At 43.5% G+C, this 144179-nt stretch overlaps 8 protein-coding genes and 3 pseudogenes across 11 annotated transcripts in view; 3 read left to right on the top strand and 8 right to left on the bottom strand.

Annotated features, from left to right (window-relative positions):
- LOC136454024 (germin-like protein 1-4) overlaps window positions 1-655 on the bottom strand; it is an 866-nt pseudogene extending 211 nt beyond the window's left edge.
- Window positions 656-39715: 39060 nt separating this feature from the next.
- LOC136454023 (germin-like protein 1-3) lies at window positions 39716-41008 on the bottom strand. The gene is made up of 2 exons (XM_066454577.1): window positions 40749-41008; window positions 39716-40633 (listed from the first exon to the last, which is right to left on the bottom strand). The coding sequence occupies exons 1-2, from the start codon at window positions 40891-40893 to the stop codon at window positions 40092-40094; spliced, it is 687 nt and encodes a 228-aa protein (XP_066310674.1). The 5' UTR covers window positions 40894-41008; the 3' UTR covers window positions 39716-40091.
- Window positions 41009-45797: 4789 nt separating this feature from the next.
- Window positions 45798-46655, top strand: LOC136455571 (uncharacterized; annotated as a pseudogene).
- An 18244-nt stretch (window positions 46656-64899) lies between these two features.
- LOC136451106 (villin-2-like) lies at window positions 64900-76067 on the bottom strand. Of its 2 annotated transcripts, none has more exons than XM_066451849.1 (24): window positions 75759-76067; window positions 72847-72964; window positions 72615-72714; window positions 72454-72522; window positions 72136-72372; window positions 71881-72058; window positions 71664-71796; window positions 70294-70453; window positions 70053-70209; window positions 69878-69981; window positions 69617-69775; window positions 69210-69278; window positions 69062-69130; window positions 68781-68918; window positions 68472-68600; window positions 67918-68068; window positions 67745-67755; window positions 67524-67664; window positions 67302-67427; window positions 67096-67152; window positions 66763-66858; window positions 66356-66596; window positions 65736-65992; window positions 64900-65400 (listed from the first exon to the last, which is right to left on the bottom strand). In XM_066451849.1, exons 2-24 carry the CDS (start codon window positions 72897-72899, stop codon window positions 65287-65289), a joined length of 2949 nt encoding a protein of 982 aa, XP_066307946.1. In that variant the 5' UTR covers window positions 72900-72964; window positions 75759-76067; the 3' UTR covers window positions 64900-65286. The 2 variants fall into 2 exon arrangements, with proteins under 2 accessions (XP_066307946.1, XP_066307947.1); XM_066451850.1 differs by having other exon boundaries at window positions 72847-72956.
- An 8267-nt stretch (window positions 76068-84334) lies between these two features.
- On the top strand, window positions 84335-86298 carry LOC136451104 (cytochrome P450 CYP94D108-like). Its single transcript, XM_066451848.1, has one exon. The coding sequence runs from the start codon at window positions 84462-84464 to the stop codon at window positions 86064-86066; it is 1605 nt and encodes a 534-aa protein (XP_066307945.1). The 5' UTR covers window positions 84335-84461; the 3' UTR covers window positions 86067-86298.
- A 135-nt stretch (window positions 86299-86433) lies between these two features.
- Window positions 86434-103017, bottom strand: LOC136451105 (uridine 5'-monophosphate synthase-like; annotated as a pseudogene).
- Window positions 95410-100092, top strand: LOC136451103 (uncharacterized). 2 transcript variants are annotated; one of them, XM_066451846.1, is made up of 6 exons: window positions 95410-96013; window positions 96444-96994; window positions 97095-98312; window positions 98587-98705; window positions 98789-99648; window positions 99730-100092. In XM_066451846.1, the coding sequence occupies exons 2-5, from the start codon at window positions 96445-96447 to the stop codon at window positions 99176-99178; spliced, it is 2277 nt and encodes a 758-aa protein (XP_066307943.1). In that variant the 5' UTR covers window positions 95410-96013; window position 96444; the 3' UTR covers window positions 99179-99648; window positions 99730-100092. The 2 variants fall into 2 exon arrangements, with proteins under 2 accessions (XP_066307943.1, XP_066307944.1); XM_066451847.1 differs by lacking the exon at window positions 95410-96013 and having other exon boundaries at window positions 96078-96994; window positions 98789-100092.
- Window positions 103018-104047: 1030 nt separating the features above from the next.
- On the bottom strand, window positions 104048-108688 carry LOC136454022 (uridine 5'-monophosphate synthase-like). Its single transcript, XM_066454576.1, has 6 exons — window positions 107730-108688; window positions 107099-107182; window positions 105542-105624; window positions 105363-105450; window positions 104978-105232; window positions 104048-104505 (listed from the first exon to the last, which is right to left on the bottom strand). The coding sequence occupies exons 1-6, from the start codon at window positions 108519-108521 to the stop codon at window positions 104377-104379; spliced, it is 1431 nt and encodes a 476-aa protein (XP_066310673.1). The 5' UTR covers window positions 108522-108688; the 3' UTR covers window positions 104048-104376.
- Window positions 108689-121755: 13067 nt separating this feature from the next.
- Window positions 121756-123765, bottom strand: LOC136454021 (probable ADP-ribosylation factor GTPase-activating protein AGD11). The gene is made up of 6 exons (XM_066454575.1): window positions 123654-123765; window positions 123172-123335; window positions 122872-123049; window positions 122672-122794; window positions 122483-122578; window positions 121756-122375 (listed from the first exon to the last, which is right to left on the bottom strand). The coding sequence occupies exons 2-6, from the start codon at window positions 123252-123254 to the stop codon at window positions 122094-122096; spliced, it is 762 nt and encodes a 253-aa protein (XP_066310672.1). The 5' UTR covers window positions 123255-123335; window positions 123654-123765; the 3' UTR covers window positions 121756-122093.
- Window positions 123766-124683: 918 nt separating this feature from the next.
- Window positions 124684-129325, bottom strand: LOC136454020 (uridine 5'-monophosphate synthase-like). The gene is made up of 6 exons (XM_066454574.1): window positions 128367-129325; window positions 127736-127819; window positions 126179-126261; window positions 126000-126087; window positions 125615-125869; window positions 124684-125141 (listed from the first exon to the last, which is right to left on the bottom strand). The coding sequence occupies exons 1-6, from the start codon at window positions 129156-129158 to the stop codon at window positions 125013-125015; spliced, it is 1431 nt and encodes a 476-aa protein (XP_066310671.1). The 5' UTR covers window positions 129159-129325; the 3' UTR covers window positions 124684-125012.
- A 13068-nt stretch (window positions 129326-142393) lies between these two features.
- The window catches only part of LOC136454019 (probable ADP-ribosylation factor GTPase-activating protein AGD11), a 4327-nt gene continuing 2541 nt past the window's right edge, over window positions 142394-144179 (bottom strand). For both annotated transcript variants that reach the window (XM_066454572.1, XM_066454573.1), the window contains exons 5-9: window positions 143810-143973; window positions 143510-143687; window positions 143310-143432; window positions 143121-143216; window positions 142394-143013 (exon numbers count right to left, since the gene is read on the bottom strand). In XM_066454572.1, the coding sequence (XP_066310669.1) occupies window positions 142732-143013; window positions 143121-143216; window positions 143310-143432; window positions 143510-143687; window positions 143810-143973 (843 nt within the window). In that variant the 3' untranslated portion in view covers window positions 142394-142731. The remainder of the gene's footprint in view (window positions 143014-143120; window positions 143217-143309; window positions 143433-143509; window positions 143688-143809; window positions 143974-144179) is intronic.

Raw genomic sequence — 144179 nt, 5'->3', positions numbered from 1 at the left:
GCGGGAAGACAAACACCTCGCCCCTGTTCACGGTGCGGCTGAAGAGCCGGCCCCCGGCCCCCGCCGCGGCGGTGATCACGAAGCCCACCTCCAGGGTGCCCTTGGCGACGAAGAGGATCTCCGTGGCGCGCGGGTGCGCGTGCGGCGGGGACACGCCGCCCCACGACGCATAGTCGGTGCGCGCCATCGACACGCCCAGCGTGTTGAGCCCCGGGACCGCCGACACGTCCGCCGCCGTCACCGCTGACCCCGTTGGGTTGCCCGTGTACACGTCCGCCGCCGCCGCTAGGCCGCCGAAGAAAAAGTCGTCCGAACCCGTTCACCCGCAGCGCTGTATGTACATTTATATGCGAGAGGGCGAGAGATGAATGAACGAAAAGTGTATATAGAATGAAAATGAAAATGCATGGGAAGTGGCGCGTGCATGGGTCACTTACGGCCCTTGAGGGATTTGTAGTCGGCGACGCAGATGTCCTGGAGCATGTCGGGGTCGCCGGCCAGCACTGCAGGTGCGGCGACCACGAGGAGGCCGACGACGGCGAAGCTGGCGCCGAGGAGAAGGCCGGGGACCCTGAGCTTATTCAGAGCCATGTTTCTCGTGACGATGGTGTATAGCTAGCTGAAGCTGGCGCAGTTAGCTGATGTGTATGTAGTACGTGAGTGAGTGTGAGCTGTAGGAGTAGGTTGTTAAGGGCGTAAGGAAAACTTTATTAGGTTTTTGTTTTGATGGAAAAGAAGGGGTAGAGGGAGCTGCTATTTATGTATGCAACAGGCACAGCGAGTTGGATTACAGCTTAATGAACAGTACGTACGTGACCAAGTAATGGATCAAATGGAGTGCGCGCGACGACGACGACGACGGGTCCGTACGTACTCCTACGTACGTACAGTCGTACGCAGCTGGGCGCTAGGTGATGCATGTGAGAGCCGAGAGATATAGCCGCAAAAGACGTTACTTGTCACGTCAAGTTTCGATCGAGAATGCAATCGTACCGTCGTACATACGTACGGGTGTGTGGTCGTCCCGGCCGGTCGTTTTTATGCAAATTTTGACACGCGGATATGCATGGACCCCCCCCGGCTTAATCCGTAATAACTCGAAGTTTTTGTATAATAGTACTTGAATTGCACGTTAGTATATAGAAATGCTTTGCATGCGTGCAGTTATTTCCTCTCCGCTGATCGATTTTCGCGTGACTCAAGCAACGTGAAAATGACATGCATGCATACAAATGGTACCGGGATGAAATCGACGTTTAATTATGCTCAGTCATTCACTTTGAATAAAGTCTGTGAACTACACAACCATATGTTTTATGTAGTTTCAATACATAAATTTTTTAGCACCATAGGATTAAGATCCAACAGCTTCTACCCTTCTTCTACCTTCAGACAATCACAAATCACAAAAAATAATTTTTTTTCTATAGAAGGACAAATCATAGATCGCAGTAGTGTTTATGTGTTTGTTATGACATGTGGGCCCCATACGTCATAGATACAAAAAAATTCATGTGTTTTTGGTGCTAAAACACATATGTGTTGTATAGCATTTCTGCTTTGAATAACTATCCGTTCGGTTTATTTTGTACAGTCCCATTCACTCCATATATTTTTGTTCTCACGGCACAAAGTAGGGGGTGTCGAAATAAAACTTAGACATAACATGATCTTAATCTTAGCCTAAGCATGATCGCTAACTCAAACTTATGCGGAATAGATCTTAGTGACTAACCAGAGTCCGTAGATGACATCTATGCCTCTGTGCTTGATGTAGAAGTTGATGTAGATGAAGTAGATTTTAGTCTTCACCAGATTTGGGGCTTGATGCTCCTAGTTGGTGAAGAATGCGATGTAGATCTGCAACAGTACCTGGACGTGGGTAGACGACCTTCCTAGACCCTCCAGCGCCTAATTGACTGGTTATGTGAATAGTCAAATGGATTAAAGAGGATAATGATGCCAGGGGTGCTTCTCTTATTTATAATCACGCTGTGGGTCAGGGGCCGAATCCTTAGAATTCTAAGGGTTGCCACTGATTACGGCAGTTCTTATTTAGTTGAATATTAATGACGAGTGGGTGGACAAAAAAACTTAACGTTTAATTAATCTCCTAATTAAGTTTGGTGTTAGCCGAACCGATCACATTCCAACATTCTCCCACTTGATCAAACGGCTAGTGCAATTATGCAACTAATGTTTGTCTTACACTTATGTTCACACTCAGTACTACAGCAAGATCAGACTAATACGTCGTCAGCAACATTAATCGCCACTGGGACCCCATTACCCATTGTTCACTGCAATACCTTGTTAGAACGCTTATTACTTATTGGGAGTATATGGCCCTATTACCAGGAATCAAGTTAGAGACTCTGCACTAAAACTCAAATTAATTTCCGCGCTCATAAATGGGATAAGTGTTAAGCCTCAAATAATCAAATATGCTAGCATCAGCTTAGTTCTTATTTTTCTCAAGCTTTATAATTTGATTCTAGGTTCTTTCTTTCACAACATTTAATCAATGTGCTTGGCATCTGTATTTGATGTGTCGATACTCAAAATAATACTGCAACTCAACTATAGTCCCGTAGCAATATGTTAATACTCAATTTTTTTGGGATAATATCTCTTAAGCCCCATGGCCTGTCGTATTCATGCCACTAATTGAGCTCATCTTAATAACTAATTATATTTGGAGCTTTCAATAAAATTGTCATTTTCTGCAAGAGTAGGTATAATCTAATTGTGCACTTTCTTATACATACTCAAGAGAATTAGCAATCGACTAATTCTTAATTCTTATAAGTGACATGATGATTCTTTTGGTGCCTCGTTGACAACTTAAATTTTTTTAGCACTTTCCAGTGGACCTATTCTGGATTAATAAACTAATATTTTTGTCAAGTATCCCGATGCCAAGTCTAGACTAGTATTGACTTGAGCATTCTTAAAGTTAATGATAGCCAAAGCATATGTAATGTCTTTCTCTTCAACTGTTACTAACTTATTCTTCGAATTATTTGGGATAATTAATCTTACTGCGTTGGGCAATTGCACTGTGCAAATAGACATGCGTGGTATTACTTATTCAAACTCTATCACTTAAGCATTCATTTGATATGGCTTTTGTGATAGTCCTAGTACTCAATTGGTCCTTGGTGTATTTTAATAGCAAAAAACTCAGAGGCTTCACCAAAATATATCATATTAAAAATTTTGTTGAGTAGAAAGCTCTTATGTGACATTCCTATTGCCACGTAACTCAACTTTACCCATGTAGAGTATTAGGACAATAAACTTTTCCACCCTTTTTTGTAAATATAATTGTCCACTTAATGAAATTCTAAATCATAGTGGGCTATGTTCTTAGTTTAAATCTTTTAAAACTACCTTTGAAGTCACGCTTAGAATTATAGACCCTTTTATAGCCTACCGGTTTGACTTCATCATAAAACTTATTAACACCCACACTTTATATATACTTATGGACCTAAACTCATAAAATTGCTTAGTTTAGAATAACAAAATTCCTCTTCTGATGTAATCATCTTATAGATTTATCATGGATCATAAGCAGATTAATAACAATAGAGGTTTACTTATGTGCCTACTTATCAACTAATGGTTGTTATATATATCTGTTGTGGCTTACTAATTGACTCTTAAAAATCCACAATAGAAACTCTAATATTTATGTCTTCTTGAGTCAATGATATAGAAAATTGTATCTGTCCAATATTTAATCTTCCTTCTTTGTGAACTCCCACTAACTCCCACTGATTTTTGTATTCTCTAGGAACACATCATATCTTAACAACTTAGTGAAACAGTTATAATAGTAGAAGCATAATCCCTTGGACTTTGCTTCCACTGATTTCTGTGTTCTCTAGGAACATAATCAGGGTGCCATGGGACAGCTCATTTACTTAGAATCTCATTTCAATCAGTGTTGGCCAGAATGACAAACATAAGGCATGTAAGTCTCAAAAACAAGCTCTATGACCTAGTCTAATCAGCCTTGGCCAGAATAAACTAGAACAAGAAATTTAGTGAACATGCAAACACTAATCAGCTTTGGCCAAAAATAGTGAAAGCAAGTCATACTTCAATTAGAGACTAATGTTGGGCTGAGGGATAAAATTAGTATATTTTTTCTTTTATTTCTCAAGTCCCATGCTTTATAATCTTATTTGAATAGAGCATCTCTTTTCTAATGAGACAGTCCATTCTCCCCTTTAAAATGTGGCTTAAACAATAGTGACACAATTTGGACAAGGTCTCATCATCTTGACTAATGATTAACTTAAAGATAAAACTGACATAAAGAAAACTCATATTACAGGAAATAAATCTCTTTGCTAATTAATAATATAAATCATGATGGAATAAATTTGATGTATTCATAAACTCCAAACTCAAGAATATTTGTTCAAAATACAAAGTATCTCATACTAAAATGACATAAGCATCCTTAAGAACTAAGTTTAAAACTAATCTAATGCGAAGCTCCAAGGCTCGACTTCATCTTTATTCCATCAATGACTCCTTAGACTTTGCTCCCCTGGTTTGGTAAGACCTGAGGAGAAGTTAAGATATGCATTATTGCACCTTTGTTAAGTCACCATATGTCGAGGAAATATCTTAAGTAAAACTTATGAGACAACTTAAGTTACCTGTCTTTCGAAGCCATTTTTATACTTATCATCAATTTGGTAACTTGAAAATTTTGCAGACTCTTAGAAACTTATCATTGTGAGCATGTTTGTTATGATTTTCTAGCATCAAATTCGTAAGCCAATTTACCATAAACTCATTGGACACATTTAATCCAAGTGCCTTCAACTCATAAGCCATATCAAACAAGCTTTTAACGTGATTACAAAGACCACTTATCCCATCATAACGGGATTTAAGTAAGTTATCAAAAAGGAAAACCTTTCTAAAGTGTGCTTTAATGGAGTTGTGAAGCTCCTTAGCACTTAATCCCTCGGTGTTATTTTCATTAGAAAGAAATCTCCTCATCATGTTAACTGAGAGCGAGCATCTTATTATTATTTTAGCAACGTTGTCGTATTTCTCCCATTTTTCTAATTTTGGGATGTACTCCTTCATCCTCTCAGCATAGTACTCATAAATAGGAGAAGCAGCATGTGGTTTTTCCTCATTAAGCGCATAATCAAGGTCCAGCTCCTTGAGAATGGCATGCACCTGATTATTCCAAGCAGAAAAATTAATGCAACTTAGGGGTTCTATTTTACTTATATAGTCTGCATAATTTACTGAAAAAATTGAAGCAAAATGTCTCAATTAGTAAGCTGTATATAAGATGTACTTAAAGCATGCAATTAAATCAACGATGGTCAGAATTAACGACATGCTTAAGGACTTTAATTTGCATCACTGTTGGGCAGAAAACAAAACAAAATCCATCTTAATAACTCATAATTAAAGTCAACGTTGGTCAAAAATTAATTATGAGTAATCTCCGATCAAACTTCTCGTTGGTTCCATTTAACCAGAGACCATCTTATTATACAGTGGTGGATATATATGTATATATAAATACTTATAATTGAATGCAAACTTAAGTAAAACTTAATCTTACGGCATAAAATGCTCGTGAAAACATAAATTAATACTGGAACTGAAGCTAAAACTGAGACTTAGAACTTATTCAAAAAATGCATAAAAATTAACCAAGTAAATTTCACTAAATTTTTTTTTCTTAAACTTAAATATTCTCAGCAACATATTCCCAAAACATACTTAAATTTAACTTACAAATTATCATAAAAGGGCATAATTAAATCTTATTTGAGATGGGAATATATAGCAACAAACTTAATTTATAAACTTAAATCAATAAATCAATATCTAAGTTGCTGGGAATAAACTTAGGCAAAAAATTAAACATAATGAGGGAATTAAAAGCTTAATACTTAATTAAACACTTAAATACTACACTTATATTGAATAGCAAAGGAAACTTATTTTAAAAATTAAATTTTAGTTTGACCTTTGAAGAATAGGCCTAACAGTAGCCCAAAAGTTCTGTGCCAGGGCACCGTCTGCTTATGGTCGAGTCGGCCTAGCTAGTTCTCCCCTTAAAAAATTTAATAAAATGGCCCCCTTAGGAAAAACTTAGTAGCTAGAATGATCTTATTGAACTCAACAAACAGTTAGGATTTATTCAAATAAAAGATCATGGGTATAAATATCTGGCCAAAAACCCTAATATCCATAATTACTCAGGACACAAGAAAACTCATAAATCATAGTGAGCAAACAATAGTTAAGTTGCTTAGAAGTATTGGCAGGTCATGCTTAAATTCTTAGGAAAAATATTCCACGCGTACTTAAGTTACTCCAAAACTTATAAAACTAAAATTTAAACTTATTAGTAGTGGGGAATAAACATAATTATTTTGGGAAATAAACTTAATGGTGTAGGACTACATGCTCATAATGAAACTAAATTCGGCCAATACATTGAATTAGCCTGACTGACGGAGTGACGGCTAGCCATCACATGCTCAGTTGTCGGCCCGTTTCACGCTCGCGTGTGCATCAACAGGCCGGCTAACGGCCCATTCTCCTTCCCCGCATGACAGTGTGATCCGTTGGATATATAGATCAGCGACTGGGAGATCCGAAAGGCAAACAATGACACATACTTAAGCCACTCTAAAAAACCCTAGCCACATTCCTCACTTTCTCTCCCCTTGCTTCAGCCACAGAGCAGCACAGAGGGAGAGAGACGACCGCACGGCGCATCGGCACCGGCCAGCCTCGTAGGCGGCGCACGCATGCGGCAACAACTTGCGGCTTAGTCTAGCGGGCCTGCCGGGTGCTCAAGCCCACGATGGTGACGGCGGCTCCTTACGGCACACGCGCCGACGGCCCAGGCAGCGCGGCCTGCTGGCAGTGGTGGCTCAGCATGTGGGTGGTGTGGCCTCGAGGGGCGGAGGCGCCTGCCCTCATCCACGTGGCTGCGGCAGCCCCAAGGGCACACGCACAATGACGGTGGGCCCGCGCAGTCCAGCGGCGGCGGTGGCAACCAGGCCTAAGGGGCCGAGTACGAGCCGTCCGCTCGCACGCAGTTGCGGGGTAGCACAATCTGCAGTGGTGACCCGATCTAAAAACGGGTACGAGCAGCATAGGTGCTATCTCAGTCTCAATCTCAATGCCTGATGCTTAATCTTAGGGTTTAGGGTTCTTGATTTTGGGGGAAAATAAAATAGGGATCTTTGGGACTTTAATCAGGTTTTGCCCAAATCACTTTCTTCTAAGTGCTTAACTCGGTTTGATTCGGTGAAAACACCTCCGATTTCAAGAAAAAAAACATAATCTCAATTAACAGCGAAAACCTTAACCCTAAGTTAGATCTAATTACTCACTAATTACTTAAAAAACTAATCTAATTTGGCACTTAGTGTAACATAAACGTGCATCATTTAGATTAAGATAAACATCAGAGACTAATCGTGCATGTAGCAGACAAAACTTTAGCCGAGACTAATCTAATCTAAATGTAACAGAGGCATAAAACAAAACTGACTCTAGCCTAGGATCATGTTAGGATCTAAGCAGGATCTGATACCAATTGTTGAAATAAAACTTAGACATAACAGGATCTTAATCTTAGCCTAAGCATGATCACTAACTCAAATTTATGCGGAATAGATCTTAGTAACTAACCGGAGTCCGTAGCTGCCATCTATGCCTCTATGCTTGATGTAGAAGTTGGCGTAGATGAAGTAGATCTTAGTCTTCACCAGATTTGGGGCTTGATGCTCCTTGTTGGTGAAGAACATGATGTAGATCTGCAACAGTACCTGGACGTGGGTAGACGGCCTTCCTAGACCCTCAAGCGTCTAATTGACCGGTTATGTGAATAGTCACAAGGATTAGAGAGAATAATGACGCCAGGGGTGCTTCTCTTATTTATAATCACGTTGTGGGTCAGGGGGGCGAACCCTTAAAATTCTAAGGGTTGCCACCGATCACGACAATTCTTATTTAGTTGGGTATTAATGACGAGTGGGTGAACCAAAAAAAATTAACGTTTAATTAATCTCATAATTAAGTTCAGAATTAGCCGAACCGATCACATTCCAACAGGGTGGACCAAAAATCGAGACCAAACAGTCCAAGATTTCGGTTCTTGGTTCCTATATGCCGGGTTTCATGTTCACAAAGATCGATTTCTGGAGTATTTCGTATGTTGGGTCACTTTGATTGGGCACTCGATGACCCGCCCTGCTACCTTGTCCGATCAAACTATCAAAGCCTTATATATCCACTGCTTATGTTCACTCCATGTTTTTTAGCTAAATAAGTGAAGCTCTTCAAACTCTGCTCTAGAAAAAAATAGAGTAGCGAGAGCACCTCAAAAGATACTTCATAAACTCCAAATTTTTTTGCTACTCCACGCGGTGGTCGAGAAATCGCCAATTGTTCGTTCGATCACCCGAATTCTTGGCCTTGTTAAAACTGAGCACTATACTATACTTCAGTCACTAGGGGATTGAAGAGTACTCATTATTGCTTATCTATGTAATTCCATCAGTAAAGCTGATGAGGGTGTATTTGACGATTGGGATATATATCTTGATCCATCATGGTTTATACCAACTTTATCTCCAAGACTTGCTTTTGAGGTACTTGAATTCACGATGCCAATATTCATTTGGTGCTTTCCACTTTAATACATCTTGTTAACAATCCATGGTCATTTTGGAAGATTACCCGTTGACCCTAACTACCTAGAGCGTTTTTGCACGTAGAAACAGACATATTGTGCATACAAAGAATATATGAAATAAACTGTACCCATCCCTAACACAAAATTCTATGCAGGGCACGCATATACATGTATAAAGAAACAATTCATAGAGACAAAGGTCATGATTTTTTTTTGTGGAACGGCGAAAAGCTTCACTGTGATTTTTATTAGACACGAAGAAAATGGAAAGACAAAAGGTCAAGGCGTTATATATAGCGTCAAATTCATCTTTTTTTGTAGGGCCGGGCTAGGAAGTTCATGCGATAATACGACATGCTCTTGGTGATTGTAGGATTAATTCTTGCTAGCTTGAGTCCAACTTTCAAACGGAGGACGTGCTAGTTGTTCACATTGTTACACGCGTTTGAGAACAATAATGGCACCACATTGGTAGAACCAAAAGGGATCAACCATCACATCGTCACATGCATATACAAGGAATATAATGCAATTTGTCTCTTTAGGAATTAACCATCACATTGGTCACAGGAATATAATGCATATACGAGAAATATAATGCGCCCTGAGAATTGTTGGTGGCATCTGATTAACCATCACATTGGTCACACGCGAGTGCAAACCTCTTCTACCAACAATTCTCAGTGCGGAAAGATCAAATCGCGCAATGGATCGAGTTCACAAGTGCCCGTTTCAAAGGCGTCCACCACCTGTACCTCGCAGATGCCCCGTTTCAAGGCTTCCACGAAAGCCACCACGATCCATGGTGGAAGAGCCACATTGTCACTCACTTTTTGTTACTTGCCTGCTACATCTTGCAGGAGGCCTCTATGGCTTTGTGATTTGGAGGAGGAAAAACCGGGAGAACAAGAGGAGAAGATCATATTGCTGATCTGCGGGGGGCTATCTATATCAAGAGGTAAGCCTCGATCTACACCCTCTCCCTTCTAGATCTGTACTTCCATTTCCTAATTCCTTCTTTTCTCTCTCTCTCTGTTTATTACAGGATCAAGGAAGAAGCTACTGCTCTACTCTTAGCTGCAATGATGGTTTCTATAATAATGCTGTCTATAGAGGTATGAAAGCAATAATTATGGAAGCAGACAGAAATATAAGGATAATATGTACACTATGCCAGATTTGCACATCACTACCAGTCTCATCACTGTTGGATTTGTGAGAATCGGTAGTGATGTACCTTCACTACCGGTTATGAGCTTGAAAATGAAAAAATGATTAGGGCTAGGCTAAAACCAGCAGTGAAGGACCACATCGTTGTCGGTTTGTCGCTTGAACCGTTAGTGTTTTGGCAGGCACTCATCATTGCCGGTTTAAGCCAAGAACCGACAGTGATAGGGCTCTATCACTGTCGGTTCTAGCCAAGAACCGACGGTGATAAGCCTATAACATAAAATGGCTATAGCCGTCCTCTCCTTTCTCCTCTCTTCCATCCCGAGAACAGAGGCGCGCATTTGGACCCTTCCCTCCATTGTTGTGGCTGCTCTTCACCATGAAGCTAGTACTTGGATTTTGAAGAATGGCTTGATCTTTTTGCTTTAAGGTTAGTAACAAACATCGACTCCTTTGATTTTGTTGCTTAATTAGCTTCATTTTGATGGCTACATTGCTTGATTCTCATTCTAGTTCTTTCTCCATTCTAGAGAGCACTTTTTCAATTAGACATTTGTGCTAGGCTCAAATTGTGGTGAATCCATCATCCAAAAGGTTGGTGTCTACGAACACATTTAAATTCCTAGCTAATTATTCCATGGTGGTCAAGATCATCATTGTTAGTATGTGATGCTATAATTAGTTCTTAGAAGTAGAGTAGAATAGTTGTTCTTCAATATTGTGCAATAATTGTTTTTTACTACGATTTTCAATTTACAGGGCCGGGGCTACCAATTTTAATTTTTCAATAATTAATGTACAATAATGTTTTCCAAAAATGGTACTTTTGAGCTACAATTGTTGTTCATGAAGCTCGATTTCTTATTAATTCTTTGTAATTACTGTCTCAGTATTTTTTTTGTGCAGAGATGGATCGAGAGTGGATGCATCTGTCTCGAATGGACAAGCGGTACATGCATGGCGTCAGCCAGTTTATCACTGATGCCAAAGCCCATGCTGGGAATGGGAACCCTGTCTTCTACCCATGCAAAGATTACAAGAATCATAGGAACTTTCGTCAAATTAAGTCTATACGATCGCACTTGATTACCAGGGGTTCATGCCAAACTATACAATATGGACTATGCATGGCGAGGTTGGTGTGAATGTTCTATGGGAAAACGATGATGATGTGGACATGCATGACGTAGCCATCCACGATGCTGACGAGGAACCCGGTGTCAACACGAAACCTATAGCCACAGTTAATAATGTGTTTAGGAACACGCTAGCTGACGACACCGAGAATAACGATGGTATTTCTCAGCTGCTACGTAATGTAGAGATTGGATGTCTTAGTGAAAGACAGCTGAGAAAGCTAGAGAAAATGAGACAAGATGGCAAAACACCATTGTATAAGAATTGTCCAATGAGCAAACTAGAAGCCGACATTATGCTGTTAGAGTTCAAATCGACAAATAGATTGAGCGATAAAGGCTTCGATCAGTTGTTAGGTATAATAAGGAAAATGCTCCTAGAAAAAAATGAGTTACCAGAAAAGACATACTTGACCAAGCAAATGATCTACCCCGTCGGCCTCGAGGTTGAAAAAATCCACGCGTGTTCCAATGATTGCATATTGTACCGTAGAGAAAAATACAAAGACTTGGACAAGTACCCCAAGTGTGAAGCTCCATGGTACAAGGAAGGGCCGTCAGATGAGGGTACCAAGACCAGAGGAGGTCCTATAAAGCTCGTTTGGTATTTTCCTATAGCTCCTCGGGTGCATAGGCTATTTGCATGTGCAAAGTCAGCCAAGCTGTTGCGCTGGCATGACGAAGAGCGTAAGAAAGATACAATGATGAGGCACCCCGCCGATGGGCATGACTGGAGGACTGTCAATACTATGTTCTATAATGACATCGGTGGAGAGGTAAGGCACCTTTGGTTTGCTTTGAGCACAGATGGGATGAATCCTTTTGACCAGGTTAGAAGCAATCATAGCACCTGGCCAGTGACACTTTGTATATACAACCTTCCTCCTTGGGTCTGTATGAAGCAGTCATACATCTAGATGCCACTACTGATCCAAGGGCCAAGACAACCTAGGAATGACATCGATGTGATTCTGGAACCAGTGATCGATGAACTAGTGGAGATGTTTGAAAAGGGTGTGCCGGATGTTTAGGACGAGTACAAAAAGGAACATGTCATGATCAAGGGAGTACTTATCGCTACAATCACCGACCTGCTAGGTCGAGGTTCGTTGTCCGGAGAGAAGACAAAAGGCTATACTAGATGTGTCAAGTGCTTGGACGACACCGATGCGGTAGATCTGCCAAATAACTCAAAGATAGTTTATATGGGACACTGTAGGTTCCTACCTAAGGATCACCCTTATCGCAGGAACAGAAAAGATTTCAATGGTACTATTGAGAAACGCTTAGCTCCAAAATATCGAGACGGGCCTGCAATACTTTGAGAACTCAACAAACTAGAGGTTGTCCTTGGAAAGGAGGACAATGCAGTAGCAGCGTCTGATGGGAGCATTTGGAAGAAAAAATTAGTTTTCTAGAAACTACCTTACTGGCCATTTTTGAGTGTATGTCACTGTCTTGATCCCATGCACATCGCTAAAAACATGTGCGCTAACACTCTTAACACCTTGATGGACACCGAGGGGACATCGAAGGATTCACTAGCCACATGCCTGGACATGCAACACTTGAGAATCAGGAAGGAGCTGCATCCCGTGGAGCTAGAGAGTGGCCAGTTCAAACTTTCGGTTGTGTCATAGACATTGAAGAAGGAAGAAAAGCGTGCGCTTATTTCTTTCTTCAATGAACTCAAAGTCCCGACGGGCTACTATGCAAACCCGAAGAGACTAGTGAACATGAGAGAACTCAAGTTCAACTATGGCCCTATGAAGGCCTGTGACTGTCATGTCATTATGACTCAGCTGCTCCCTGTTGCCCTGCGTGGTATCCTCCCCCCAAAGGTCTGTGCCTCAATCATAAAGCTTTGCTCATTCTTAAACGCGATCTCAAAAAAGGTCATTGATGTGTCCACGCTAGAGCAGTTGCAGCGGGACATAGCTGAAACTCTCGTTAGTCTTGAGATGCATTTCTCTCCGACTTACTTTGATATCTCATTGCATCTGCTCATTCATCTTGTTGACCAAATTAGAGCCCTTAGCCCAATGTACCTGCATCAGATGTTTCCTTTCAAAAGATTGATGAAAGTTTTCAGGAGGTATGTTAGGAACAGGTTTAGGCTAGAAGGGGGCATGGTTGAAGGATGGTTAATGGAGGAGACCATTGAGTTCTGCACATATTATCTAGACATCAAAAGGGTTGGAGTTCTAGAATCTCGTCATGAGAGAAGACTACATGGCAGAGGAATGATCGGAGAGAAATCTGTTACAGTAGATGACTCTGTTTCTTTCAAACAAGCACAATTCACTGTTCTCCAACAAGCCAAGAGTGTGATGCCATACATTGATGAGCACAGGCAATCGCTGCAAACTCTATATCCGAGCAGGTCACAGGCTTGGATGGATAAAAAACATAAGGAGGAATTTATCAACTGGTTGTGACGTCGCTTGCTTGGAATAAAGTTGGGTAATCAACTAGATACCTTAGCCAAGGGACCTTTGAGTACATATCTTAAGTACCAAGGGTATGAGATCAATGGATTCACATTTTACACAAAAAAGTAAGATGGAAAGAGCACATACCAAAATTATGGTGTTCATTTTGATGCTCACGACGAGAACAGCAACGTGCAGGCGACATACTATGGTTTCATAGAGGAGATATGGGAGCTAGCATATGGTCCGTTGAAGGCAGCTCTTTTTCGCTGCCAGTGGGTCCGACTCAAGGAAATCAACACTGACAGTAAAGGGTTTACTACTGTTGATCTCAGTAAGACCGCATATAGAGATGACCCCTTCGTCCTTGCAAGAGATGTTATGCAAGTCTTCTATGCAAGGGACAACAAGATAAAAGAAAGGCTAAAAGTAGTCCTAGAAGAGAAAAGGAAGATTGTCGGTGTCAATGGAGTGACAGACGAAGAAGACTACAGGGGCTATCAGGAAATGCCTCCATTCAGGACGAACGTACCCCTACCTATCCTTCAAGAGGGTGACGAACCTGCTTATGTACGAAATGATCACAATGAGGCCCTCATTGTTGATGGACCTAAAGATAGTTAGATTATTGTTAACTATGTAATCATTATGCAGACGTTGTATCAGTAATTTGCACTGAATATTTAATTTATATTTTGTGCGCATCTCTACAATTTAATTATTGACTATATAATCAAATATTAAGATGATATTCACAAACACTATTATTTGATAATTATAGACCATTAATTCATTATCATAGAATTAAATAATTAAGACACAATTTTTTATGTTATTTTAGAATATAAACTAACTACATTATTTCTATTAATAAATAAATAAAGAAAAGTAAAATAAGTGAACTCCCAATTCTAGCTCAGCTGTTAAGGCCACACACTCTGTACTCTAAGACCCGCGCTCGAATCCCAGGCGGGCCAAATATTTTTGATTTTGCATTTATTATTTAGTAGTGCATTACAATGGGATAAAAGAAAAAATAAAACCATTCTAACCGAACTCCCTATCCTAACTCAACGGTTAAGGCCGCGTACTCTCAACCCTATGACCCACGCTCAAATCTCAGGTGGGCCAAACTTTTTTATATTTTTTACAAAAGGCTGCGATGGCAGGCTCCAAATCAACACTGTTTTTTTATATTTTTTTACCTAATGTTGGTGGTAGGGCCCTTCACTACTGGTTTTGGTTTTAAAACCGACAGTGATAGTTTCTATCACAGTCGGTTGCTCAAACCGACACAGAAGGCCCCATTCACTGTCGGTTTTTAAACTAAAACCGACAGTGATATGTAGATGCTCCTCACATGCCAACAGTGCTCCCATGACCACAACCATGACTGCTAGCCCCTATAAAATGGCCCTCAGCTAGGAGCTAGCCTCTCCATACATGTTGATTTCTGCCAGGCCTTATCAGCCATGATACAATGTTTTCCTCTCACAACAAACCATAGATATCGTTATGCATCGTAGTCCACCAAAATAGTACATACATGAGGTACTAGAAGAATGCTACTAAAGATAGAGCAACACCAAAGATTGGAGATGCCATGAGGTTCACAAAGCCATCTACTGTGGTGCCGAGCTGAATCCGATGTGCTCTGGACTGTACTAAGAAAAAGGCCATGTACAGCAGAGGCATGGATTCATCGATGCCACTTATCATCTCCAACCGGTATAGCTTGTAGACCACCTCGGTGCTGTTGTTTGACCCTAGTTGGTGCTAGAAGAATGCTACTGAGGTGGTTAAATTATAATGTGTTGATACACATTGATGGTAACATTGACCTGTATGCAAAAAGGTCTTTGTTATCATATATGTAATTTTAGTGTAAGGTCTTAATTATCGTATATGTAACTTATTTCTAATTTTTTGATGTATTTCATTACTATCTAAATAAATATATCATTGTTGTTAAAACTTTCCCACTAAGTATCTAAATAAATATATCCTTCACATATATGCACATTCACTGTCGGTTCTATTTAGAAACCGGCAGTGATAGTCACCTTCAGTGTCGATTCTATTTAAAAACCGGTAGTGATAGTAACTTTTAGTGTCAGTTCTATTTAAAAATCGACAGTGATGTCTATGCCCCCTATATAAAATAAACTGCCGGCCACATACATCGATCCCACCCACCCGTGAACTCTCTCAGTCCCATTTCTCACATTTCACTCTCACTTCTCAAGACATCCACTCTCTCTCTACGTGATTTGGTCATGGCTCCTGCATTTTTTAATGGTATTGATATGTTGTCTTCTCCAATATTCTATCTATATTCATTTGATCTATATTTGTATTCATGTTTCTTTGCATTCTACATTTATATATGTTCTTATTCCTTGCATTCGATCTATATTTAATTATGTTGCCACATTTTACTTGGAAGATTTTTTTGTGCATATATTTTATGTTCATTTTTTTGTATTTTATCGATCAGGTGGTATGAACAATGGACCTCCCCCACCACAAGAATCAGGTTTCCACCTTGACGATGAGTCATTCGCTCCTAATGTGGCCATTCCACGGTTCCCTGTTCCAGCTATTGTATGAAATATTTTCCAACATCTTTTGTTTTTTGATGCTAATAAATAACTGTAATTAGTTTAATATCATTGTTGCATGCATATATGTCATAGACTATATCCCCAATAGATTGGCTGCAAACAACACTTAGCCGGTTCTTTATCTCGAACATCGTTGAGAACACGACATCTAATGCAAGTGGTTGGCTATGGACGTGTGAACTCAGTTTTTTCATCCCTGTGAGGGGTTCAAATCATCGGAACCATATCCATAAGATGAGAATACAGAGCCCGAATGTGATAAGCGCCCAATTAAGTGCCGTGCACATTTGTTTAGAGGCACTTCGACGTATTTGCTATGATGTGCCTAATTTCTCACACTTCAAGGCACTTGCTTTGAATGCTAGTGATATCCCCATCCCGTAAGCAAGCGAATGGTTTGCGAGCTACAACCATGCGGATATGGTAAAATGGTCACTTATACCTGAGTCATGGTTATTTGTTGTTTATTATTGTAATAACATTCTCTAATTTTTTTTCTTTTTCTCCACATGCAGACTGCGCTATAGGACCTTACCTATGCTGCATGTGGCTTGTGGGCTGTTCTAGACCAAGCTACGGAGCAACTCGGGTATGATTGGGACTTCTGCAATGGAAACCTCGGCCAGCTCACTATAGAAGGACACCAGTACTGTATAAGGATTACTAACAGGGGCAGTGGTCGTTTAGTAGGTTACATCTATGGCTAACCATTCTTTCGGTATTGTGAGACACGAGAGAGTGCACTCATTAGGGCATTGGACTTCATCGATACAAGCGGATACATAATTTGTGACATTAATTACTATATATGGCTATAGAGGCATGTTAGTGTGCGTGGCCCGATTGATCCCAGCAGTGATTCCGATAGTAATTAATGTTTATTTAGCTAGATTTTCAAGGTCGTAGTTTAATTGGGTTCTAATTTTAATATGTACGGCTTTGTGTGTTTAATTATTATCATGCATATAATTTATATAACATTCCGGTGTTGTATTGGTCTCAAACTTTTTCCCAGGCTTGCACGTGCCACGTGTGAAGGAAACACCAAGTTTGGGATTTTTCGGAGATGGTTTGCTACTTTCTGAGGTTTAATTGAATTTTCGCACGACGAGACCGTTTAATTATAGGTTGAACTGAGTCTACCCACGAAAACATCTAGAATGGTGCCAAACTTTTACACAAGCTCTAATGTGCCATAGGGATAAGAATTTTGTGGAGGTGGATGGAAAAATCTATTGGGTCCAAGATGAAATTCATCCTCTTTTGTCTCATTTAGCACGGAGAAAAATATAATAAATAAAAAAATGAACAAAAAAACCTAAGATCATGTGTGGGGTCTTAATTTGGGTGTACATGCTTACCAAAAAAATTTTAAGCTATTTCAACATAGGCGGAGTATACATGCTTTATAGAGGTACATCTGCCCTTTCATCGAACTATGACTATACATATAGGTTATCAAGATTTCTGTGGTTCATAGGCATTCCAGGGTCGTATTAGTCTTAAACTTTTTCTCAAGCTTGCACGTGCCACGTGTGAAGGAAACGCCAAGTTTGGGATTTTCTAGAGATGGTTTGCTACTTTCTAAGGTTTAATTGAATTTCCGTGCGACGAGACCGTTTAATTATAGGTTGAACTGAGTCTATCCACGAAAAGATCTAGAATGGTGCCAAACTTTTACACAGGCTCTAATATGCCCTAGGAATAAGAATCTTGTGGAGGTGGCTGGAAAAATCTATTGAGTCCAAGATGAAATTCACCCTCTTTTGTCTCATTTGGCACGGAGAAAAATACAATAAATAAAAAAATGAACAGAAAAACCTAAGATCCTATGTGAAGTCTTAATTTGGGTGTAGATGCTTGCCAATAAAATTTTAAGCCATTTCGACATAGGCGGAGTATACATGCTTCACAAAGGTACATGTGCCCTTTCATCGAACAATAACTATATACATAAGTTATCAAGGTTTTTGTGGTTCATAGGCATTCCGGTGTCGTATTAGTCTCAAACTTTTTCTCAGGCTTGCACGTGCCACGTGTGAAGGAAACACCAAATTTGGGATTTTCCGAAGATGGTTTGCTACTTTCTGAGATTTAATTGAATTTCTGCGTGACGAGACCGTTTAATTATAGGTTGAACTGAATCTACCCACGAAAAAATCCGAAATGGTGCCAAACTTTTACACAAGCTCTAATGTGCCCTAGGGATAAGAATTTTGTGGAGGTGGATGGAAAAATCTATCGTGTCCAAGATGAAATTCACCCTCTTTTGTCTCAATTAGCATGGAGAAAAATATAATAAATAAAAAAAATGAATAGAAAAACCTAAGATCCTGTGTGGGGTCTTAATTTGGGTGTACACGCTTGCCAAAAAAATTTCAAGCCATTTTGACATAGGAATACATATGCTTCTATTTATTCAGTATATAAAAGATTTTTTTAATATATATAAACATCACTTGATGAGAAGAATCCGATAGTGATGCTTGTTTTCACTGTCAGTTTATTTTAAAAATCGACGATGATATATAAAAAATTAAAAAAATTGTGCCAGTCCTCAGGTTCGAGCTCGGGTCTCAGGCTATAGAGTTCAGACACTTAACTGCTGCGCTAGTATAGGATGTGTGCCATGGTTTATTTATTTTATCATTTTGACCTTTAGACCGCTTAATAAATTATAAAATTAAACAAAAAAAATTGGGCCACCCGTGATTCGAACATGGGTATCGAGGGCTAAGTTGCGGGGTCTTAACCGTTGAGCCAGTAGGAGGTGTTCGAAAGATGTGGAAAAGATAATTTACTTATGCTGTAACCACACACGGAAATCACTACTGGTTTAAAGAATAGCCCGACAGTGATGTGATAGATGACAGACATGCTGCAACACGGTATTATCTAGAAGAGCAACAGTCCTGTTGGCCCCCTCGATCTCCGGTACGTAGCATATCATATACTACGGTCTTCGTGACAACGAGGTCATACAAAATGCAACATCCAATATGTAAGCAAATAAAACGAGAGTTCATATACAATGCAAAGTATCAACCCAAGGTGATGATGATCAAACAAAGGATTCGACGACATGGTTTTTTTTAGCACCAGTAAATTATTACATCGACCTAAGGCATTGATTAATCAGTAGTGCTACTACTAATTACTGCCGGTGCTACCGCATACGTCGTCCCCCTGCTGCCGGTCCTCTTCGTGCTTCTTGCACTCAGCCCTACGCCGGCACCGTTCCACATCCATCGCGAGACGCCGCTCGATCTCCTCCTAGCGGCGGTGCTCCTCCTCGCGGCGACGCTTCTTCTCCTCCTCGTAGCGGCACTCCTCCTCCTTGGAGATCTCGACAACGCGCTTCAGAATGCAGTCATCGGTCTCCTTCTGTGTGATGGCGTGGAGGTGCCAGTCCTCCTCCTCCTTCCGAGCCGTCTCCAACGAGTTGAAGACGACCTCCTCCATCGGAAGAGATTTTGGTTCCTCCTCCGATGCGGTCTCACGGTCTGGATCGTCCTCGAGGTCCGATTCGGACGACGACGTCGGTGGAGGCGTCGGGGGGCGACGTGAGGACGACGGGTTCCGCATCGCCCATGTTGTCTTCAAGTGGTGAGGCATTGTGCGTGGTGGCCGGTCGATGGCCAAGGCGAGGTGTGCATGGGAAGGGCGGTGCTTTGCTTTCTTGACGCGCGGTGGTGTGGTGGCTGACTGTGTGCATGGGGGGCTTATATAGGCGTGTCGGTGGTGGAACTGATCACGGTGCAATAACTTGCACCCCTCGGAAGACAGAGCGTGCCTACATTGGGAATAGTTGAACCACCATTGTGCCTGCGTTGGGAAGACGGAGCACGCCTACGTTGGGAAGACGGAGCGCGCCTAAGTTTGGGAACCGGCGAGAGCAGCTAGTCGATGGACGGGTAAATGCGGCATCTCTTTGTGGGGAGCTGAAGGGCTCTTCGTGGGAACCGTGCTTTATGGACTGGGTAATTAAAATAGCGGCTCTTCATATGGGAACCACGTGACCAGCATGGCCAAGGAGTTGAAGGGCCTACGCGCAAAGCAGGGACAGATAATCACTCAAAAGAATAAATTCCTTCAAACTTTCTAAAATCAGGTGATAGCTCAATGGTTTGTCTGTTGCTCTGGAACTTGTAGGCTTCGGTTTGATTCAGGGATGCAACACATTTATTTTATCTTTTTGACCTTTAGACCTCTTAATAAATTATAAAATTAAACCAAAAAATTGGGCTACCTAGGACTCGAACATGGGTCTCGGGGGCTAAGTTGAGAGGTCTTAACCGTTGCGCCAGTAGGACGAGTTCGAAAGAAAATAGAAACTTATCCTACTTAACACCTAAGTTAAACCTAACTGCTACACAACATCACTGCTGGTTTGGGGAATAACCCGGCAGTGATGTACACCATCACCATCGGTTTGCAAGCAAAACCGGTAGTGATGAGCTATTTCCTGAAATAAATTAATAATTTATAAAATAAAACAAAAAATTTGGGCCGCAAACAAAAAATCTTGCTAGCCTATGCTTGTGCTCACAACATCAAGCTCTATCAAATGGATGTCAAGAGTGCATTTCTCAATGGTTATATCAATGAAGAAGTATATATTGAGCAACCTCCCGGTTTTGAAGATGATAAGAAGCCCAACCATGTATACAAGTTGAAGAAACCATTGTATGACTTGAAGCAAGCACCTAGAGCATGGTATGAGAGATTGAGTAACTTCCTCCTCTCTAAAGGGTTCACAATGGGAAAAGTTGACACCACTCTTTTCATCAAAAAGATTGGAAAAGATCTATTTGTTTTGCAAATCTATGTTGATGATATCATATTTGGATCAACCAATCAAGAATTTTGTGATGAGTTTGGAAAGATGATGGCTAATGAGTTTGAGATGTCCATGATTGGAGAATTGAGTTACTTCCTTGGTCTTCAAATCAAGCAATTGAAGAATGATACTTTTATGAGTCAAGGCAAGTACATCAAGGACATGATCAAGAAGTTTGGCATGATTGATGGCAAAGTCATTAGCACACCAATGGGAACCAATGGCAACTTGGATAGTGATGCAAGTGGAAACATGGTGGATCAAAAGTTGTATCGGTCTATGATTGGAAGCCTACTCTATATGACCGCATCAAGGCCAGATGTCATATTTAGTGTATGCATGTGTACAAGATTTCAAGCCTCACCAAGAGAAAGTCATTTGAAGGCTACAAAGAGGATATTGAGGTACTTAAAGCATACACCAAATGTTGGTTTGTGGTATCCTAAAGGAGCAAAATTTGAGCTAGTTGGTTACTCCAACTTAGATTATGCGGGATGTAAGGTTGAAAGTAAGAGCACCTCGGGCACATGTCAATTGTTGGAAAGATCACTTGTTTCATGGTCATCAAAGAAGCAAAATAGTGTTGCATTATCAACTGCCGAAGTCGAATACATATCCGCCGGTAGTAATTGTGCACAAGTACTTTGGATGAAGGCTACTTTGAATGACTTTGGAATCAAGTTCAAGAAAGTGCCATTGCTATGTGACAATGAGAGTGCAATCAAGCTAACCAACAATCCGGTGCAACATGCAAGAACAAAGCACATTGATGTCCACCATCATTTCATAAGAGATTACCAACAAAAAGAGGACATTTGCATTGAGAGTGTAGACACCGAAGATCAACTTGCCGACATATTCACCAAGCCATTGGATGAGAAAAGGTTTTGCAAGCTAAGGAATAAGTTGAACATATTGGATTTCTCAAATTTGTGTTGATGCACCCCCACTCATATGATATGCCTCTCCTTCGAGCAATCTAAGGTAAAAGTTGATTGGCATGACACACATCCTTGCTAAGGACATGTTTAGTACATCTAGTCATATTTTCAATCTAATTAGGACCTTTCAAATGGTTCTATTTTATTAAGCTCATTTATGAAAATCAAATGAATTTGATGTTTATATGGTATCACTATTGCTTCTATGCTTGATTTGATCTAGTGATAGCATATGACATGTTTATGGGCTTGTAAACCTAGTGTTTGATCTAGAAAATGAGCCCTAAGTGTTTAACTCAACATGGTACAAGATAACCTTTATTTGGAGGTGTGACGAAGCTTGTCCTTGGATCAAACCGAGTTAAATATCTTTGGTAAATAATCTAGACTAGACCAAATTTGGGAAAATGATTCTCACTCCATTGATTGACATTGACAATCTCGACCCTACAAGTATACTATCTATATTTAGAACCTTTGTGGTCATTGATGACAAAGAGAGAGAGAGAAACAAAGATACTAGGGGGAGAGAAACAAAGATACTAGGGGGAGAGAAACAAAGACACTAGTACATGGGGAGAAAAATGAAGATATTAGTGTACTAAGATAGTGAAAAGACAACAAGGGGAAACTTGACATAGGGGGAGAGATATGACAAAGGAAAGGGATCAATTAAAATTTTGAGCACACAAGTAGGGGGAGCTAGCTCATGAACTTGTATGGTGCATTTGTATTTGTATTTCATATGCTTGCTTGCATGGCACAAGTATTAAATTTAAACATCCATGCTTGTGTGATGAATGTTAGTTATAAGATTAAATGATGAAATGAAATCACTAGATAACTTTCATTTCCAAGTAAGCTTTTACAAGTGGTTTCTTTCCAAAGTATGTTTCCAAGTGATATTGAGTTAACCATGGTGCTAAGGATGGTATATTGGTGCACTCCAATTGGTATCACGCTTCAAAGGTCCATCTCTTATACCTTAGCATCATTTGGTAGACATTGACTCATATATTTCCTATCTAAGCATATGTGCAAGCTAATCCAAACTCTTAGCACATATGAAGGGGGAGCAGTTGCTACCATTTGGGGTTCATGAAACTTGTCCATATCCTTTTACAATTGGTAAATATGCTTGGGCAAGCAACATGGATTCAATTGAATTTTAATTCATATCTTTGTATAAGGGTTGTCATCAATTACCAAAAAGGGGGAGATTGAAAGCTCTAGTTTGGTTTTGGTGAATTTATGAAACCCTAAGTGCTAACCTAGTTTATCAAGTGATCATGAGATACGTAGCACACTTCAAGTAGAGAAGCTAATGAAGATCATAACATGACAATGGTGATGGCATGGCGTTGATCAAGGGCTTAAACTTGAAAAGAAGAAAGAGAAAAACAAAAAGCTCAAGGCAAAGGTATAATATGTAGGAGCTATTTTGTTTTGGTGATCAAGACACTTAGAGAGTGTGATTACATTTAGGTTTGATAGCCATACTATTAAGAGGGGTAAAACTCGTATCGGAATATGACTATCAAAGTGCCACTAGATGCTCTAACTCATTGCATATGCATTTAGGATCTAGTGGAGTGCTAACACCCTTGAAAATGTTTGTGAAAATATGCTAACACATGTGCATAAGGTGATACACTTAGTGGTTAGCACACTTGAGCAAGGGTGAAGAGAACGGAGGAGATGCCAGCGTCGGTCAAGTGACCGAACGCTGGATCCAAATGCACCGGACGCTGACTGCCTGCGTCCAGTCACGCTGACTGGCGATACAGTGGCTAGGGTTTACCATCGGATGCTGGGCTATGTCTGGTCGAGGTGGACCAGACGCGTTCGGTCGAGGAAAACCGGTTTTTGACCCTTACTGTACTCGACCGGACGCTGAGGCTCCAGCGTCCAGTCAGTTTTGCTAGAGCGTCCGGTCAGCTTTGTAGCCGTTGAAATCTGACGAATAACGTTTGAAGCTGGTGATGCGTGGCGTCCATCAGTGGACCAGACGCTGAGTCTAGGGTCCGGTCAAATGGACCGGAGCATCCGGTCAGAGCGCAGTGTGCCCAGTGAAGGGGTACAATGGCTCTATTTCATGGGGGCTTCTATTTAAGCCCTATAGCCGGCTATGGCTTATATCTTTGGCCATTTTCATTGACATAGCAACCTTGTGAGCCTAGCCAAAGTCCTCCCACTCATCTCCATCATTGATTCATCATCATAGTGAGATTGGGAGTGAATCCAAGTGCATTGCTTGAGTGTTTGCATATAGAGGCACTTGGTGTTTGTGTTTCGCTATGGGTTTCGCTTGTTACTCTTGGTGGTTGCCGCCACCTAGAAGGCTTGGAGCAGCAAGGATCGTTGAGCAAAGGGAGGTGATTGTCTTCGACTCCGATCGTGGTGATTGTGAGGGGTTCTTGACCTTTCCCCGCCGGAGCACCAAAAGGTACTCTAGTGGATTGCTTGTGGCTTATGTGATCCTCATCTTGTGTTGGTTGTGCGGCACCCTATTGAGGGTTTGGCATGTGAAGCCAATTAGCGCGTGAACCTCCAAGTGAGTGAATCGCCACAACGAGGAGTAGCTTGCCGACAAGCAAGTGAACCTCGATAAAAATCATTGTGTTCATCCTTTAATTCCGAGATGATTGGTCTTCATTGTTATTCATCCTTGTGATTGATTGGTTCACTCTTCTATACGGCGGTATAACTATCTTGATCACTCTCTTTACATTATCGTAAACTAGTTGACAAGCTCTTTAGTGTAACTAGTTGTGAGAGCTTACTTGGTTGGTTGGTGTGGCTCTTTAGTTAGCCTTTGAGAGCACACTAACATAGGGTAGTGTCATACCTCTTGTGTGAATCGACACTATCTAAACTAGAATTGTGGTAGGTGGCTTGCATTTTGAGTAGGCTAGCGCAACACTTGCTTCGCCTCATAATTGTCTAACCTTTTGTTAAGTGTTGTTGTAGAAATTTTTATTAGGCTATTCACCCCCCCCCCCCTCTAGCCATTAGGACCTTTCAAGTGGTATCAGAGCCGAGGTCACCGTTATTTGAGGCTTAACAACCTTCGGTGTTAAAATGGCTCAAATCAACAACACCAAGAAGGTACCCCAATTTGATGGCACAAATTATCCTTATTGGAAGTCAAAGATGACAACATACATCAAGTCAATCAATAGAAAGGTGTGGAAGGTGGTAGAAACCAAAATTGAGATTGGTGATCCAGAGAATCCCACCGCCACCGAAGAAGTGCTTCTCCAAAACAATGACATTGCTCTAAGTGCCATTCATGATACAATTGATGAAAGAACATTTTAGCAAATCAAGAATATTAAGATGGCACATGAAGCTTGGAAGAAGTTGGAAGAATCATTTGAGGGCACTCAAGCCGTGAAGGGTGCAAAGGCATATATCCTCAAAGAAAAGTTTGCAAGCTTCAAGATGAAGGAGGATGAGAGTGTGCCGGAGATGTTTCATAGGCTTCAAGTGCTTATCAATGATCTCAAAGCACTTGGAGAAGAGGTGAAGGACAAGGACTTCTCCCACAAGTTCTTGAGATGCTTACCTTCAAGATTTGGTACATTGGTCACTATTCTAGTGAGGAGTGGTTTAGACACCATGACACCAAACCAAGTGTTGGGAGATATAATGACCGATGACACTTATAGAGATGATGATGAGAAAGAAGAAAAGAAGGAGAAGGAAGAAAAGAAGGAGAAGAAAGATGAGAAGAAGGATGAGAAGAAGAAGAGCATGGCATTCAAAGCCACATTATCTAAGGGCAAAGCAAAGCAAGAAACATCAAGTGAAGAAGATGAATCATGGGATGCTGATGATGATGAGAAGATGGCTCTATTTGTCAAGAGATTTGGCAAGTTCATGGTGAAGAAGGGCTACCATGCTAGAAGAAAGAAGTCTTCATCCAAGAACAAAGAAGAGTCAAGAAGGTGCTTCAAGTGTGGAAGCAAAGATTATCTTGTTGCTCAATGCCTATACAATAGTGACAATGATGATGACAACAAGAAGAACAAGAAGAAGGACAAAAAGGAAAAGAAAGAGAAGAAGGACAAGATGGCCTTCAAGAAGAAGAAGGGTGGTTCATATGTAGTCACTTGGGATAGTGATGACTCCTCAAGTGATGATGATGATGATAGTGATGATCACAAGACCATCAAGAAGAAGGTTCTTGCAAGCATTGCCATCAATGAGAAGCCTTCTCTCTTTGAATCTTCATCATGCTTCATGGCTAAGGCCACTAAGGTATAATCTTGTGATAATGAAAGTGATGAAGAACATGTTGATGATAATAAACATGAAAATAAAAATGATAGTGATAGTGATGATGATGAACCTACTAAGGACTAATTATTTGACATGCTAGAAGATGCTAGAGAACACTTTGATATCAAGAGAAGGGAATGCAAAAGCTTGCGTAAGGAACTAAAAGCCCTTAAGCAAGCCTTTGATGAGCTCAATGCATCTCATGAGAGGCTAGAGGAAGCCAATGAGAAGCTTGGCAAAGCTCACAAAAAGCTTGAAAAGGCTCATTCCTCTTTACTTGATGAGCAAAATAAAAAGAGGCATGTTGAAACTTGCAATGTAGGTTTAACTTGTGATATAATTGATGAATCACTATCTATGCCTATCATTGTTGCTACTACTAATCCTTCTTATAGCACTTCCACTTCCACCTCATCTAGTAGTGATGGTCTCACTTGTGATACCTCACTAGTGGTTGAGAATAAAAACCTCAAGAAGGAGGTCACTAAGCTCACTCACACCTTAGCTAAGGCTTATGGTGGTAAGGACCGCTTGCTTATGGCCTTGGGTAGCCAAAGAGCTTCTCTCTACAAAGAGGAATTGGGCTATACCCTCAAGAAAGGCAAGGCGGCCTTTGCTCCTCACAAGACAAGTTTTGTGAAGAACAATGGTCGGTTTTGCACTAGTTGCAAGCAAGTTGGTCATAGAGAGCATGAATGCACCAACAAAAGCAAAAATGCTAATGTATCCTTCATTAAGCTTAATTCTTCCTATATGCTTGTTAAGGGTACAAATGGTGTGAAGGCTAAGTTCATTGGCAAACCATGGATGGGCTCAAAAAAGAAAGCCATTTGGGTGCCAAAGATCTTGGTTACTAACCTTCAAGGACCCAAGCAAGTTTGGGTACCTAAAAAGAATTGATCCTCTTTTGTAGGTCAATTACAAAGCCAGAGGAAGGCATTGGGTTCTTGATAGTGGGTGCACTCAACACATGACCAGTGATGCAAGAATGTTCAACTCAATCAACACCAATGGAAACGATGGTTATGATAGTATCACATTTGGTGACAATGGCAAATGCAAGGTCAAAGGGCTTGGTAAGATTGCAATATCCAATGACTTGAGCATATCCAATGTGTTGCTAGTAGAGAGCTTGAACTTCAATTTGCTATCCGTGGCTCAATTGTGTGATCTTGGATTCAAATGCATATTTGAAGTAGATGATGTAGAAATCATAAGTGTAGATGGCTCTAACTTGATCTTCAAAGGCTTTAGATATGGGAATCTATACTTGGTTGATTTCAATGCTAGTGAAGCTAGATTATCTACATGCTTGTTCACTAAGTCTAGCATGGGTTAGTTATGGCATAGAAGGCTTGGTCATATTGGAATGAAACAATTAAATAGATTGATTAAGCATGACTTAGTTAAAGGCTTGAAAGATGTTGTGTTTGAAAAGGATAAGCTTTGTAGCTCTTGTCAAGCCAGCAAACAAGTTGGAAACACCCATCCTAATAAAAGCATGATGAGCACTAGTAAAGCATTTGAGTTATTGCACATGAATTTGTTCGGGCCAACACAATACACTAGTATCGGTGGAAACAAATATAGATTTGTGATAGTGGATGACTACACTAGATACACATGGGTATTCTTCCTAGTGGACAAAAGTGATGTATTTGTAACATTCAAATCATTTGTTAAAGGCATTCACAATGAGTTTGAAACAATCATCAAGAGAGTTAGAAGTGACAATGGTAGTGAGTTCAAGAACACTAGAATTGATGAGTTATGTGATAAATTTGGAATTAGACATCAATTCTCAGCCAAGTATACACCCCAATCAAATGGCCTTGTTGAGAGGAAGAATAGAACACTCATTGATATAGCAAGGTCTATGCTTAGTGAGTATAATGTGAGTCAATCTTTTTAGGCCAAAGCTATGAACACGGCTTGCTATTGTAGCAACCGCCTCTATTGTCACCGATTGAAAGAGAAGACACCATATGAGCTCTTGAATGGGTAGAAAGCCCAACATTTCATATTTTCGGGTCTTTGGTTGCAAATGCTATATCTTGAAGAAAGGCACTAGATTGGGCAAGTTTGATAAGAAATGTGATGAAGGATTCCTACTTGGATATTCCACTACAAGCAAAGCATATAGAGTATGGAATTTGGATAGTGGTACTCTTGAGGAAGTTCATGATGTTGAATTTGATGAAACCAAGGGTTCACAAGAAGAGAATGAGAACTTGGAAGATGTTAGAGGCATTCAACTTTCAAGTGCCATGAAGAACATGGATATTGGTGAATTGAGGCCTAGGCAAGTGAATGATGATGAAGATGATCAAGTGCAAGTGCTCTCTAACTCATATGTGCAAGATGATACACATCAAGCTAGTGTAAGTGACTCTCATGACAATGAACAAGATCAAGTGGCTAGTACATCATCTTAACCCAATGATCTAGCAAGTGCAAGCAATCAAGTTCCATTGCTCCAACCAACAAGTATTGCAAGAGATTATCCTTTGGATACAATCATTGGTGATATTTCAAGAGGTGTGCAAACAAGATCAAGATTGGCATCATTTTGTGAACACTTCTCATTTGTGTCATCCATTGAACTAAAGAAGATAGATGAAGCTTTGAAGGATGTTGATTGGGTCAATGCTATGCATGAAGCGCTTAACAACTTCACAAGAAATCAAGTATGGGAGTTGGTAGAAAGACAAAAGGGACACATTGTGATTGAAACCAAATGGGTCTTTAGAAACAAGCAAGATCAAGATGGGATAGTGGTAAGGAACAAAGCAAGATTGGTAGCACAAGGATATACACAAGTTGAAGGTCTTGACTTTGGAGAAATATATGCCCTGGTTGCTAGATTAGAAGCAATAAGAATCTTGCTAGCCTATGCTTGTGCTCACAACATCAAGCTCTATCAAATGGATGTCAAGAGTGCATTTCTCAATGGTTATATCAATGAAGAAGTATATGTTGAGTAACCTCCCGGTTTTGAAGATGATAAGAAGCCCAACCATGTATACAAGTTGAAGAAAGCATTGTATGGCTTGAAGCAAGCACCTAGAGCATGGTATGAGAGATTGAGTAACTTTCTCCTCTCTAAAGGGTTCACAATGGGGAAAGTTGACACCACTCTTTTCATCAAGAAGATTGAAAAAGATCTATTTGTTTTGCAAATTTATGTTGATGATATCATATTTGGATCAACCAATTAAGAATTTTATGATGAGTTTGGAAAGATGATGGCTAATGAGTGAGATGTCCATGATTGGAGAATTGAGTTACTTCCTTGGTCTTCAAATCAAGCAATTGAAGAATGGTACTTTTATGAGTCAAGGCAAGTACATCAAGGATATGATCAAGAAGTTTGGCATGATTGATAGCAAAGTCATTAGCACACCAATGGGAACCAATGGCAACTTGGATAGTGATGCAAGTGGAAACATGGTGGATCAAAAGTTGTATCGGTCTATGATTGGAAGCCTACTCTATATGACCGCATCAAGGTCGGATGTCATGTTTAGTGTATGCATATGTGCAAGATTTCAAGCCTCACCAAGAAAAAGTCATTTGAAGGCTGCAAAGAGGATATTGAGGTACTTAAAGCATACACCAAATGTTGGTTTGTGGTATCCCAAAGGAGCAAAGTTTGAGCTAGTTGGTTACTCTGACTCGGATTATGCGGGATGCAAGGTTAAAAGGAAGAGCACCTCAGGCACATATCAATTGTTGGGAAGATCACTTGTTTCATGGTCATCAAAGAAGCAAAATAGTATTGCATTATCAACCGCCGAAGCTGAATACATATACACCGGTAGTTGTTGTGCACAAGTACTTTGGATGAAGGCTACTTTGAATGACTTTGGAATCAAGTTCAAGAAAGTGCCATTGCTATATGACAATGAGAGTGCAATCAAGCTAACCAACAATCCAGTGCAACATGCAAGAACAAAGCACATTGATGTCCGCCATCATTTCATAAGAGATCACCAACAAAAAGGGGACATTTGCATTGAGAGTGTAGACACCGAAGATCAACTTACCGACATATTCACTAAGCCATTAGATGAGAAAAGGTTTTGCAAGCTAAGGAATGAGTTGAACATATTGGATTTCTCAAATTTGTGTTGGTGCACCCCCACTCATATGACATGCCTCTTCTTCAAGCAATTCAAGGTAAAAGTTGATTGGCATGACACACATCCTTGCTAAGGACATATTTAGTGCATCTAGTCATATTTTCAATCTAATTAGGACCTTTCAAATGGTTCTATTTTATTAAGCTCATTCATGAAAATCAAATGAATTTGATGTTTATATGGTATCACTATTGCTTCTATGCTTGATTTGATCTAGTGATAGCATATGACATGTTTATGGACTTATAAACCTAGTGTTTGATCTAGAAAATGAGCTCTAAGTATTTAACATAACATGGTATAAGATAACCTTTATTTGGAGGTATGAAGAAGCTTGTCCTTAGATCAAACCGAGTTAAATATCTTTGGTAAATGATCTAGACTAGACCAAATTTGGGAAAATGATTCTCACTCCATTGATTGACATTGACAATCTCGACCCTACAAGTATACTATCTATATTTAGAACCTTTGTGGTCATTGATGACAAAGGGGGAGAGAAACAAAGATACTAGGGGGAGAGAAACAAAGATACTAGGGGGAGAGAAACAAAGACACTAGTACATGGGGAGAAAAATGAAGATATTAGTGTACTAAGATAGTGAAAAGACAACAAGGGGGAACTTGACATAGGGGGAGAGATATGACAAAGGAAAGGGATCAATTAAAATTTTGAGCACACAAGTAGGGGGAGCAAGCTCATGAAATTGTATGGTGCATTTGTATGTGCATTTCATATGCTTGCTTGCATGGCACAAGTATTAAATTTAAATATCCATGCTTGTGTGATGAATGTTAGTTATAAGATTAAATGATGAAATGAAATCACTAGATAACTTTCATTTCCAAGTAAGCTTTTACAAGTGGTTTCTTTCCAAAGTATGTTTCCAAGTGATATTGAGTTAACCATGGTGCTAAGGATGGTATATTGGTGCACTCCGATTGGTATCACGCTTCAAAGGTCCATCTCTTATACCTTAGCATCATTTGGTAGACATTGACTCCTATATTTCCTATCTAAGCATATGTGCAAGCTAATTCAAACTCTTAGCACATACGAAGGGGGAGCAATTGCTGCCATTTGGGGTTCATGAAACTTATCCATATCCTTTTACAATTGGTAAATATGCTTGGGCAAGCAACATGGATTCAATTAAATTTTAATTCATATCTTTGTATAAGGGTTGTCATCAATTACCAAAAAGGGGGAGATTGAAAGCTCTAGTTTGGTTTTGGTGAATTTATGAAACCCTAAGTGCTAACCTAGTTTATCAAGTGATCATGAGATAGGTAGCACACTTCAAGTGGAGAAGCTAATGAAGATCATAACATGACAATGGTGATGGCATGGCGTTGATCAAGGGCTTAAACTTGAAAAGAAGAAAGAGAAAAATAAAAAGCTCAAGGCAAAGGTATAATGTGTAGGGGATATTTTGTTTTGGTGATCAAGACACTTAGAGAGTGTGATCATATTTAGGTTTGATAGCTGTACTATTAAGAGGGCTGAAACTCATATCGGAATACGGTTATCAAAGTGCCACTAGATGCTCTAACTCATTGCATATGCATTTAGGATCTAGTGGAGTGCTAACACCCTTGAAAATATTTGTGAAAATATGCTAACACATGTGCACAAGGTGATACACTTGGTGGTTAGCACACTTGAGCAAGGGTGAAGAGAACGGAGGAGATGCCAGCGTCGGTCAAGTGACCGAACGCTGGATCCAAATGCACCGGACGCTGACTGCCTGTGTCCGATCGCGCTGACTAGCGATACAGTGGCTAGGGTTTACCACCAAATGCTGGGCTATGTCCTGTCGAGGTGGACCAGACGCGTCCGGTCGAGGAAAACCGGTTTTTGACCCTTACTGTACTCGACCGAACGCTGAGGCTCCAGCGTCCAGTCAGTTTTGCTAGAGCGTCCGGTCAGCTTTGTAGCTGTTGAAATCTGACGAATAACGTTTGAAGCTGGTGATGCGTGGCGTCCATCAGTGGACCAGACGCTGAGTCTAGGGTCCGGTCAAATGGACCGGAGCGTCCGGTCAGAGCGCAGTGTGCCCAGTGAAGGGGTACAATGGCTCTATTTCATGGGGGCTTCTATTTAAGCCCTATAGCCGGCTATGGCTTACATCTTTGGCCATTTTCATTGACATAGCAACCTTGTGAGCCTAGCCAAAGTCCTCCCACTCATCTCCATCATTGATTCATCATCATAGTGAGATTGGGAGTGAATCCAAGTGCATTGCTTGAGTGTTTGCATATAGAGGCACTTGGTGTTTGTGTTTTGCTATGGGTTTCGCTTGTTACTCTTGGTGGTTGCCGCCACCTAGAAGGCTTGGAGCAGCAAGGATCGTTGAGCAAAGGGAGGTGATTGTCTTCGGCTCCAATCGTGGTGATTGTGAGGGGTTCTTGACCTTTCCCCACCGGAGCACCAAAAGGTACTCTAGTGGATTGCTCGTGGCTTGTGTGATCCTCATCTTGTGTTGGTTGTGCGGCACCCTATTGAGGGTTTGGCGTGTGAAGCCAATTAGTGCATGAACCTCCAAGTGAGTGAATCACCACAACGAGGAGTAGCTTGCCGGCAAGCAAGTGAACCTCGATAAAAATCATTGTGTTCATCCTTTGATTCCGAGGTGATTGGTCTTCATTGTTATTCATCCTTGTGATTGATTGGTTCACTCCTCTACACGGCGGTATAACTATCTTGATCACTCTCTTTACATTATCGCAAACTAGTAGACAAGCTCTTTAGTGTAACTAGTTGTGAGAGCTTGCTTGGTTGGTTGGTGTGGCTCTTTAGTTAGCCTTTGAGAGCACACTAACATAGGGTAGTGTCATACCTCTTGTGTGAATCGACACTATCTAAACTAGAATTGTGGTAGGTGGCTTGCATTTTAAGTAGGCTAGCGCAACACTTGCTTTGCCTCATAATTGTCTAACCTTTTGTTAAGTGTTGTTGTAGAAATTTTTATTAGGCTATTCACCCCCCCCCCTCTAGCCATTAGGACCTTTCAACCACATTGTCCGTCCCACCGCCGAGGCCTTCAGGAGCACGCAGATAGCTGCTTCCCCCCCCCCCCTCCCCCCACGGTGAGTGCATGGCTCACTGCCCACTACGTGTCTAATGAAATGTCCCACAGCTGCTTACTTGAATCAGTTTGATCATGTAGTGTGTGTTGTCATACAGTTTGATCATGCAGCTGTGAATGCTAGAACCTAGGTTTGCCACACAGTGTGTGCTATCTGTTTCTTTGTGTTTCTGGACGCATTTCTAATAAGTAGTACATTGTTACTTAGTAGCACGTTGCTCAGCTCTATTCATCAGTATACTGATAAGAACAAAAGCGTAATTTTATTTTTGGTTACCAGGATAAACATAGCAGGGACTCGTAATACTTGACAGAAATTGCTCTCTGAACGTTAATGGTAGTTTGTTTTCGGAGTACTTGCATTTTCTCTATGAATTCTCCAAACTTGTCATGGAATTCTTTAGACCTATAGAACTAATATATGTCCAAACTTGTCATGGAATTCTCCATGCTATCAGCATAAAGATGCATAATTATTAACTTATGCAAGATTACAAGTAATACATAGTTATGTAGCCTTGTGCATTAAACTAGGAATATTTTCCAACAATCCTATCTTATTATGAGTTTTTGCATGTCACTTTCCTGGGATAGTATGAGATGCATATTTGCCCCTACCAACCATGTAAGTTTTAGATCAAAGTATCACTAATTTGGAAAGATGCTTACCTGCACTGATACTTGTGAAAGAACCTCGCGACGATGGTTGGGGGATTTATAGTGAGACTGAAGACTCTTAGACATCTCTAGGAGTATATCCAAAAGTCTTAAACTGGCTCTCTAAATCATCATTTGGTTTTTAACGAATAAAAAATATTCTTTATATCTTTCCTACATCTAATAACTATTACTAAGGCACATGAATAGTTATTTTCCAAACACTCCTATCTATGCAATGGTCGTGTGTTATTCGTAAATATATTAAATTGTATAAGAATACATTATGTTTGAATGACAACCTAATTTACTTAAATGTAATAGGCAACCATGGCATGGTATGTAGTGCATGTTGGTCATATGCCTGAGATTTATCAAACCTAGGAAGATTGCTATGCTCAAGTCAATCGCTACCCTGGTAATTTGTACAAAAAATACAACACAGAAGCTGAAGCTTTGAGGGCCTATTATAGTCATCCAGCCTACCTTGCAAACCATGGGCAACCGGCCTACTATGGTCCAATGAATGCAAACCATGGCCATCCGCTGGCACTGGAGATCGAAGAGATGCCACCCGCCGGAGATGTGAAGATTAGGAGAATTGCTCCTTGGTCTTGGAAAGATGTCATGCTTTTATTTATGGCTATGGTCATCGCTTTTCTTATTTGGAAGTTGATGTACGCTTAGTTTCATAGAAGAGTAGGTGGACTTTGTTGTATGTGGTCAATCAAACAATGAATTTGTTCTAGGTGAACATATGCTATTATTTGACTTTGTTGTATGTGGACTTATTATTAGACTTTGTATTAAACATATTATATATATATATGAACATATGCTATTAGTAGTTGTCCGTGGCCAAAATTAACCATGATCGTGTCATAGCCATGACTCATCATTGCCTATTACCCCGTCGCCAAAGAACTGATCGGCAACAAGAAGCGGTTGATATTGCTGGGACGGGAGAGCCACATGATCCGACAAACGGTGACGGTGTCAATTAGGTCGGTGAGAACGAGCAGCCATGAACCCCGCCCAGCCTGCTCGATCTAGGTCAAAATGACCAAGATGGCCAGGTAACTTTGGTATCATGTCAGTATGTAGCCACACACGCTAATCAATTGAGAGGGTCATAGCTTACTTAGTGTCTCTAGCAGGAGCCTCCGCCGGCCGAGGAGCTAGAGGGTTTGGGTAGCAGGAAGGCCAGATCCAAGCGAGGCATGTCAAAGATTCCTATTGGTAGGAATGCACACTGGCACATTACTGAGCTCGATGAATTCGGGGATCCACTCTCACCACCTATAGCTTTGACCAAATACAAGACTATCTTTGGGTTACTTGTTAGGGACTTCATCCCAATTAAGTATAGGAAGTGGATTAGGAAAGATGATGACCAGTGGAGGGTTCTCGAAAGCGAGAAGGATTACATATGGGATGTCAAGATCCTAGAGTATTTCACTTTCCTAGCCGAGTATGACAGGGAGTTAGTCAAGAAGAAAGCAAAAGAAATCATGGGGACATCCTTCAAGAATTTCAAGGGGACATTGTATAAGAATTTTGTCCTCCAAAATAAAGAGCTAGATTTTGATGGTGGATAGTTTAGCAAGCAGAAGGACTTCTGGCAGGATTTTAAGGAATACAGGTTATCCGAGGAGTACTTAGAACTAAGCAGGAAGAATAAGGAGAATTCACAGAAAGCGACAAATCCTCATCATCTCGGCTCTCGTGGCTACACCAAAAAGATGTCATAATTTGAAGCAGAACTTCAAAAGATGGATTGCCTTGCTGAGGAAGACGTTCAGGTTGAGATCGCTGATTGGGAGCCCAGATCAGTATTATATTGTATGGGGAGAAATGTACGACATGCCGAGGATGGGAGCTTTAGCTCCTCAAATCAACCCATGAGCGAACTCATCTAGAGGATCTCCTAGGTAACTGAGGAGGTGAGGCAAGGGACTCGCACTTCTAATAGGGAGAAAGACGTGCTCACCTAAGCACTCGGAACCAAGGAGCACCCTGGTCGCACTAGAGGAACCGGTGTTGTTCCTTGGAAACTAGCATTCCCTCAAGAATCTAACACTTACCGGAGCCGCTCGAGGGGTAGAGCGGAACATGAGGCAGAGTATTTGAGGAGACTAAAAGAGATGGAAGACAGAATGGAAGCATGGATTGAGGCGACCGTTGAAGCGCGAGTCGAGCAAATTTTGCTATCCAAGGGGTCAGTAGTACCACAAAACCCTACTTCTAGCAGCCTTTAGCCCACGGTTTAGGGGTTGCAACAGCTGCGGATCGACCCCGCTCGATGAAGAAGAGATGAATCTGCCTCATCCGGTGGATGACATCACTGAACCCGTCAATGTTAGGTTGTACATCCATCAGGAATAGACAAAGGACAAGGTGGCGCTCAGCTAGGCCTGGCCTGCGGGAGACAGGACAATTAATGGCTACCCAATTCCACTGGGGTACGCTCGCATCACCATTGATAGAATACTTGATAAGAAGTTTAACAAGATACCCATTGAGTACCCCGTAGCGGAAGACAGGTCGAAACTTGGTCAAAATAAGGGCTCTCAAGTGGCTTGGCGCAAGCGCTTCATTAAGCTTGACCATCAATTGTCCTCTGATGATGAGGACGACTGTAAGTCTTCACCCACCTCTAATGATCACTCACCATCTCCCAACAGAGATCACTCCCCTTCTCATTCGGATCCATCACCCCTGAGAAGACATAGGTCTCCTTCTATTCCTCCTCGTTCGACTCCATCTTCATCAGCCCCGAGAAAAGAGACTCCTCCTCCTCCTCCTCCTCCTCCTCCCCCTCCTCCTCCATCTTCATCAGCGCCGGGAAAACATAATTCTCATCGTCATCCTCCTCCTCCTCCACCTCAGCCCAAAACAAGATCAAGGACATCCTCACAGTCGCAGAAAAGGTCCTTGGATTCAGTCGCTAATGCTCCCAAAGTGGACCAACAAAAAAGAAAAAGGCCGTTAAGTGGCAGCGTTACCACCTTGATGAAAGAAAAATTTACAGCACACATCTCGAAGGAAGATTGTGTTAGTTTCTTCAATCTCTGTGCCTCACTGCCTTCGTATATATTGAAGTCCGAATTCGAAAGGCAAACATAGAATAAATACGCTACAACAAGAGATGAAGAAATACACAATAAAGATTTAAGGAACATAGAGAAGTACGTCGAATACAACCTAGGATTAACCATGGAAGAGGCCGCGAACATCTATTATGATGTACAAGGGACGGGAACACCGGCAATGAAGTATGAAAGGGGCAATCTTTTGGTTCTCGATGACGAGTATAAAAATCTGACAACATATATGCGCCAGTTGCATGAATATTATATGGCTCAAGCAACAGAGATGGACGACTTTGGTTTTGAGGTTATTATCTGTTCACCATATGTTTTCTATTATCCTGAAGAAGAGAAGTTCGATGTTGAGTGGGAGTACTTGTTCTAGCTATACCAGAAACGCGATCTCGATGTTCAAATATTGACGTTGTGGACTATGTAAGTACCCTACATGCGCGATATTATAATTAACTACTCTCTCAAGACAAATTGTTAACTTTTGAGCACTTCCCATGATTTTATGTAGGTGTATATCAAAATTTTGCATTGTAAAAAGCAAATGGGATTACATAGGCTTCTTGGACCCCTTGCGAGTCAATGAGAGGACATGTCTAGGCCTCTATGGATGTGACGTGGAAGACCTGAAATAGAGATTGATTGCTGTTTTCGATGAATTCACGATGAAGAAGAAAACCCACATACTTCTAGCCTACAACTGCGAGTATGTGTTTTTGGCTTTTAATTTTATGCTTCTTTTTTCGTTAAGATTATTCAATAATTAGGATTTTGTGATTGCAGCAACCATTTCGTCTTCATTTGTGTCAATCTTGCCAAAAAATCTGATCGAGGTGTGGGCCTTGAAGAAAAAACCATTTCATCATCTGGATGCACTGGTGGCAGTGCTGAATTAGTAAGCGATCCTAATAACTATTATTTTCTTGTCACACATACCGCTTTCTAATGTTTCTCCTTTTAATATTGCTCAGTGTCCGAAGAAGACATATCGGTGGGACGCCGGTCCCATTCAAGGTTGTCGAAATGGAGGGGAAGTGCCTATCATAGCCAGCGGCAAACAATGAGTGCGGGTTTTATGTAATGTGGGCAATGCTTCGCTACATCGGCGGAAAATCAGAAGAAGCCGATAAGTTGGTGTGTATAATCTCCATTTCATTTATGTCTGTTATAATTCAACAAAATGATTTACTGTTCCTCTTTGGATATCATCTTTTTTGAACGACAGCGCAAGAAATTTAAGCACGAAAGGCTGCTAGACATGGAGATCGTCGCACTACAATCGTCGCTGGCAAAATTTATCTTAGCCGAGGTATTGGAAAAAGATGGAGTATTTTTCATTACACAATCCGTGAGGTACAAGGGCCAGTATGGCCCAGAGCGGCTCGGAAGATTATTGTAGGAAGTCCGAGAAGCATGTGTGAAGTCCAAGAACATTTCTTTTTTATTTTAAGGGATCGAGATGTGGATAAGAACATTTGAATTGTAATCATAATATTTGTAATGTTTAATATTGATGGACTTGTCATCTACGTAGCGTATATAAAAGCGAAACCCGATTCCACGAAAAAATATAAATTAAAATAAATTATAAAACAATAAAATACGAACGGACCATCACCGCCGGTTAGCAACAAACTGGTAGTGTTGTCGTAACCATCACTGCCGGTTAGAAGGAAACCGACAGTGTTGGCTTGCTCAACACTGCCGGCTTGAACCATGAACCGACACTGATAGTTACGAGAACACTGCCGGTTTGATTCATGAATCGACACTGATATTTACTACAACACTGCCGGTTTGAACCATGAACCGACAGTGTTGGCTTGCTCAACACTACCGGCTTGAACCATGAACCGACACTGATAGTTACGAGAACACTGCCGGTTTAATCCATGAACCGACACTGATATTTACTACAACACTGCCGGTTTGATCCATGAACCGACAGTGTAGGCTTGCTCAACACTGCTGGCTTGAGCCAAGAACCGACACTCTTGAAGCAACTGTCACTGTCGGTTGGCTCTACAAACTGGCAGTGTTGTTCAACTGGACACTGCCGGGTGAAGCTAGGAACCGACACTGTTTTATGTAGATCAGTGTCGGTTTTTAAGGACCGACAGTGATGTCAACCCCTCATCACTGCCGGTATGCCACTGTCGGTTCAAAATCCAGCAGTGAAGTAGGTTTTTGAACCGGCAGTGATGTCCAGATCTGGAGTAGTGGTAATTCCTTTGCCAGTCGGGGCTCATCCCCCTCCCCTGAAAAAAAATTAATACCCTATAAAAATTTCAATTGCATAGCACAAAAAAGTTATTATTTCACCCATTTTTTGATAATATTGTGTTTTTTCGCTATGAATACTAAATACGTACGTAAGAACATTGAAAAGCCATTGATACATATACTTGATGTATATATTTATCATATTTATGAAGTGTCATCGTATTGCCCGCCCCCACTAATCAAAACTCCTGGTTCCACCGCTGATGGCGCTCCTTTCTTTGATGGAGGTACGGTAGGAGGAACAGGGACTATCAGGTCGCCTGCTCACAGTTTTGACGGCTCCAATTTCTAAATGATGATGTGTATGCATGATGATGAACGACGACATAATTTATTATCCGATGAATATGTTGCAAGAGCAACAATAATCAGGACACTCATTACTCTGGATTTGCACATTGACAGAAACACACCACCGTACACATACAAGTGGCTCATGCAGAAATTGAAACGCAACAACAGTGAACTGTCGGTGAAGCCATGCATGGCTATCATGACCTCACCAAGAACTAAAGAACCCAACGAACTGATCGACCCATACACACTTGCTTTACAGCTAGAATACAAAGTGATGACAATGCTTCAATTAAATCACACACTCGCGATCGGAGTAAGTAGTACGGACTCGTTATTACCAGCGTATAATACGTGCATGGTGCTTGCATGCATGAGCATGACAGGCCTATTACTTGGGCGGGAACTTGGACTTGATGGCCTCCACGAGTCCTCCGTCGATCTGGAAGCTCCTGGCGAGCACGTCGGTGGGCACGGGCGGCGACGCGCCGAAGAGGGCCTCGGCGACGGGCTGCGTGCCGGGCAGCTGGCTGTCGAAGGCGGAGAGCACCGCGGCGGGGCCGCCGCCATTGTTCTTCTGGTAGTGGACGAGCCCCCGGGGGAAGACGAAGACCTCGCCGGCGCAGACGGTGCGCGCGTAGAGGCGGTTGGCGGTGGTGACGAAGCCGACGTCGAGGGAGCCCTGGAGGACGAAGATGACCTCGGTGGCGCGCGGGTGGACGTGCGGCGGGTTCACGCCCCACGGCGCGTAGTCGATGCGCGACACCGACACGCCCAGCGTGTTGAGCCCCGGGAGCTTCTCAACGTTCGCCGACGTCACTGCGGACCCCACCGCGTTGCCCGTGTTGCCCGGGGTCGCCAGCACGTCGGAGAAGAAGTCGTTCGCCGTCACGTTCTCCGGCCTCTTGCACGGGAATCCGTTCAGCCGCAGTGCTGCAAGGCATAGTTATTATTATATATATAGTGTGGACAGTGGACTTGGAGAGATCACCGAAAAACAATGTTGCTAGCTATAGCTAGTGTGTAGAACTGGAGATCGATGACTTACGGCCCTTGAGGGATTTGTAGTCGGCGACGCAGATGTCCTGGAGCATGTCGGGGTCGCCGGCGAGCACTGCAGGTGCGGCGAGCGCCAGGAGGACGGTGGCGGCGATGCAGGCAGCGAGGAGGGAAGTGGAGAGCTTGTTGGCCATGGTTGGTCCACGTCAAAAAGTATGTGCTTTGCTAACAAATTGCTGGTTCGATCGCTTCTTGTGATCCAGCTGTTAGTTGGCAGTTAGCTATGCGCAAGAAGGGAAATGGCTGGGTTGGTCTGAGGACGAAGGGAGGGCACCTGGTATTTATAGTGGTGGTTCTCAGACTAAGGCAGGTTCGGGGCTGATTGGTTTCGGCTGGTTGGTTGGCTTCTTTTTTTCAGTCAGAGCAGTATTTTTCTCTCACAATATTTCAATATAAACATTATTTTCTTGTATGAATAGTATAAAATTCAGTCCTACCGAACGCTGCCTAAGCTGGTACTAGTACTAGTTGCTTAAATATTGCTTAATAAACACATGACCGGCCGGTCCATCGCACGTACTGCATGGATTGGACGGGACGACGTACACATGCATGCATGCATGTGAACAGGTTAATTGGAAAGATGCATGTACAGTATATATAAGGTAGGCTTTCAGTATATCTGTATATGTAGTTCTTTCTTGTTGTACGTATACGTGCGTGTGTGTGACGATAGATATAAATATGATATCCAATCAAGCCGTTCAATACTTGGACCTCGACCATGCATGGAACATCAAGAATATATACACATAAGACATAACAATATATGATCCAACGTACGTGACGACCCATCTCATCTCTCACCAGCTCGTACGTACGACGTCACATATCGTGACGGATCTAGCTATATATTCCGGCCGCGTGAAGTAAATGCAAGAGTACGGAATGCTAATTGATATTTCCATTCATCACTGAGCTTTGGAAGATCGTGGCTACGGGAGTGGAGGTTACGGGAGCGTAGAAAATATTATCAATATATATATCTTTAAATAGATTTATTATAAAAAATAGATTCAACGAACCATCTAATGATACTAATTATATATGTATTATAAATATTAATATTTTATATATATATTGGGTCAAAGTTAAGTGCGTTTGACTTTTTGGTAAGTTTTTTTTAACCACAGTTAAAAAGGGACAGAAGAAGTAAGCTGTAGGCTTATAGTAGGTATACGGTTCATGCAGAGCAACCACGTGAAAATGGTCTTCTTAGCTAGGTGTGAGAAGAAGCTGTAGAGGAGTCGATTACTACCAGACTCCTTGAGTTTGCCGAGTGTCCGAAACACTCGGCAAAATACAGAAAACACTCGGCAAATTGTTCGCCGAGTGTAACACTCGGCGAATAGCACTCGCCATAAACAGTTCCGGCAAAGCCAACTTTGCCGAGTGCCATTTATCGGGCACTCGGCAACGTTTTTGCCGTGTGCAGTTTGGCTCTCGGCAAAAAGAAACGGTCATAACGCCAGACCTGCCGTTAACAGCGACTTCGCCGAGTGTCAAACGGCAAGGCATTCGGCAACTAATTTTTTTTAAAATATTTTTGGTTTTTAGAATTCCTTGTCGCCGAGTGCTGCACTCGGCAAATGATAAACATATGCCGAATGTGGCACTGGCAGACACTCGGCAAACATTTTTCAAACAGTATTTGGTTTTTTTAAAAAATAGCTCTTCGCCGAGTGTCTTGGTGATAACACTCGGCAAATTGTGTTTGCTTTGCCGAGTGTCTTGGTCATAACACTCGGCAAAGCCTCATAAATCTGATTTTTTTTGTTTTTGCATTACATTTCACAGCACATATATATATCACAGCACAGATATGTTTCACAGCATAGATATATTACACAGCACATATATCACATATATATATCATCTCCACACACCACATATCACATACATCATAATAATCCACAATGGTACACAAATGTCATACCACAATACCAACATAAGGTTTGAGTTTAAAGTATCCACCACAAGTACATTACAAGCATAAGTGCAACACAAGGAATAAGTTCAACACATGAAAAGAAGCAAATCACCAATTAGACCACGGCGACTGCTACGGTGGGTCATGAGGTACATCGTTTGATGCCGCCGATTGACCCTACACAAAGAATAGATAAGATTACTTGATAGCTGCAAAAGGAATTGTTGAGACATATATAGCTAGTAGCATTGCAATTCAAAAGGCAATACAACAAATACAGCTGTGTGTGTGAGTGTGTGTGTGTGTGCTGGTGTGCTGGTGTGTGTGTGTGTGTGTGTGAGTGTGTGTGCTGGTGTGTGTCTGTGAGTGTGATAAGATTACTTGATAGCTGCAAAAGGAATTGTTGAGACATATATAGCTAGTAGCATTGCAATTCAAAAGGCAATACAACAAATACAGCTGTGTGTGTGAGTGTGTGTGTGTGCTGGTGTGCTGGTGTGTGTGTGTGTGTGCTGGTGTGTGTGTGTGAGTGTGTGTGCTGGTGTGTGTCTGTGAGTGTGAGTGTGAGTGTGTGCTGGTGTGTGTGTGTGTGTGTGTGTGTGTGTGTGTGTGTGTGTGTGTGTGTGTGTGTGTGTGTGTGTGTGTGTGTGTGTGTGAGTGTGTGTGCTGGTGTGTGTGTGAGTGTGTGTGTGTGTGTGAGTGTGTGTGTGTGTGTGAGAGAGTGGACATAGGGATAGATATACTCACAGGAGTGTCTTCAGGAGGACGAGGAGGAAGGAATAGCGCTTGTGGCAGAGGTTCACCCATCTTCGCGTCGAGATTTTACATCCACTGAAACATCTGCTCCTGCCTCTGCCGATCAGCGTCAATCTTCACCTCCAACACTATTCTCTGCCTCCTCTCTTCTTCTAGCTCGGCCTACAAAATTTCACCCCAATGTTATAATGGAAATCAAAGGTATGTAAGAAACAATAAACGACGAATAAAAGAGTAATAACCTGCAAAGTCTGCATGGCATGCTGCGTACTGGTCGGCCGTGGGCGTATAGGCGGCCTCTGGCCCGTGTCGCTTGCTTGGATCTAGAAGAGAGTGGGAGTAGTGGCTGTGTCGACGACGCTGTCGCTAAGCCAGTACCTGCCATGCTTCTTGCCTCCTCCCACCATCATGACAAGGTCTCCTTCGAAATCCTGGGTGCTAGGATCGTACTTCGGCCCATGGACTGCCTTGGCCGCCGTTGTGTACTCGGTGAGACGGCTATGGATGGAGGGATTGCTGTACGCCGAGGGGGGGTCCTCCGGGTTGAAGTCGACGGCGGACGTCGCCTTGCCCTTGTGGGCCATAGCCCATGCCTTCACCTGGGAGCAAGGTGCGCCACCATGTGACGCCGACTGTGAAACAAACAGTAAGATCATTAGAAACTATGCAGAAGCAAGCATTGGAATACATAAATGAAGTCACGTACCCATCTCTCCGCGTACTCGGCAAGGGTAAGGTTCCCCTGATGGTGTGGTGCACCTGTCATCATCAAACGCCGCTCCCGGCAAGCGACGTGTGTCTCCGACCACTCCGGGGAGCACCACTTGTCCACCATCCTCCTACAGCACTCGCCTTTACCGGCCACCGTGTGGAGGGCTTTATACGAACCATGTGGAACGCTCCATGTTGTTGGTCTCAAGAGATCATGTAGGATCGGTTAGAAACAAAGGGTGCTTTGAAGTCAATGGCGGACCCAGGGTCGAGAGTGGATTTATCATCTGTATGTGTGGCCGCATGGCATATCATGGCCGTTGAAGTGTCCCAACTGCATCAAGATTCGTGATCACGTGTGAATCAACTTACTAACAAACCATTAGATTTAATAAGACCCTAAATTCTAAACCCTAAACCCTAAACCCAACACAACAGAGTGCCAGCAGCATAGGAATGTAACAGCATCAAGATTCGTGCTGCAGGTTGTATTGACGGTGAAGATAGACCTGCCGGACACATACACAAGCGGCAAGACATTTCCCACCCAGAGTCCGGTGAACCTAGCCATATGCGCCTGGCCTCCATAATGAGGCATTTGTTGTAGCATCCTTTGTTCAAAGTTTCAAAAGACGTGACCTAGCTTATTGGCCGCTTAAGGTTCACCTAGCCTAGGCTCTATTTGAGTGTTCGGTTCGCTACTACTTGTAGCTTCTCAGTGTAACCGAATGAGGTAACAAATGCCTCACACAGTCACACCTGACCAAAGGTAGTATCAGCTATCACAGGGGTCACAGACAACACAAGTTGTGGCAAATGACTACCACGACACACAATTAATATTACTCTGAACGAGTGGACATCAATATACCCAACGAGTGTCTCACCTGGCCTAGGGGCAGCCTGCAAGACGCGGCGACGACTTTGGTGTTAACGGCCATGGGCGGTGCCTGGATTGATGGATACCTTGTGTGACTACCGATGGGGCGTCAGTGACGCTATGAGTTAGCATGCATGGTGCAGGGATGCTTGAGTCAAACCTGGTCGAGACAACATCAACCTCGAACATAGAAGGCTAGTGGAGGCAGGGCATATGGTCATGAAAGTCAAAATCATGAAACAACATGGCTAGTACCTGGTGAATCTTGATGGTCACTATTTATCGCGATAGACGACATATATGTGTGAGCATCTATAGACTATGGGCCTATTTGTTTGTTTCCCTAGCACTGGTGCTCTGTGTGTGCTTGGTGCTTCGTGAATCTTTGTATTGAGTAGTTGGGTCGTAGTCTCTTGTCATAAAATGGATGCATGTTCCTCCACATGTGGTGTGTGTGAACAGGTAAAGTTGTGTACCATATCAGAGCTAGGTATGGGTACGGTACGAGGCATAGAATAATATGATGAGCTATATATACAAGAATAGTTGTAGAGCTTAGCATATATAGCTAGGTTTAGAAATAATTGAGTGTACCATGATGTTGTTAACGTTTTATAGCTAGGTTTAGAAATAATTGAGTGTACCATCGTTCTACCTGCAAGAAACCACCGTTCTGTTATAGTTGTCGAGAGTCAGGTCATAAGTCCAATCAGTGTCCCTTGATGAAATCAAACAAGGGTTTGCGTCTTTGTGCGTATGGTATGCCTGCTCAGATCTTTTATGCTCTAGATTTACCTGAGCCTAAGGCTAAAGCTAAACCTGAAACAGAGGGTCCGATTAGAGCTATTGTGTCGATTTTGGAAGGAAGGGGTACTAAGTTTAGAGTTAAGACTGAATTGCAATATTTGATGGATTCGAATTGGGATTGGGATGTCAAGCACATCTCGGGGAGTGAATTTCTGGTGAACCTACCATCCAAAGTGGCTTTGAATCTGCTAATCAAGATGAAAAAAATCAAGTTTATCATGTCTAACATTGTGGCTGTGGTTGAGGAGTCAGATATGGATCCAGAGGTGTTTCAGGTTCTTCAGTCTGTGTGGGTTAGAGCTATTGGCATTCCAAAATTTGCTAGAACTAAGTTTGTTGTTATGGAGCTGGCTAGGTTGGTGGGTGACCTAGAGGAGGTGCATGTACCATCTCTACAATGGAAAGCGGTGTGGGTAAAGGTGTCATGCCGCAATCCTAACAAGATAGGTGGGACATCTGAAGTGTTTATTAATAAGAAGGGTAGAAAGATAACTTGGTATTTTTTAGACAAGCTCCAGAATTATCCCCCATCCAAGCCAGATGATGATCCTGATGAAGAAGAAGATGATGTTACTGATGAAGAAGACCCAGAATCATAAGATAGTCATGGATGGCTGGAATCGGGCAAACCTATACCTGGTGATACTAGTTAGAAATATGGGTCTGGTTCTTCTAGTCATCAAAGGCAAGTTGCTATGGGTAGTTCTAAAAGTACTGGTCCACTTGTTGAAGAATTAGAGATGAATACTCGGGGACCTAATGATGATATAGATGATTATCAGAGGTTGATGACCAAATCTGGCATTGTTTAGGATATGCATGATTTAGCTGCTAGTCTGAATCAGCAGGGTGATCTGGTGCTTGAAAATGTGGTGTCATCTGATGGGGGTCAGACATCTCTTTTGGAAGAGGAATCATATGGGGTTTCCAAACTTCAGCCAGTTAAGAGTGGCCTGGTTAATTTCAATACCAGGCATAGTTCGAGAATTCAAGAGAAAAAGGAGCAATTCAAGATAAATCGGAAGATAGGACAGCTGATGCAAAAGGTACTAAATCCATTCCCTCATCTTCTTGTTCTATTGATACTTGCTCCTTAGATTCTATGGCTAGAGTATGTGGTTTCTCATTGGGGCAAGATGAGGCTTCTAGAATTGCAAACATTTCTTTGATACAAGCTAAGGAAGATGCTTTCATTGCTTTGCAAAAAAAACTAAGCAAAAGATTGAGTCAAGTTCTGTGATCCCAAATGATACAATTATTAGAGTTCCTTTGGAGACTGAGAGTTCTGTGGATTTGAGCCCCTAGGTGTTAGAGTTGATGGGGGGTGGTGCTGATACAATGAATAAATTATCTCATAGAGATCAAGGATGAAGATTCTGTATTGGAATATTAGAGGTCTGGGAAATATAGGGAGGAGAAAGTTGCTTTTAGAATTAGTTAATAAACATTCTTTTGATTGCATCTGCTTATAGGAAACCATTAAGTCTTCTTTTAGAAATAGAGAGTTAGAGAGGTTCGCTGGCCAGAAGGATATGTTTTGGTCCTGGATGCCTTGTTCTGGACATTCAGGTGGTTTGCTCATGGGTGTGGATAAAGAGCTGGCTATAGTTACAGCTGAAGATGTGGGTAATTTTTACCAGTGTTTCAATCTTACCATGAAGGCAGATGGTTTACCTGGACAAACAGACAAAATCCTCCGATTATGTGTGTTCTAGATAGAGTTTTGGTGGCAAATGCTTGGGAAGATAAGTTTACTCTGACGTCGGTGGTAACTGGTCCGAGGCTAGGATCAAATCATAACCCTCTTATAGTGGATACAGGAGGCAATGCGCTAGGTCAGCAGTTTTATTTCAGATTTAGTGCTCATTGGCTCTAACAGGAGGGGTTCAGAGAATAGGTGAGAGATAAATGGCCTTCAAGATTTAAATATGATCCTTTAGATCATTGGCATGTGATTTCAAGTAAGTTGAGGAGAGCTATAAAAGGCTAGGGTTAGAATCTGGATAGCCAGAGAAGAAAATAGAAGGAAGAAATTATTAGAAGAATTGCCATATTGGATGATTGGAGTGAGGAAAGGGAACTGGCTCATTTAGAGTGGGAGGAAAGATATGCTTTGGATCAAACTTTTAACCAGATGCTGTTAGAAGAAGAGTTACAATGGCAAAGAAGAGGTGGTGAGAAATGGTTGTTGGCTGGTGACTCAAATTCTAGCTACTTTCATAAATGTGCTAATGGCAGGAGAAGGAAAATGCATATTTCAATGCTAGAGGTGAATGGTCAAGAAGTGGTTCAGCCTGGCAGCCTTAGAGATCACATTACGGAATACTATAAAAAATTATTTGGGAGTGAAGAGGTGGCTGATATGCATTTGGACAGGGATCTTTGGCTGAGTTATCAGCAAATTTAGCAAGAAGAGAATGAGTTTTTGACTAGACCATTCTCTTTAGAAGAACTTGATGTGGTGATTAAGGAGATGAAAAATAATACGGCTCCAGGCCTGGATGGTTTTTCAATAGAATTTTTCAAAGCTTTTTGGAATATGATAAGAGTGGATATCAAAGAAATGCTAGATAGATTATATGATGGGCAGTTGGAGCTGTGTAGACTAAACTATGGAGTTATTATTCTGTTACCTAAGGTTAAACTGACAAATAGTGTCAAACAATTTAGACCGATTTGCCTTTTAAATGTAATATACAAGATTATCACCAAAACTCTCACTGTAAGGCTCTCATCAATGGTTGGTAGGGTGGTGAGTATTTTCCAAACAACTTTTATACCTGGAAGAAATATTTTAGAGGGAGTGGTGATCCTGCAGGAGGTGATGCATGAACTTAAGGATACAAAAACAAGTGGGGTTATCATCAAGTTGGATTTTGAACAAGCGTATGATAGAGTTAATTGGAATTTGTTAGAGAAAGTTCTTCATAGAAAAGGGTTTGATATGAAATGGATTCAATGGATGAATAAAGTTGTTAGAGGGGGAAAGGTGTGCATTGATCTGAATGGGGAAAGAGGGGACTATTTTAGAAGCTTCAAAGGACTTAGACAGGGTGATCCATTATCTCCACTGTTGTTTAACCTTGTAGCAGATGCCCTTTCTGCTATGTTATCGAGAGCCTGTGCTGCTGGGATGATTAAGGGGCTTGTACCACACTTAGTTGAAGGAGGGTTAACACACTTACAGTATGCTGATGATACTATTCTGCTCTTACAGTTTGATTTACAAACTTTGCGAAATGTTAGAGTAATTCTATCTTGCTATGAGGCTATGTCAGGAATGAAGATAAACTTTGAGAAAAGTGAGATTTTCTCAGTAGGTTTGTCTGCAGCGAAGATGAATGTTGCAGCAGAGATGTTGGGATGTAAAGGTGGAGTTCTTCCGATGAAATATCTAGGAATGCCGGTTAGTTGTTATAAGATATCAAAAGCACAAATGAGTTATGTTTGTGAGAAGACAGAGAAAAGACTGGGAACTTGGCAATGTGAGTATTTGTCATCAGGGGGAAAATCTGTTTTGATTGATTCTTGTCTGTCTAGCTTACCCATGTACACGATGGGTGTGTATTAGCTATATGAAGGCAATTTTCAGAGGTTGGATTCTATTAGAGCTAGATTCTTCTGGGAAGGGACAAGCAAGAAAAGGAGGTATCATATGGTTAAGTGGCAAGCTCTAAACAGGCCGAAGCAGTTTGGAGGTCTTGGTTTTATGGACATTAGAGTTATAAATACTTGTTTACGTGGTAAATGGATTGACAAGCTTGAAAGAGGAGATAATAGTTTGTGTTGTAACATATTGAGAAACAAATATTTGGGCCACAAAAGTATTTTCCAAGTCAAAAATAGGAAGGGCTCTCAATTCTGGAAATCTTTGTTGGATGTCAGAAAGTGGTTTCAAATGGGAAGGTGTATTAGGATAAAATCAGGGATGCAAACAAGGTTTTAGCATGATTGTTGGTTAGGAGATTGTGTACTGAAAGTAACTTTTTCTAACATGTTTCATATTGCTGTTCGCCAGGACCTGGAGGTGGCAGAGGCCTGGGTGGAAGGTCAGTGGTTTTTAGAATTTAGAAGGCAGTTGAATGGAATTTTATGGGAAGAATGGAGCAATCTGATGTTGTTGTTAGATGAAGTTTCTTTGTCAGATGGCAGAGATGAGGTGTTTTGGGCTTTAGAGAGATCTCAGCAATATTTAGCAAAATCACTTTATAACCTGATGACCTTTGGAGGGGTTCAAGATGTGCAAATGATGCTTATCTGGAAATGTAATATTCCTTTGAAGTTTAAAATTTTCTTATGGATGGCCATACATGATAGAATCCAGTGTGGGGTCCAACTGAAGAAGAAGAAATGGTCTGGACCGGAGGAATGTTTCAGTTGTGATAGACTTGAAACGTCGGACCATATTTTGTTCCAATGCCCCATTGCTGTTTTCTTGTGGTCATTTTTTCGTGAAACTCTTAGTTGGCCATTGTCGCCAACAAGTTGTTCAACGCTTTTTTTAGAGATCTTGACAAAACTTAGAGGAAAAAAACAACAGGTAACATTGTTCCTATGTGCAGGGGCGTTATGGACTATCTGGAAGGCGCGCAATGATGTGGTGTTTAACAAGAAGACGATGACTTCTCCGGTGGCAATCATTTACAAGACGTTGATGGTGGTGAAATCTTGGCGTCCGCTCTTGAAGCCCAATCTGAAGCCTGTGGCGAATGAGATGATAAATCTAGTTGCTTCTAATGCCACTGTAGCAATGTAGCTGTGGCGAGGGGTTGTCTTTTGTCTGTTTTTGGTGGTCCGAATGTTGGTGGTTCAAACTTGCTGTTTGGGTTTAGAGGTCTGATGATAGATCTTTTGATGTGTAGTTTATAGAGTTCGTTGAAGGGTTTAGTGCTTAATCTATAAGCTGGTTTTCCCAGCAGGATCTTGGGCTTTCGTTAAGCTTTCAATAAAAGCCGGGTGAATGCCTTTGATCTAAAAAACGGACCTGCTTGCATTGGTAGGGTTGCAGTATAATCAAACAGCTCTAGTATATATGCTTGAGAAGAAACTTAGGCCCGAATTGTTTGATTGCTTTGTGGTGTAGTCATATATATGCTATGTATGCAAGCAATGAACAAAAGCCGCCGGCCATCTTTTGAGCTCGTACCTTGTGAGTTCTGGCTTCTGCAGCACTAGGATTAATATTGGACGCCGACTTTTCGGCTGAGAATATATTAGTACGCCACCACGCCTACGCCCGGGCTCCGATCTTAGGCTGCTACGATACGTATACACGCCACAGAGCTGGCAACGAATCATGCACCGTAGCCTCGCCGTGTTTGTGGCCCTGAAACTGTACGATCGAGTGCATGCATCCGCATACGTACGTGAGGGCCAGGAGACATAGGCTCGTTATAATTCGTATTTTTCAGCTTGTTTTTTCAGCTGGGATAGTGTTTTTCTTTTCCAACAAATCAGTCCGAACAGTATTTCGATTTGTTTTTTCAGCGAAGCGAACAAGGCCATATTATCGAATATCGATCGATCGATCAGATCAGGCGCCGGCCGGCAGCCACCAACCGAGATTGATCCATTCGTTTCACTATGCAGTATGTAGTCACGTCCTATATATGTGCCAGTGTGTATGCCACCAAACTTTATATACAACCGTTAAACAAAAAGCTACTCGATCTCTCATCATCTCCTGCATGCATGTATCCTCCAATTAATGGCTGCGTCGGATCGTCGTCAGGAACTAAAAAATGTACTCCTCCAATCCTACGTAGAGCTCACCGTACGTGACGTGATGAAGCTAATATAGGGCGTATTTGGGACCGCGTCCTGTGCGCTGGTGGTCAAAAGAAGCGAAGAATCACGCCAAACGCCCTGCTGCGGTGCAACCAATTGTTTTCACCGCATGCATACGGCGTGAGCGCCGCAAAAATGAACTAGATCGGTGTTTTCCGCATCGCGGCGGGATAGCCGCGGTACGCGTACCGCACCACGCAGTCCTCAGTAGCAGCGATCCCAAACGTGCCCATAATTGCAGTGACGAAACCGGCCGGACCGAAATGCAGCAACGACTGTACGTACAGTTAATTGGTGACTTGCTTGTTACTCGAATTGATCGACCAAGCAGTACGCAGTTGTTGCAATATAATCCTAGACAGTAGACACGCTGTGTTTATGGTGATGAGACGTATACCCAACAAACCACGTACTACGAATGCATATATCATCGTGCATGGCATATATGTACCTATATATACTACGACGTACGTAGTACTACACGTGCACGTAATTGATCGAGTACTTGACTCCATGCCTACTACGGAGTACGTACTACAGAAAATCTGTCGGTTGCCTACACCTACCTTTCCAGCTGATTCTGTATGTATACGTACATGTATATATATGCATGTACACGCATCCTGCAAATGCGTACGTGCATGTCCGTTGTCGTAGATGATATATATACTCTTGCTTTCACTTCTCCACAGGGATCAGGCAATAATATATGGACTATGGAGTGCGTATAGTCCGTACTGAAAGTACGTACCGTGCCACTGCCAACAAATAAACTGTACGTACATTGCATGCATATACTAGACGTCGCTATGCATGCAGCTGCATGCAATATATATTATCGTCATCCTTGCGTGCGTGCATGCATCATGATGAACTGGTTTAAATTAATGTATATATATAAGATCCGGAAAATCTACATGCCTTAATAATGCCAATAAAAGCCCAATCTGACAGGTGCATGGATTATACTACTGTTGACTTTTGGCGCACGCGCGTAGCTACATTTCGCAAAACTCCAGTGATTGCATGACACGGACATGGCGCGTGCTAAACCGCGAAAATCTGCGTCCTCGTTGTCGGTTCGAAGCTCTTCATCATCTATAGTGATCTGATCACACTTCTTTTTCTTTCTTTCTGCTGCTTTGTATTAATTAACTACGCGTGATCGATCAGATCGCACCGTCATACATGCATGATGCATATCATGCACGAACCAAACGTCAACATTGATTGAATTGATGGATACGTACGCGTATGGTTAGATTGCATGCTGTATGGTACTAGTATAATAAAGTTACAAACAGTGTAGTGTATGCACCTACTGATCTACTATACAGAGCTAGTATGCACGATTTCTTTGCATCTAACTAGCTATAGCCACCATTTCCGCCTCTTATTAATAACTGGCGAGGTGCACTATAGCAGCTAGTGCTCGGTCAATCTCGTGAACCTCGTTAAATTGCGCACCAGCAGTGGCAGTCTCGCTCTACAGATACTTAATGCTCACAAATTGGTAATTTGCATTGTACATTTGCATGCATGTGCTGTGTTATTAACACACGTTCACTAGTAGAGAAACGACTTTTGATCCACTTCGAAATTTGGCTTTAGTCCTGGTATTTTTCGCGTTTGGAACTAGAGAAATCTTTAGTCCCAGTTGGTAGCTTCAACCGGGACTAAGGGTCCCTGCCCAACGGCTACTGCGGCAGGCTTTTGCTGCAGGGGACCTTTAGTCCCGGTTTGAGCTACCAACCGGGACTAATGGTTAACTTTTACTCCCGGTTGGTCCCTTTCTAGTTCCGGACAGAGTCTCCAGCCGGGAGTAGACTTTTACTCCCAGTTGGAGGGACCAACCGGGAGTAAAAGTTAACCTTTAGTCCCGGTTGTAGCTACCAACTGGGACTAAAGGTTTTTCTAGTCCCAGGCGCAAAAAATACCGGGACTAAAGCTAAATTTTGAAGTGGATCAAAAGTCATTTCTCTACTAGTGATTGTTTTTGCTATGATCATGCTCCATAGGTAGAGTATATGTTTAACTGTACTCAGTCCAAACATAGTTTTAGTATTCAAAATCATATTTATCCCACAATTTAGCAGAACGCGCTATTCATGAGTTCCTACTTCCAACTAGCTAGGGGTGTTTATTTGAGCCTTGAAACGACAAAAATACCCCTCTCGACTATCCACGTCTGGTATGGTTTAATTTGGTTGCATGCAAATGCAATTGGGCATTGGCAGGGTGCAAACTGCAAAGTGCATACATGTTTTAATTATTTGGTTATGCGTGCAACTAAATTTGGTAGGCACCGCGTCACGCCGTCACCCCAACAGAGACGAGGTTAATAATCAATGTGACCTTTATAGGGCGTGTTTGATAATAACCACACATTGCCACACTTCTTTGCTAAACTTTACTCAATTTGTAGCTAATAATACACTATTCACCACACCTTAGATAGGTATGATAGATTTGGCAAAAAAAAAAAAAGAGTCATTGATGCAATGCCAGGTGGGTAAGAAGTGTGGCAAGCCACAATTATGAACTAGAACCAAACGGTAGCCTAAAAAAATGTGGCATGCCCAATCTGTGGCATGGCAAATTTTGGCCACAGACCAAACAAGCCCTTATCTGTTTGAAAAAGTCTAAACTATCTATATTCTACACCGAGACTAGTAATTTTTTTAAACTAGTAAATCTATTATTATATATATACAAGTGTGTAAAAGGATCTCCATATATATATTCATCGAGAGGGTCTAAAAGTTATGAGATTAATTATGAAAAAGAAAAGACTCTACACCATTTGATTTTATGATGATCTAACAATCTAGATTAATCCAAAGAAGCATGCTCTAATACAATTGAAATATTATATTCAGAGAAAAAAATAAAATAACTTATATCGTGGATTTTTTTTATGATCTAATGGCTTAGATTAAATCGTTGCTACAAAAAATATTAAACCTGCTGTTCCATTTGTAGGGGCGGCTGGTGTCTGGGCACTCGAGCACGCCACTGTAGGGGCGGCTCCATCACCAGCCGCCCCTACAAAAAAATTTAAACCGTTGCTAAAAATCGTTTTTTACGTAGTGACTATGACCATGTCATGAAAAACATATTGGCTTCTGATACCCTACGAGTAATTGTTCCATCTATCTCCGATACAAATGCCTGAGAAGTTCATAGCAGAGAAGTGGACATCACTAGGGTTTTCCTAAAAGAAGGTTATCACCAGTTGAAATAAATGGGATACATTATATATAACTTACAACAATGTAGTAGAGTAGCAGGCCTGAAATTAGCACATCTCCAACGGTACAATGTGATATAAAATTAAATTCAAAAGAGGGTTAACGGACACAATTTGTGAGAGACTTGACAATAGTTTTAGAGAATGGAGTTAAAAATAAAACCTACCTTGATTTTGCACCAGTAGAATAAGCACGGCCACGGATAGTAGTGGTGGGATAAAAGAAGATGAGAGAGATATAGCTTTAAGCCAATAAATTCACCAACAATAGCTACATGGAGTTCATGCGAGTAAATGCAATGGGGCGCATGGATCAGAAAGAACCAATAAAACCAAACAAGGGAACAAAATTATTTATGAAAATACTAATTATTGTAGAGAGAAACGCTAGCTACATGGAGTATACTCCGTATATGTTTGTGCGGACCATATACTAAGACTGAAAAGTGGGATTTAATTAGGCCTCTTGGTCTCTTGTCATCTGAAGCTATAAAGATATATAAGATTGCGTGCAATTAAGGGTCCCTTCAAATCAGATTATTACATTTCTGGAACTCGAAGCAAATTAAAAGGAAGAAGAGTAGCTTACATATAAAGGTGGTTCCTAAATCCTTAGTATAATTGCGTGATGGGAGGATCCATGCATGATATGACATTGTTTGACATTTTTGCACCGGCAAAAAAAAATAACACAATAAGGCACGTAATTTCCCGGACGTGCATGTCCTCCTCCTAACGGCGGCCGTACTATGACAATTAAAAGCTAATTGCCAGGATCACAGGCCTACTAATTGCTGAGATTAGACACTTAACACACCTGTTAGTGAGGACGGTATCAACAACCATACTGTCACGTTACATTTTCTCAACAAAAAAAAAGAAATTAATTTGGCAGCAAAGTGTCATGTTCATTTCATTGTTTTGTTGTTGTGTATATATATATACTAGCCACTGTTGCCCGTGCTTCACTGCGGATGATGTGCTTGGTATAGGAAAAATCTTGGGAAATATGACTCATATGTCAATATATTTTCTCATCGCGTTGCTACGAAATGTTGGTATATTTGGTACATTAAATGGGAAAATATGGGAAGTAAAGGTAATATGACTTTTTTTATTACAATGTTGTAAACCAACATAGAGGTTGGTTGTCATTACATGATGCCTATTCTAGGCCAGCAAATCAATGACATGTTAGTGGAAAGAAGTATTTGATGGAGTTGGACTCAAGCAACGAACACACTTAGATTCAAAGCACAACATTGGCTATGATTACATTATAGGTGAAAAGAGTAAAAACCACAACACAAGTATGTCTCCTAACGTGAGAGTTTACAAAATAGTAAATTAGAATCCACTCCCCTTAGGCGAAACTATAACATATTTCGTAAATCTGGAATTACACGAAAGATTACACGGCGTCGAACACTGAATTACAGCTGGATTTAAAGTTACATGGTGCATGTACGTACTACACGAATGCATATCATCGTGCATGTACATATATTAATATATACGACGTACCCGTACACGTACATGCACTTGATCGAGTACTTATTGACTCCAATTACTATAGAAAATCTGCCGGGTGCCTACACCTATATACGCACGCGTACCTGTCCATGGATCGAGCTAGTAATAATCGGCCGGCACCAATTATCATTGCATGCGTATATATACATGTACACGCATCCTGCATGCGTACGTGCATATGTCGTTGTCGTAGATATATACTCTTGCTTTCACTTCTCCACGACATGGATAAATAATACTAGTATATGGACTATGAAATAATACGAGTATATGGACTATGAAGTGCGTAGTCCGTACTGAAAGTACGTACTGTGCCACTGCCAAAAAATAAACCGTGCATGCATATATACACGTCTCTATATATGCATGCACATGCATCTGCATGCAATATATAAGTTCCGGAAAATCTACCATGCTTATCGGTTATAATACAGTGTTTTTCTCTCACAACAAAACAGCATCAGCCGGCTTATAAGCCACAGAAACAATCAAGCGAACAGGGTATACGTGCCTTAATAATGCCATTAAAAGCCAAATCTAACTGACAGGTGCATGGATTATACTACTTAACTTTTGGCGCGCGCGTAACTAGTGATTGCATTGCATGACACGGACATGCTGCGTGCTAAGACTATCTCCAACAATATCACCCAAAATATAAGATTCATTCCACGTTTGGGTAGCATTACAGGTAAAGGGTTCAATACCCATTTTTTGTCTTCTCCAACAGCAGGACCTAAAAGAGAACTCTTTATGCAAATGAGTCTCCAGAAGAGATGATACTCACATTTTGGTTGTGCCTCTGCTGTAACCCAAAATAGGTCTCGCATATAAGTATTCTGTTAGAGGTTGATACAGTACCATCCATGATTCATTTTGGATTTGGATCTCCATATAGGTCATCCATTGGAGACCGTCTAAACCGCGAAAAACTGTGTCTGCATTGTCGGTTGGAAGCTCTTCATCATCTATAGTGATCACGCTTCTTTCCCTTTCTTTCTTTCTTTATTTCTGCTTTGCATTAATTAACTACGCGTGATCGATCAGATCGCACCATCATAGACATGCATATCATGCACGTACCAAACGTCAACATTGATCGAAGGATACACGTATGGTTAATTAGACTGCTGTATGGTAGTGTATAAATTAAAGTTACAAACACTGTAGTGTATGTGTGTGTGTATATATATGCACCTACTCATCTACTACAGATCAATGCACGATTTCATTGCATCTAACTAGCTATAGCCACCAATTCCGCCTGATATTAATCACCATGTTCACTTATGCTGAAATTTAGCTTATGCTAAAATGTTATGAAAGAAAAATATTGTTCCATAACTGAAAAGTAGTTCTGAATACGTTCAAACGAATGGGGCGAATAACCGGGGAGGTGCACTAGCAGCTAGTGCTCCGTCAATCTCGTGAACCTCGTTAAATTGCGCACCAGCAGTGGCAGTCTCGCTCTACAGATACTTAATGCTCACAAATTGGTAATTTGCATTGTACATTTGCATGCATGTGCTGTGTTATTAACACACGTTACTACTGTTTAATTTTGCTATATGATCATGCTCCATAGGTAGAGTATATGTTTAACTGTACTCACTCCAAACATAGTTTTACCATTCAAATTTTATCCCGCAATTTAGCAGCTATTCACGAGTTCCAACTCATCGGAATCTATTTATTTAGAGACAGAGATATTACTTCCAAATAAGGTTCCCTCTCTCCTATCCGCGTCTGGCATGGTTTATTAGTTTGGTTGCATGTAAATGCAATTGGCAGGGTGCAAGTGCTGCATGCATGCATGCATGCTTATTAATTTGGTTATGCGTGCAACTAAATTCGGTAGGCCCCCGCAGCACCCCAGCAGAGACGAGGGTAATAATCAATATTAAGAACTTTAGGGCGTGTTTGATAATAACCACACATTGCCACACTTCTTTGCTAAATTTTACTAAATTTGTAGCTAATAGTTTGTTCACCACACCTTAGATAGGTAGGTATATATGGTTGAGGAGAAAAAAAAATAGCCATTGAGGCAATGACAGGTGCATCAAAGCATGGCTTTCATGACAGTGACCTAGGGGACAAATGGATTCTTGTGGCCAATATTATGACCATGTCGTGAAAAACACATTGCCTTGTGATACCCTACGTGTAATTGTTCCATCTATTCTCCTATACAGTATACACATGCATGCATGAGAAGTTCATAGCAGAGCAACGGACATCACTCAGGTTTTTCTAAAAGAAGTCTATCACCAACTGTCGAAATAAATGGGATACATTATAGCTTACAGCAATGCAGTAGGGATGTAAAATTAGCACATCTCCAAAGGTACAATGTGATATAAAACTAAATTCAAAAGAGGGTTAAGGGACACAATTTGCATTGTGGGAGACTTAACAATAGTTTTAGTGAGAATGGAGTTAAAACTAAAACCTACCTTGATTTTGCACCAGTAGAATAACTGAATAATTAAGCCCGGCCACGGATAGTAGTGGGCGGATAAAAGAAGATGATCGAGAGAGAGATATATAGCCTTAAGCCCATAATTCACCGACAATAGCTACATGTAATTCATGCGCGTAAATGCAATGGACGCATGGAGAAAGAACCAATAAAATCAAACTAAAGAACAAAATTATTTATGAAAATATTTTTAAGTAAGAAAAAACTAATTGTTGTAAAGAGAAACGCTAGCTACCTCTCTATGTTATTTGTGCGGACCATGTATACTAAGACTGAAAAGTGGGATTTAATTAGGCCTCTTGGTCACTTGTCATCTGAAGCTATAAAGATATACAAGATTGCGTGCAATTAAGGGACCCCTTCAAATCAGATTATCATTATATTTCTGAAACTCGAAGCAAAAGGATCGAAGAAGATCGAGTAGCTTACATATAAAGGTGGTTCCCAAATCCTAAATATAATTGCGTGCACGGGACGTTGCATCATGCATGATATGACACTGTGTTTGACATGTTTGCATCGACACACAAAAAAAGGAACACAATAAGGCTATCTCCAACAACAACACCGAAAATATAAGACGCATTCGTCCTTTGAGTAGCGCTACAGACAAAAAGTTCAATACCTATTCGGCATCTTCTTCAACAACAAGACCCAAAAGAGAATCCTTTCTGCAAATGAGTTTTCAGGAGAGAGGATGCCCATATTTGGATTGTGCCTCTCAGGCAACCCAAAATATGTCTCTACTATGTTGAAGGCTGATTTTGGGTCTCTTGCTATCCATTTTGAGTTTAGGTGTCCATATAGGCACCTAATTTCCCAGACGTGCATGTCCTCCTAACGGCGGCCGTACGATGACAATTAAGCTAATTGCCAGGATCACACGCCTGCTAATTGCTGAGATTAGACACTTAACACACCAACAACCATACCGTCACGTGACATTTTTTACAAAAAAGAAAAAGAAACTAAATTTGGTACCAAGGTGTGTCACGTTCATTGTTATGCGGGCCCGTACTAGATTATTTACTGGGCCTATCTTTCACATTGAACTCAGAGTAAGGCCCAACCTATTTAAAGTTGACTGGGATGAAGCCATTTGGGCTGCCCTGCCGACGGCCATTTTCCGCCGCCGCCACCAGCAATGCAGGCGTGGTGTTCTGTTCACTTGCCTCGGCAGAATGCAACAAGGTTAGGTCACCTGACGATTTCTCTGCTGGCTGTGTACGTCCAGCATCTCTGGTGGGTACGACGACCAGTCCTTTGTAGTTGTTGGCAACCTAGGCAAGAGAGAAGCTCTGCCTGCTGGTTGTTAGGCACGATCATCCAACCCTTCTCGATTAATTGCTTGAGACCGATGCAGCTCTTTACTTCTTTGGATAGCTAAATAATACTCCCTCTAATGCAAATTATAAGTTATTCTAACTTTTCTAAATACATAGGTTTTATTATCTATCTACTATCTAGAGTACATATAAAAACTTATAATTTACAACGGAGGGAGTATTAAATCTGAGCTTTGAGTTGGACTTTTTTTTGTTACTATTTGCTTTGTTGAAATAATTGGTTTCATGTTCTTGGTTATAGGGGATGAAGCCGGATTGGTTTCGTTGTCTAAAAAATGTAGGATCAGTATAACACGAGAACAATGCACGACTGGATGAGTTGCTAGCAGATGTGCCTTCATTTTTTTTAGATAAAGTAGATGTGCCTTCATATTCTGTACCAGTAGCTGCTAATCACACTTATTTTTAGTTGGCAAGGTGGTTGTCCATCATTAATTTGCTTTGTGGTATGTAGTCCTGGAATATTGGCCCTGTTCGCTTTGCTGAAAAGTCATGGCTGAAAGTACTGTTCGCTGATTTGTTGTGAGAGAAAAACACTGTTCTTTCGCTGAAATAGTACGGCTCATAAGACAAGCGAACAGGGCCATTATTATTATTTTTAGTTGGCAGTGGTTATATTATATTTGTACAACATGCCAAGTTGCTAGCTAATCTTGCATTCTTGCTTCCGGTTAAACCACCTTGTACTATGAACGAACAATGCAGTGATGCCTAACAATGGAGGAACTGGGCCGTCTTGCCTCATTTTGACATTTCCCGTGCATGCATGGCCAAGAGGACAAATAGAGCACATTTGTTTAGCTGTGAATATGTACTTGTTGTGATTCTTTGTAGATTTCTACATTGGCAAATCTTTGAGCCAATTTAGTTAGTTTGGTTTTATGTTAATTTATTGGTCCAGCGTGACTGGGCGCGCAGGGCTTGCATTGGCTCTGAAGAAGACAGTGGGCTGTATGCATTGGCTGGGATCGCAGTTGCTGTTTTGCCTGTTCGTCGGAAAACTGATATATCGTTTTATTTCCTCGTTTTTGGATACAAATGTTCTTATATCTGTCTACTATACTAATATAGACTCAACTTTAAATCCCAATCCAACTCTGTTATAATCCGATGGATTTTTTTCCCCTCTGGACTGCTTTGCCTGCAGTCGAAGATTGAATTTTTCCTCTGGACTCTGTTATATTTCAGGCTATTGAGCAGCATCAAGATTGGATCTTAATTTCCTGGCGCTGATCAATCGAAATATCGATTTCACGTAATGACTGATGGGCCTGAGCCGCACCACCTGGCGCCTACCTCGCCGACGACCTCATCGCCGAGATCCTCTCGCGGCTGCCGGCGAAGCAGCTGTGCCGCCTCAAGTGCATCTGCCGATCATGGCATGATCTCATCTCTGGCCCCGTCCACCGCGCCGAGATCCTCTCGCGGCTGCCGGCAAAGCAGCTGTGCCGCCTCAAGTGCATCTGCCGATCATGGCGTGATCTCATCTCTGGCCCCGTCCACCGCCTCAGGCTTGCGCGCAACGACGCCGTGTCGGGCTTCCTCTTCCACGCTCAGCGGCGCGCCTCGTTGGCCCAGCCTTCCCGTTCCTGCCTTCGACGTACAACAGGACCCGCATGAGGCTGCTGGACTGCGCTGCGTGACCGACGATGACCCGCCGCTGGCCGCTCCCCGCTACGTCGTCTGCAACCCCGGCACCCGGAGCTGGGTCGACCTGTCCCCGCCGCCGGTGCGTCAGAACCATGCCCCCGCCCTGCATGACCCCGGAGTTGACGCCGCCCTTATCGATGCTGCTGATGGGCTCATGCTGCTAAGGAACCGTATGGACTGGGCCCGCCCTGCCTCCCTGGCCTTCGACCCGGCAGTCTCCTCGCACTTCAACTTGATGGAGCTGGTGGGCGGGAACAGCCTCCTCAAGGCGGTGCGTATCTACTCGTCGGAGACCGGGGAGTGGGTTCTCAGGAACGCCGACTGGAGGCACGTCGACGTCGCCTACGCCGGCAAGCACGCCTACCTCAACGGCTTCCTGCACCTCGCCACCACCACCGCGAACGGCGTGGTCGCCGCGGGCCAGACGTGGAGGATCACCCGTGTGTGCGCTGCCAAGACGCTCGGCGGACCCGGCACCATTGGCCAGTCGCAGCGCCGCCTGCTCTACGTGGACGTGGACGCCGACGCGCGAGCTGTCGGTCTATGCTCTCGAGAGCTGCGGCCGCGTGGAGCGGTGGGTCTTGAAGCACCGCGCCATGTCGTCACTGAATCCGTCGGGGAAGGAGATGTGGTTTGGGATGCGCCACCGCGTGGTTGCGATCCATCCGGACTGCGCTGTGGTTTACCTCTTTGACGTTCGACGGCGGAGCCTAATCGCATATGATATGGATCATGGGACTACACGCGCTGTCCACACTTTCACAAATGCGTCGTCGCGCAGGTATCGGTTTTTCCCGTACGTACCCTTGTACTCGCAATAGGCGTTATCGGTGTCAAACAAATTAAAGCTTGTGCATACTTAGCTTGTGAAAGCATCTAGGCCCTTAGTTGGATTTCGGTGATTAATGTCAATACAAGATTACTATGACTAACGTGTGTTTTGCAGAGGCAATTAAGTTAGGTCATGGTAATGGAGATCGATTGGGCAATCGAGGTTGTCATGCCCCTACGATGGAAATCGTTTCGATTTTCAAAGGATGGACGACAAGGTTAAGGATAACTAGTTCTAAGTGTCGATTCGAGTTGGAGAAACACTTAGAGTAGTTTAGGACTTTGTTTTTCCTTTGGCCGTACTATGAAGGGGGGTATGAACGGGTAACTTGACCTAGTTGAGTCTAGTGAGTTATGTGTGGTGCACACTTGTTTAAACTAGCTCTAGGTAGCTCCTATGAATGCCTAAGATCCTTTGGAGCAAACTTCATTCACATATGTTCGAAAGTTAGAAGTGAATGAAGGGTCAAACACTGACCGGACGCTGGCCGCAGGGTCCGGTCAGTTCATTTGACTGAGGTGATTAAGTCTGGTGTGACCGGACGCTGTAAGGTCGTGTGACCGGACGCTAAGGGCTAGCGTCTGGTCGACTCCAGTAAGGGTCCAGACTTGGGAAAGAGTGACCGGGCGCGTCCGGTCAGTGCTGACCGGACCCTGAGGGTTCAGCGTCCGGTCGAGTCCAGTAAGGTTCCAGTAAGGATTTTATGCGACCGGACGCGTCCGATCAGTGCTGACCGGACCCTGCCAGCGTCCGGTCGACTCTTTACTACTGGTTCGCGGGTTGAACTGACCGGAGCATCCGATCATCACGACCGGAGCGTCCGGTCATCTCGCAGAAGCTCATAACGGTTCGTTTTTCAGGCTGCCTTATAAATAGAGGCTCCACTCGTGAGTGGAGCAACTTTTGCTTATTTCAACAGCTGAGAAACATGTTTGTGAGTGCCAAGAAGAGCAAGGTCCTAGTGAGGTGTTTGTGATTTGAGAATCCAAGAGAGTAGCCTCACTAGCAAATCAAGAGTAGCAAAGTGTGCATCCATCTTCTCATTAGGCTTCGCGTGGTCAAGTGAGAGTTCGTGCTTGTTACTCTTGGTGATCGCCATCACCTAGACGGCTTGGTGGTGATCGGGAGTTTGGTGTTCACCTGGCGGAGCTTGTGGGTGACCCAACTCAAGTTGTGAGCGGCTTTGGGTGATTCGCCGCGACGGAGTGTCCAAGAATCAACCCGTAGAGAGCACTTGATCCTTGCGCGGATCAAGGGGGAGCTACACCCTTGCGCGGGTGCTCCAACGAGGACTAGTGGGGAGTGGCGACTCTCCGATACCTCGGCAAAACATCGCCGCGTTCCTTTCTCTCTCTATTTACTTTGAGCACTTACTTTGAGCATTTACCTTGAGCAATTCAATACTTGTTTTACATCCATAGAATTGCTTGCTAGAGTAAGTTTGGAACTTAGGTTGCGAGGTTGTTGTGCATTAGTTTGATATAAACACTTTTCTAGGCAAAAAGGGTTAATTGGGCTATCCGTAGGATTTGATTATTGCAAGAGAATTTAGAATTAGCCCAATTCACCCCCCCTCTTGGGCATCTTGATCCTTTCAGCTTGTTTAATTTTTGGACCTTGGTGTGGTATAAGATATGTCTTTGACTCTTTATATATTTCTTTTACGCGACATCAAAAAATGACGCGTGGAGTCCGACCTCAAAATGAATTAGAACGTGTAACACGATTGTTGAAAATATCCAAGCCGCAGATCGTACAAGGATCCAGGCTCTGTTCCTTTACCAAATATTTGCTGATTTATTCTTGGAGCACATGATCGTAATCTGCCTCAATTCCATTGTACACGGAATAACTGCTTACTATATAGTTGAATGATCGTGTTTGTTTGTACATTTAAATTTCTACTAGTTTAGTTTTAAAATGAGTTGGATGAGTTTGACATGGTCAAGACTATTGGTTTATATCATCAAAATATTTGCTGATAGAAGATAACAATGATCATAATCTGGTCTAGTTCCACTTTTCCACACCCTAATACGCCCTTACAACTCCTGAGCCAGACACTAACAAATCTATGCTCTACACAAATGACAACCATGCATGTTGCTTGGAGTACATCTATGAAAAGAAAGGAAAAAAATGCAAGGCCACACAAAAATGGAGAAATTCAACCAAGTGTTCAAATCCCAAACAACTGCCAACCATCAACAGCAAACGGATAGCACAAATATTTCGTGTGCAATACATTATACATCTGAATGACTACAATGGTAACCTACCAGAAAATGCCCATACGTAACAAACTGATGAAAAAAACGATATACACATATGGACAGTCACAAAGCAAGCTATGAGCATCTTAGGACCTCGCAAGCAGCACAACTTAGGCCATGTACAAATAAAAGAATTGGCCTATAAAATTGGTTGCAAAAAAACAACCGAGCAAAGCCACCAGTAGCCCGTCCTCAGAAATGACCAACAATATATTAATAGACTTACTCCCATGGGACCGACCATTCACGACACATTTTGTAGCAGACACTAGAAACAAGGCTTGTTCTCTTTAGAAGAGATCTGCTTTTCGCTTCTGTAGTTCTTGCTTCCAATTTGGCTGTTGGTAGAATGCATCCTTAGTCATGCCAAAAACAGTTTGGAACTCACTATCTGATAAGTATGCCTGCAGAATCAATAGAGTAATAATTATATAAATTTGGCCCAGCACGGTTCAATGTAAACCTCTCTTTAAGCAAACTCGAACATGAATAGACTCGGCTAAAAGAGCAACAAAGGAATATACGTGTGGATAAATGTGAAAAGGAGTTGTTCAAAGAGAACCAATCGAACCAAATGCATCAATATAACAGAAGCAAGCAATCTAGCTGCAGGCGAAAGGCTGTGGTTACTTATGGATGCATGGAACCAAGAAATAACTCCATAACTATTCACATCGTGAAGTCACTAGACAAAATTTACCGCTTTAAGGAGAATGGGGGATGGATGCAGGGAACAAACCTCTCTACGTTTGTAATCTATCCCACGAACTGGATCTGTAGATTTGGATATCAAGCGGTCATAGCTAAATGTCGCTTCACCAACATTCTCTGTTGTTTCTTCCACCGGGGCCTCAGCCACTGCTCCATCTGTGCCAGATGGTGCCCCATCTACTGCAGCATCTTTTTCCTGGTGAAACACATTGGACTCCCCAGCTTCAGACTGAGGAGAAGATGGACCAGATGGCCCAGCTGGAGTTATGACAACCCTGTCGACATCTGCATTGATCAAAGTTGTCAAACTTTGAAGTGATAAATAGGCCAGCAAAGCGATAGTGGACTTCATCTATGTACATTACATTAGCCATGACTAAAAAAAAAAAGACAAAGGTTTACCAACAAAATCAAATAGACATGACTCCAAGGGTACATTTGCAAATTAAAAAAAAAATCCAAGACTATAAAGAAAACATTTTGAAGAAACGAGGAATACAGATCAAGAACTCAAAATGCCTAAATAATGATAAACTGGAAAAGAATACAAATTAGAAAATTCAAAGAAAGTAAGAAACTTTCGGCCCCGTACATTAGCCTAGCTATTCTTTAACAAATGATAAATTGAAAAGGAAGGTGCGGCTCTACCAGTCTTATCAGCTGTGCTGCTAGCTTTTGCTCGTAGATTTTCTGATGATCCAGATTGCTCAGCAGTCAGCACAGAGGATAGTGCAGCTACGGCAGCTGCTCTTTGAGAACCTTGACCTGAGCGAGATGGAGGTGGTGTTTTGTTGGGTTTTACGGATGCATTGAATGCATTAGATAAGGCAGCCAGTGCTGAGGCACGCTGAGTGGGTCCATCGCCTGTGCTTTTAGGCCTCTCATTAGACTGAAAAGAAGGATCAACTAGGTAGTTACATCGATGTTTTGTTTTATACAAAATGTAGACATTTTTGTGAGATAGTTACATCAATGTTTTCTTAAAGAATGTATCATTCTTTTAGACGAAATGTAGACATTTTTGTGAGAAGTCAAATCAACGGTTTCAAACCTACCAGCCTTTGTTGAGCCGATGGATTGAATGCGGATGATAGAGCTGCTAATGCAGATGCCCTCTGAGTTGGTCCACCATTACCAGAGCTCCTAGTTGCCTACAAAAGGACTGATGTAAAGATTGTACTAGCTTAACATGTATTTGCATTTCCAAATAATGGTTCAATGTAACCTTTCTACAGTCCAAGAAATAGTTACATGCAAATATCAAATCCATCTTATAAAAACAACTTAACAACTGACTTGAGAACATCCAGAAAACTCATTAAAGAAAACCATGCATATATGCATGTGTTTTTTCAATATATAACTCAAACCTAAAATCTCAGGTTTACCTCAGAACGCAATCCGAAAAGTAGCGAGAGTTTCTTCTGGAAGGAATTTCCATGAACCTGTGTAAAGTAAGAAACATATTAGTAAACATGATGCAGATTATAACAAGAAAACAACCTTGCAGCAGAAATCGACTAATATTTTTTTATGAATAATATCAGATAGAACAGCAAAAGCATAATAAAATAGAATAAGATAAAGATCATACCAAAGATTTTGTGTTATCCCAAGAGAAGTACGTCTTGAAGAAGCATGGCTCATTCCCTTCCATGACTTTATATAGTGGTACATATGGAGAAAGATCTTCAATAGAATTTGCATGCTCCACGTATTTCTGGGGGAGAAGTAGTCATTACGCATACAGAATAACGGTAGTACAACAGCAAACAGGAACTGACCACTTGAATAAGGTCAGGGCTTCAGTTGATACCTGGCCGATATCAAATGCTTTCTGTTTCTCTTTCAATTCCACGCACTGACCAATCCAGATGAAAACCTCACCATGTGTGTCAAGTATCATCATGTCTTCAGTTAACAAATCATCTTGGGAAAAGTTGAAGATCTCAGTAACCTGAATAAACCCATAAAATCAGATACCCTGAATTTTGCAAAACAAAATATAGATCTAAGAGCAAGTGTAAGAGGACCGACCTCCAGTCTCCCTGGTTAATGACGATGATCGTAGCATAAACAAAACCGAGCAATAAAATGATAATTAGGCCAGAAACTTGTATAATATAGATATCTCAAAAATGAATGAAAGCAAACAGAAACTTCATATGGATATGCAACTGCAAGATGTACAAAAGTTTACAGCAACTGACCGTTCTTGAGTGAGAATGCATACAAGTGAGGCTCTCTAGTAATAATATCCTGAGGAGCATTTTTATTTGTATAACTCTGTTTTCCTCCAAGAGCAAACCAGAAAGCAGAACTCTCTGTCCCCTCCTTGCAGTGCTTCACTGCAACGCCAGGCTGTAAGATTGGAAATATTCAAATGTTAGAAGCGGTTTTTTTTTTCTCGAACTACGCAGGAGAACTGCATATAATTTCATTATAAGAAGATAGAAATATACAAAGAAAAGAGGCAAAGTGCCTTTTCCAGACCCCAAAAAACAAAACAAAAAAGGCACCACACAAAACAAAAAGAAAACGACCACCAATAGCCCCTCAGTTAAATAAGAGGTTTAGTTGACCAGGGCAACTGACCTCAAGAGCAACTCTTGGAGCGCAAAAGCACCGGCAGAACACCAAAGGGTGCTCTCATACATAGAAGCGGATATTGAACAAGAGGAAAACCTCAACTGATTTATAGAACTTAAAAAGTGCTAGAAACTTTAATTGGTTGGCTTCAAGCTGTCTAAAGGTGCCCTCATACCTTCAAAAATTCAGCAACTTTTGCTGCCCACTGCTGTTGCTCATATGTGCTAGAATTGCCAAACCATGTAAACATAGCATTTCCAGATTGCAGTACAAAACACTCCGTTGAGCTTAAAGATGTTGCCACCTATAAAACAATAACCGATCAGCTCAAAGGATAAGCAACTGAATTTTACTGGTAGTAAAATGTTGAACCAATCTATTCTAAAATACCACACCACACGACTAGCACATTTTATTTATAAATCAAAGAGCCTTCAATAGAAAAAAAAAACATCGACATCTAGTAGAAAGAGCTAGGTAGTACCGCATCGACTTGAAGAGTCTTGTTGTTGTGGATAGATGTCCCAGATACTCGAATTAGAGCTATGCCTTCAGTAGTATAAGTCTCACCCGTCGCACCCTTTTCTTCTATGAGCTTCTTGTATCCAGATCCAATTCCACCCTACATAATTTATTTTGCCAGAAACATATTATGCATATACATATTTAGATCGCATACAAAGGTGAGCTACAAATCCATTACTAAAAAATAAAAGAAAACAATGGAAGCAAAAAAAATATGTTTGGTAGTCCTAACATGTGTACCTTCAAGATAACCATGGGCTGGAAAAGAGCAACAAATTGTGGAGGCTCCTTCCCTTGGTATATACGTCCCTACAAAATAACTACAAATAACTCAAAGTCGTCTCTTGTGAACAAATATTGTAGGCAAATCTGAAATAAAATGCAGCACCAGAACTGGCCGTCCTTTCAATGAATTCCACACAGTATTAGTTATTTGAGATGCCGACACTTGATCATCCTGCAAAGCAAACGCCAAAACAGTAAATACAGATCAGGCTCAGCTGTACAAGTGCAGGAGTTGATTCCATAAAAGGACAACAAGTGCAAAGTACCTTCAAGAGAATTTATGCTAACAGCTAAGCAGATGGGCACAAATTGTTTGGTTTTAAATACAAGAAATATGTTTTAACTTAAAACAGTAAATTTTATCAGCAAACACTCCACAATAAAAACAATGCCACATTGCCAATGCAAAGTGGAGAAATTTTAATTAAGCACAAAAGTAGAAAGGCAGACAGGATGCCAAAACAATTTAATTAAGACGAGAAAAAGAGCAAGTGCAGTAACATGCAATACCACCAAGCTATCCTTCCCAATCCAGTAGCTGAGATAATATTCTTCTTTCTTGTCGCCAGAATGATACGTATAGAGAATGATATAGCAGTCTCCACTGTAAAACTTTCCAATATCCTCTTTTGGCAGGGCAGTCTTAGCATTGCCATCAACACACCATACCTGTTACAATTTGGTTTAGTAAGGAATGTATATAGATGTCTTGTCTGTTTACTTGTTTTATAAACAACTCAGCTCATAAAAAGGAATATTGATCAATGCAACCTCAAGCTTTCCACCGCCATCAAGCAAAGGAGGAACTTCCTCATTTACTGGAGTGGTGCTTTTTGCAGCTCCCTTGAGATCAACACCTTGTTGCTTCAATAAAGCTGAAAAGATACAAAATTATTGTCAGCATACAAAAGGGAGCTTTCAATATCCTCATAATTGAATGACATACCTGCAACTTTTCCCCGCCCTTCTTCTGCGCCAGGGCTCCCAGCAGCATTACCCACTGGCCATGATTCAAACTTGGACTTGAAAGCATGACTCTCATAACCTTGAATCACTTGAGTTACCCTCGTTGTCTTTGGACGCTTTTGATTAATAAGGAATTCCTGCAGAAGAGAAAAAACATGTAAAGTGTTAACTACAAGAAATGGGGAAAAAGGTGAGAAAAGAAAATTAGTTCAAGAATTTACCTCAACTGCTTTAGTGGCAGATTTTCTATCCTCCATTTGTGTTACCCGGCCAACCCATACATATATTTCAGCCCCACAGTCAAGTAAGAAACATTTGGTATTTTCAAGCACAGCCTTTGTAAGAGCTGTTTCTTCCAGCTTCAATTGGCCATCATTGATGCTGCATGAAGAACATTTCATAATGTAACTGTAAAACACAGAAGACACTATGGGGGCATGAAGAACTTAAAACATGATAGAATCAGTAGGGGCATGGTACACAACAACAACAACAAAGCCTTTAAGTCCCAAACAAGTTGGGGTAGGCTAGAGTTGAAACCCAGCAGAAGCAATCAAGGTTCAGGCACGTGAATAGCTGTCTTCCAAGCACTCCTATCTAAGGCTAAGTCTTTGGGTATATTCCATCCTTTCAAGTCTCCTTTTATTGCCTCTACCCAAGTCAACTTCGGTCTTCCTCTGCCTCTCTTCACGTTACTATCCTGGCCTAGGATTCCACTACGCACCGGTGCCTCTGGAGGTCTCCGTTGGACATGTCCAAACCATCTCAACCGGTGTTGGACAAGCTTCTCTTCAATTGGTGCTACCCCTAATCTATCACGTATATCATCGTTCCGAACTCGATCCCTTCTTGTATGACCGCAAATCCAACGCAACATACGCATTTCCGCGACACTTATCTGTTGAACACAGTAGGGGCATGGTAAACCACAGAAATATACTCAGCCATAGCATGGACTAACTAAACATTTTCATATATGTGGGCATTCGACACAGATTCAGCCACAGCACGGGCTCATTAGACACTTTCTTATAGGTGGGTATTGCTTCCAACATTGATTGGTGCTGCAACTATTACAATTTGATAACTTAGCAGTGCAGAATAAAAAATAAAAGCATTTAGCAAAGAATACAGGCTACAGCCACTTCCCAGCTTGCGGTAACTATGCAATCCTCACACTTTAAAACTTTGCAATTAAAGGGAAAACTTTTTTAATTCTACGAAGATTTTGTTTATGGCCCCACAAGCTCAAAGTAGGCAATATTTCAAAATTAGTATGACACAAACGCAGATTAAACCAAAGCAATGCCAAGCTGCTAAGCCACAAAACATCTACAGGTATCTTAGATACACCAATTGGTCTCAAAGACCAAGTAGAAGCCTATTTATATGTAAGAGGTACAACTGCAGGGGAAACAACAGTAACTAAGCATTCATATGATTTACAGCAGTTGATGAAGATTTAAAGAATTTGAGTCTTTCATTGCTGTAGCTTTTATCTGTATGGTACGAGAAGAGAATTATAAATTCTTAATTTTGGATCAATCACCAACCACATGATTTTCATAACAATGATTGTCATAGGAAATACCTGTACAGCTTTGGTGCTGTAGTTTCAAGTACAACATCATCATCACTCACAGTTTTTTTCCCAATTGGTGCAAAACCTCCAAAAAGGACCCAGAATTCACCAGAGTCTGACTCTGCTTGTAATTTCCCATCATCTGGCATAAAAAACCCATAAGAATAGAGATAGAGAAAAAAGGCGGACGACAAAATTGCCAATCCAAATATCACATATCCCTCACCAACGATCGCAACATCACAAACACCCCCATGGTACTTCTCCTTTAAATGTTGGATTACTTCCAACGCTTTGGCCCTTTCTTGGATATTAGAGTTAGCACCATTAAACTGGTATATCTTATTTTCAGTATCTAAGACAAACACATCGTCATGGTTTAATGATGACCGGGCAAAGGGAACCTGAAAGACGGCAGCATCTGCAATTATTGAGCAGAAATTGTAAATGATGTGCAGTAAGGGGAGTGAATCTCACATACCTCTTTAACCCGAATAGCTCTCTTCCCTCTGCAAATATACAACCGTGTTTCAAACTTCTCCTCTTCAGGCTTTTTGAACCCAGAGGCGAAACCACCCTCCAAAGGTATAATGCAAGGCTTGAAGTACGACAAGAATTTGTCAGATTCATAACCTTGGAGTTCCCTATGTTGGATTGCACGACCCCCAAGGATGGCATCGAGTTCAACTGTCTTGATGGCTGCAGTCCCAGCTTCATCCTGCAATACAGACACATAGTCACAAGGAAGGCTAGAACTAGTACATATAATAACGCAGAATTTAAGTTCAGAAGTGTGTACTTGACTCGAATCTTTCCCAATCCAGAAGTGGATATCGTATAGATAGGCACCACCTTTAGTACAGGTCGTCTACAAATGAAACAGAAATAGCTCACAAATTTTGATCTTATGAATGGAAAAATCGGTTTTATGGGATACAAGAATAAAGGGCAAGCAGGCACCTGCAGAACTATGTATGAATCTCCACAGTAGAATTTACCATAATCAGATTTTGGAAGCGCAACTGGCTTAAAATCTTCAATCCGCCATATTTCTGTCCCACTAAATTATGCTAAGGTATACATACACATTTATAAACAAATTCTAAATTTGCAAGCTTGAGTAAATGAAAAAAAAATCTATCAGTTTCTCAAAAGAGAACTAGAATAGACTGACAAACATGTGAAAGGATACACTTTTTGGCCAGCCCCTTGAAAAGCAGGATCTAACACTTTTGCAGTTGACATCTGGAAGCAACTTTTCTTGGATTACTTTGAAGAAAACAATGATAGCAGATGGTTCCCCTGTACAACTGTAATGAATATTAGAGAGACACAATATGTTGAGAATGGAAAAACAATAAAGCAATCAGTTTACATTGAAAATATGAAAGTGTGTTTGATTAAGCCAAAAATAAAAAAGGAAAATATTAAAACAAAATACCAATTACAAATAAGGCAGGTAACATATTACTCCCTCTGTCCATTAGTCTCTGTCGTTATGGCCCATGTCCTTTGCAATAAATCGCTGTGATCCAATTAATGCTCATGCAACCAAGGAGCACCGATGGCCCAGTCCTCCGCGTAGCGCGCGCATGCAACCAAGGAGCGGCGACATGCAACCAAAGAGCGGCGACGTTGTAATTTCGCGTGGTCCATCCAAGGAGTCGCGCGCACGCGAGACGCAGCCGTAATACCAAGGACCACCTCAGACAACATAGACTATTGGAAAAAAAAATTGCTTAAACAACGGAGACTAATGGACGGAGGGAGTATATAGATATCGAAGTTAGAGAAGTTTAACTTAGGGCAAAGATAAAGTGAACTATAATTAAGAATGGGGGAGTATACATGTATAATGAACAAGGTATGGAAAAGATTCAGAATTACATATTGAGCTAGATATAGCTCTAAAATTAACTGAGTGAGATTTCAGATTTATCTTTGCCTTATAGATGTTCACTGCTGAACTATTTCCCATAACAAAAGAAACCCAACCACCTCCAAACCCCATTCAACAGAAGCCTTGTACCTCTACTAATTCCTCTAAGTAGAGATGAAAACTGTTGGAAACGATCAGAAGAGGCCAAAACTGTCTCTGTTTTCAAAAAAAAATCATAGAAACAAATATGGCACCAGTATTATGGCTTGGTAGGCTTTGGTCGGTAATCAATAATGCATAGTACAGGAACAGCAATACAACACCATACATAGGAATGATAAGCAAGGTCTTCAAGCATGCTTTACTGTTTTTATTTTTTTGAACTAACAGACATGCTTTACTACCCATACAGGTTGAACCCCATGTAAACTGATATGTTAAAAACTTACAAATAGCACAAGAATACGGGAGTGTGGGATATAGCCAAAAAACGGTCACGGGTGTGTTCCGAACCAAAATGGTAAATCGCTAAAACGGTAGAAACCACTATCACTTCCAAGTTTGCTGTTTCCGTTTCCATTTCCATTTTTCCCAAGAACGCGATAAAACTTCAAGAATAAGCCCTGGTAAACAACATGTTACATTTCCGTTTTCATCCCTACCTCAAAGCAAAGCACATGACGGGCCATGTATGTTACCATAATAGTATATTAAGACATTTCTTAAGCATGATAACGTCTATGTAAGCAAGCGGTTCTATGGTGCTACCCTTTGTTTTAAGATTTGCTTCTGCTTGTAACCTCTGCTACGTAATTAAGGTATCGATTCAATTCTTTTAGTATTCTATTCATTAGTTCCCTTTTGATGTCAACTCATTTCTGTCTACCTCAGTCAGGTCCTTTACAAGTTCTTATCACTTACCTCAACCAAACATTTACCTCTTTGGTCAGTTTGGTCTTTGGTCACAGGTTTTAAGTGTCAGTTTTATCTAAATTGTCCACCCTGTCATACAACCATGGTGTTGGTATTGCTATGCCCAAATGTAACGGACTGCGCTGAGAAATGATCATACCGAGTGTGCAGACAGCATGATTGGAGTAGGAATCTACATTAAAGTGTTTACGAGTGAATTGATTAGGTTACAAGTGTTTTTTGTATTTAGGTGTCTAGATTAAGTGGCTACTTGATCGTTCTTAAAATATGGATTCAAGTTAGTGCTAATAGATTAAAAATGGTAAAAATAAAACTTTGTGTAAATGGTAGGCAGCACTGAATTTCTCCTTTTTTTACTATTGCCCTTAAACAATTCATAGGAAGTGGACAGCGAGTGCTTGGGCTGATCAAAATGCATGATATTGGAAGTACATGATGTTTTGTATCCCTTTCCATAAACACTAGATGTATATTATCAATAGCTGCTCATAATTCAAGTTATTAGTACAAAGAGTTGCCTAAGTGCGAGTTTAGCGGTCTCAACAGACAGTCTGCAAGACCCAAAACCTCTGCTGTAACCAACAGCCTACGTGTAAGAAAACCCCAGCTTGTTCCTCTAAGAAGCACTATACAGTATACACTATCTTGTAGCATTGGCCTTTTTCCCTTTGACTCCTCCAAAAATCACCATCCATCATCCTCGGCATATCCACACCATGTTCATAACTGGTACTATATGCTTGGCCGGATACTGACGCTGGGGCACGTGTCACTCTTGGCTTTGGCGCCTTGGCAGCCTTCCACCAGCCTTGCTCACGGTAGAGCAGCAACAAGGTCTGCAGCGCGCTTCAGTATTTCCCCTACCTATGATAGAGAAAGCGATTGCTCACAGTAATAGGCAGAGTCAAATGTTGACGCCGATCACGCGATATGTGCTGGATCATGAGATTTTTCTTCCAGAAAGACGGACAGCTAACGGTGGTGTTGAGCTTGAGACGGTCCAAAAAAAATTGGAGAGTACCAAAGCGATCGCAGCACTCCACCACACGTCAAACAACAAAATGGATGAATCCAAAACGGATTGGTTTGGATTTCATTCCAGGACTCACAGGAAACAAGCGAGTCGTCTGGAGAAGCAATTCGTCCGCGGGAGCTATGCCAACTAACCAAACCAGCGAAAGGAGAAAACCAACCAGGCCCCGGGGCGGGCGGACAGATCTAACACCGCGAGGACGCCAGCGGGAGCTGCGCAATTGAGGTGAGAGCGAGGGAGAGAGAACAGACCAAATTACCTGGATCTAGATCGTCGGGCGGGCGGGGCGGCCGGCGGAGGGCCTGCGCGTCACCGGATCTGCTGCGCTCGCGGGGGAGAGAGAGGCGGGCGCCCTCGCCGATCGCGGGATCAGGGGGGTGGGAGAGAGGGGGAGCGCAACGCGGGGAAGCGAGGCCACTGATCGGTGGATCAGAGACAGCGGTCACCGGAGGCCGGACGGACAGGGGGAGGGAGGAGCAGCCACCTGGAACAGAGTGTCCAGCGTAAATAGGGGGCAGTGGAGCCGCGGAGGCGAGCTGATATGGAAGGGGACGGCACTCAGCCCGTTCGTTTGGCTGTGTGCCTGTGTGGCTTCTCATACGATCTTAAATTTGCACCTGTAATAATATTTTTCTTCTACGCAAACTAGCCAGAAGTACTTCTTTACGGACCAGCAACGATACGAACCAGCAATATTTTTTTAGTCTTTTTTCAAAAAAAATTACAAATATATTTCTCGAGGGATGCTTTTAAAATCTGGATCCTTAACTCGACGTCATTGATGGTGACTTCGAGATTACACGTCTCGGCGTCATAGATTATGGCGCCTAAGTTGGAGTCACGTTAATGACGTGGACGTTGACATGGCAGCCGGCTCGGCGCCGTGGATCTTGGCATCAAGATTGGTGTCGTGGTTATTGGCGTCGAGCTTGGCGCCAAAGATCCTGACACCGAGCTTGTATTTTAACGCGACATCCCACCTTCCTGTTCGAGCCTTCTTCCTCTTCTTTCTTCTCTCACTCGGGTTTTTTCTCTCCCCACTTCGTCCTATCTCACGAATCGACATATTGGACCTTTAAAACTTTGATTTAATCCATAGATCTTCGAGAGCAAGATAGCTTCGATCTCTCCTAGTTTTTTTCAAATCGATTGGGTATATATTAGTCGGATTTTTTAACTTAAGAATCGTCATTACTTAAAGTTTCATGCAATTTTAATATTTATATTATACATCCGTAGGATGCCAAGGCATCAGACATTGTACCATCCCTATGCTTAACCTGATAAGTTCCTGTGGTGTGGTTAAAACATGTAACCTCATGTGTGTCAGCCCTTTCATTTACCTTATTTAGGTGTGCCTTTGATTTCGAAGCTCATATCTCCCCATCACTCCACAACTTCAATACATGAACGTGTCTATCGTTGAACCAGGAAATAAGCTTGTATAAGTTGAATTGAACGATTGCATTCACGGGTATACCACGTATCCCTAATAGCAACTTATTGAATGACTCCGCCATGTTGCTGCACTAAAACTCGTACCTCCATCCACCGGTGTCGTGAGCTATTGTCTATTTCTTCAAATCCCTTGTCAAACATGTGAGTCATTGTCTACCTTCTATACTTGATGTGGTTCTGACCTGCTCTAACTTTTTCTAAAAGTACTTGTCCTCAAGCTGTCGAGTAGTTTCCTAGAATAGATCAAAGTTATCATTCACACCATCCTTCCGGAGTAGATTCTCGGTAAGGTGCCGAGTACACCAACGATGGTGCAAAGGTGCATACCCCTCTATTTGCTCTCGTACGACATTAACTATGCCCTAGTGCCTATTAGATATGACGTCGATCTCTCTGCCAGGCCCAACCACATGTATTGGGCTAGCCTCAAGAACCATCTCCAACTGTCATTGTTTTTCTTCTCAACAAAAACAAATGCCAAAAAAACCAACTTGTTGTTCGCGTCACAGGATATGACTATAAGAAGTGTACCCTGATATTTATCGATCAAGAACGTACCATCAATGGAGAAGACGGGACGACAGTGCCTAAAGCCCTCGACACACTCAAAAAAAGCACCAGAAAGCACGGAAGAATATACGCCTCCCATCCTTCCATGCATTTGGTTTTGGATGTACTCATAATACATGTCTAGATTCACCGCTTTGATTACATTGAAAAGTACTGATAGCTGCTCATACCCATCCTTCTAGTCCCCATATATTATCTTCCACGCTCGCTGCTTAACCCTCCAAGTTTTATCATAAGTTATCACATAACCTCCATACAACGCCTCAACGGTCCTGATAATTGTCATAACCTTCATATTGGGTTCTTCCTGCAATATTCCCATCAACCGCTTAGCAATGAGGGTAGATGTCAGCTGTCGATGCTTCAGTATCAGCACATGGTCAGCACAATTATGTGCCCCGACAACTTTTGTGATCTTTCATTTTTCGGTGACCTTTTGCTTTCTTGTATAAATCCTCCATGGGCAGCGTTTCTTGTTACACAACTATGTAACGGCGCTCTGCATATGAATGTAAGACATTGTAAAGTCTCTTTTGTATCACTACAAACACCTGCAACCACCTCTTCAATGTAGGGAGGTCCTTGAATATCCTATCCTTCTCAATTACCATGTTAGGGCTGGCCTCAGAAGCTTCTAGGAGCTCATCATCACGTCCTTCAGCACACGTCTGATCGGAATAAGCAAGATCGCTGAACTCGTGAACTCTTGGACCACAACGGTCGAAAAAGATACGCCTCAGCATCTCAACATCACTCTCTGTTAGCTCTTTAACAGGGCGATCATCATCAAAATCAAGAGCCCTTGCCATCTCATATAGCTCTGAATTATTTATAATTTTAACACTATTGGAGCCACGAAATCCATCTCTACAGTGCACTTACGCAGCAACAGTGGGCACATCCACATTATCAGGAATGTCTCATGCAACATAAGTAGAAAAATGAGAAAAAAATGAAAAAAATAGATGTAAAGGAAGGGAGTAAGCTCCCAATAACCATGCGGATAAGACACTTACTTGGATGATTCTGTGTTAAAGAGATCTCATAAGGAGAATCTATCACAACATAATGAGTCTAACAAGCATCTTTAACTAGCTCATTGAGGGTAGATTAAGCATCGAGAATCGTAGGTGCAACCTCCACATTCATATCAGGTTCAGGGATGGGAGGGTCAAAGTCTGCTTGCTGACTCATTGGTGGAGAAAACCCATGAGGGATAGGATCAACTAACACCCAACGCACAACCACGTCCAAATTTTGGAACTGGCACTTCATAGCCAATCTCATATAGTTCTCCCACTGGTCTGCACACCCAATTAAGATCATCTTCCTTAGGATATTAGGAGGAGAACCTAGGTGAAGTACACCCTCCATTGCGATGTCATCATCATCATTAACTCCATGGCAATGTAGCTCCTATCAAGCCCTTGCAACCAACTCACTAAATGAAGGCTTCTTATTGAATAACACAGACACGCTTTGTATCTCAACAAACTCAACATATCCATAGCGATCTCTTTCCACAGTGCCTTCATGATATATGCTCACTAGGTTGTTCATCTATTAGTTCAAACAAAAATTAAAATACAGTTCGTTTAGTCCAAAGTAGCTGCTATATAGTATCTCTCTAATAGATACTAACCAACTACACCCTAAATAACTATGTCAGTAGCTATTTAACTATATTTATCTTACTAACTAAATCAACTAGCTATCTAATAACTATATCTATGTACCTATGTCACTAGCTATCTAACTATATTTATCTAACTATATCTATCTCACTAACTAAATGAACTACCAACATCATCAAATTTACTAGAAACTACCAAGTAATCAAAGTAGCACTACAATTCAAGCTAACTAAGTATCTATATTGCATATTAAAAAATTTTACCTATCCAAGTCAATGCGCGTCGGGAGCAGGGCCCATGTCACGGCTGGGGTCGCTGGAGGGAGCGCCTATGCACGTGGCAGACGCGACGAGCCGGGACGAACGAGGCGGCGTGCGGTGGGCACGGGACGGCCGACGCTCTGCGCGGCGAGGCAGCGCGAGCGGGCTGAGGCCGTAGGAAGCCAGCGCGGGCGCGGGCACGGGCCACGGACGGCCGGGGCAACGCGCGGCGGTGCGGCAGTGGTGGCGGCGCCCTGGCTCGGGAGCGGTAGAGAGTAGAAGAGAGAAATGAAGGGAGGGCCCATACGTAAGCCAGGGCTTGGCGCCAAGCTTGACGCCAAGATCCACGGCGTCGAGCTGGCTGCTATGTCAGCGTCCACGCCGCTAACGTGGCCCCGACCTAGACGCCAGAATCTATGGCGTCGAGACATATAACCTCGACGTCACCATCAATAACGTCGAGCTAAGAGTTTAAATTTTAAAAGTATATCTCCATAGACATATTTATGATTTTTTTTTAAAAAAAAGTTAAAAAATAAAAAATTCGGCCGACGGACCACCGGCACCGACCGACCAGGGCGGCAGGGACCTTTGCCTGCTTTTTAAATTTCGTTCACGGATCCGCTCCTCCAACACATGCGTGTTTAGCCACGCTCAAAAAGTCAAAACATGCGGCGAAACACTCTAATCTCTCGTGCTAGAATTTGAATTTCACTTCATTTCATGTGTGTATATTATATATATACATATATATATCTAACGAGCACCTGAGGTTTCGTTCGGATTAAGAAACTTTGTTAAGATTTGATTAGATTTATATAAAAATAGTGCCAATGTTACGGATACGTGTGCTGATATAAAATATAAAATTATAATGAGGGCGGTAGGACCAAAATAATACAATCTTTATTGTCCATCGATCAATCAATTAATTAAGTAATTAATAATTATAGGAAGGGGAGGGCAGGAAAGGCGACAGGACCTCTTCTCTCCTTTTTTTTAATCACGACGCCGGCAGCGCTAGGCTGAATCGGCCATGCTGCAGCCACAGGGCGCAATAATGGCAGGGCTCGTGCCCGTGCAACCATCAGCAGCACGTTCGTTTCGTTTGGCTGTGGCTTGTCGTAAATAATCGTAATTTTTTAGCTAGAACAGTATTTTTTTCTCACACAAACCAGCCAGCAGTACTTCTTCACGAACCAGCAACGATACGAACCAGCCAACCGAACAGGCTGCAGATCATCCGGCCTGTTCCTTTGGCTATGACCCGTCGTAAATGATCATAAATTTTTAGCTGAAACAATATTTTTCTCTCACACAAAACGAAATACGAACCGACGGCTTATCATCGATAGATGGATCCGATCGTCCATGACCGCCCAGCTCAAGCCCAGCGCGCAGCCACTCGACGGCGCTCCGCTGGGTTTGGTGGGCCGGCACACGAACACGAGCAGGAGCAGCCGCGCGAGTTGCCGCGGATTCCTCCCCCCCCCCCCCCCCCCCCCCCCCCCCTGCGGCGCGCCTGGAACCCCCCCGCGGCGCGCCTGGAACGGAACAGAAGCTTTTGCTGGGGCGTGGCCGCGTGGGGCCTGGGGCCCTGGCGGCTGGCCGGCATGCCATGTGCGGCCAGGGCTGCGTGCGAGCCGGGGAGGTACGCCACGCCACGCCATCAGGCGGCAGGGCAGCCCGCGCGCGTCGCGACACTCTGGCTGGCTCACCGGCCCTCGTCACTGGCAGAGTGACAGCACGCACCTGCCTGACCAGAACGGGCTATGCTACAAGGAGCTCGAACTCGAAGAAACAAGTGTGTAGGTCTCGATGGTTGCGCGCAGGATATCCATGAACGCACTCATCTCCTCTCAAGTCTCAACTCTCATGCATGTCCCATCTCACGTGCTCTTGTTTGCTTCCGGATTCCGTCTCGCGCGCCATCGCATCGCCATCGCCACCGCCATCGCCATCGCCACCGCCATCGCCATCGCCATCGCCATCGCGATCACGTCCCTGCTGCCCGCGATCAATGTCCCCTTCCCTTGGCGGTTCCCCATGGTTACTTCACGGCACAACTGCCCAATTGCCGGTGCGCCATTTCCCGCTGTCGCTGCTGCCTGCGACGTTGCCACGGCAGCCGCCGGTGGCCGGTGGGCCGTCCCTCCCTCCTCCAGCTCCAGATAGGCTGGTAGCCTGGTGCTCCTGCTGCCGTGACTGTAAAAAGCGCCGTGGTGTGGTACGCCGAGACAGTGCAGCAGGGCGACACCGGAATTCTCCCAGCCGTTGCTTGCCCTGTCGGCTGCGGCTGCGGCCCTGCATCTGGTCCCGTGGACCATCAGCCACTCAGCCAGCCGCCCAGCCGGCCACGCGCGTCAGGCGGACCGGACCGGGTCGAGTATGAACACGTCAAGGCAGGCACGTCCCCTCCCCCAACCCCAATGGTCGGCGCCAACCAATGTGGATGTGGACATCATCAGCTCGTGTGGCTGTCATCACTTCAGCGTCTCCTTCATTCAGGAATCAGGACGCTAGTACATTACGGCGAAAAATAGGAAAACTAGCAGCGCACGAATTATGTGCACTTTTCTAGTCGAGGTCTCGAGGGAAAACTATCAGCGTATATAATCCGTATAGATGCATACATTGTCTTAGCTGACTTACCATTCTTTATGTGCTTTGGATTGGAAACAGGTACTCTGTCCAATTATTGCTCCATACAAAACTGAGAATTTTCTTCACCACATGTCCTAGCAATACTGATCATATTGCTTTAGCACACTGTGCCTACGAGTTAGTTGGAGCTTTTCCAGTAGCCAGTTCATGGACCACCTGAACTCAGGAACCTTTCCTGAATGTTCTGAATTCATTTTTCTCACCAGAGTCAATAATTCTCTTGCCTGATTGCCCCTGAAGTCCGAACCAATATTCAGAGTTACCACTTGCACATTGCTGGATATAATGACTAAACATACACATTTGCATTTTTCTTTTGGTACTTACCAAAATTAGAGAAACAATGAAGCGTTATTGATGTGCTGACATATAGGGCCAAATTTCTCAAAAATTAGCATTCTGTTTGGTCCAATGAACAGAAGCAAAATCCCCACACAAGACCTCAGAACCCCCCCCCCCCCCCCCCCCCCCCCCCCCGCACGAGTGGAACACCCGCAGAGGAGATCAAGAACTCAAGACGACCTCTTGCAAGCGTGGTCGCCTGCCACTAATAATCAGTATAAATAAAATAAAATTCATTCCTCAAAAAAATTCTATTAATCGACGCCAACTATATTTGAAATTTGTTTTTTTACAGCATTTGTAAATCGGTAGTGCCCATTAAGATGTCCGGACGCCTAATAAAAAAATCAAATCACCACGGAAGCTCGTCTCCCCCACTCCGCTCTCGTGCGTCGAGGCCACGACGCCATGCGACCGTCTGACCCTCCCAATCCGCCGTGCCGCCGCCTCCATCCCGCGCCGCCTTCCACTCCGGCGCGCCACCACCGACGTTCCCCGCGGCGCCTCCGTCTCCCGCGGAGAAGAGGAATCCTCTGTGTGAGGTATACTGCTAGCCGCCCCACCAACTACAACTGCCACCGGACCTGGTCGCCGGCGCCTCGCCCTCCGCCTACAAGCTCCATGCACGTGATCGCGCGAGTGCAGCGGTGCCTCTGTCCCCCGCGCGCGCCGCCGTGCTCCGTCCTTCGCCGCGCCTAGGTCAGGCGGCCAGAAGAGGGGGCGTCGCTGGCAGACCTAGGCCTGGCGCAGGCGCAACTGGCTGCTGCCAGGCCGCGGCACCATCATCGGCTGTCGGCTAGCCGGAACTGGTCGTCCCCCACTCTAGGCTGCGTCATGCTGAAGAAGGGTGAAAACGCATGTTGTAAGCTTCTGTTTCAAATGTTTCAGATGTACGTTACAAGTGTTTTATACGGATGTTACAAAGTAGATCGAGATGTTGCACATGTTGCAATGGTTGTACACGTATGTTGTAAGCTCCCGTTCTCAATGTTTCATCTGTTTTTTTTCGACGTATGTTGTAAGTGTGTTTATCTGGATGTTGTATATGTTTTAACACATATGCTGCAAGTGTTTTTATCTGGATGTTGCGTATGTTTACAATGGTTTCAAATGTTTTTGCAAGTGTTTCAGACACATGTTTATTTTGTTTTCAGACGTATGCTGCAATTATTGCATCTAGATATTTCAAAACTAGATTAAGTGTTGCATCTCCTCGTGCCTTTCTTCTGTCTCACCACGATGTCAAGCGTAGGAAGGCGGAAGCGGTCTCCGCTGGCGTGGATGGGCCCCACGTGCTTGCGGGGCAGGTGCAGCAGGCGGGACGTAGACGTGCACCTGCGGGACGCGAGACAGGAGGCAGTGACGTGGGCATCCGGACAGGGCGCCCTTTGTAAAATGAAGTTTGTTGGGCGAACAAACGTACGCGACACCATTTTCAAGCAATTGAAAGATAGCCAGCTGCCCCCTTTACTAAAACCTGTTTTGTTTGTCATGTCACAATACACATCTGCAGCTACGCAAGTACTCCGTAACAGGTTGTTTGGATCGGAGGTAGGGGCTATGGTTTAGTTCGTATCACATCGGACGTTTAGATGTTAATTATAAGAGAATTAAATATGAGCTAATTATAAAACTAATTGCACATGAGTAGACTAACTATAGAGATTAATCTATAAAACCAAATTAATCTATGGTTAATACATGTTTACGGTAAAAATATTGTCAAATTATGAACTAATTAGACTTAATAAATTTGTCTGGTAAATTAGTTTTAATCTATATAATTAATTTTATAATTAGAGAATACTACTAGTTAGTGTCAAACATCGTGAACGATCCGATGTGACATGAACGAGTTTAGTGCGTGGAACCCAACAGCTGGAGGTTCCCATATCGCAGTCGCAGGCTAGTCCTGTCCGAAAAAAGTCAACGTCACTGCGTCACCGTGAATGGTGAAGGTGGCAAGTGGATTAACACGAGCAGCAAGCCAGCCACTGGCGACCACACGACTAAGCACAGCCACGTGTTCACGCCATGGACGCCGCTGTCGCGGCGCTCGTCGTCCTCGTCGTCGCCGTCGCCGTCCTTCTCTTCCTGGGTCTCCGGCGCTGCGCGGGCGCGGGCCACCGCAACCACTGCCCCTACCCGAACCCCGTGCTCGGCAACGTGGTGCCCTTTGTGCGCAACTTCCACCGCTTCCTCGACTGGGCCACTGACCAGCTCGCGGCGGCCCCGGCCTCCACCATCGAGGTGCGCGGTGCGCTCGGCCTCGGCAACGGCGTCGCCACCGCGGACCCGGGCGTCGTCGACCACCTGCTGCGCGCCGGGTTCCCCAACTACGTCAAAGGCGCGCGCTTCGCGGGGCCCTTCGCCGACCTCCTCGGCAGCGGCATCTTCCTCGCGGACGGCCGCCTGTGGAGCGTCCAGCGCAAGCTCGCGTCCTACTCCTTCTCGTCCCGCTCGCTGCGCCGCTTCTCCGGGCGCGTCCTCAGCGCCCACCTGCACCGCCGGCTCCTGCCTCTCCTCGCTGCCGCCGCCGACTCCGGCGAGGCCGTTGACCTGCAGGACGTGCTCAAGCGCTTCGCCTTCGACAACATCTGCGGCGTCGCGTTCGGGGTCGAGGCCTCGACGCTGCTCGAGCTCGGGGAGGAGGACGGCGGGGGCAGCGGACGCCGCCGCCGGCACGATGCGTTCTTCAAAGCGTTCGACGACGCCGTCGAGATCTCCTTCGCGCGCATGCTCCACCCGACCGCCGTCGTGTGGAAGGCGATGCGGCTCGCTGGCGTCGGAAGCGAGAGGCGGCTCCGCGAGGCCATCCGCGTCGTCGACGAGCACGTCGCGGCGATCATGGAGTCGGAGGAGCGGTCGCGCGGGCGCGGCGACGAGCAGCACCTGCTGTCGCGGTTTGCGGCGGCGATGGAGGAAGATGAGGGGAGCGAGCTCGGCGCAATGTTCCAGTCACCGGGGGCGAAGCGGCGGTTCCTGCGGGACATCGTCGTCAGCTTCGTGCTCGCCGGGAAGGACTCCACGTCCTCCGCGCTCACATGGTTCTTCTGGCTCCTCGCCGCCAACCCGCGCTGCGAGCGGCGCGTGTACGAGGAGGCGGCGGCATCGCTCGACGAAAACGGAGACGACGACCACAGCGGCTACGACGAGCTCAGGGGGATGCACTACCTGCACGCCGCGCTCACCGACGCGATGCGGCTGTACCCGCCGGTGCCCATCAACTCGCGGGTGGCGGCCGCGGGGGACGTGCTGCCGGACGGCACGACGGTGCGCGCCGGCTGGTTCTCGGACTACTGCGCCTACGCGATGGGGAGGATGCCGCGGCTTTGGGGCGACGACTGCCGCGAGTTCCGGCCCGAGCGGTGGCTCGACGGCGGCGGCGAGTTCGTGGCGGTGGACGCGGCGAGGTACCCAGTCTTCCACGCCGGCCCGCGGGCGTGCCTCGGGAAGGAGATGGCGTACGTGCAGATGAAGGCCGTCGTGGCCGCCGTGGTCAGGAGGTTCTCCGTCGAGCCGGTACGGGCGGCGAGCATGGAGGCGCCTCCGCCGTACGAGATGGCGGTGACGCTGAGGATGAAGGGCGGGCTGCCTGTGCGGATAAGGAGGCGGGAGAGCGACGCGGGCCGCCACTGATCATGACAGGAAGCCCAATCACAAGAGGCACTCGCTGGCTAGTACTTCAGTTGGGCCATCAGTGTCAGGACTAAGGAGCCCGGAGTAGCAAGAAACACATCATCCCTCAAGTTCTTGGAATGGAGGTAGCACGTCGCACTACCACCTTTTCAAACAGGTTTCAGTTGTTTTTTCTACAATTACCGTGTACAGCATTCCAGATCGAATGGTTATATGACATGAAATTGCTCTACAGAGCTCCGATCAAAACAGGAAATACTGCATGCCAATGAGAGACACATATACCTTATTTCAAATTCTAGCTTCCGGGGTTAGAGTCAGAACCATTTCTGAAAATCACTGCGTGACAATGATGGGCATACACTTGTTACATCAACACTCGCCCGAATGTCCTCCGGCTACGTTTGGAGAGTTGCTTAAACATCCTCCTCAAGACAGCCTGGATTGATACGCCTGCCACCCTCGCGGTCTCTGCAGGGTTACTGGCCTTTATAATCCCTCGTCCGACTATAATTATATCACTGTCTCTATCGTTTATGACCTGGTATCACACAGTGTTGCAAGTCAGGAAAGCTCATAGAACAGTGTAATGCATTTGAAAGAAAAACTCTGAAGCTTTCAGAAATCAGACCCAAACGAATACAATTAAAATTTCCTACTAACGTATATCCACTAAAATTAGCAAGCAAAACTACCAGATTAAAATGAACAGAAAAGACTATGACGTAGACATCAAAGAGAGTTGGCTGCAAGATAATTCAACACTCGAGCACACAGTTCATAACATGCCAAGGCACACAAGTGAGAAGAGGGATAATTTGAGTGTGAATCAAAAATTCAAAACACACGGTACAGTTTACAGTTAAATACTTAAATGCAGTCTCCTAAGAAGTTTATTCTTTGTTTTGAATAACACTGATCTCATGTCAGAAGTTCATATCACTCGAGTAAGAAAGAAGAAGAACTAGGCTAGTCTTATGGCATGAGACTGAAAATTTCTAGTTGGCCTCTCAATATAAATGAAAAGGAAACATATTATTATTCAGTTTGCAAGCTAAAGGGCATATCTATATTCCGGCTGCCCAGACAAGGTGCGGGATCCTCCTTGCAGTTAATGAGGATTACTTTGACCTCTCCAACTACCACCTGTCCACAAATGCTGTACCGGCAACTTGCACCATGAGAGCAGATGGGGCCTCGTGGCAGATAACAGTGGTCTATGGTCCGCAGGGGGACGCCGAGAGGCTACAGTTCTTGCAAGAGCTGAAAGCTATCCCCAGGCCGGCAAATGGGAGGTGGCTGATCCTAGACGATTTCAACCTCATCTATCAGGCGGAAGACAAGAACAACACCAACCTAAACCGCCGTCTAATGGGTGCCTTCAAAGCGGCGATCGATGAGCTGAACCTAAAGGAGATCAGGCTCAATGGACGCCGTTTTACCTGGAGCAATGAACATGAAAGGCCGACGCTCACAAGGATTGATAGGCTGTTCTGCACCCTAGACTGGGAGCTAACCTTCCCAACATGTTTCCTCCACTCCCTCCCTTCTCTCATCTCGGACCATACCCCACTCCTTCTGCAGGGAGAGCTCGAACACTACAAAAATCTGTCCTTCCGCTTTGAGAATTTCTGGATAAATGTGGAAGGCTTCGCTGAATTTGTATAGCAAATTTGGAGCAGACCCGTCCATTCGGCTTTGCCTCTCAAGCGGCTGAACACGAAACTGGTAGGAGTGGCTAAAGGAATTAAGAGATGGCGCAAAGAAAAAATTGGAGACACAAGGCTGCAGCTGGCAATCGTCAAAGAAGTGCTATTACAGCTTGAGGCGACACAGGAAACTAGGACGCTCACGCCCCAGGAGCTGCAGCTTCGCAGACAGTTAAAGGCTAGAAGCATTGGGCTTGCTGCTATCGAAAAATCAAGGATCGAACAGCGTTCGAGACTAGCGTACATCCGAAGTGGAGACGCCAACACAAAAAAATTCGTATCAGAGCCAGCACAAGGCTGAGGAAAAACTACCGCCGTTCACTACCTGCACACTAATGGTGGTGGGGGGTGGGGGGTGGGGGGGGGGGGGGGGGGTTGCTGTATCTCACAAAGACAAAGAAAAGGTGGTGGCAGATTATTTGTCAAACCACCTTGGCTCAATGGCACCGAGAACAAGGACCTTCGATTGGAATGCACTTGGCTACGTCCCAAGAGACCTCTCCATGCTTGAAGTGCCATTCACGCAGGAAGAGATAAAAAACACGATAAACTCCATGCCGCCCGACAAAGCGCCGGTTCCGGATAGTTTCACAGGTGCCTTTTTCAAAGCCTACTGGGAAATAATCAAGGAGGACGTCACTGTGGCTTTGAACAGCATTTTCATGCTAAACTCCCAAGATTTCGAGCTGCTAAACTTGGTGAATATTATCCTTCTCCCAAAGAAATTGGACGCAACGCGAGTGACTGACTTCAGGCCAATCAGTCTCATTCATAGTGTTGCGAAGCTGTTCGCCAAGCTATTGGCAAATAGGTTGGCCCTTGTTCTCTACTCTTTGGTATCAAAGTGCCAAAGCGCCTTCATCAAGAAAAAGGAGCATCCATGATAACTTCCTCTATGTACAAAACTTGGTGCGGACCATGCATAAACAAAAGATGCCTACAATCTTCTTGAAACTAGATATTCACAAAGCCTTCGGCACGGTTAGCTGGCCCTACATGCTGGAAGTATTACATGCGCTTGGCTTCGGACTACGTTGGCATGAATGGGTGTCAATCCTTTTCCGCACCGGCTCATTAAAAGTGCTTCTCAATGGCCAGCAGGACCGGCCTTCAGTCATAGGATGGGAGTCCGACGGGGAGACCCTCTTTCGCCCATGCTCTTCGCCCTATTCGCTTGGCTTATAAGCCGTACTTTTTCAGCCAACGAACAGTATTTTTCTCTCACAACAAATCAGCCAACAGTACTTTCAGCTATGGCTTATCAGCCAAACGAACAGGGCACTTCATTCTAGCCATTGATCCGTTGCAGCGCCTGTTGAACATGGCAACGCAATAAGGGATGCTCTCCCATCTTCTTTTACCCGTGACCAGATGGAGAACTTCCATGTATGCTGATGACGCAGCAATATTCATTAACCCAACCAAGGAGGACATCGAGGCCACCATGACAATCTTGCACGCGTTCGACACATTGTTGGGTTTGCACATAAACCTGCATAAAAGTTCAGTCCACCCGATCAGATGCAAAGAGGTTGACCTCGACCATGTTTTGGCCTCCTTCCCACGGACAAGAGAATCATTTCCATGCCACTACTTGGGGCTGCAGCTACATACGAGACCTCTTCAGAAGGTACATGTGCAATCGTGTGGCAGAACCACCTAGAATAGCACGCTTTTGGAGGCGCTCATCTTCCACCAGACCCTAAGCACCTCGAAAGCTAGCTACATCGGACGGTTTCGTTGAACACACCCCAAGGGAGAACTCGAACAATCTACGTTTTTCCTCCAGGATCCAATAATGAGAACGAGTTTATAATACTTAGTCCATTTCATACAACAAGAGTTCTCAGAAATACATTATTACAATACCAAGTTCAGAGTGCGGAATTTAAACAGCGGAATTGAAATAATCATCTAGCGATAAGATACAAGGATCCATCTGTGCCCATCAGAACAATCCTCCACACAACAGTCATTCCTCAAGCTACACCTGCAACAGGGGTAAATAAACCCTGAGTACACAATGTACTCGCAAGACTTACCCGACTAGTGAGAATAATTTCCCGACTCTAAAGGATATGATAAGCTTTATTGTTTGCTGGGTTTCCTTTTGCAAAAAGCATTACTAATAGTGAATCCTTATGTATGTGTTTTATTAGCAGTTTGATTAGTTCATTAGCTAACCATTCTATATAAGCACATGTTCTATTTTCAAGCAAGAGTTGAGCAATCATATCCATTTCACCACCTTTCATTTTTTAGTTCTTACTACGGTACTAGATCGTAGACAAGTCATACCGTATTATATGGCGATTCAAGAATCAATGTAGCCCAGCTGGGTACCTTGAAACACACGCACTGCTTGTACCTCAGGCACAAACAGGACCAACCCACCACTCTCCTGTCAAGGGGTCTAGGTCACCGTCCAAACTTAGACTCCAAGCTCCCACATCTGAGTTCCAGACTCAGTGTGGTGCTTAGACATCCACCATCCCCACCTCCAATCAGTCGATCTAGAAAGAGTCGAAACCCACAACAAGAGAGCAACGAGCCTTTCCTGCTCCTACAAACAAGTATGTGCTCAGGATAATAAGTCTGTGACCTGACTAGAATTCAATGCAACGACCGATCCTTAACCGACACGGACAGGGAAAATAGTGTAACCAAGCTATGCCCCGTTGGTTGCGGGACACAACCTATTACACCCACCAATACCCGTACCATATCTCTACCCGGTCTCTATTCTTTTTACCATTTTATCATGAGGATGATAATAATAATCACCTATTGTGAGTAACGACAGGTTATGCTACTGATAGCCTAAGCATAGCAGTTACTCGACCTATGCTAGTAGGACTCATAGGTAGTTTATCTATGCATGTAGTTTCAATATAAATCCTGTAATGTAAATGCACATCACATATGTATATCCATTGATCATTCAAAATAAGAGTTATGCACCGGTGCTTGTCTTGGACAGGTGCAGTGTCAGCTCAGTCAGTCAGTGGTGGCTCCAGGACCTCCTCCTGCATGAGAATCTCCTCCTCGTACTTCTCAATCACCTCCTCAAACTCATGATCTCCGATGGTCACGATCTCCACCAACTCGTTTTCTACATGCATGCGATGATGATGCAACACTTCGCATTTCGGCAACAGCAACTCTTAAAATAAGAATACATATGGTAAGCTACTAAGCTAGCTCTAATGACTAAGATGCTAAGATAACTATCATCTTTATCAAGTAAAGTGTTGGGTTCAAACACCTAGCTTTTCAAATGAAGGATATATCTTTATTTCTACTAATAATTTAGTGTATATTTGAAACAAAGAGCATTTAACTACCCTTATATTAAGTCTATTCTAAAGCTACAAAAATTACAGGGAGCACATAATAATACCATGAAGCTACTGTAAAATTTCAAAGCTAAAGCTATCACCATTTTACCACAAAAAATCCTACAATATTTAACCTAATATTATTAAGCACTCAAATGATTTAATAACTCCTGATATCAACAAGCACATATATGAACTAAATACACTAACAGATAGAGCACAATTTTAGGAACTTAACAAAATTTGTTTCACAATTTTTGGATACCTACGTGATTTTATATGATTTACCAAAGTTTAGCTCAGAAATACAAATGAAAAGCTATTTCTATTCTCCACGAAAAAGGTAAACTGCTTTCGGCCCAACGCGGCCCACATGGCGCAACACGCACGCGCGAGTGCGCGGCGGTCCATAGGCGAGGCGCGACCCACGGGCGAAGGCGGCCCGCGGCGAGGAAGCCCGCGCCCGCCGTCACTCTTGTAAAAATGCCCCTGGACTATGAGCAAAACAACCCGCAATCCACGTTACTATTTCTATAGACAGCGACTTTGTAACAGAACCATCTGATCTTTCTCCTCTTTTCAACGGCAAGGTCCTCGGCTATCCCCGCGCGCTCTGACATGGTGAGTGGTGACACTAGCGCTTACGCCGGCCACACGGGACCTCCGCTGACCTATCTACGAGGCCGACGCTCACCTAGGGTTCGACGTGAGACGATGGGCAGCGGTTGCACGAGCCAGGATGCCGTAGAAGGACCTCTCTAGGACGGCGGGCATCCTATGACAATGGCGACAGCGTTCAGGTGAGCCGTAGCAACAAGGTGGTAGGGGTAGCGGGTGAGCAACGATGACTCGCCAGTGACCTTACCGAGAAGCTGGCTCGGCCAGAGATGACCTGAGTGAAGCTGGCCATGTGCGCACTATGAGGTGAACGGCGGACCGCAAAGGCACGACCGCGTCAGCAGTGAGGAGGCGACACAAGAGCTGCGACTAGCGTGCGTACGATGAAGAGGGAGCCCAGGCTAGCTAGTGGTGCAGAGGAATTTGCGCGGGATGAAGTGGTGGAGGCTGGCCACGGCGCGGGCAGTGGGCAAAGCTCCAAAATTAGAGCTTGGTGTGACGCGAGTCAAGGCAGGGTAGGTTGGCTGGAGAGGGGACGTGAAGGCCGAGATGCGAGCATGAGGAATTGAAGAGAGGCGCTCGCTCTCTGGCTTCACCATGACACGACATGACGGCGGTGGAAAAATAGAGGCAGAAAGAGGGAAAGAAAGAGACAGCGCGGCAGCTGAGCTCGGCTCATCCACGCCTTGGCGGGACGTGTGCGGCGAGCATAGGAGACCCACACACCAACGCTACGGACAAAGTGTGTGTGCGTCCGACCGACGTGGCCCGCGCGCCGTAGTGCCATAAATGGTATGGCGACGGTGGCTCGCCCACGTGCGCGAGGCAGAGGCAACAAGCACAGGACCGGCAACAGCGCAGAGGTGCAGTGGACCGGCGCGGACACGACGATGATGCAACGGCAGCGGCAGCGTCGCGACGCGAGGAGCAGTGGTGATCGCGGACACGCAACCAACTAGCCATGAACCGGTAACGCGCGCGAATTTTAAAGTGCTCAACACGACCAAACGGTTGCTCCTAAACCTAAACCATCTTTACCATGCTCAAGATGGCACATGAGACTACCAAGTCAAGCTATAACACTACACCACTCCTTAACTTAATCTCTCACCATAAATTGCTAAACATAGCAGTGTCTAATTGTTGACAGACTTGAAAATTCCTAAGTTTTAGAGTTGAATTTGATTTCCATTTACGATTTCTAAGCTAGTGAAAATATTAGCTGGTAATATCATTTTTCAATCGCAAGTATTTCACTGTCATCTATAAAGTTTATACTTCAAACTTTATTTAAGTATCACATACATGTTCTATAGCATTTTTGCTTAATAAAAATTGGTTTTAAACCCTAAGTGATATAACATGACTATCAAATCAACTTTCGTTTCACATTTCTGTTTCGTTTCGAGTTACAGAAATTGATATACACACTCTATTACATGCATTAACACATAAACATGATGCTCATGACATATTTTAGTAAATGATTTACGGTGTAACACCGAGGATGTTACAAATGTACCCCCTTAAACAAAATCTTGTCCCTAGATTTCATGTGCCTAGAGTGGGGAAAAGAGATAAGAAATAAATTCTAATTTAAACAATTACCTCGGTGAACTAGAAAGAAGGTGGTGATAATGCTTCAAGATATAGCTTTCTTGCTCCCACGTTGCTTCATCCTCTAAGTGATTTTGCCACTAAACTTTATAAAACTTCACCACATTGTTTCTAGTCACTCTTTCTTTTTTATCTAAGATCTTGACAGGATGCTCAATATAAGACAAGTCAGGCTGGAGAGGAAGTCCTTCAATTTCCATAGCTTCATCGGGGACCCGCAAACATTTCTTTAACTAGGAAACATGGAAGATATTATGCACTGCTGACAAAAGATCCGGGAGCTAGATACAATAGGCAACAGAACCACACCGGACCAAAATCTTGTAAGGTCCAACATAGCAAGGGGCTAGCTTTCCATGGACACCAAATCGGTGTACACCTCTCATGGGAGATACCTTGAGATACACATGATCACCAACTTCAAATTGCAAGGGCCTTCTTTGCTTGTCCGCATAAATTTTCTGATGGCTTTGAGCTACCTTCAAATGGCTCTGAATAATTTGGTCCGGCTATGTTGTATGGAGCAGAATGTTGGTCTACAAAGATTCGACATGTTCAACAACGGAGTGTTGCAGAAATGCGTATGTTGCGATGGATTTATGGTCACACAAGAATGGACCGAGTTCGGAGCGATGATATACGTGATCGCCTAGGGGTAGCACCAATTGAAAAACAGCTTGTCCAACATCGGTTGAGGTTGTTTGTCCATGTCCAAAGGAGACCTCCAAAGGTATCAGTGCATTGTGGAGTCTAAGCCAAGCTAATAATATGAGGAGATGTAGAGGAAGACCGAAATTGACATGGGAGAGGCAATAAAAAGATATTTGAAAGCTTGGAACATACCTAGAGATCTATGTTTCAATAGGAGTGCTTAGAAAGCAGTTATTGAAGTGTCTGAACCGTGACTTGGGACTCTTGATGGGTTTCAACTCTAGCCTACCCCAACTTGCTTGGGACTGAAAGGCTATATTATTGTTGTTGTTGTTGATGATGATGATCATCAAGCAATATATGTTTGGTGCCATAAAGTGAATCTTCTCACAGTTCTTATCAGCAACTATAGGCCCCTCACTTGCCCTTGTGCCTGCCCCCAAGAACAACCCCGTCCTAATAATAAAAGCATGGTTTAGTCAAATGTTAACATCAAATGGATATGGTGCATATGAAACAATAAACCTTCAAACACAATGCAAAGTTTTCGATAAAATTGTTAAGGCGAAATTATGGTCCATTAGATCTATTCAATCACAAGTTGATGCCAATCAGGATTCAATCAGATGTTATTTTTCAGGTAATCATCTGAAGATAATATCTGCATTATGATGAACCAATGAAACAAGTTGTATTTATACATTTTCCCCCAAGTTCATGGAAACCGTCGTCATAACAAAAGAGGGGGAGGGCAACCAAATTCGCATACACGGGTAGCGTCAACCAGCAGAAGACTTACTTGCCAAATACCAAAATTCATCACACAACAGGTGTAGGCGGCTGCACATGAAAGACGAGACCGACTACGGATGTAGCAGGAGGTTTTAGTGGAGGCGGCCGTCAAGGCACGGGCAGTCGGGTGGCGTTGGCGTGCTGTTCATCGAGGGGCGCAGGGGTCGAACGGAGCGGAGCCATCAGGGCCTGACAGAGAGGCGGAGCGGAGTGAATCACCGGCGCGGCGAGGACATGGCACACGGAGAGGAGGCATTGCAGGGGATGACAAAGAGGCGGCGACTGTGCGGCAGTGCCCGCCAGGCCGCCGCCGCCGCCGCAGGGGAGGAGGAAGCGAGCGGCGGCGGCGGCAGGGGCAGTAGACCCTTGGCGAGGATAGAGAGACAGCGTCGTAGGGCCCACGGTCAGCCCTCTCTGTACATGAGGCTGACTGACGGGGCCCACCTGTCAACCCACCTGCTCCCCATCAGGGCTCCCCTCCCCTGAAATTATTTAAGCCCCGCCATCCCGCCCGCCCGCTCTCTCTCTCCTCTCTGGCTTTCCCCTCCTCGTCTCCTCGGAACGAGGAGCAAGAAACGCACACGATGCCGCACAATGAAAAACAAGGCGAGGTTCCGCGCTCGCCTAGGCGCGCCCAGGCGCAAGGCGGAGCCTTCCCGCGGGGCCTAGGGGGTGAGGCGCACCTCTAGGCGCTGGGCGCGCCTCCGCGGAGTTCCGCGGCGCCTGGGCGTCGAGTAGGCGGAGGAGGCGGCGCCTAGGCGGCGGGAGCACGAGCGCGTTTTGGCGGGCAGGAGCAGGCGGGAGCGCGCGCGAGAAGCCGGGTGCGCGGGAAAGGAAGCGCCCGCGCTGGAAGAAAAGAGCGCGGGTTGTAGAGAGGATTAGAGAGAGAGAGTGAGAGAGTCAAAGACCCGAGCTCGCCGCCGCCCCTGGAGCTCCCGTGCTGCCCCTCCTCGCCGTCCGCCGGATCCGCCCCGTCCGCCGGATCCGACCCGTGCGCCCCGTGCGCCCCGTCCGCAGGCCCGCCGCCCCTGGAGCTCCCGTGCGGCCCCTCCTCGCCGTCCGCCGGATCCGCCCCGTCCGCCCCGTCCGCCGGATCCGCCCCGTGCGCCCCGTCCGCAGGCCCGCCGTCGCCCTTGGAGCTCTCGTGCGGCCCCTCCTCGCCGGGCCGCCACCGGTGGTGACCTTCTCGCTACCCCTGGCCCAGGCGCTCGGGAACCCCAAGGCAAGGTGAGGACGTGAGGTCTGCCCGCCCCCTGCTCCTCTCTCCTCTGCTCTCGGCTGTGCTGTGCTCGTAGTTAGTTAACTGGGTTGCAGCCCTGTTGGGCGTCCGCTCAAGGCTCTACCAACTGAGCTGAGCAGCCTGAGCTATTGCTTCAACACAGCCTAGTCATTCTTAGTTAACTAGGTTGCTATTAGCTGAACTTGTGTGCTACCATGACCTGGTTATCAATCTTAGGAGTACAAGTTATCTTCTAAACTGCTGGATTAGAGCATCTTCTAAACATGAGGAGCATCTTCTAAATTAGTCCTGCTGGATTAGTTTTCATAAGGGGAATGAAATACTCAGTGGCTTTTTATCAGTGGCTTTTTATCTAAATTTATAAGTAGTGCTGCAGGACTAATTTCACATGCCTCTACTGCTCTTCATGTAGAATGTCGGTCCAACAATGTGCTCCTCAAACTGAAACTGGTGTTACATCTCGGGAGGAGGTGAATGTCCTGAAAAGGAATTCAGATGATGTTGGATGGGAGTATGGGTTTCTAGTGGATGCAAACAACAAGGACAAGGTGGAGTGCAAATTCTGTGGTCATCGGAGCCAAGGAGGGGTCCATCGGTTGAAGGAACATGTGGCCAATGTTGGAACAAATGCGAAGAAATGCAAGAAGAGCACACAGGAGGCTAAAGACAAGTGCAAGAAATCACTAGAAGATTCAAAAAGGAAGAGGAAGGAGCAGGCTGTTCGTGAACTAGAGCTTAGAGAAGACGTGAATGTTTCTCGGGTTGGAACTGAGGATGATGAAGTGACTTGTGTTGGAAGTTCAGAGCCTCACAAATTAGGACCCATTGATAAGTGGACACGTGCTATTGATCCTAAAGCAACAAAATCTGAGTCTTTGAAGCAACAGAAGCTGAACAAGGAACTTTGGAAACAAAGAACACATGAGGTGCATAAATATATTGCAAGATGGGCATATACACATGGTAATTTAATATTATGTATTTCTGTTTTACATTTCAAATTTGAATACATGCCTGAACTACACACTAATTAGTTAATTACACTTTTTTGTATCATATGTAGCCATATCATTCAATGCTTGTGACAATGATGAGTTCAAGCAAATGTGTGAAGCAATTGGACAGTTTGGTTCTGGACTTGAACCTCCATCTCTGCGTGATCTGCGAGAGAGTTTGCTAGATGAAGAATATGCAAGAACCAAGAGTTTGCTACAAGAACGTGAGGCTGAGAAGGTGAAGAATGGGTGCTCTGTTATGACTGATGCTTGGTCAGATAGGAAGAGGAGAAGTATAATGAACCTGTGCACTAACTGTGCTGATGGATCCAGTTTTGTCAGCTCACAAGAGATGTCAGATGTGTCACACACAAGTGAAGTCATATTTGAACTAGTGGACAAAGCAATTGAAGACATTGGTCCGGATGATGTGGTGCAAGTAGTGACAGACAATGCTTCTAACAATATGGGAGCAAAGAAGCTAATGCTTGAGAAGAGACCAAACATCTTTTGGACCTCTTGTGCAACTCACACAATCAATTTAATGCTCCAAGGAGTTGGCAACATGCCACGGTTCAAGAAGGTGATTGACCAAGCAAAGGCATTAACCATATTTGTCTATGGGCACACAAGAACATTGGAGTGCTTGAGATACTTCACAGAGGGGAGAGAGATAATAAGGCCAGGAGTGACTAGGTTTGCTTCAGCTTTTCTCACTTTGAACAGCATACTAGAGAAGAAGGACCAACTAAGAAAGATGGTGGTTCATAATAGGTGGGACACATTGAAGGATGTGAAGTCAAAAAAGGGAAAAGATGCAACAGCAACAATATTGAGTCCAACCTTTTGGAAGGATGTGAAGCTGTGTTTGAGTGTTTTTGAGCCATTGGTCAAAGTTCTTCGTTTGGTTGATGGGGATGTGAAGCCATCAATGGGTTTCATATATGGAGAACTACTGAAGGCAAAGAGAGAGATCAAGGAAGCCTATGGCAATGTTCAGTCCCGCTACAACGAAGTTATTGCTATTATTGACAAGAAGATGAAAGGAAGACTTGATTCTCCATTGCATTTGCTGCTGAATCCATACTACAGCTATGGCAACCCATCAATCTTTGATGATGCCACAATAACAGTAGGTTTTATGAGCTGTGTAGAGACTTTTTATCATCATGATGAGGACAAGCAAGATCAGGCTGTCAACACTGAACTAGACAAGTTTCGTAATAGAGAAGGACCATTTAACAAGAAGCTTGCAAAGACTTGTGAAAAATTTGAGTACAACCCAGGTAACTCATATCTGTTAACTATTTAAGTGGCCTATGAAAAAGTAACTCACTATGCTAGCTTCTAAATACATGAGTTGCATAATCTGTAAGCACACTCATGGTCTAAGTAACTTCATAGAGTAGTAACAGTACAGTGCTATTGATGAGTACATTGATGGCTGTTATCCAGTAGTAACTGCATAATCTTGTTATCCAGTGCTAACTGCATAATCTTGTTATCCAGTGCTATTGCATTTTGCATGGCTGTTATATAGTTTCTGCTCATTTATTTCAGCATCTTGGTGGCGGCTGTATGGAACTGAAACGCCCGCTTTACAGAAGTTGGCAACAAGGATCCTATCTCTGACATCAAGCTCTTCTGGTTGTGAAAGAAATTGGAGTACATTTGAAATGGTTAGTCCCTATCTACTGTCCAGATTTCAGCAGTAAACTTACAGGAATGAAAATATTTATATGCTCTCATGTTTAATTTGTAGATACACACTAAGAAGAGAAATAGGCTTACTACAACCCGACTCAACAAATTGGTCTTTATTCAATTCAATTCCAAGTTGCTTAATAAGAAAGAAAGGATAGCGTCAAAGAAAACTACTGATGTTCTCTTGTCTAGTGAGACAACCGAAGCTCAAGGTTTTTTGTATGAGGATGGAGATGATTGTGCAATAGTTGTCTATAGAGATGAGGAAGATGAGGAGATGGAAGGTACAGGGATAACTTGGTCTGTTATTGGAGAAGCAGTAGGAGCAGACCAACAACTTGAGCTGCGTAGAAGTGCAAGAGTGAGGCAGCTTTATGAAGGAGAAGAATTTGACTCCGAAGAAGAAGAGTTTGATGAAGATGAGGATGAATATATGGAACCCTATTGAAGAAGATATGGCAGTGGGGCTTTATCATGTCATGTTTATCTTTTAATTGTATCTTTAACTTATGAACTTGGAACTCCTGCAGTAGTGCAGTCTGTGTGCCTGTGTTCTGTATTTTAAGAACTGAATTATGTGTTGTTCTGTACCATTTAATTTTCTTTGCTGCTACTGTTATCCCTACATGTTTGTGGTTTCAAATGGCTATCATTTGCTGCTGATAATGTCCGATGGATAGGAAAGGGCTAAGATCATTGAGATAAGTACCTAACCTGCTCTTTCCTATTTCATATGGTCTGCTGTCCATTTATATTTAACTACTGATATGGTCTGTTCTCCACTTGTATTGCTGCAGCCTGCAGGACATCACATTGGTCTGTTCTCCACTTGTATATAGCATGTTACATACTTCAGTTGGTTTATCTTCTACTGTTGTCATTGGTGAAAGTGATCCATATGTTCACATAAGTGGGCGGGTAAGTACTTCCAACTGAATCAATCTGTTGCAAGACATAGCTGCTTCTGCTTGAAATCTGATGGTCCCATCTTCTTACCAGGAAATAAGCCACCTTCATACTGTTACAATCCTAATGACAGCAGTAATGATCATTGCTTTCCCGTGCTGACCATTCAAGCAATTTCAATGCAGCATGATATACCATTTCTCAGTATCAACTATGAACTAAGCATGAACATCGCTTTTCTATCAACTAAGGTATGTCTATTGGACCTTCTCTCTTTTTATAAAATTCACTCAGCTACTATATTTATATAATTTATTTAGCTATATATGCTGAGATACAAAAAATGTCAAAACGCCTAGAAAACGCCTAGAAAACGCCTAGGCCTGCCTAGGCGCGCCTAGGCGCTAGGCGATGGGTCACCGCCTAGAAACCGCCTAGCGCCTAAAAAAACATTGATGCCGCACCAAGCCGGCTAGACGGACCTCCTCCAGGCCGTGCATCTGCAGAGACTCGACGAAGACGAGAAATGGCTGTGATTGAGATGTGCGAGTGCGACGACGTCGACAACCACCAGGGCTATGGGGACGGCGAGTCGTACGTCGTCGGCGTCGACGGCGACAACCAGGGGGACGGCTTGGGAGCTCTACGCCCTCTCCACTGCGTCTACCTCGTCCCCCTCCCCAATCCCTCCGATGCTCATCGTCATGAAGTCTGAAGCTTTCAGAAATCAGACCCAAACGAATACCATTGAAATTTCCTACCAACGTATATCCACTTAAATTAGCAAGCTAAACTACCAGATTAAAATGAAAAGAAAAGATTATGACGTAGACATCAAACAGAGTGGGCCACAAGATAATTCAACATTCAAGCACACAGTTCATGTCTTCATGATATGCCAAGGCACGCAAGTTTGAGCAGAGGGATAATTTTTGTGTGAATCAAAACACACGGTACAGTTTTACAGTTAAATGAAGTCTCCTAAGAAGTTTATTCTTTGTTTTGAATAGCACTAATCTCATGTCAGAAGTTCATATCACGGAAGTAAAGAACAAAGAAGAACTAGGCTAGTCTTATGACATCCTCTGACAAAGTCTCAATATAAATAAAGAAGAAACATATTATTATTCAGTTTGCAAGTTAAAGGGGGTATCTATATTCTAAACACATCCAATATCTATTCTTTTAACAAACCAGAAATACTGAAGTTATGTTGATGTTTGTTTACAGTACTGCACTACTGTCATCGTTTAAAATATAGGAGCACTCAGCAGTGCAAGTATATATTATAATACTTATAGCCAATATTATCTACATGTACTTTCATATTGTCAAACTGATGCCCACCTTTTAAGGTGGTGCCATTTTTATTTAAAACTTTCAAGAACTGGCACCGCTGTATAAGGTAGTATAACTAATCTAACCTAGCAATTTTGAAGATATATAATAATTTTGAAGATTTCTGAACAAAACACCACAGCATGGAGCAGTCACACGAGAATCGAATGGCAAAAGCACACTTACAGAAAAGGGAATGTCATAATGTTGCCCAAGGGCATCTCCTCCAGCAGCCATCTGAACTCCAGGAGTGGCATGGATAAATGCTGGGCTCGACGGTGCTGGTGACCAAGATGCAGGATTTACTGATATAAATCCTATTACAAAGTCAGGATATTGCTTGGCAATCTTTACAGCCGCAGCAGTGTAATCTCCATAAGCAAGGTTGCCAGCTGAGCTCATTTCAGCGAGCAAAAATAGGCCCCTTCCTTTAGGCAAACCCTTCAATGCCAGAACACAATAGTTACTGTGAGCAACACATGTATGAGCTATTAGCAGCTGCAACATCAACTATTATCTTTAATTAACTCAGAAGTTGTGTAAGGCCTATGTATATATGTTATAAAGTACCTTCAGCTTCAAGCCATCTACAATCCCAGGTCCAGGAACTATATGCGCATTAATAATATCCACCCAGTCTAATATGCGGAATATACCTCTGAACCAAAGTAAAAAGAAAAAGTCTAAGTATATCACACAAATGTATAAGGAAAATAAAGATAAATAGTTTATAATTCTTCATTCTCACCCTTCAGATTGCATAGTTACTGTGTTCCCAATGTCAGCAAACTTGAGGTCTTCAAAGATCAGAAAGTTGTGCTTCCCAGCAATCTTCAATTGGAAGTTAAGAATCAGTGCAATACCGAGTAAGCTATGCAGTAACCAGATGCAGAGTATAGCTTCAGCAATTGGAACAGGAACACCCAAAACACCTCTAGTAATGAATAAAATCAAGCTAAAGAACAACTAGGTTGGCCTGATATAGGAATTTTGTCTTTCAGTACAACTGATAATGAGAGGAGCCACATCTGATTTGTGACAGACAAAGTACAACTTCAGAAGTCCAACTGGGCTATTATTATGGACACTACCATCCTTTTCGTAAACATAGAAACCAAAACATGTCATCCAATACAAGAATGATGATCAGTAATACAACAAAAGAGAAGATAAGGAAAATGCTGTCAGAAGAGAACATACTGTGCGAAGCTTGGCCCCAAAATCCGGTGTAAAATCAGACAAGATATAAACATGAGTTTTCAACATACAAATCTCTGGACCAACCTACACATGTGGGGCAAACAAATTAAACCACTATTAGCAAGTGAAAAAAAATATCAACAATAGAAATACCAAGCAACACAAGAACTAATGGCATGTATACCTTGTCAGCAAGCTCAAGTAGCTCTTTCGCTGTCCCAACTCCGCCGCAACACACAAGTTGCTCTGCTTCACCTCCATCACCTCGAACAGCTTCCTCCCCATGGGGTTCGTGGCCAACCCGGCCCTCTCCGCAAAGGACTTCCTCCTAGCAGTAGCAGCCGACTGCTTGGGCGGTCCAGCAGGCACACCGGGCACCGCCACCTTCCTGTTGGCGTCAAGGAACCGCCTGACCTCGGCGACCTTCTCCTCGCCCACCCTCCCGTGGCTCACCAACACGGCGAGCATCTCCGTGAGGGTCATGAGCGAGTGCAGCGCGACCCCGTTAGCGGCGAGGTTCTCCCGCCCACCTTGCTCGCGGTCGATGACGACGACGGCATCGGCGACCACGAGCCCCTCGGCGCGGAGCGGGCCCACGGTCTCGAGCACGAAGGCGCCGCTGGTGACGAGGTCCTCGACGATGAGCACCGTCTGGGATGCTCGGTAGGCGCCCTCGACGCGCTTGGTGTCGTAGCGGCTGAGCAGCATGGGCACGGAGGCGGCGACGGAGAGCGCGGCCGCGAAGGGCAGCGCCTTGTAGGGCACGCCGCAGAGGAGGTCTTTGGGGCGCGTGGCCGGGAGCGCGCCGAGGAGGGACGCGACGGAGGCGAGCAGGCGCGGGTGCGAGACGAGCACGCGCAGGTCCAGGTAGATCGGGGAGGTGATCCCGGATTTTAGCACGAAAGTGCCCAGCTTCACGGCCTCCACCGCGTGCAGGTCCAGGATCAGCGCCTCCTTGGCGCCGGTGTTGGTGGGCGGGCGCCGGGCGGGGTTTGCGCTTGTCTGACTGTCTGAGCGTGGGTATAGTGGGCTAGTGGCTGACTGCTGTGCGAGCGAGCGGAGGCTAGTAGGCTACAGAGTACAGACTAGCGGGGAAGAAAGGCAGCGCCCAGACGCTCAAGCGCAACAATCCATTTTGAAAATCTACTGAAAAATCAAAGCGCAAAAATTCATTTTGAAAATCCTACTGAGAAATCAAATTAACCTTCATCTCGTTTGCCATGACTCCCATGAACACCACAACCACAAGTTGCATGTAAAAACGGCTCTGTTCGTTTCGCTAAAATTTAGCTTATACTGATATTTATACTAATTTGTTGTGAGAGAAAAATATTCTTCGTTCGCTAAAGAATACTCCTGAAGCAGTTCTAAGCGAACAGAGCTGTCTCGACATTTTTCTCTGTGGAAATGAGTACTACGTGTAGAAATGCTCTTCTACAGGCCCACACCGGAGCGGCGGACTGCGCCAACGGTAGTTGAGGCCTGTCGTCACTCGTCCGGTGTGACCGTGCGAGAACCGAGAAGTGAGAACGACGATGCGCCACCCGCACGTGACAAGTTTTTGCAGCGGTATCTGCACAAGCGGCGAGCGTGAAAAGTATTTTTTTTTACAGCGGAATCAGCGGCTGAAGACAAATGAGGTTTATGGTTTATGCGGACTGAAGCTGATTTGTGGTGAAAAAAAAAACACTGCATCTGATGAGCCAGACCCTGCGGCTGAAGCTGATTTGTGGTGAAAAAAAAAAGCAATCTGATAAGCTAGACTGGTAATCAAGCAATCGCGGCGGCTGGCTACCGCCTACCAACCCGGTTCAGGTTTCAGGCGGCAAAGCATTACGCGAAGGCCAAGTTAAGCACACGTGGACTCATACGATTTTCGGCATCTACAGCATCACATTGCTCGGGAGTCCGGAGGTAACCCAGAGTGTCAATAAGACGATCTAACCCACCACAGGCATCACAATGCCTAATAACTCAAACAACAAGAACAGAGTGAACAACAAGTTCTTGTTGTTAAGAACAGAGTGAACTAAGAGGAAATTATTCTAACACAAACGATGATGTAGTATGCTCCCGATGAGTCTCCTCTGCAGTGAGTCTGATTGCAATTAGGTCCTGACACAACTGTCGGGGGACCTTTCCGCATGCTCTTATTATGCCAAACGCTTGGATTTGCCCACTCGGAATGCTTATGGCGCACCCTCATAGCAAGCTGTTCTTGTATGCCTGCCACCCTTGCAAGCGGTACTCCCATGCCGTCTTCATAGGATCGCTAGCTTTTATAATCCCGCGTCCAACTATGATTATGTCGCTGCCCCTGTAGTTTATCACCTGAATTGCAAATCCATGATATATCAGGGAATGCTAATGTTAGGAGGGAAAAAAGTACTCAGATTGTCATAAACGATTTAGGCAAGAAAACATCCAACTGAAGCATATATCAAGATTTGATTTGAACTTTTCAAAAGGGGAATAGTCTCACAGCAGCAATATTTGTCCATGCCAAAATATATATCAACACAGCTTCAACAATATGTGAAGTAAAATTTTGGTACTAAACAAAATGACAGTATTTTAATGGCTGTGGCCATTATGATCTAAATATACTTCCACATGGTCAAAGGAAAACCTGCCTACCAACAAAACTGATGCTTTGCAAATTGTATAATGTAGTGATGTTACCAAATTCAAATTTTGCAAGGATGTGCACAGGTATAGCAAACTAAAAGCACTAGGATGTATGAACAAACACCAATATTCCAATAGCCACACAAGCAGACAGTACAGGCACAGTTGTACTTACAGACTCAGGAGTGTTGTATTGTTGCCCAAGATCATCTCCTCCAGCGACCATCTGAACTCCAGGTGTGGCATGGATAAACGCCGGGCTTGATGGTGTTACTGACCAAGATGCAGGATTTACTGAGATAAATCCCATCACAAAGTCAGAATGTTGCTCAGCAATCTTTACAGCAGCAGCAGTGTAATCTCCATGAGCAAGGTTGCCAGCAGAGCTCATCTCAACGAGCAGAAGTAGTCCTCTTCCTTTAGGCAAACCCTTCAAGGCCAGAACACAACAGTTGATGTGAGTACCATGATTCATCAGCTATTCTTATATGCAACAGTAACTTATTCAAGTCAGTACTAATAGTTGCCATGCAAGTAATATACATAAAAGCATTAGATACCTTCAGCTTCAAGCCATCTACGATTCCAGGTCCAGGTACTATATGCGCATTAACAATATCGGCCCAGTCCAATATGCGGAATATTCCTCTGAACCAAAGCAGGAAAAAAAAATTATAGCGCACAAATATAAAGATGCAACATACAAGTGAGCATGTAGATACCAAAGTTCTTTTCTCACCCTTCATATTGCATGGTTACTGTATTTCCAATGTCAGCAAACTTGCGGTCTTCGAAGATCAAAAAGTTGTGCTTCTCAGCAATCTTCAACAGAAAGATAGGAACCACATTAAATAAAGAGGAGACGTGTAAAAGGCAAGTCAGGTAACGATTTAAGCATCTTAAATAGCAAATATTTCGTTGTTATCACAGAAAATACATCTGGTAGTTTATCAAACAAAATATGGTTTAGGAAATTCTGACATTATCTTTGGAATAGGTAGATTGTTCCCAAAGTGAAAATATTATAGGAATATGGAAACCATTACAGGGGACACTGAATGGATCAAAGAAACTTCTAATCATAGCAGAAATCAAACGTACTCCCTCCATTCCAAATTATAGTTCAGTTTGGTTTTGACATAAGTAAGTTCTCTAACTTTCTGTAAATGCAGGGTTTGCCTCTGTAAAAAAAGTTCTCTACTTTGACCAAGCTTTTAGAAAAATATATTAGCATCTACAAGTTCAAATAAACGCAATATCAAAACATATGTTTAATGAAGAAGAATTTATTTATGGAACTAACTAGATATTGTAGATGTTGGTAGATTTTTCTATAAGCTTAGTCAAAGTTAGAAAAGTTTGCCTTAGGACAAATCCAAACAACAACAACAACATAGCCTTTCAGTCCCAAGCAAGTTGGGGTAGGCTAAGTGAACTTTAATTTGGAACACAGGGAGTACTACCTAATATAATTGTATCATCAGAGACAATGTATTCTGCTGATAGTTGCTTTGACACTCCGGACAGTCAGCAGCTCAAGGTGCAAGTAAAACCAGGTGACTAGACAGGCCACCTACCAAATTTGAACAATATACTAGCACATGTACATATGAGCCACACAAGACACTTAGATAGGCCAGTATCACACTAAGGTGCAGAGCTAAGAACGGTGCTAGGGGGGCTGTAGCACCAGTCTGGCCCAAAGAATCTCCACTAACTCTATAAACTAACAGCTCAAAGTCATGCCATGAACAAAGGCTTAGCACCCTCCCAAGCAGGTGAGCACATCTCCAGTTGCACAGTCCTTGCTCTTTCCTGGGTCCACTCCATTCCCACTAAAGCCAGTAGACTATCTAAGTCATCTGCTCCATCCTAATATCACCAGCTGCCTTACCTCCTAATGCATGCACAACTCCCACCACAACGAGGTTCTCTTTAAAGATGAATAAAAAGAAAATGAGAGGGCAAAGGAGTACCAAAATACCCCCCCACCCCCACCCCCACCCACCCCCACACACACAACACACGTACACAAACCCACAGACCACAGTTGCAAGCACAGAATGCTAGGAACATGGCCATTAGTGACCCATTTTCAGTTGCTCACACATCCGTTCCTGATCCAGGCCAAAAGGCATGGTGTCTACTCAAGGACACTTGGATGCATTGTTGCAGACTAGATGACACCATCACAACAATGAATGTGCTAGAAATAAAATAACCTACATCTGTTTTTTTGTTAAAACACAAAAAGCAATATGAACAAAAACCAGTATATCATCATGAGAGGACATACCGAGTGGAGCTTAGAGCCAAAATCTGGTGTAAAATCAGATAATATATCCACATGGGTTTTCAACATACAAATTTGAGGGCCAACCTGCAAAACAGTTGGAAAATAGTGTAAGTACATGTACATATCAAATCCAGAGACTCATCCTTCCAAAAGACGTGAGAATTGAGAACAAGAACACAACTGTCTAATTCTTACTGATTTTACTATTTTTTTGCAAATTCAAAAGGCATGTAAGCAAACAAAATGGTATGATGTGATATGATGACTGAATCAGGATACACTACTCACAATGCCAAATGTTGAAGACATATGGCACCAATTCATTTCTCAATATTTTCACATACCTAAAATTAACAGATCAAGAACTTCTGCAAATGCCTATTGCACAATAGTACACAAGGTCACAGCGCCAAAATTGTGTTGCACCTATAAATTGCATTCCTACTTAGTGTGCATCGAAGAGTATAAATTCTTGAAAATATTTTGAAAAGTTAGCTAATTATGTGCGTCCAAGAGTATAAATCAAGTCATGTTGGTCTATTCGATTAAGTCTTTAATAAGTCTTAAATAAGCCTTGTACCAACCAACATCAGAAGTCCAAAACTAGTACTAAATAAAGTTCCGCTCCTACCTTGTCAGCCAGCTCAAGGAGTTCCTTTGCTGTCCCAACATCAGCAGCGACACACAGGTTGGTCTGCTTGGCCTCCATCAGCTCGAAGAGCTTCTTCCCCATAGGGTTGGCGGCCAGTTTCGCCCTCTCCGAATATGGCTTCCTGAGCACCCTGGGTTTAACAGGCACCGCCCCCGGCACCGCCACCTTCCTGTTGGCGTCGAGGAACTGCCTCACCTCCTGCGCCTTCTCCTCGGTCACCTTGCCGTGCTTGAGCAGCACGGCAAGCACCTCGGTGAGGGTCATGAGCGAGTGCAGCGTGATCCCATTCGCGGCGAGGTTCTCCCTGCCGCCCTGCTCGCGGTCGACGACGACGACGGCGTCGGCGACGACGAGGCCCTCGGCGCGGAGTGGGGCGGCGGTCTCGAGCACGGAGGCGCCGCTGGTGACGAGGTCCTCGATGATGAGGACGGTGTCCCCGGGGCGGAAGGAGCCCTCGATGGACTTGGCGGTGCCGTGCGCCTTGACCTCCTTGCGGCGCATGAGCATGGGGATGGAGCGGTCGACGGAGAGCACGGCGGCGATGGGGAGCGCGGTGTAGGGGACGCCGCAGACGAGGCCGTAGGGGCGCGTGGCGGGGAGCGCGTGGAGGAGCGAGGCGACGGAGGAGAGCAGGCGCGGATGGGAGACGAGCGCGCGGAGGTCCAGGTAGATGGGCGAGGTGATGCCGGACTTGAGCACGAAGGAGCCCAGCTTCACGGCCTCGATGGCGTGCAGGTCCAGGATGAGCGACTCCAGCGCCGCGGCGTCCATGGTCGCCTAGGGTTTTTCCGCGGCGGCGGGGGTTTGGGACTGAGGTGTGGTGGGCGACAGGGAGGCGGCGGCGGCGGCGGAGCGAGAGGAGGTGGTGGCTTTATTGCTGCGCAAGAGCAACGCCTGGGGGGCAGTGAATGGGTGATTGATGCCACCGGTTAGGAGATTTTGGCATTTCACACTTCATTTAAAAAAAAACTGGTTTCCCACTTTTACCGTCCCGTAAAATGATTTGGCTCATTTGTTATTATAAAGCTGATGTGACCCGCTAAAATATATTTTAGAGAGTTTAATTCGTGGAAAAAAGAAGAAGATACATCCTTTTACTTCTACCCCTGTCTGCTTTCTCCTTGTAGGATAGTAGTCACTGTTCCCGTCCGTCAAAACGGATCGATGCCTGTGGCCTCCCTTCCCAGGCGCAAGCTGCTAGCGCCGTCGCCGCCTCCCGCCTCCGCCCCAGTCCATCCAAGTGCCGACGCCGCCCTAGGCCAGGTGCCGCCCCCGCTGAGATCTCCCCCCCCCCCCCCCCCGCCGCCGCCGCCTCAGCTCTGCCCTAGGCCGTGGGGGCAGGCTGGTGCATCCTCACAGCCCAACCCTGCTGCGGCCATGGATTGCAGTTGGAGCGATCTAATTCCTCGGTATGCACTCTTTCTCTCTCTTGTATTTGTAGTCCTCTAACATAGTTCGATAGAATTTTAACTATCTTCCTTGCATTTGCTTTAGCCAGGCTCAATGTGGAGCCTGAGCTTAGATTAGATGCTGTCGCAGACAGTTGTGATGTTGGTGACAATGCACCGGCTGTAGACCATGGATGTGGTGATGTTAGTGTCAATACATTGGCTATAGAATACTATGGAGGTGTTGAATGGGACAGCCTGCAGATTGTTGACAGAAATGATGAAGAGGGTGAGGGCAGGCAAGAAATAATTGACGAGGATCAATTATTTTCTCTGTTGGGTTTGAGAACCGAGGATGATGAACATTGATCTCAAGAGCAGCATGCTTCTACAGAGAGGGAAAACAGGCCTAAAAATAGGAATGCCACTATTGAGGAGGAGGTTGACATAACTGGGGCTGTCATTCCTGTTGGCGATCATGTGCAGGGGAGAGAATCTTAGTCTATGACCCAAACAACCCTTGTATGGACATTGGCACTGTGTACCCTAACATGAAAGAATTCGGATTGGCTATGAGGCAGTTTGCAATAAATGAGGAGTTCGAGCTGCACATAATGAAAATCTGAGCCACAACGGTACATTGGGGATTGCAATGCAGAAGGTTGCCCATGTCATATTGTTGGAAGGAGGCAACCTGATGGGGGCAACAATTAAGGTGTTTAACTTGTGGCTAACATTTTTTCTCCATTTATTTTGTTGCTGATCAATATCTAACTTATTGGTATTTTGCAGGTCACATGTTTGATTTCTCAGTATACATACACTTCTAGTGCAAGGAGGAAGACCACCACTCCAACAAGTGGCTGAGTAGCATCAAAGCCTATTCACTACCTTAAGAAGACTCCCAACATGGGCCCTAAAGAATTGCAACGGGAGCTACAAGACAAACACAAGTGTGAAATTCACTATGACACAGTGGTGAGGGGAAGGAATATTGCCTTGAGGGAAATATTTGGCAGCTGGGAGGAGAGCTTCCAAATGTTGTTCAACTGGAGGGCAGAGGTATTGAAGCGATCACCAGGTAGTGTGATTGAAATTGACTTAAAGGATGTAGATAGCAAGGTTTACTTCCACATATTTTTTTGTGCATTAAGTCCTTGCATTGAGGGTTTTTAAGGGATGTAGACCTTATCTGAGCATAGACTCAACTGCACTTAATGATAGGTGGAATGGACATTTGACTGCAGCTGTTGCAATAGATTATTATAATTGGATGTACCCTCTTGCTTTTGGTTCCATAGATGGGGAAATAATAGATAACTGGACATGGTTCATGGCTCAGCTACACAAAGCAATAGGAAACATACCACTACTTGCTATTTTGCACTGATGCATGCAAAGGACTAGAGAAAGCTGTTAAAGATGTCTTCCCTAATGCTAAGCATAGAGAATGCTTTAGGCATCTAATGCAGAATTTCATAAAAAGATTTAGTGGATATATTTTTTTCAAAAATGTATCATGCAAAAAGGACATATAGGCCTGAAGTTTTTCAATATTTCTTCCATCAAATTGTGACAGTTTGCCATGAAGTATTGGAATGGCTTCACAACCACCACAAATTATTGTGAATGAAAAGTGCTTTCAATCAAGAAATTAAGTGCGACTATGTTACCAACAATCTTGCAAAGTCTTTTAATAATTGGATTTGAGATTAGAAGGATCTTCCTGTAGTTGAGCTTGCTGACAAAAATAGAGAGATGATAATGGTATTATGGAACAAGAGAACGTTGATTTCAGAGAGACTTGAGAATAAGATCCTATCTGCTATCCTATCTATACTGAAAGCAAGGACTAGGGGATTAGGAAACCTGACCGTTGTGAAGTTAGGATGTTTTGCTACAGAAGTACATGACACTACCAGCACATATAATAGACATGTTGTCAAGTCATACTTGCATGAATGTACCTGTCTTGAATGGCAGCACACTAGAAAGCCTTACCGGCATGCTTTGGTCTTGATAACAGCCCAACAGAGTGCTGATGTAAAGTTGGAGGACTTCGTTCATGACTATTACTCCATGCAGAGATTCAAAAATGCATACAAGAGGCTGATAGAACCACTTCCAGATAAGACACAGTGGCTGAAAGTTGATATTCCTTTTCCTGTTGGGGCACCATTTGACAAAAAAGGTATCAGAAGGTATAGGAAACTGAGAATTAAAGGTTGTTTGGAAGGAGACAGTGGTGGCAAAACCAAGAAGGTTGCCAAAGAGGTTGCAAATGAAGCTGACAAAAATACTGAATTGAAGGCCATTGAGGCTGCTAAAGGAAAGAGGCAACTTATTAGAGGGAAAAGAAAATGCAAGAGATGTGGAGAATTGGGACATAGAGAAACTAGCTACAAGTGCAAACTTAATGGGACCAAGAAGCCACCAAAAAGGAAGGTTAGGGCAAATACTACTAAGTATGGCCAAAATGCTAAGATCCCTATAAAGAGGGCAAAATAACATGTTTCTGAGGAGCCTGACAATGAATGTGGCCAAGTCTTACCAGTCACAAGTCCCACCAGAACCAGAAAAACAGTGCTGCAGGATAGTCCTAATAGGTTGACACGAAGGTACAAGTGTCCAGTATTTTGTTATTCATTCATATGTCCAATATTATGTTTCATTAATTACTTACTTTTTTTAAATGTCAGACAACTTCCGCTTTTGATAGAGGAAGAAACAAGTGCTCAGTCAATGCACAGTGTGCTGGGAGAAGGCATAAGTGCTCAGCCAATGCACGGTCTAATGGGAGAAGGCACAAGTACTCCCTACAACACCCAGGGAAAAACAACAAAGGAGACAAGTACAAAGAAGCTGATGCCAAGGAAAAAGAAGACCACCTGAAAATTGTGACTCGTGTGAAGTCATATGTATTTTTAGTTATGTCAGTATGTCTCATGTGTGAACTTTGTGTTTGAACTTTTATGTTTTCTGTCTTTTGAGCAATCATGGACCTTATATTTGAACTTCTACCATGTATGAAGATCTCATGTATGTCATTATGATATGTGTTGACTACTTATGTGCTAAAATGTGTTGAAATTCTGTCAAAATTCAGTCAAAACTCTATCAAAATTCAGTCAAAATGATGTCCAAAATTCTATCAAAACTTTATATAAAATTGGTCACAAAAGACAGAGCACACATGACACGGTATATGACACAAGTCACCGATGAGTACTTTCATTCATTCATTTCAGCACACAAGTGCTACAAGTACAGAAAGCACACTCATCACCCACTCTTTATAATTCCATACAAATTGGTCACTACTATAAGTGCACAAACAAATATCAAGCATTTTAGCAAGAACACAATCTCTCTAGCTATTCCTGTCAGGTCTTTGAATTGCTATGGTTGTCCACCATCTCCCTTGGACTGTGCCCTCGTCGAACTGTTGCTCCCATCCATTTGGGTGGCGCCGAAGTGGAGAGGTGATGGCTGGGAGCTGTTACAGCATGGGGGGTAGCCCTGCTGTAGGGTCAAGATGGCGGACTAGAGGGGGGTGAATAGTCCTTTCTAAAATTAATTAAGTCAGCTAACCAAAATAAGTGCGGAATTAAGACTATCGGTCTAGCCAAGACTACACACATCTATCTATGTTCTCTAGCACCTTTCAAAAATACTAATTAAGCAACAAAGATGTTGGGCTAGCTAGAGCTCACCTAACCAATTCTAGAAGCAATGTCACACAAACCTATGCCACTAGTACTTTAAGCAAAAGAAAACTCCTACACATGCTAGTAAGCAAAAGCACAAAGCCACCTAAGCTCACTATCAATGCTCAATAACAAGGCAACCAATGTTTTAGCTTTCTAAGTTCAATGTTTTAGCTTTCTTATTTTTTAAAGACATGGTCATACTAGTAAGTCTACTAACAAGCTCATCATATGAATCAACATGATCAACCACATTATCATTTGTTACCTTGGTGTCACCTTGTGATATGAAGCAATGTGGTGATATAGTTGGAGAGCTTGTAGTAGCATCTTTATCATGGCTTGAGCATGAACCATCATCACCATCAAGTGTGCATGGGGTAGCATCATCACTTGCAACACTTGTGGCATCATCATCAACCTTGTCAAGTGAATTTGTAGTAGATCGATCATCATCATCATCACTTGACCATGAGGCGGAGCAATCTTCCACAATCACCAAGTTGTGGTCATGCTCAACACACTTATGCACCTCCTTCTTGGGCTTATCCTCCTTCTTGAATTTGCCATCATCCCATGTGGAGGAATCACCGAAGGTTTCCTTGATGGACTCCCATATCTCACAAGCGGTCCCCTTGATGTTTACTTGTTTCATCAAATCAAAGCTTAAAGCATCCATTAGACAGCAACAAGCATGTGCATCAAATTCATAGAGAACTCTTTGAGCTTTGGTGAGATTTTTATGGTCCAAGATATGAGTGAGACCACTTGTGACAACCCATCAAAATTTAGGTTCCTTTGTACGAAAATGATCAAGCATATGATTTTTTCAAAGTGCAAAGTTTGTGCCATAAAAATATGTGTCTCACAAACATCTAGCCCTTTAGACGCCATCCTCTCGGGTCAGTGAAGACCACAAATGAGAAACCTCACTCTGATACCACTTGTAGGGTCGAGATGGCAGACTAGAGGGGGGTGAATAGTCCTTTCTAAAATTAATTGCGTCGGCTAACCGAAACAAGTGTGCAATTAAGACTATCGATCTAGCCAAGACTATATCCCTCTATCTATGTTCTCTAGCACCTTCCAAAGATACTAATTAAGTAACAAAGGTGTCGAGCTAGTTAGAGCTCACCTAATCAATTCTAGAAGCAAGGTCACACAAACCTATGTCACTAATACTTTAAGCAAAAGGGAGCTCCTACACATGCTAGTAAGCAAAAGCACAAAGCCACCTAAGCTCACTAGCAATGCTCAATAACAAGATAACCAATGCCAAATTAGATAGCGTAATTACTTAGCTACACAAACTAAGCAATGTGACTAACAAGGTCACACAAACCAAATTAGCCACGTAAGGGAGCTACTTCTATGCTACACAAGCAAAAAGATAACTAGTAAGCTACACAAGCTAACTAATTATAAGAGCAACTACACAAGCATAATATATGCAAAAGTAATTATAAGCTTATATAACGATGATGCAAACCAATGGGAAGAACAAGGTTAACACGATGATTTTCTCCCAAGGTTCACGTGCTTACCAACACGCTACGTCTCCGTTGTGTCGACCGCTCACTTGGTGGTTCGGTGGCTAATTGGCATCACCCGCCAAGCCTGCACGTCGGGCACCGTAAGAACCTACCCTGAAAGTGAGGGTAGCTCAATGACACGCTCAACTAGAGTTGCTCTCCGCGGCTCCCGCGGGGCGGGCACAATGCCCCTCACAAAGCTCTTCTTTGGAGCACCGCACAAGCTTCTTGTGGGCTTCAACGAAGACCACCACTAAGCTGTCTAGGAGGTGGCAACCTCCAAGAGTAACAAGCACCACCGGCTTGCAACTCGATCACCTAGTGCCACTCAATGCAACCTCACGATGCAATCGCACTAGAATCGCTCTCTCACACAATCGAATGATCACTATCAAGTATATGTGAGATGGAGGGCTCCCAAGCACTACTACACAAGCCACCAAGGCTCTAGTGTGCTAAGCTTCCGGCCCAAGGCCGACCATGGCTTCTATTTATAACCCCACGAACAAATAGAGCCGTTACCCCTTCACTGGGCAAAAGTCGGGACAACCGGACGCTCCGGTCCGATCGACCGGACGCTCCGGTCCGATCGACCGGACGCTCTGGTCCGATCGATCGGACGCTGGATCTCAGCATCCGGTTGTGCGATGCATGCCACGTGTCTCCTTCTTCAAACGTTGTTCATCCGATCTCAACGGTCATCTGACGACCGGACGCAGCAGCTTGAACTGACCAGACACAGCAACCCCAGCGTCCGATCGTTTCCAGTAAGGTACCAGACATGACCAGATACGTCCGGTCGATCGCGATCGGACATAGTACCAGCGTCTGGTCACCTCCATCAACACTGCTCTGCCTACGTCATCACACGTCACCTTGACCGGACGGACCCTGTTAGTGTCTGATCACTTCCAACGCCAGCGTCCGGTCGAAGACCGACGCTTGCTCGCTGACTGCCACTTCTGACCGGACGCTGGAACCCAGCGTCCGGTCACTACGTGACTAGTGTCCGGTCCACTCTGTGAGATCCTATCTTTTCGGAACAAGGCGCCGGTGGCATCGTCGGATTGTTCGCACTCTACGGGCGGACACTTCGCCGGTGGAGTTTTGAACCCTTCTCACCTCCATTCCATCGCCGAGTTGATCCACATCAACTTCAATTTCATCTCCTTTATAAATGTGCCAACACCACCAAGTGTACACCACCATGTATATGTGTGTTAGCATTTTCACAATCATTTCCCAAAGGATTAGCCACTCAACTTGCCACGTCACTCGATCCTAGCGACGATGCAAAGTTAGATCACTCGAGTGGCACTAGATGACCGATATGCAAACAAGTTTACCCCTCTTGATAGTACGGCCATCTATCCTAAACCCGGTCATCAACTTCTCTACACACCTATGACCGATGAAATGAAATGCCCTAGGTTATACCTTTGTCTTGCGTATTCCATTCTATCTCCTCCAATGTCGATGCAATACATGCACCAACACGATCAACAATGATATGATCCACTTCATATCATCACGTGATCATATTGGTTCATCGATCTTGACTTCACTTGCTTTTCACCGTTGCCTTCGTCCATCGGCACTAAGTCTTGCTCAAGCTTCACCGCCACGCGGTCCATCGCTCCAAAGCCTCCGACTTGCTCTTCACGCTTGCAACCGGTCCATCAAGCCAAGTCTTGTTTTGATCTTCTTCACCTTGATCACATGACTCAATGTCATGTCTCATTTGCAATAAACTCCTTCATCATCACATGTGTGAGCTTTGCAACATCTCTAAGCCATTTTCACCTTCATGGCATATGTTGCTCACACACATGTACATATGGACTAATCACCTGTGTATCTCACATAAACACAATTAGTCCACCTAGGTTGTCATTAAATTACCAAAACCACACAAGGACCTTTCACCTGCGCCTGCAGGGGACGGGGAGGCGTGGGGGCGGGCCTGTGCCAACAGGGGAGAGGGAGGCGTGGGGGCAGCCCTGCGCCGGCAGGAGAGGGGGAGGCATGCGGTAGCCCTACGCCGGCGGGGGACGGGGGGGTGCTTGGAGGCAGGCCTGAGAGGAGGACGGCGCTGGGGATGGAGCAACGTTGCTCGTCGGTTGGCCGTGGGAGGGGAGGGAGTAACGGAGACCAAAGTGTTCCAGGGCCGATCCGTTTTCTTCGTCGATCTGTTTTGATGAAGAACGATAGGCAGGGGTAGAAGTGGAAGGATTGGTCTTCTTTTTTTCACGAATTAAAACTCTCCAAATGGTAATCCAATGGGTTACACCAGGTTTATAATGGCAAATGAGCGAAACCATTTTACGAGACGGTAAAAGTGTGGATCCGGTTTTTTTAGATGCCAAAATCCCCCCGTTAGGGGTGGCCTGGAGCTTTGGATGGACGGACAGGATGAGAGGATGCCCCCACTGACGTTACAGAAAGAAATTGTACCCGTAGAAAACGCATTTGAACCTATTTGTAGTGGGGTTGTGTGTGCGTTTTTTTTCTTTGTCACTGAATTTTGCATCGAAACAAATGAATTTGCGAATTCCGGTTACTCCAGTTAAGATGTAGTAATTCTGTACGTGAGGTTTCTTTCGGGGAAAAAAAATCCTGCACGTGAAGACAGTGGTGAATCTTTCTTGGATGAGAGCATCTGGTGGATTATCTTAAGTATTCCCTTGACAAAAAAGTTCAACATGACTTCGCATTAGAAAGGGACAGCAGCCATCGGTGATGTTGACGCTGAAACCCGGCGGACTATTCCACCCACTTGCAGCAAATGCTCCATAGATAGCGCATAAAACTGTAAAATGCAGATGCCTAATGCAGGCATCAGGCCATCAGATAATATACTAGGCTCTCATTTCAACAGGAATGGGACTGGTATACCTTGTTTCGTTTGTCCACACATACAACACAAGCGAGTTCGTGCGTTGCTGTGGGACAACTAAACTTTTGTACTGAAAACACATGGATCGCATGATTAGATAACAATATTATGAAATTAAATACCGACGTCCATATGTAACACCAATCGTCACTATTATATTATTTTTTATAAAGCACGAATAACTATAATATAATTTTCATCTTAACAAGAAATCAAAACAATTGTTCAACTATATTCCTTACGACTATCTAGTCCGTACACTTAAAGCAGTGTTTTAATCCTGTAGATTGAAATTATCCTAAAATTTCGGTCATAAGCCAATAGCCAGATAACCAAATCATTTTGTATTCTTTGGCCATCTCATGCAAAGTCAGATATAATTTAAGGCCAAAGATTAGACAATGACATAGCTATATAGGTTTGCTTCAACCCATCGCTCAGTCTTATCTGCAAACGTCATTGAAAACATTATTCAAAAGGAAACCTAATAATTATTCAAGACGATTTATAGTAATGCACTTGAAACAAATAATTGCACTAAGCATTTCCCCAACTACAGTAACAAGCAAATTTCAGAACATGAACAAATGATTAATCCATAAAAACATCTGAAAACAAATAAAGAGGCAAAAGCATTTACAGTCTACAAATTTCAAGCTTCTATTTGACAGTAAGACAGATATTTCGGTCATAACGACCTTCTACAATAAGGATTGATGAAGCTCAAAATATTTATGTTCACTAAATTAGCCACGTTGAATGAGTTTCATACCTAGTGTAACACTAAAAAGTGTCAAACTATATTTTATTTTAATGGGGTTGCACAGATCTGGGTCCCTCGACAATATGTAGTTTTCAGGAGTTGTTGAGCACTGAGTGTCATCGTCAACGGCCCCTCACCCTTGTCACTGTCGTTGCATTTGCCGCTCGTGGCATGGAGGTCACGAGCCCCAACGTAGCAATGAGCTTGGCAGCTGAGGGGCAACTCAATTGTTGATAGCGTGTTCATGGAGCCACTAATTTTTTTTATTTGCAATTATACATTCTACTAGGAACAAAGTTCTCAGAGACTTGTTCAAACAATTTACAATGACATGTTACTGTTGTGATATGATGCAGTAGCAGCTAGATTTATAAATACACTATGCATCCGTAAATAATGCGGCGAAAAGGACATGCTAAAGAAATCTAGAAAAAATTCCTAAGCAAAAAGAAAGACTTGCAACAGAGCATCCACAAGGTTTCTTGGCTCTAGTACAAAAAGAAAAGTAGCTTCAGCACATAAAAATAATAGTAAATATTTGAAATAGGAGTATATCAAACACAAAACTTCTATGCACATCAATTATTAAACTTTCTTAGTCAACTGATTCAACAACTTAGTTACTGAATTCAACCTAAGAAATAAAAAAATAAACCATCTAAAAGATTTATAGAAAAAAATTCACTAAGATTGAATCCAATACATATGACCAGTCAAAAATTAAATACAATATCAGAGAGGACAGAGACAAGCTATGGTAAACATTGTTGATGAATGGGCAAGTGGCTACCTTCTGCCCTACAGTCTCACCGACAGTCCTTTCTATCCTAGCCAAACACTTCCTCTATTGTGAGTTCTATCGAAGCATGTTAGTGCTCAAACATCTGAAATAATTATCATAGGAAAAATAAATTGGCTCCACGCCTCTACCATCCTCGAAGGATTGCTGCTATCTCATGAAAAAACTGATAATGTGAACATGGAATTTTACTTTTGAAAGCAACACGACCTGGTGGTATGTAATTTCTATGCATGTAGGTAAAGTAGACATTAATCTATGTCAACCTATCTAGTATACACTGTCCAGCCAACTTGGGCAACATCTGGAAAAAGTTCCCCACATGGAAAGGAATTGCAATATCTGCCATCACTGTAGTTTGTAGCTAAACTACCATCATAGAAGCAATACAATAACACAATATCTCCACACATCTTCACATGTCACTATGTCAGTGTCAAGCCCGTACGAAAAATGGAAGATACAAAATGTGGCTCACCTGCTTCCCTAGGTGGAAACTGGAGAGGGGTCGGACATCAAGCCTGTCAGTGACTCCTGCAAGCTGCAGCACTGTACGAGAAAAATTGTAAGTTGATTTGGAATCAGGAATCAAGTTCTCACAAGAAATGCAGTACCATTTGGAGGGTCATGATTGAAACCACCTAACTCCATAGCTAGCAAAAACCTTATGTTTAGTGTTATTTTTCCTGTATATTAGTAAGTGTTGTTCAGAGAAAGTCCATGTTTCAAAATTAATCATAAACTTCAATAAACTCAACATATACAGTGCTCTAGCATAGTGTTCATTTGCATAACTGGAGTGCTTTTATCTATTGTAATTTTTGCCTTAAGTAGGTGCATAACTTGATACAATGAGAGCGAAAGAGTTTTAATTTCACAATTGCGGACAGACCGACCCCAAAAGACAAATCAGATCAAATGATTCAGAGAAGGGGAGGAGGATTACGCGAGGCGGAGCATGAGCAGGGCACAATCCTTTTGGTTTAATGAATAATACCTAATCCATAACTCCACGCCTAATAATGCAATTGCAAGTTTTGATTGAGCCTGAGCACTTGTTGGCGCAGACGCTCTTGGGCTTGTGCCTGAACAACACCTTCTTCTTCCTATGCAAGGTGTTCTCGTTTCTCAACGGTGAGCACAACCTTGCCTGGCTCGCTAGCACGGGATGCCTCCTCACTGGATCCCATCTTCTTGCCCTGTGTAGGAGCTAGGAACCATGGTCCGCTGGCACAAAATCCTCCTCGTAGTTCACATCAACCAGCAGCATCAGGTCCCATGTCAGGATTGCAGCAGCCTACAATGAAATGGCTATGTCAACAATCCAATTGGAACATGAATGCCTTCAACACAGTCAATAAAATTAGAATTGGAGGTTAAAGTTTATTTCCTTATCAACACTATTTTCATACTTGTAAGTGGCAAATTACGGAAGCAGTGCTAGAATCCCAATTTTAACCCAAGGAAACACCATAAAGAAAAAAATGTACTCACTGATTTTTTTCTTATCCTGAACAAGATTACATATAACCTTATCATGCGCCACACAATCTCATTGATAATAACAATATATCAACCGACGGCATGGAATGAACTAATATTTGCCCAGAGAGTTATTCTAGTAATACATCTGCCGATATCCATAGAGACTCTTCACTACAATCAAAGAAATAAATTAAAAAAATATGCATCAGTGACCATGGTAGTACCATACCTGATCTGCCAGTGATATTGCAATATCGATTGCTAGCTTATTACTCCTCGCATATATGAAAATTCTTGTCCTCATTCTCTCATAAAGAGCAATAGCAATAACAAAAGAAAAAAAGAAGACCCCATAAAAATGTTATAAATCTAGCTGCATTCATGAGTTTGGCCTAGTTAATTTACAACACCCGATTGGTGTACAGATCATGCATATTACATAGTTTGACCAGTATGGAAATTTACACAAGGACTCCTTATATGCCACAAGGTCATATGACATGCATACACAAATGCTGATCTCTCTGTTTTAATGTGTTTGAACCAGATTGACATTAGCAAAGGATACCGACATGATTGAGATTGGTTCTGAAACTTGAACCTACTAAACTCAAATTTTCAACACTAATTTATGACATGAACAAACAATGAATGATCAGCCTATTGACTGAACCAAGCATCCAAGAGATTTCCACTCAGCAGCAGGGAATTTCATCAAACACCTTACATGCATATCTCAACTGACCAAGAGTGCACAATCGCAGACAGAGAGGGGCAGGGTACTGACGCACCTATTCCTTGTGCGCGACCAGCACATCCTCATGCGTGGTGGCCCTCGTAGTTGATTGCCTCCATGCACTTCGCTAGCGCCCTCCTCGACTTAAACTGCTGCCACCACCGCGTCTCCGCCCTGCACTCCAGCCTGCGAGGAAGAGTGAGAGAGGAGGAAGAGGGAGGCTGGAGGCATGACAGGAAGAGGGTGGACAGAGGGCTCATCCCCTCGATGGTGGTATGGCCGGCCGGCCGCCATCCATGCCGCAGTGAGCCCCGCCCCCGACCAGGTCCTTGCCTACCAGTTTCGGCGCCACGACACCTTCCTACTGCCAGATCGAGCTCCCCATCATGAAAGACACCTTGGCGTGGGCGGGGGCAGGGAAGCCGGATCCAGGGCCGGTGCTCGGCCCCCTCCATGGCGCTCCAGCTCCCTCCATGACGGCCTTCGTCCGGCGTTGCGACGCGCAGCCGCGACTCCTCCATGGTGGCACGGGGGCGCAAGGGCAAGGGGGAAGAGGAGGCGTCGGCTTTCACGACTTTCCTTCTAACTCGATCGCGGGGAGGCGATCGCACCGCGAGGCAGAGCGACGTAGGAGATTAGGACGCGCGGTATCGCAAGGGGAGGGGCGGACCGACGGAGCGACGATTGTCGCATGAAACGGTGGTCTTACTTTCTTTCTTTTTAGTTGTAGGAGATTTGCATCAGTTCATATGGTTGTCAGAAACAGAGGCTAACGAAGTACACAACCAACCAAGTGAAGCTGGACTTCTACCGAACACGCCTGAAACCAAAGCAGGGCCGTGCTAAAATGGTCTTCACTTCTCATTCGCCTGAACCTGAACAAATCACAACTTCCATCCTATAATATCCCTTCCCAGCTTTACAGATACAAATATACAATCCACACATGGAAACCTCAACGCATGGTTGAATTCTGGTCTCATGCATTGTAACGAAGTTGTTCGTGTGATGTGGGCAGCCCCTTTCTGCAGGCACAGCTATTGAGTGAGAGGGACGCACTCGAGCTCCATTTCAAGCTGGCCACGCTCAACATTCTGAAGCCTGACATTGACCACCTGCTTCACCTTGCCGTTGACGATGGAGATGGCGCTGTCCCTCGGGATCCAGATGCCATCCTTCGCCATCCATTTGTTAAGCTGCGCGGTGTCTGCGATGGACGAGGTCTCGAAGGCTTTGGCTGCGGCAACCAGCGGCTGGATGTTGATCTCAGCCTCCCCCATCCGGTCGTCAGTAGTGAACGTGTCCTTGTCATAGACTTGCTGTCAGGAGGTTTCAAGCATGTAAGGCTGGTGGCCAAAGTAAGCAAGCGCATCTGATAAATTTCCTGTGCACCTTAAACCTTAAGAGAAGCAATAACAGTGCTTACCAGTTTAAGCAGCGGTATCGGGTCAGGTATTGAAAGCATAAGTCTTTCATTCCATACAGGATTTAGGCTGCTCTTTACCACCTTTGTTTTCATTGTCTTCACAGGTGAAAAAAAGGAACCATGAGTCATGAAACAGAAAGGCTTTGCATAGCCCTCGGATGCACTTTTGGTGAATTTGGAATTGCTTACCTGGTGTCCTAGGTTAAGAATAACATAAGGATCGCTTGACATGACATCACGGATAGCTAGATTTGTGCCTCTTAGGATGTCAACCTTAATCAATCCTACAAATTCTACCATACCCACCTCGATCTATAAGATAGCAGAGGGTCAAATAGTTTTCAACATTTAAAGCAGACTAAAGTGAATTTGGAATAATGCAATCGTACTGTTTTCTTTGCTGTTTTGGACTCATGTTCTTTTCTCCTCCAGCTGTTCCTGAATGAAAGGCCTAAACCATGTCGACTTGAACTAGTACTATGGGGGTGGTGATTATGTTTGTCGTTGCGTCGCGGAGGGCATGAAAGCTGGGGGTTAGTCAAAAACTGTTGAGCCTCGTATTTTCGCCTGCATGCTCATATATGCAGATAAGAAGGCGAAAGATCATTTATCTGGCAAATGTATATAAATAAATAAAATGCTATGCAAATGTGTCAAGAAAGACATCAAAGATTGAAATTAACGTCTACCTAATAAAATCATTGCGCTCCTCTGCTGAACAATCTTGCTTTGGCTTCGTGCAGTTTTCAGGCACAAATGCCTCATATATCATGTTTACAGCAGCATTCCCACCTGAATCGGCTAAAATATCAACTTGCTCATCTGCCCACTCATCTAGCTTCACCGAAACCACCTGAAATAGACAGATTTCTGGTCAACCCCGAACAGTGAATATTCGAACCACTAAACTAAGGTAGATTTGAGCATGCTCTAGTTCTCAGCCTCTCACTGAACTCGAGTGATTCATGGTGACAACCGTGTTGGAAAGACATTTCACAGGACTATTCATGTGCATTTATGTATTTAGTGGTAACAACACATCCAATAGCCATTCATATGAACAAATCTAATAAATAATGACCATGAAAGATGGGAGACCAAAAACAAATGGCTAGTGTGAACCAGTATGTGCTCCAAAGGTCATAATAGAACACTTTAAGACATGTCTTACCTTGGATATATGTACTCCAAGACTTCTATGAGCTCCTGAACACTTGATGCAAATGAAAACACCAAAAGTCAATGACCTGCAAACCAAAAAAAAAAAGGATGAAATGGTAACATGCAGTATGCAGGTTGTTCACTGCGTTTTTTTTTTAGGAAACAGGTTGTTCACTGCGTTGATAAAGAGAAGATATTTCTACCACAAAAAGACCTGTAACACAAGAAAATTGTCACATGGTACAGACTAGCGGGGAAGAAAGGCAGCGCCCAGACGCTCAAGCGCAACAATCCATTTGGAAAATCTACTGAAAAATCAAAGCGCAAAAATTCATTTTGAAAATCCTACTGAGAATCAAATTAACCTTCATCTCGTTTGCCATGACTCCCATGAACACCACAACCACAAGTTGCATGTAAAAACGGCTCTGTTCGTTTCGCTAAAATTTAGCTTATACTGATATTTATACTAATTTGTTGTGAGAGAAAAATATTCTTCGTTCGCTAAAGAAATACTCCTGAAGCAGTTCTAAGCGAACAGAGCTGTCTCGACATTTTTCTCTGTGGAAATGAGTACTACGTGTAGAAATGCTCTTCTACAGGCCCACACCGGAGCGGCGGACTGCGCCAACGGTAGTTGAGGCCTGTCGTCACTCGTCCGGTGTGACCGTGCGAGAACCGAGAAGTGAGAACGACGATGCGCCACCCGCACGTGACAAGTTTTTTGCAGCGGTATCTGCACAAGCGGCGAGCGTGAAAAGTATTTTTTTTTACAGCGGAATCAGCGGCTGAAGGACAAATGAGGTTTATGGTTTATGCGGACTGAAGCTGATTTGTGGTTGAAAAAAAAAAACACTGCATCTGATGAGCCAGGACCCTGCGGCTGAAGCTGATTTGTGGTGAAAAAAAAAAGCAATCTGATAAGCTAGACTGGTAATCAAGCAATCGCGGCGGCTGGCTACCGCCTACCAACCCGGTTCAGGTTTCAGGCGGCAAAGCATTACGCGAAGGCCAAGTTAAGCACACGTGGACTCATACGATTTTCGGCATCTACAGCATCACATTGCTCGGGAGTCCGGAGGTAACCCAGAGTGTCAATAAGACGATCTAACCCACCACAGGCATCACAATGCCTAATAACTCAAACAACAAGAACAGAGTGAACAACAAGTTCTTGTTGTTAAGAACAGAGTGAACTAAGAGGAAATTATTCTAACACAAACGATGATGTAGTATGCTCCCGATGAGTCTCCTCTGCAGTGAGTCTGATTGCAATTAGGTCCTGACACAACTGTCGGGGGACCTTTCCGCATGCTCTTATTATGCCAAACGCTTGGATTTGCCCACTCGGAATGCTTATGGCGCACCCTCATAGCAAGCTGTTCTTGTATGCCTGCCACCCTTGCAAGCGGTACTCCCATGCCGTCTTCATAGGATCGCTAGCTTTTATAATCCCGCGTCCAACTATGATTATGTCGCTGCCCCTGTAGTTTATCACCTGAATTGCAAATCCATGATATATCAGGGAATGCTAATGTTAGGAGGGAAAAAAAGTACTCAGATTGTCATAAACGATTTAGGCAAGAAAACATCCAACTGAAGCATATATCAAGATTTGATTTGAACTTTTCAAAAGGGGAATAGTCTCACAGCAGCAATATTTGTCCATGCCAAAATATATATCAACACAGCTTCAACAATATGTGAAGTAAAATTTTGGTACTAAACAAAATGACAGTATTTTAATGGCTGTGGCCATTATGATCTAAATATACTTCCACATGGTCAAAGGAAAACCTGCCTACCAACAAAACTGATGCTTTGCAAATTGTATAATGTAGTGATGTTACCAAATTCAAATTTTGCAAGGATGTGCACAGGTATAGCAAACTAAAAGCACTAGGATGTATGAACAAACACCAATATTCCAATAGCCACACAAGCAGACAGTACAGGCACAGTTGTACTTACAGACTCAGGAGTGTTGTATTGTTGCCCAAGATCATCTCCTCCAGCGACCATCTGAACTCCAGGTGTGGCATGGATAAACGCCGGGCTTGATGGTGTTACTGACCAAGATGCAGGATTTACTGAGATAAATCCCATCACAAAGTCAGAATGTTGCTCAGCAATCTTTACAGCAGCAGCAGTGTAATCTCCATGAGCAAGGTTGCCAGCAGAGCTCATCTCAACGAGCAGAAGTAGTCCTCTTCCTTTAGGCAAACCCTTCAAGGCCAGAACACAACAGTTGATGTGAGTACCATGATTCATCAGCTATTCTTATATGCAACAGTAACTTATTCAAGTCAGTACTAATAGTTGCCATGCAAGTAATATACATAAAAGCATTAGATACCTTCAGCTTCAAGCCATCTACGATTCCAGGTCCAGGTACTATATGCGCATTAACAATATCGGCCCAGTCCAATATGCGGAATATTCCTCTGAACCAAAGCAGGAAAAAAAAATTATAGCGCACAAATATAAAGATGCAACATACAAGTGAGCATGTAGATACCAAAGTTCTTTTCTCACCCTTCATATTGCATGGTTACTGTATTTCCAATGTCAGCAAACTTGCGGTCTTCGAAGATCAAAAAGTTGTGCTTCTCAGCAATCTTCAACAGAAAGATAGGAACCACATTAAATAAAGAGGAGACGTGTAAAAGGCAAGTCAGGTAACGATTTAAGCATCTTAAATAGCAAATATTTCGTTGTTATCACAGAAAATACATCTGGTAGTTTATCAAACAAAATATGGTTTAGGAAATTCTGACATTATCTTTGGAATAGGTAGATTGTTCCCAAAGTGAAAATATTATAGGAATATGGAAACCATTACAGGGGACACTGAATGGATCAAAGAAACTTCTAATCATAGCAGAAATCAAACGTACTCCCTCCATTCCAAATTATAGTTCAGTTTGGTTTTGACATAAGTAAGTTCTCTAACTTTCTGTAAATGCAGGGTTTGCCTCTGTAAAAAAAGTTCTCTACTTTGACCAAGCTTTTAGAAAAATATATTAGCATCTACAAGTTCAAATAAACGCAATATCAAAACATATGTTTAATGAAGAAGAATTTATTTATGGAACTAACTAGATATTGTAGATGTTGGTAGATTTTTCTATAAGCTTAGTCAAAGTTAGAAAAGTTTGCCTTAGGACAAATCCAAACAACAACAACAACATAGCCTTTCAGTCCCAAGCAAGTTGGGGTAGGCTAAGTGAACTTTAATTTGGAACACAGGGAGTACTACCTAATATAATTGTATCATCAGAGACAATGTATTCTGCTGATAGTTGCTTTGACACTCCGGACAGTCAGCAGCTCAAGGTGCAAGTAAAACCAGGTGACTAGACAGGCCACCTACCAAATTTGAACAATATACTAGCACATGTACATATGAGCCACACAAGACACTTAGATAGGCCAGTATCACACTAAGGTGCAGAGCTAAGAACGGTGCTAGGGGGGCTGTAGCACCAGTCTGGCCCAAAGAATCTCCACTAACTCTATAAACTAACAGCTCAAAGTCATGCCATGAACAAAGGCTTAGCACCCTCCCAAGCAGGTGAGCACATCTCCAGTTGCACAGTCCTTGCTCTTTCCTGGGTCCACTCCATTCCCACTAAAGCCAGTAGACTATCTAAGTCATCTGCTCCATCCTAATATCACCAGCTGCCTTACCTCCTAATGCATGCACAACTCCCACCACAACGAGGTTCTCTTTAAAGATGAATAAAAAGAAAATGAGAGGGCAAAGGAGTACCAAAATACCCCCCCACCCCCACCCCCACCCACCCCCACACACACAACACACGTACACAAACCCACAGACCACAGTTGCAAGCACAGAATGCTAGGAACATGGCCATTAGTGACCCATTTTCAGTTGCTCACACATCCGTTCCTGATCCAGGCCAAAAGGCATGGTGTCTACTCAAGGACACTTGGATGCATTGTTGCAGACTAGATGACACCATCACAACAATGAATGTGCTAGAAATAAAATAACCTACATCTGTTTTTTTGTTAAAACACAAAAAGCAATATGAACAAAAACCAGTATATCATCATGAGAGGACATACCGAGTGGAGCTTAGAGCCAAAATCTGGTGTAAAATCAGATAATATATCCACATGGGTTTTCAACATACAAATTTGAGGGCCAACCTGCAAAACAGTTGGAAAATAGTGTAAGTACATGTACATATCAAATCCAGAGACTCATCCTTCCAAAAGACGTGAGAATTGAGAACAAGAACACAACTGTCTAATTCTTACTGATTTTACTATTTTTTTGCAAATTCAAAAGGCATGTAAGCAAACAAAATGGTATGATGTGATATGATGACTGAATCAGGATACACTACTCACAATGCCAAATGTTGAAGACATATGGCACCAATTCATTTCTCAATATTTTCACATACCTAAAATTAACAGATCAAGAACTTCTGCAAATGCCTATTGCACAATAGTACACAAGGTCACAGCGCCAAAATTGTGTTGCACCTATAAATTGCATTCCTACTTAGTGTGCATCGAAGAGTATAAATTCTTGAAAATATTTTGAAAAGTTAGCTAATTATGTGCGTCCAAGAGTATAAATCAAGTCATGTTGGTCTATTCGATTAAGTCTTTAATAAGTCTTAAATAAGCCTTGTACCAACCAACATCAGAAGTCCAAAACTAGTACTAAATAAAGTTCCGCTCCTACCTTGTCAGCCAGCTCAAGGAGTTCCTTTGCTGTCCCAACATCAGCAGCGACACACAGGTTGGTCTGCTTGGCCTCCATCAGCTCGAAGAGCTTCTTCCCCATAGGGTTGGCGGCCAGTTTCGCCCTCTCCGAATATGGCTTCCTGAGCACCCTGGGTTTAACAGGCACCGCCCCCGGCACCGCCACCTTCCTGTTGGCGTCGAGGAACTGCCTCACCTCCTGCGCCTTCTCCTCGGTCACCTTGCCGTGCTTGAGCAGCACGGCAAGCACCTCGGTGAGGGTCATGAGCGAGTGCAGCGTGATCCCATTCGCGGCGAGGTTCTCCCTGCCGCCCTGCTCGCGGTCGACGACGACGACGGCGTCGGCGACGACGAGGCCCTCGGCGCGGAGTGGGGCGGCGGTCTCGAGCACGGAGGCGCCGCTGGTGACGAGGTCCTCGATGATGAGGACGGTGTCCCCGGGGCGGAAGGAGCCCTCGATGGACTTGGCGGTGCCGTGCGCCTTGACCTCCTTGCGGCGCATGAGCATGGGGATGGAGCGGTCGACGGAGAGCACGGCGGCGATGGGGAGCGCGGTGTAGGGGACGCCGCAGACGAGGCCGTAGGGGCGCGTGGCGGGGAGCGCGTGGAGGAGCGAGGCGACGGAGGAGAGCAGGCGCGGATGGGAGACGAGCGCGCGGAGGTCCAGGTAGATGGGCGAGGTGATGCCGGACTTGAGCACGAAGGAGCCCAGCTTCACGGCCTCGATGGCGTGCAGGTCCAGGATGAGCGACTCCAGCGCCGCGGCGTCCATGGTCGCCTAGGGTTTTTCCGCGGCGGCGGGGGTTTGGGACTGAGGTGTGGTGGGCGACAGGGAGGCGGCGGCGGCGGCGGAGCGAGAGGAGGTGGTGGCTTTATTGCTGCGCAAGAGCAACGCCTGGGGGGCAGTGAATGGGTGATTGATGCCACCGGTTAGGAGATTTTGGCATTTCACACTTCATTTAAAAAAAAACTGGTTTCCCACTTTTACCGTCCCGTAAAATGATTTGGCTCATTTGTTATTATAAAGCTGATGTGACCCGCTAAAATATATTTTAGAGAGTTTAATTCGTGGAAAAAAGAAGAAGATACATCCTTTTACTTCTACCCCTGTCTGCTTTCTCCTTGTAGGATAGTAGTCACTGTTCCCGTCCGTCAAAACGGATCGATGCCTGTGGCCTCCCTTCCCAGGCGCAAGCTGCTAGCGCCGTCGCCGCCTCCCGCCTCCGCCCCAGTCCATCCAAGTGCCGACGCCGCCCTAGGCCAGGTGCCGCCCCCGCTGAGATCTCCCCCCCCCCCCCCCCCCGCCGCCGCCGCCTCAGCTCTGCCCTAGGCCGTGGGGGCAGGCTGGTGCATCCTCACAGCCCAACCCTGCTGCGGCCATGGATTGCAGTTGGAGCGATCTAATTCCTCGGTATGCACTCTTTCTCTCTCTTGTATTTGTAGTCCTCTAACATAGTTCGATAGAATTTTAACTATCTTCCTTGCATTTGCTTTAGCCAGGCTCAATGTGGAGCCTGAGCTTAGATTAGATGCTGTCGCAGACAGTTGTGATGTTGGTGACAATGCACCGGCTGTAGACCATGGATGTGGTGATGTTAGTGTCAATACATTGGCTATAGAATACTATGGAGGTGTTGAATGGGACAGCCTGCAGATTGTTGACAGAAATGATGAAGAGGGTGAGGGCAGGCAAGAAATAATTGACGAGGATCAATTATTTTCTCTGTTGGGTTTGAGAACCGAGGATGATGAACATTGATCTCAAGAGCAGCATGCTTCTACAGAGAGGGAAAACAGGCCTAAAAATAGGAATGCCACTATTGAGGAGGAGGTTGACATAACTGGGGCTGTCATTCCTGTTGGCGATCATGTGCAGGGGAGAGAATCTTAGTCTATGACCCAAACAACCCTTGTATGGACATTGGCACTGTGTACCCTAACATGAAAGAATTCGGATTGGCTATGAGGCAGTTTGCAATAAATGAGGAGTTCGAGCTGCACATAATGAAAATCTGAGCCACAACGGTACATTGGGGATTGCAATGCAGAAGGTTGCCCATGTCATATTGTTGGAAGGAGGCAACCTGATGGGGGCAACAATTAAGGTGTTTAACTTGTGGCTAACATTTTTTCTCCATTTATTTTGTTGCTGATCAATATCTAACTTATTGGTATTTTGCAGGTCACATGTTTGATTTCTCAGTATACATACACTTCTAGTGCAAGGAGGAAGACCACCACTCCAACAAGTGGCTGAGTAGCATCAAAGCCTATTCACTACCTTAAGAAGACTCCCAACATGGGCCCTAAAGAATTGCAACGGGAGCTACAAGACAAACACAAGTGTGAAATTCACTATGACACAGTGGTGAGGGGAAGGAATATTGCCTTGAGGGAAATATTTGGCAGCTGGGAGGAGAGCTTCCAAATGTTGTTCAACTGGAGGGCAGAGGTATTGAAGCGATCACCAGGTAGTGTGATTGAAATTGACTTAAAGGATGTAGATAGCAAGGTTTACTTCCACATATTTTTTTGTGCATTAAGTCCTTGCATTGAGGGTTTTTAAGGGATGTAGACCTTATCTGAGCATAGACTCAACTGCACTTAATGATAGGTGGAATGGACATTTGACTGCAGCTGTTGCAATAGATTATTATAATTGGATGTACCCTCTTGCTTTTGGTTCCATAGATGGGGAAATAATAGATAACTGGACATGGTTCATGGCTCAGCTACACAAAGCAATAGGAAACATACCACTACTTGCTATTTTGCACTGATGCATGCAAAGGACTAGAGAAAGCTGTTAAAGATGTCTTCCCTAATGCTAAGCATAGAGAATGCTTTAGGCATCTAATGCAGAATTTCATAAAAAGATTTAGTGGATATATTTTTTTCAAAAATGTATCATGCAAAAAGGACATATAGGCCTGAAGTTTTTCAATATTTCTTCCATCAAATTGTGACAGTTTGCCATGAAGTATTGGAATGGCTTCACAACCACCACAAATTATTGTGAATGAAAAGTGCTTTCAATCAAGAAATTAAGTGCGACTATGTTACCAACAATCTTGCAAAGTCTTTTAATAATTGGATTTGAGATTAGAAGGATCTTCCTGTAGTTGAGCTTGCTGACAAAAATAGAGAGATGATAATGGTATTATGGAACAAGAGAACGTTGATTTCAGAGAGACTTGAGAATAAGATCCTATCTGCTATCCTATCTATACTGAAAGCAAGGACTAGGGGATTAGGAAACCTGACCGTTGTGAAGTTAGGATGTTTTGCTACAGAAGTACATGACACTACCAGCACATATAATAGACATGTTGTCAAGTCATACTTGCATGAATGTACCTGTCTTGAATGGCAGCACACTAGAAAGCCTTACCGGCATGCTTTGGTCTTGATAACAGCCCAACAGAGTGCTGATGTAAAGTTGGAGGACTTCGTTCATGACTATTACTCCATGCAGAGATTCAAAAATGCATACAAGAGGCTGATAGAACCACTTCCAGATAAGACACAGTGGCTGAAAGTTGATATTCCTTTTCCTGTTGGGGCACCATTTGACAAAAAAGGTATCAGAAGGTATAGGAAACTGAGAATTAAAGGTTGTTTGGAAGGAGACAGTGGTGGCAAAACCAAGAAGGTTGCCAAAGAGGTTGCAAATGAAGCTGACAAAAATACTGAATTGAAGGCCATTGAGGCTGCTAAAGGAAAGAGGCAACTTATTAGAGGGAAAAGAAAATGCAAGAGATGTGGAGAATTGGGACATAGAGAAACTAGCTACAAGTGCAAACTTAATGGGACCAAGAAGCCACCAAAAAGGAAGGTTAGGGCAAATACTACTAAGTATGGCCAAAATGCTAAGATCCCTATAAAGAGGGCAAAATAACATGTTTCTGAGGAGCCTGACAATGAATGTGGCCAAGTCTTACCAGTCACAAGTCCCACCAGAACCAGAAAAACAGTGCTGCAGGATAGTCCTAATAGGTTGACACGAAGGTACAAGTGTCCAGTATTTTGTTATTCATTCATATGTCCAATATTATGTTTCATTAATTACTTACTTTTTTTAAATGTCAGACAACTTCCGCTTTTGATAGAGGAAGAAACAAGTGCTCAGTCAATGCACAGTGTGCTGGGAGAAGGCATAAGTGCTCAGCCAATGCACGGTCTAATGGGAGAAGGCACAAGTACTCCCTACAACACCCAGGGAAAAACAACAAAGGAGACAAGTACAAAGAAGCTGATGCCAAGGAAAAAGAAGACCACCTGAAAATTGTGACTCGTGTGAAGTCATATGTATTTTTAGTTATGTCAGTATGTCTCATGTGTGAACTTTGTGTTTGAACTTTTATGTTTTCTGTCTTTTGAGCAATCATGGACCTTATATTTGAACTTCTACCATGTATGAAGATCTCATGTATGTCATTATGATATGTGTTGACTACTTATGTGCTAAAATGTGTTGAAATTCTGTCAAAATTCAGTCAAAACTCTATCAAAATTCAGTCAAAATGATGTCCAAAATTCTATCAAAACTTTATATAAAATTGGTCACAAAAGACAGAGCACACATGACACGGTATATGACACAAGTCACCGATGAGTACTTTCATTCATTCATTTCAGCACACAAGTGCTACAAGTACAGAAAGCACACTCATCACCCACTCTTTATAATTCCATACAAATTGGTCACTACTATAAGTGCACAAACAAATATCAAGCATTTTAGCAAGAACACAATCTCTCTAGCTATTCCTGTCAGGTCTTTGAATTGCTATGGTTGTCCACCATCTCCCTTGGACTGTGCCCTCGTCGAACTGTTGCTCCCATCCATTTGGGTGGCGCCGAAGTGGAGAGGTGATGGCTGGGAGCTGTTACAGCATGGGGGGTAGCCCTGCTGTAGGGTCAAGATGGCGGACTAGAGGGGGGTGAATAGTCCTTTCTAAAATTAATTAAGTCAGCTAACCAAAATAAGTGCGGAATTAAGACTATCGGTCTAGCCAAGACTACACACATCTATCTATGTTCTCTAGCACCTTTCAAAAATACTAATTAAGCAACAAAGATGTTGGGCTAGCTAGAGCTCACCTAACCAATTCTAGAAGCAATGTCACACAAACCTATGCCACTAGTACTTTAAGCAAAAGAAAACTCCTACACATGCTAGTAAGCAAAAGCACAAAGCCACCTAAGCTCACTATCAATGCTCAATAACAAGGCAACCAATGTTTTAGCTTTCTAAGTTCAATGTTTTAGCTTTCTTATTTTTTAAAGACATGGTCATACTAGTAAGTCTACTAACAAGCTCATCATATGAATCAACATGATCAACCACATTATCATTTGTTACCTTGGTGTCACCTTGTGATATGAAGCAATGTGGTGATATAGTTGGAGAGCTTGTAGTAGCATCTTTATCATGGCTTGAGCATGAACCATCATCACCATCAAGTGTGCATGGGGTAGCATCATCACTTGCAACACTTGTGGCATCATCATCAACCTTGTCAAGTGAATTTGTAGTAGATCGATCATCATCATCATCACTTGACCATGAGGCGGAGCAATCTTCCACAATCACCAAGTTGTGGTCATGCTCAACACACTTATGCACCTCCTTCTTGGGCTTATCCTCCTTCTTGAATTTGCCATCATCCCATGTGGAGGAATCACCGAAGGTTTCCTTGATGGACTCCCATATCTCACAAGCGGTCCCCTTGATGTTTACTTGTTTCATCAAATCAAAGCTTAAAGCATCCATTAGACAGCAACAAGCATGTGCATCAAATTCATAGAGAACTCTTTGAGCTTTGGTGAGATTTTTATGGTCCAAGATATGAGTGAGACCACTTGTGACAACCCATCAAAATTTAGGTTCCTTTGTACGAAAATGATCAAGCATATGATTTTTTCAAAGTGCAAAGTTTGTGCCATAAAAATATGTGTCTCACAAACATCTAGCCCTTTAGACGCCATCCTCTCGGGTCAGTGAAGACCACAAATGAGAAACCTCACTCTGATACCACTTGTAGGGTCGAGATGGCAGACTAGAGGGGGGTGAATAGTCCTTTCTAAAATTAATTGCGTCGGCTAACCGAAACAAGTGTGCAATTAAGACTATCGATCTAGCCAAGACTATATCCCTCTATCTATGTTCTCTAGCACCTTCCAAAGATACTAATTAAGTAACAAAGGTGTCGAGCTAGTTAGAGCTCACCTAATCAATTCTAGAAGCAAGGTCACACAAACCTATGTCACTAATACTTTAAGCAAAAGGGAGCTCCTACACATGCTAGTAAGCAAAAGCACAAAGCCACCTAAGCTCACTAGCAATGCTCAATAACAAGATAACCAATGCCAAATTAGATAGCGTAATTACTTAGCTACACAAACTAAGCAATGTGACTAACAAGGTCACACAAACCAAATTAGCCACGTAAGGGAGCTACTTCTATGCTACACAAGCAAAAAGATAACTAGTAAGCTACACAAGCTAACTAATTATAAGAGCAACTACACAAGCATAATATATGCAAAAGTAATTATAAGCTTATATAACGATGATGCAAACCAATGGGAAGAACAAGGTTAACACGATGATTTTCTCCCAAGGTTCACGTGCTTACCAACACGCTACGTCTCCGTTGTGTCGACCGCTCACTTGGTGGTTCGGTGGCTAATTGGCATCACCCGCCAAGCCTGCACGTCGGGCACCGTAAGAACCTACCCTGAAAGTGAGGGTAGCTCAATGACACGCTCAACTAGAGTTGCTCTCCGCGGCTCCCGCGGGGCGGGCACAATGCCCCTCACAAAGCTCTTCTTTGGAGCACCGCACAAGCTTCTTGTGGGCTTCAACGAAGACCACCACTAAGCTGTCTAGGAGGTGGCAACCTCCAAGAGTAACAAGCACCACCGGCTTGCAACTCGATCACCTAGTGCCACTCAATGCAACCTCACGATGCAATCGCACTAGAATCGCTCTCTCACACAATCGAATGATCACTATCAAGTATATGTGAGATGGAGGGCTCCCAAGCACTACTACACAAGCCACCAAGGCTCTAGTGTGCTAAGCTTCCGGCCCAAGGCCGACCATGGCTTCTATTTATAACCCCACGAACAAATAGAGCCGTTACCCCTTCACTGGGCAAAAGTCGGGACAACCGGACGCTCCGGTCCGATCGACCGGACGCTCCGGTCCGATCGACCGGACGCTCTGGTCCGATCGATCGGACGCTGGATCTCAGCATCCGGTTGTGCGATGCATGCCACGTGTCTCCTTCTTCAAACGTTGTTCATCCGATCTCAACGGTCATCTGACGACCGGACGCAGCAGCTTGAACTGACCAGACACAGCAACCCCAGCGTCCGATCGTTTCCAGTAAGGTACCAGACATGACCAGATACGTCCGGTCGATCGCGATCGGACATAGTACCAGCGTCTGGTCACCTCCATCAACACTGCTCTGCCTACGTCATCACACGTCACCTTGACCGGACGGACCCTGTTAGTGTCTGATCACTTCCAACGCCAGCGTCCGGTCGAAGACCGACGCTTGCTCGCTGACTGCCACTTCTGACCGGACGCTGGAACCCAGCGTCCGGTCACTACGTGACTAGTGTCCGGTCCACTCTGTGAGATCCTATCTTTTCGGAACAAGGCGCCGGTGGCATCGTCGGATTGTTCGCACTCTACGGGCGGACACTTCGCCGGTGGAGTTTTGAACCCTTCTCACCTCCATTCCATCGCCGAGTTGATCCACATCAACTTCAATTTCATCTCCTTTATAAATGTGCCAACACCACCAAGTGTACACCACCATGTATATGTGTGTTAGCATTTTCACAATCATTTCCCAAAGGATTAGCCACTCAACTTGCCACGTCACTCGATCCTAGCGACGATGCAAAGTTAGATCACTCGAGTGGCACTAGATGACCGATATGCAAACAAGTTTACCCCTCTTGATAGTACGGCCATCTATCCTAAACCCGGTCATCAACTTCTCTACACACCTATGACCGATGAAATGAAATGCCCTAGGTTATACCTTTGTCTTGCGTATTCCATTCTATCTCCTCCAATGTCGATGCAATACATGCACCAACACGATCAACAATGATATGATCCACTTCATATCATCACGTGATCATATTGGTTCATCGATCTTGACTTCACTTGCTTTTCACCGTTGCCTTCGTCCATCGGCACTAAGTCTTGCTCAAGCTTCACCGCCACGCGGTCCATCGCTCCAAAGCCTCCGACTTGCTCTTCACGCTTGCAACCGGTCCATCAAGCCAAGTCTTGTTTTGATCTTCTTCACCTTGATCACATGACTCAATGTCATGTCTCATTTGCAATAAACTCCTTCATCATCACATGTGTGAGCTTTGCAACATCTCTAAGCCATTTTCACCTTCATGGCATATGTTGCTCACACACATGTACATATGGACTAATCACCTGTGTATCTCACATAAACACAATTAGTCCACCTAGGTTGTCATTAAATTACCAAAACCACACAAGGACCTTTCACCTGCGCCTGCAGGGGACGGGGAGGCGTGGGGGCGGGCCTGTGCCAACAGGGGAGAGGGAGGCGTGGGGGCAGCCCTGCGCCGGCAGGAGAGGGGGAGGCATGCGGTAGCCCTACGCCGGCGGGGGACGGGGGGGTGCTTGGAGGCAGGCCTGAGAGGAGGACGGCGCTGGGGATGGAGCAACGTTGCTCGTCGGTTGGCCGTGGGAGGGGAGGGAGTAACGGAGACCAAAGTGTTCCAGGGCCGATCCGTTTTCTTCGTCGATCTGTTTTGATGAAGAACGATAGGCAGGGGTAGAAGTGGAAGGATTGGTCTTCTTTTTTTCACGAATTAAAACTCTCCAAATGGTAATCCAATGGGTTACACCAGGTTTATAATGGCAAATGAGCGAAACCATTTTACGAGACGGTAAAAGTGTGGATCCGGTTTTTTTAGATGCCAAAATCCCCCCGTTAGGGGTGGCCTGGAGCTTTGGATGGACGGACAGGATGAGAGGATGCCCCCACTGACGTTACAGAAAGAAATTGTACCCGTAGAAAACGCATTTGAACCTATTTGTAGTGGGGTTGTGTGTGCGTTTTTTTTCTTTGTCACTGAATTTTGCATCGAAACAAATGAATTTGCGAATTCCGGTTACTCCAGTTAAGATGTAGTAATTCTGTACGTGAGGTTTCTTTCGGGGAAAAAAAATCCTGCACGTGAAGACAGTGGTGAATCTTTCTTGGATGAGAGCATCTGGTGGATTATCTTAAGTATTCCCTTGACAAAAAAGTTCAACATGACTTCGCATTAGAAAGGGACAGCAGCCATCGGTGATGTTGACGCTGAAACCCGGCGGACTATTCCACCCACTTGCAGCAAATGCTCCATAGATAGCGCATAAAACTGTAAAATGCAGATGCCTAATGCAGGCATCAGGCCATCAGATAATATACTAGGCTCTCATTTCAACAGGAATGGGACTGGTATACCTTGTTTCGTTTGTCCACACATACAACACAAGCGAGTTCGTGCGTTGCTGTGGGACAACTAAACTTTTGTACTGAAAACACATGGATCGCATGATTAGATAACAATATTATGAAATTAAATACCGACGTCCATATGTAACACCAATCGTCACTATTATATTATTTTTTATAAAGCACGAATAACTATAATATAATTTTCATCTTAACAAGAAATCAAAACAATTGTTCAACTATATTCCTTACGACTATCTAGTCCGTACACTTAAAGCAGTGTTTTAATCCTGTAGATTGAAATTATCCTAAAATTTCGGTCATAAGCCAATAGCCAGATAACCAAATCATTTTGTATTCTTTGGCCATCTCATGCAAAGTCAGATATAATTTAAGGCCAAAGATTAGACAATGACATAGCTATATAGGTTTGCTTCAACCCATCGCTCAGTCTTATCTGCAAACGTCATTGAAAACATTATTCAAAAGGAAACCTAATAATTATTCAAGACGATTTATAGTAATGCACTTGAAACAAATAATTGCACTAAGCATTTCCCCAACTACAGTAACAAGCAAATTTCAGAACATGAACAAATGATTAATCCATAAAAACATCTGAAAACAAATAAAGAGGCAAAAGCATTTACAGTCTACAAATTTCAAGCTTCTATTTGACAGTAAGACAGATATTTCGGTCATAACGACCTTCTACAATAAGGATTGATGAAGCTCAAAATATTTATGTTCACTAAATTAGCCACGTTGAATGAGTTTCATACCTAGTGTAACACTAAAAAGTGTCAAACTATATTTTATTTTAATGGGGTTGCACAGATCTGGGTCCCTCGACAATATGTAGTTTTCAGGAGTTGTTGAGCACTGAGTGTCATCGTCAACGGCCCCTCACCCTTGTCACTGTCGTTGCATTTGCCGCTCGTGGCATGGAGGTCACGAGCCCCAACGTAGCAATGAGCTTGGCAGCTGAGGGGCAACTCAATTGTTGATAGCGTGTTCATGGAGCCACTAATTTTTTTTATTTGCAATTATACATTCTACTAGGAACAAAGTTCTCAGAGACTTGTTCAAACAATTTACAATGACATGTTACTGTTGTGATATGATGCAGTAGCAGCTAGATTTATAAATACACTATGCATCCGTAAATAATGCGGCGAAAAGGACATGCTAAAGAAATCTAGAAAAAATTCCTAAGCAAAAAGAAAGACTTGCAACAGAGCATCCACAAGGTTTCTTGGCTCTAGTACAAAAAGAAAAGTAGCTTCAGCACATAAAAATAATAGTAAATATTTGAAATAGGAGTATATCAAACACAAAACTTCTATGCACATCAATTATTAAACTTTCTTAGTCAACTGATTCAACAACTTAGTTACTGAATTCAACCTAAGAAATAAAAAAATAAACCATCTAAAAGATTTATAGAAAAAAATTCACTAAGATTGAATCCAATACATATGACCAGTCAAAAATTAAATACAATATCAGAGAGGACAGAGACAAGCTATGGTAAACATTGTTGATGAATGGGCAAGTGGCTACCTTCTGCCCTACAGTCTCACCGACAGTCCTTTCTATCCTAGCCAAACACTTCCTCTATTGTGAGTTCTATCGAAGCATGTTAGTGCTCAAACATCTGAAATAATTATCATAGGAAAAATAAATTGGCTCCACGCCTCTACCATCCTCGAAGGATTGCTGCTATCTCATGAAAAAACTGATAATGTGAACATGGAATTTTACTTTTGAAAGCAACACGACCTGGTGGTATGTAATTTCTATGCATGTAGGTAAAGTAGACATTAATCTATGTCAACCTATCTAGTATACACTGTCCAGCCAACTTGGGCAACATCTGGAAAAAGTTCCCCACATGGAAAGGAATTGCAATATCTGCCATCACTGTAGTTTGTAGCTAAACTACCATCATAGAAGCAATACAATAACACAATATCTCCACACATCTTCACATGTCACTATGTCAGTGTCAAGCCCGTACGAAAAATGGAAGATACAAAATGTGGCTCACCTGCTTCCCTAGGTGGAAACTGGAGAGGGGTCGGACATCAAGCCTGTCAGTGACTCCTGCAAGCTGCAGCACTGTACGAGAAAAATTGTAAGTTGATTTGGAATCAGGAATCAAGTTCTCACAAGAAATGCAGTACCATTTGGAGGGTCATGATTGAAACCACCTAACTCCATAGCTAGCAAAAACCTTATGTTTAGTGTTATTTTTCCTGTATATTAGTAAGTGTTGTTCAGAGAAAGTCCATGTTTCAAAATTAATCATAAACTTCAATAAACTCAACATATACAGTGCTCTAGCATAGTGTTCATTTGCATAACTGGAGTGCTTTTATCTATTGTAATTTTTGCCTTAAGTAGGTGCATAACTTGATACAATGAGAGCGAAAGAGTTTTAATTTCACAATTGCGGACAGACCGACCCCAAAAGACAAATCAGATCAAATGATTCAGAGAAGGGGAGGAGGATTACGCGAGGCGGAGCATGAGCAGGGCACAATCCTTTTGGTTTAATGAATAATACCTAATCCATAACTCCACGCCTAATAATGCAATTGCAAGTTTTGATTGAGCCTGAGCACTTGTTGGCGCAGACGCTCTTGGGCTTGTGCCTGAACAACACCTTCTTCTTCCTATGCAAGGTGTTCTCGTTTCTCAACGGTGAGCACAACCTTGCCTGGCTCGCTAGCACGGGATGCCTCCTCACTGGATCCCATCTTCTTGCCCTGTGTAGGAGCTAGGAACCATGGTCCGCTGGCACAAAATCCTCCTCGTAGTTCACATCAACCAGCAGCATCAGGTCCCATGTCAGGATTGCAGCAGCCTACAATGAAATGGCTATGTCAACAATCCAATTGGAACATGAATGCCTTCAACACAGTCAATAAAATTAGAATTGGAGGTTAAAGTTTATTTCCTTATCAACACTATTTTCATACTTGTAAGTGGCAAATTACGGAAGCAGTGCTAGAATCCCAATTTTAACCCAAGGAAACACCATAAAGAAAAAAATGTACTCACTGATTTTTTTCTTATCCTGAACAAGATTACATATAACCTTATCATGCGCCACACAATCTCATTGATAATAACAATATATCAACCGACGGCATGGAATGAACTAATATTTGCCCAGAGAGTTATTCTAGTAATACATCTGCCGATATCCATAGAGACTCTTCACTACAATCAAAGAAATAAATTAAAAAAATATGCATCAGTGACCATGGTAGTACCATACCTGATCTGCCAGTGATATTGCAATATCGATTGCTAGCTTATTACTCCTCGCATATATGAAAATTCTTGTCCTCATTCTCTCATAAAGAGCAATAGCAATAACAAAAGAAAAAAAGAAGACCCCATAAAAATGTTATAAATCTAGCTGCATTCATGAGTTTGGCCTAGTTAATTTACAACACCCGATTGGTGTACAGATCATGCATATTACATAGTTTGACCAGTATGGAAATTTACACAAGGACTCCTTATATGCCACAAGGTCATATGACATGCATACACAAATGCTGATCTCTCTGTTTTAATGTGTTTGAACCAGATTGACATTAGCAAAGGATACCGACATGATTGAGATTGGTTCTGAAACTTGAACCTACTAAACTCAAATTTTCAACACTAATTTATGACATGAACAAACAATGAATGATCAGCCTATTGACTGAACCAAGCATCCAAGAGATTTCCACTCAGCAGCAGGGAATTTCATCAAACACCTTACATGCATATCTCAACTGACCAAGAGTGCACAATCGCAGACAGAGAGGGGCAGGGTACTGACGCACCTATTCCTTGTGCGCGACCAGCACATCCTCATGCGTGGTGGCCCTCGTAGTTGATTGCCTCCATGCACTTCGCTAGCGCCCTCCTCGACTTAAACTGCTGCCACCACCGCGTCTCCGCCCTGCACTCCAGCCTGCGAGGAAGAGTGAGAGAGGAGGAAGAGGGAGGCTGGAGGCATGACAGGAAGAGGGTGGACAGAGGGCTCATCCCCTCGATGGTGGTATGGCCGGCCGGCCGCCATCCATGCCGCAGTGAGCCCCGCCCCCGACCAGGTCCTTGCCTACCAGTTTCGGCGCCACGACACCTTCCTACTGCCAGATCGAGCTCCCCATCATGAAAGACACCTTGGCGTGGGCGGGGGCAGGGAAGCCGGATCCAGGGCCGGTGCTCGGCCCCCTCCATGGCGCTCCAGCTCCCTCCATGACGGCCTTCGTCCGGCGTTGCGACGCGCAGCCGCGACTCCTCCATGGTGGCACGGGGGCGCAAGGGCAAGGGGGAAGAGGAGGCGTCGGCTTTCACGACTTTCCTTCTAACTCGATCGCGGGGAGGCGATCGCACCGCGAGGCAGAGCGACGTAGGAGATTAGGACGCGCGGTATCGCAAGGGGAGGGGCGGACCGACGGAGCGACGATTGTCGCATGAAACGGTGGTCTTACTTTCTTTCTTTTTAGTTGTAGGAGATTTGCATCAGTTCATATGGTTGTCAGAAACAGAGGCTAACGAAGTACACAACCAACCAAGTGAAGCTGGACTTCTACCGAACACGCCTGAAACCAAAGCAGGGCCGTGCTAAAATGGTCTTCACTTCTCATTCGCCTGAACCTGAACAAATCACAACTTCCATCCTATAATATCCCTTCCCAGCTTTACAGATACAAATATACAATCCACACATGGAAACCTCAACGCATGGTTGAATTCTGGTCTCATGCATTGTAACGAAGTTGTTCGTGTGATGTGGGCAGCCCCTTTCTGCAGGCACAGCTATTGAGTGAGAGGGACGCACTCGAGCTCCATTTCAAGCTGGCCACGCTCAACATTCTGAAGCCTGACATTGACCACCTGCTTCACCTTGCCGTTGACGATGGAGATGGCGCTGTCCCTCGGGATCCAGATGCCATCCTTCGCCATCCATTTGTTAAGCTGCGCGGTGTCTGCGATGGACGAGGTCTCGAAGGCTTTGGCTGCGGCAACCAGCGGCTGGATGTTGATCTCAGCCTCCCCCATCCGGTCGTCAGTAGTGAACGTGTCCTTGTCATAGACTTGCTGTCAGGAGGTTTCAAGCATGTAAGGCTGGTGGCCAAAGTAAGCAAGCGCATCTGATAAATTTCCTGTGCACCTTAAACCTTAAGAGAAGCAATAACAGTGCTTACCAGTTTAAGCAGCGGTATCGGGTCAGGTATTGAAAGCATAAGTCTTTCATTCCATACAGGATTTAGGCTGCTCTTTACCACCTTTGTTTTCATTGTCTTCACAGGTGAAAAAAAGGAACCATGAGTCATGAAACAGAAAGGCTTTGCATAGCCCTCGGATGCACTTTTGGTGAATTTGGAATTGCTTACCTGGTGTCCTAGGTTAAGAATAACATAAGGATCGCTTGACATGACATCACGGATAGCTAGATTTGTGCCTCTTAGGATGTCAACCTTAATCAATCCTACAAATTCTACCATACCCACCTCGATCTATAAGATAGCAGAGGGTCAAATAGTTTTCAACATTTAAAGCAGACTAAAGTGAATTTGGAATAATGCAATCGTACTGTTTTCTTTGCTGTTTTGGACTCATGTTCTTTTCTCCTCCAGCTGTTCCTGAATGAAAGGCCTAAACCATGTCGACTTGAACTAGTACTATGGGGGTGGTGATTATGTTTGTCGTTGCGTCGCGGAGGGCATGAAAGCTGGGGGTTAGTCAAAAACTGTTGAGCCTCGTATTTTCGCCTGCATGCTCATATATGCAGATAAGAAGGCGAAAGATCATTTATCTGGCAAATGTATATAAATAAATAAAATGCTATGCAAATGTGTCAAGAAAGACATCAAAGATTGAAATTAACGTCTACCTAATAAAATCATTGCGCTCCTCTGCTGAACAATCTTGCTTTGGCTTCGTGCAGTTTTCAGGCACAAATGCCTCATATATCATGTTTACAGCAGCATTCCCACCTGAATCGGCTAAAATATCAACTTGCTCATCTGCCCACTCATCTAGCTTCACCGAAACCACCTGAAATAGACAGATTTCTGGTCAACCCCGAACAGTGAATATTCGAACCACTAAACTAAGGTAGATTTGAGCATGCTCTAGTTCTCAGCCTCTCACTGAACTCGAGTGATTCATGGTGACAACCGTGTTGGAAAGACATTTCACAGGACTATTCATGTGCATTTATGTATTTAGTGGTAACAACACATCCAATAGCCATTCATATG

Source organism: Miscanthus floridulus, chromosome 5 (genome assembly GCF_019320115.1).
Source record: "Miscanthus floridulus cultivar M001 chromosome 5, ASM1932011v1, whole genome shotgun sequence".
Lineage (NCBI taxonomy): Eukaryota > Viridiplantae > Streptophyta > Magnoliopsida > Poales > Poaceae > Miscanthus > Miscanthus floridulus.
Note: the sequence above shows the minus strand (reverse complement) of the source record. Positions and strands in the feature narration are given on the sequence as shown.

Bases quoted from the DNA above. Each gene is read 5' to 3' on its own strand.
- LOC136454023 (XM_066454577.1), bottom strand. From the start codon at position 40,893: ATGGCCAACAAGCTCTCCACTTCCCTCCTCGCTGCCTGCATCGCCGCC. The intron at 40,634-40,748 runs GTAAGTCATCGA...TATGCCTTGCAG, and splicing joins CTACAAATCCCTCAAGGGCC to CACTGCGGCTGAACGGATTC.
- LOC136451106 (XM_066451849.1), bottom strand. From the start codon at position 72,899: ATGTCAACTGCAAAAGTGTTAGATCCTGCTTTTCAAGGGGCTGGCCAA. The intron at 70,210-70,293 runs GTAAATTCTTGA...TCTCTTCTGCAG, and splicing joins CTGCCACTAAAGCAGTTGAG to GAATTCCTTATTAATCAAAA. The intron at 66,597-66,762 runs GTAGGTTTGAAA...CCTTCTTTTCAG, and splicing joins CATCGGCTCAACAAAGGCTG to TCTAATGAGAGGCCTAAAAG.
- LOC136451104 (XM_066451848.1), top strand. From the start codon at position 84,462: ATGGACGCCGCTGTCGCGGCGCTCGTCGTCCTCGTCGTCGCCGTCGCC.
- LOC136451103 (XM_066451846.1), top strand. From the start codon at position 96,445: ATGTCGGTCCAACAATGTGCTCCTCAAACTGAAACTGGTGTTACATCT. The intron at 96,995-97,094 runs GTAATTTAATAT...TATCATATGTAG, and splicing joins AAGATGGGCATATACACATG to CCATATCATTCAATGCTTGT. The intron at 98,313-98,586 runs GTAACTCATATC...CATTTATTTCAG, and splicing joins AAAATTTGAGTACAACCCAG to CATCTTGGTGGCGGCTGTAT.
- LOC136454022 (XM_066454576.1), bottom strand. From the start codon at position 108,521: ATGGACGCCGCGGCGCTGGAGTCGCTCATCCTGGACCTGCACGCCATC. The intron at 107,183-107,729 runs GTAGGAGCGGAA...ACTGTTTTGCAG, and splicing joins TCCTTGAGCTGGCTGACAAG to GTTGGCCCTCAAATTTGTAT. The intron at 104,506-104,977 runs GTAAGTACAACT...TTTGCAATTCAG, and splicing joins AATACAACACTCCTGAGTCT to GTGATAAACTACAGGGGCAG.
- LOC136454021 (XM_066454575.1), bottom strand. From the start codon at position 123,254: ATGATATATGAGGCATTTGTGCCTGAAAACTGCACGAAGCCAAAGCAA. The intron at 122,579-122,671 runs GTAAGCAATTCC...TCACCTGTGAAG, and splicing joins TTCTTAACCTAGGACACCAG to ACAATGAAAACAAAGGTGGT. The intron at 122,376-122,482 runs GTAAGCACTGTT...ACCTCCTGACAG, and splicing joins CGATACCGCTGCTTAAACTG to CAAGTCTATGACAAGGACAC.
- LOC136454020 (XM_066454574.1), bottom strand. From the start codon at position 129,158: ATGGACGCCGCGGCGCTGGAGTCGCTCATCCTGGACCTGCACGCCATC. The intron at 126,262-127,735 runs GTATGTCCTCTC...TTTCTGTTGAAG, and splicing joins TTGGCTCTAAGCTCCACTCG to ATTGCTGAGAAGCACAACTT. The intron at 125,870-125,999 runs GTATCTAATGCT...CTGGCCTTGAAG, and splicing joins TAGATGGCTTGAAGCTGAAG to GGTTTGCCTAAAGGAAGAGG.